Below are 143,154 nucleotides of genomic sequence, written 5' to 3' on the forward strand. Positions count from 1 at the left end.
GTTTGATAGAACGCGCTAATCTCAGGAACTACTGGTCCGATTTGAAAAATTCTTTCAGTTTTAGATAGCCCATTTATCGAGGAAGGCTATAGGCTATATATTATTCCGGTATTCCCACGGGAACGGAAACCACGCAGTTGAAACCGCGCGGCATCAGCTAGTATAACAATATGTAGTGAGATATTTTTCATAAATCTTAGAACACATTATATTTATACAATTTAGCTGATAGTCGATGTAATTTTACTATGTTTTAGAGAAGTTGCCGAGGAGAGTATACACTGAGATCGATCGAGGTACATAAGAACCAGTGCAAGGTCGAAGAATCATAAATATTATGCATTTCACTTAAATAATATAGCAACAATTGCTCATGGTGTGGAAAATGAACACATAGCCATTAAACAACTTAAATTACAAAAAAAGTCGTTATTGACCCTTGTGGTCTATTCGTGGACCATGATTATCCTTTTATTGGAGCTACACCCGATAGATTAATAGGAGATAACACAATTGTGGAAATAAAATGTCCGATAGTGGCCTTCAAGAATGGGCTTGAAGAATCCATTCAACAAAATAAGATACAAATATGAAATTACAATAAGAAAACTAAACGTATTATAAATAAGAAATAATTCTTTTTTTTTTTTTCTTTTTTTTAGCAATTATTTATTTTGATTTATTGTATGTAGGATTTAAGTCTAATTAGTATGTACACACGTGAATAATTACCTTAGTGAGTTAATTGTATTTCTCATATAAGCGAATTTTATGTAATTCTTTTGAGAAAATAAAGATCTTAAACCATAAGAATAGTAACTGGTATTATCAGATACAAGGGCAGTTACACGTTTCACGAAGAGCAAAGTGTTTATTTGGTATGGAGTGGTGAAAATAAGCCTCTCAAAACAGAAACGATCTTAAGAGATGATGATTTCTGGGAGAAAAAAATGAAAGAAAAACTTCTCAATTTTTATATGGATTGGCTATTTTGGCTATTGCCAGAATTGGTTGATTCACGAAGAGCGCGAGGTATGCGAAGAACATATTATGATGTTATTTTTCGCTTTTTAGTTTACTGGTAAGTTTTTAGGTTTTGAAGTCGGTTGTATTTTTTTTATTAAATTTTTTATTATTTTTCCATTTTTAGTGTAAAATTTCATCTCAAACTAATACATCAGACCCCTAATGACAGTCACAACCCATCTTGGTACAAAATTCTCAGCAATACAAATTAATCAAGCCCAAGCACAAGGTAGCTACCGTAAACCGTTAAAGGGTTCCCTTAATTGACCTTGGTCTTCATTAACAGACCCCTAATAACAGACACAACTCATCTAAGTAGAAAGTTCTCAGCAATACGAATTAATCAAGGCCAAACACAAGGTAGTTACTATAAACTTCTTCTTCTTCTTCTTCTTTCCTGGGCTTTTTCCGCACTTGGCCATTTGTGTTTGGCCGTTGTACGTTACTCCAGCCAGCCGAGCTCGCTCCAGAAGTTTAGCAGGCCGCCCAGGTCGCCGAACGCCTCATGGAGTGTTGCTGGGGATCCAATGTGTGCTGCGCGTTGTACGGATACACCTCTGCATCTAAGCATAACATGTATCGGGGTTTCCTCTTCCTCCATGCATGCTCTGCACAGAGGACTGTCGGTTATACCTAGAACCGAAAGGTGTTTATTTAGTGAACAGTGCCCTGTCATTAGTTCTGTTACCGTTTTGAGTTTGCTACGTTTAAGATTAAGTAGTTTTGTTGTTAGTCGTGGGTTGAGGTTTGGAAAGGCCTCCCTAGTATGTTTGCACTCATTTGTTTTGGCCCATGACTCTGCATGTGACATCAGCGTGTCCCTGCGGAGCCATGTTTTGTACTCACTGAAGGGTATTGGTACTATAGGAAGTGGTCCATTAACCTTCAGTGTTGTACCTTTGCGTGCGAGTTCGTCTGCTCTGTCGTTTCCCGTGTTACCGTTATGACCCTTCACCCATTTTAGTGTGACGTTATTTGTTTTTGTTAAGTTTGTTAGAGCTATGTGACAGTCTGAGATAAGCTTTGAGGAGGTCGTGTGTTTTTCAAGAGCTTTTAGTACTGCTTGACTATCACTGCATATGTTTATATTAAAATTTGTTACCTTTCTAGCGTTCATTGCTAGAGCCGCAGTTGTGATTCCAACGCATTCGGCCTGGAAGACGGAGTTGCTCTTACCCAGTGCTTGTGTGATGTTTATGTTGAACTCTGGACAGTAGACTCCAGTACCTGTTCCTGTGTTTGTTTTTGATCCGTCTGTGTACACTTCCACTGTGTGTACATTTGGTTTTGTTTCCGTATCATTTATGATGATGTTGTATTTCTTGTCCATCAGGTGTTGTTTCATTGTTTTGTCACATATCCACCCTAGGTTTGGGTGTTTTGCCATTTCTTTCATTAATATGCTTGCATGGCCTGTGTTTGTATCTTTCCATTGCCCGCTAGATTTTAGTCTGAGGGCTGTTAAAGTTGCTTCCTCTTTAATACGTAGGTGGAGAGGTGGTATTCCCAGTATTACCTCTAGAGCGGTTGTGGGTGTTGTACCCATGCTGCCTGTTATTGCTAGACATGCTTGCCTTTGGAACTTTTGTAGTTCTTGCTGGCTTGTTGTTAGTAGTGTTCTAGGCCACCAGATTATGGAGGCATAGGTCATAGAACTTCTTACCACTGTTTCATATAGCCATTTCACTATGTGTACTATAAACTGTTAAGGAGTTCCCTTAATTGTCTTTGGTCTTCATTACCAAACCCCTAAATGACAGTCACAACCTATCTATGTGGAAAATTCTCATTAATACAAATTAATCAAGCCCAAACACAAGGTAACTGCTGTAAATCGCCGAGGAGTTCCCTCGTCTGTTTTATGGCTCCATCATCAGATCGATTTTAGACCTTCATGAAATTGTAGTGCTTAAAAGTACTAAATGGAAAAGTTTACAAACACACTAGACACCCATATAATTTTCGATAGTTACCCTCAATTTCTCTAGGATTCCATCATCAGATCTTGACATGATGGCAATGGGAACTATACCGTTTCAAACAAAACAATTTTTGAAATCGGTCCAGGCGTCTTTGAATAATCGGTGTACATACATAAAAAAAAAATACCGACCCAATTGAGAACCTCCTCCTTTTAAAGTCGGTTAAAAAACTAAATCAATACATCAAAAGGCCAAAAAGCAAGAACCAATATTTATGTATACATCATTATAAATCTTAAATATATTTATATAAAAAGTTTAGTCCAATTATTCAATCTGGGTGTATTTACACCCATTGTAGTTATAGTGGTGTACAATATTATCAGGGTTAATTTTATTGGTCAGCCTTTTGTAATGGGTAAATGCTAAAGGGCCCTGTAGTAGGTACCTATTTCATGGCCGAATGACGCAGAGAGTAATGACCCTGCTTTCTGGATCCAAGGTAGTGGTTTCGATTCCCACGACTACAAAAATATATGTGTGATGCATTTTCAATGTCTGGGTGTTTACATAACATTGTATTAGATATAAGTATTTATACCCAAGTAGGTATTATCAACTAAATAGGTACCCATAGCACACGCTTACTTTGGGACTTGATCGCAATGTGCGTATTGTCCAAATAGCTAAGTAGGTGAATAACGGATATGACCTCTGCCTTCGATTAGGAGGGTGTAGATTCAAAACCGGTCCGGGGCATGCACCACCAACTTTTCAGTGATATGCATTTTATGAAATTTAATATCACTTGTCTCAAACAGTGACGGAAAAACATCGTGAGGAAACTTTAATTCCTGAGAATTTTCTTAATTCTCTACGTGTGTGAAGTCGTGATGAAAAAATGTGTTTTGTAGGTAGGTAGTTAAAATTTTCTTATAAACAAAATTACGGAAATGTTTTTATGATAATATGTAGGTACCTATTCATTGACGAATAGGCGCGAATTTTACGAGCGATGCATCGGCCGCCGAGGCCCCGCGCCCGCCACCCGCGGGTGAGACTGGCGCGATAAATTCGTATCTCCCCGCACCCCGCGTAATAGCCTAAACATTCTCTATTCATAGCGCATTAACCAAATTTTTTCCAAGGTATGGCCAAGTGCGTAACTCGAATTAATATAAAGAACGGCTTTAGAGCTATTGGGCTCCATCCATACGATCCAAATGCAATTCCCGAGGTGGCTTTTGCACTCTCTATCCTCACTCAGCGGCCTGTCTTGCATGAAACTGCTTGTTACTCAGTTGCTTCAGCAGATTCTTAAGAGTCAATTGCTGTTCGTAATAATGACTCTGCCACGGACTGTGAAGACAGTTTTCGCATGTCACCATCATTATTATGCGAGCATTATGATATGTCTGCTTGTAGCCCTGATCCAGGAACAATTCAATCTCTGCTTCAAACTCCACCTCCAAAATCACAGCAATCTTCGTCAACATACGCATGTTCGAAATTGGTTGACTACAGTTCCTCTTCTGAACCTATTAGTGAAGATATTGCAGACCAATCTACGGCAATAAACATGAATATATGTGATAGGGAATCACAATATCATTCTCCGATTCCTAGCACGTTTAGGAATCGGAGACGTCGTAATCGTCACGTGATAAATTTGTCAACTTCAGGATCAAATGATGAAAATACTTCTCTGAGTTCTGATGATTCTGAAAATGTGCCACGATCAAAATTAAAACGAACTAAGAACTAACAACTAACTTTGCGACAATTAAAAATGAACCAAGACGGAAAGCCATTAATTATATCGGGCAAAAAATAACAAAAGATTTGTTTTGCGCAGTTCAAGAAAAGAAAAGAAAGGAAAAGGAAAAGTACCAAAGCTGAAGCTTAACACGGAAAATCAAAGAAATAAGCAAAAGAATAAAAGTGACAAAAGCTCTGAAAGCCACAGAAATAAACAAAAGAATAATAACGATAAAGAGAGAACGTCGGTGAACAGAAAACTAATTGCAAAAAGGGTAAATTTAAAAACAAAAAAAAAACAAGAGAAAATGAGACTGAAACCTGGTATTGCCAAGCTTGTATGACTGAACGAGCCGCAGATATGCGAAAATGTATAATTTGTAATATGTGGTACCACGAAGAATGTGTTGACTTAACTAAGAAAATCGACGAAAATTTCGTATGTCCAGAATATAACTAGAAACCTTCAAAGTTTTTATTTTTTTTACACTCAATTTTTTTTTTTTAATAATAATAAAGCCCACCAAAGTTGTAAACAAAAATTTTTTGTCAATATGTGAACATTATTTTTATTTTTAAGAATTTTAATTATAAAGAGATCGGGAGAAAATTATTTTTTGTTGATTTTATTCAAAGATTATTGTTTTGTAGGTAGATTAAGTTTTGTTATGCCTAAGATGGCCCACCCCACAATAATGACCATGAAAACTATTGTAACGTAATGATTACTTGAGAATCTTGTTTATTAGGTTAACTTTAACGTATTTATATATTTTTGTTTTGATAGTAATCTTATATACTTCTCACAAAAATTAAGGGAGCAGAAAAAAAATCCAAATTTTTGGGGGATTTTCAACAGCCTGTAACTTATACAAAAATGGTCGTACAGCAAAAAAAAATAGTTTTTGGATCTGAGTTTGAAAATTTTTTTTTTTAAATATTTTTTGAGTAATCATACCGAAAAAAACCACCGAAAAAAAAAATTTCGAAATTTTTTTGGTTTTTTTTTTAAACTACGGACGTGGAAAAAATTTTTTCGACTCAACCTCCATATGGACCGGATAGCTTGTTTATTCAGATTTAATTTAGTTTTTTTTAAATCTTGATACGAGCATTTCTCGCTGAGATATCGATGTTTGAATGGAAAAAGATCATTTTGTCTTTGATTACCAATATCTCAGCAACCAATGATCGCACAGAAATTTTGAGGTTGGTTTTAAAAACTTGAATAAATTCTCTACAAGGATTGGCAATTGAATTTTGAAAAAAAAAATTTTTTTTAAATCATTACATGAATTTGAAAAAGCATCCAAAAAAGGGCTTTTTGTCGTTTTTTGGAAAATCAAGCGTTGTTGTTGTTGTTGTCGACGGTTCGGAAAATTTCGGGCGACAACGTTCGCAGGAACGAAAGGTTCTTGACGAACGCGCCGAACGATCGATCGATAAAAATTATGACATTTTCAGAGCGAAATTCTTGCTCCTTTAATTTTTTCAAAAATTCGTTCAAGTACTCTTCACACGTCAGCATGAGCGTCCTTAGTCCACAAATCGACGCACTCAGCAGCACCATGTCGTCTGCGTAACTCAGGTTGTTAATACAAATTCCATCAACATGGCAGCCGACATGTAGGCTGCTGAGCGTGACGATCAACTCGTTCATGTACAAGTTGAATAGAGTTGAAGATATTCCGCCTTGTCTGACGCCGCACTCAAGCTGATACGAATCCGACATTGTTCCCGCCCATCGAACATTATTAGACTGGTGGGCATACCAGTACTGGAAAATGTTGAGCAATTCCTGAGGTGTTCCTGTACATTTAAGCTTTTTCCAAAGCAGGTCATACGCCACCAGATCAAACGCTTTAGATAGATCTAGGAAGCACGCAAACACAGGGGTCTTGCGGCTTGTGTAGTATTTCACGGTTTGCTTAAGAGACAGTATTGCACTTTCTGTAGACAATTGAGGACGAAAACCGAACTGATTATCGTGCAGTGTTACATGTTTATTTAACTGTATATTAAGCAAACCGTCAAAAATCTTTGCCGTAACAGTGGCAAGGGAAATTGGTCTGTAGTTATTTTTGTCTGCCAGATCTCCGGTTTTGTTATTGACTACAGGTACTACCACTGTTTTCATAAGATCATCCGGTAAGTAGCAATGACTCACGCACAGTGAAAAGAACACCGCCAAAACCCTAGAAATATGAGGTCCAGCGTCCGTCATGGCCCGGAGACTTGCCCCTACCAATTTGCTTTATGATGTTACTAACGTCTTTCGCTCGGAAATACATCTCTACCTTTTGACCGTTCACACCAGCATTAAGCACCTCCGACGCCGGTTCTAAAGATTTTACAGAAAAATGGCTCCTAAAGATATTCGCAATGCCTTTAGGATCCATCACACCATCGATGCTCACCGGGAGGCCAGGCCGTATATTTGCCTTACGTGTTTCTTTCCAAAAACCACGGAAATCACCTTTACTGTGTTTTTCCGCCAGAGCGTCCATTCTTATCTGCTCCTGATGATTTTGGCACCATTTTAGACGGGATTTAAATGCTCTTCTGCTTTCACACATTTCGTGATATATGAGGCCAGATTTAGGCTTACTACACATCACCCATTCCATGAAACTAGACCTGGCCACCCTATGCACATCGCTGATATGTTTGTTCCATCCCACCATGCGTGGGCCACGCCCCCCCCCGTCCTCGCACTACCACGACTCACCACCGCAGCGTTCTTCAAAGCACAAACAATGTCGGAATAAATTCTATCAAGAACACGCCTGTGGTCATGGCTATTACAAAAACAATCAGCACAGTCAATACATTCAGGAGGGAAGTCAATCAATTTTAACCTTCTATTGCACTCTTTGGTAAACATAACCACCTGTTTCTTACTTCTTTCTCCCCATATTATTTTATTTTTAATAATATTCGTTTTAGGTGAAACCCTTGTCGGAGTTAATAAACTTAAATTACAGTGGTAATAACAAGTGGAAAATGATCCGACCATCGTGTATCATATTTTACAGTTACATTAATAATAGATTGCTCAGCCGAGCAAGTTGCTATACAATGGTCCAACCAGCTGATCGTCCCGTGAGCGTCACTTACATAAGTAAACGTGTCAGAGTCCAACCCTAGTATATTTACGTCAGAACATGACCACTGCTGCTCGTTACAAAATGACATTAGCTCATTGTAAAACAACTTACCCGGATCAGCATTGTAATCGCCCAGCATAAACACAGTTTCGATTTTACACTCGTCAATTATAGCACTTAAGAGTACCTTAACAATTCACAAATTCGACAAGGTTATCAGGCTCATTAGTAGGCATGTAAACACTCATCACAACTATCTGCCTATCTCCTGCGTTAATTTTAATTGCACAGATACGCGGATTATCACATTGCATCACCGATACCCGTTGGAATGCACTTTGCCTATAAAGAAGCGCAACACCACCGTATGGACGACCGCGCACTATATCAACCGATGTATCCACCGCTGAAGTCGCCGTCCATCAGAATCTGCTATCGATTGCACTTACGTAGGATATGTCATGCGGCAGCAGCCAGGTCTCCTGGAGGCAAATGATGTCACACTCACAGCATAGGTTTCTTACATCATCGACGGATCGTTTCAAACTTTTACAGTTATAAGTAGCAATCCGAAGAGGACAACTATCCATTATTAGACAGGTTGGTACCGCCAGCAGTGTTAGTTACACCACTCGTTTTCCTGTGCAAAAAATGTACAAATCGACGAAATATTACGCCTTCGGGTCAAAGTTTCTCGTCTAAGTACCTGGGTAGATTACTAGTCTCTGATATTAGAAATTTGTAAGCTTTATGCCCTCTTTCAATTTTCATATTTATTTTCTCATATTACAGTAAGACGACATAGTGGAGTAAAGATGGTGTGATACTTTAATACTTTTAATAAAGCTTAAGACATTATATAGAAATAAATAAATTTTAAGTAACGGTACACAAATTATATTACAATACGAAAACGTTAAAAAATAGAAATAGCCATCGTCATCCTTCACAGATAAGAGCGGAATAGAAAGAAAGAAAGAAAAGAAAGAAAAGATCTTTATTTTTAAGTAATGCATATCACATAAAATCTAAATTATAACATATTATGGCTTAACTGTCCACTCAAACAGTGGAGCACTAAAGAATGCCCTGTAATATGTGGCACAACCTAGAAAAAGGCCCCAACTCAGCATTTTGCCGCATACTTTCAATAAAAAAAGTATGCAGCACTGATTTTCAGTTAGGACCCAGTTCAGGTGCCGCCACGCACACAGTTCAACACTTAACGTAAACTATTAAATACAATTATTAAGAACTAATTAAAACTAACTAGGTAGACACATTGATTTAGAAAAAAAAAAAAAAAACAGAAAACTTAAACATAACGATGAAAAACAAAATTAATGATACAAATAAAAAATTACCTGCAATATAATAATGTATACTTTTTTTTTTTTTTTTGTTAAGAACTCTTATTACTAATTTATAGATAACTAAATACTTGTTATTAAATATATAAGATAACAACATATTAAACATATAAATTCGTAATTAATTGAAAATTAAATATATAAAAAATAATACATAAACTATTTAATCATATCTATATTATATAAATATATGTATATAAGCTATTAAAATGGTAGGTATCATAAAGCACTCAAGCTGCGCCGTCCTACATATTATATTATATAAAAAAATAAATTAGAATTACAAAAATGAAAACTCCGCCACATGATCTTGGAATTCGAACTGTCTGTCAATAAGAAATCGTTTCAGCAGTTTTTTAAAAGTATATATGCTTTTGACTTTTTTTATTGGAGGGGGGATATTATTCCAACATTTAGTGGAATACAATTACTAAACTCCGAATGAACAAAACAATGATAACTGTAATTGCTATAATAATATGAAAATGTTTTAAAAAGCATAATAACATGTAAAACATAATATAAAATATATGGTACAATATAGTAAAATATTCGCATGTGATAGTAAAGACTGAAGTATAATAAATAAAAAAATAAAAAATAAGTAAACTGTAAATTATGTTAATATGCTGCTTCTTAATTAATAGTATACATGATACACATAGTAAAATACATACAATATAGTAAAATATTCGCATGTGATAGTAAAGACTGAAGTATAATAAATAAAAAAATAAAAAATAAGTAAACTGTAAATTATGTTAATATGCTGCTTCTTAATTAATAGTGTACATGATACACATAGTAAAATACATTCAATATAGTAAAATATTCGCATGTGATAGTAAAGACTGAAGTATAAAAAAATAAAAAATAAAATAAGTAGACTGTAAATTATGTTAATATGCTGCTTCTTAATTAATAGTATACATGATATAAAAAACATAATATACAAAATTTATACGAACTCGTACAATTAATACAACATATTTAATATAATTATAATTATACAATCTTACAACAAAAATATGTTTACACCATCTATTAAAATTATAACACACCTTAGACATAACAATAAAAGATGAAAACAGGAAATAGCTATGGATATTAATAGCCATTATTAAAAAATATATATAATGAGGAATCAACGTTCAAACATTTGGTCCAGTAAAAAACTTTTTAATGTCTAAATCAGAGCGAATGCGATGTGCCTGGGCGTCGCCAAACATATCGCCAGCCCGTCCGACGACTTTCCTCCCGGGCTTTATAAAACAACTGTTTATTTGTTCGAGTAAGGCGCTCATTTATATAAAATCGCCGAGGGGTACCGTCAACTATGTCAGAGGTGTCCGCTCCTCGACGAACCCGGGCGGCTCGCAGGAGCTCATCGCGCAGTGCTCGCCGAGTGAGTCTAACCGTAACGACACGCGACCGCGGCTGGCTATCTCCCTCTGCTGCCGAAGGACGCGGGCCTGATCGCTCGGCCTATACCACATCTCTGTCTTCTAGATCCACACCTAGCTTCTTACCAATCAGACCAACCATGTGAACAAGATTTTCTCCACTCCTTTCCTGCAGACCAGCCTATTTCCACGTCACACAAAAAGGATTCCTGTTCCCGGTCATTGAGTTGAGTTTGTAGTTGAGAAATAATGCTGTTTAAATTTCCGTTCTCTTCCTGCACATCACGTATAGCCAGACGCCCCTCAAGGGTGTTCATCCTGACCTCATCTTCCACCAAACGGGCAGACATCTGTTCCTCAAGAGCAGTCAATCTAGATTCTATAGCATTTGCCCGCCGGTTATAATCTGAGATCGTCGAGCAAATGCGCGATAACTCCTCCCTAAAAGACGACATTTCAGCACGTATAACTTGCCGCACCTCTTCCACCATATTACCAGAAGAAACATGCATTAATGGGCTTAAGTCATCATCGACGTGTTCGTCACTGCAGCTAGTAGGGCCCGTACTCGCAGATGAACCTTTATTATCTAGTTTACTCGTATTTCCTCTGCAAGACCGGCATCGCCACTTGCTCGACAGTGGCGATAGAGTGGTGGAAAGTGGTGACCAGGGCTCAGTTTCAGGCAAACCTGATGATCAAGGCCAGTACATTTGGTGCACTTGATGCCCTCCACTGGGTTAATGAATTTCCCACACAAAACGCACTTGTTTACCATATTGATTGCAAATGCAGGCCCGAACTGTATATGTATGTAGTCACCAAGAATGTCAATAGATGGCGCAAACCCACTGATTTTGCAGAACCAAATAATAATTATTTAAATTCATTAACCACGACAGTAATTTCGCCAGTTGGCAATATATGAAGAGGATACACCGTAAAACAAATATATAAATTCCCACCATATAAGAATTATATATTAACTATACTAAAAACATAACTCAGCGTCATAAGTGGGTAGGTTGTAACACAAACGATCTCAATCCAAAGTGTTTTTCACATTTATTTCACTTTATTGTGATATAACTCACTTAAAAATTGATTAATCCATTTAAAGTAACACTTAACACAACTTTAATACAGTTTGTGTGGTAAAAAACAAAGTTTAAATAATTTTAAAGTAAGAAAGTATGTCACACACATCTACTGTTGTTTACGTCCGCGGTCGATCCGAATTCTCTAGGAATTTTTCTATCAGCTGCTCGGAAACTACCCGTCGAGTCTCGCGCTACACCTGATTTACCAGCGTACTTCGTTGATCGTTTACGAAAGACCTTTTGCCATCCGTCATCAATTTTGAGATCTTTCGCTAGCCGCTTATTCCCAATAGCCGGCTCGGTCGCATCATTAGAAGTTAGATCGGTAAATGGTTCGTCAGACTGCAGCGGCGCGAGCGGCGGACTAAGACGCGTCAGAGGTGACGTCACCGCCGCGCCGACACCGCACGATCGAGATCGTTGGGCCGCCGTCGACTCCACTCGGGTCGCCCGCGTCCCTCCCGCTCTGGCTCCGCAGTCCCCTCCGGCCTGCTCGCGCTCAACCGACGGAGATTGTTGCCTCGAACATGATTTTTGTTCATTTACCTTCAACTTTCTATTGAACGGCGTTATGTTAGATTTGTCATTAGTTTTATCACTACTATTTTCGCATAATGCATCTGAAATGTTCTCAGCAGAAATGTATCCATCATGTGAAAGCCCCATAGGGCCACTGTCAACCCAACCTCCACGTTTTGTATTGATATTGAACGCAGGGGCAGGGGGTGTTAACTCATTATATCTTCTTCGCAGCAGCTCGGTTTCTATATCCCGTACCGTATCAATTGTAGCATACGTGTTTTTAATTAGGTCAACTTCATTCTTTAATAATAATATGTCTTTTAACAGCTTCGAACAATCTAGATCATCGAACAAGGTGGGCGGTAGTTTGTCCAGCTGTTTTGCAACAAAAAGAGGAATTTCATCAGGCTCCAAAGATTTGAAGACACTGATTATGTCCACTAGGTCACGTTCCTTTCCCTTCATTTTTGCGCGTGATCTTCCTTCTGTCACCGGGTATGGAGTCAAACAAAAGTGCCTTCGACTTTTCCTTACCGATAAAGACGTACCGCTAAGCGATTTAGCGTCCCGGTACGATGTCGTGTAGAAAAAGAAAGGGGTGTGGATTTTCATCCACCTCCTAACAAGTTAGCCTGCTTCCATCTTAGATTGCATCATTACTTACCATCAGGTGAAATTGTAATCAAGGACTAACTTGTAAAGAATAAAAAAAAAGGCAAAGGTACGCTACGCGACGTTGCCGCTCTGATTGACTTACGCAAAATTCATCTATCATCTACCGTGAGCCAACGCGTGTGAGCGCAAAGCAGATACGTCGCCAGTGGAAGTGAGGGAGATAGCAGCATCGCGCCACGACAACGAGGTAAACAAGAGGCGAACGCAACATCGTGTCGAGTGACGGCGCCATTTTGTCAGCGTCGTCTGCGCAGTTTGAACTTTCACTCAAGTCTCTTCATTGCATTTAAAAGTAAAATCAGTGCTAAAGTAAGTATCAATTTCGTTTTCAAAAAAGTTATATCATCACTCAGTGGCGTTATTCGAGTAATAAAGAAAGAAAGAAAAAGAACATTTATTTCAAAAATCGTGTAGTGCCTAATACTCAAACCGCTTAGTCTAAGCATCAGAACACCACTATGTCATTTGGCACAACCTTGAAAAAGGGTCCAGCTCGGCATTGTGCTGCATGTACCAAGGAAATATTGGACATACAGCGCTGATTTTCAGCTGACAACCTTGAACCAGGTGACACCACGGAAGTGCGTAGACATGGCGACATAAAACTAAACTAAAACCACAGATCAAACTAAAAATAATTGTTAAAACAAAACTATAAATAAATGTTCCATGATATGTTAGTAAACTAAAGTAATGTATGTAAAAAAATACATACCTGTAATTTTTAGATTTGCCGCGCATGTCGAGGCAACAAGCCGCGGTGAAATAGGTTAAAAGTTAAAACTAATTTGAAACGTTTTGTAATTTAAATAGCTTTATATTGTTTATTTAAAGATTGTGCTTGTGAAGGATTATAACATAAAATGTCGTTTCTTTGATAACTTTCAGGTATGTGTTTTGATATGTAACTTTCAATTACTTGTACAGTAGACATTATTTAAAAAATAAATAAAACATTGATAACTTTCAGAGCAACATATTTGATTTAAAAACTTCACAAACATCCACCAATAGAACATTATATGTATAACACAAAATTAAACTACAAAATAAAAGTAAACAAAATATATATGTAAATAATTCATAACTATAACATTGTAATATAATATAACTTCGAGAATAATTTACCGAAAACAAACTTGAAAAAATAATTTTAAACATACCTCATTTCTAATTACTGTTAACAAAATATAAGGTTTTTAGTATTTCATATAATTTCAAATTAATTAACATTTTATAGAAAAATGTATTCATTAAAGAAATTTGAACCTCGCTACATGATCCTGAAATTCCTCCTGTTTAACTAGCAGACATTTTTTTAACTGCTTCTTAAATGCAAACTTGGTTTTAGTAGTTTTTATATGAGGAGGGAATAGTAATAAGTTTATTTCGGAAATACCTATAAGTAATACGCCTTACGGAAGTCGAATTATCAAAGAAAAATGTAGCACGCGGTTACGCAAAGCGCACAATCACACGGCTTTATCTGTATTTGGAAGCAGAAGAGGCGAATCTACTGGAGAACCACGTGGAGGAACTCCTAGTCAGACGCGACCGACTCGAAAAGACTTTCAAAGAATACGAAGACCTGTGCAAAGAAATCTTACACTTGAATCCCAAAGATGAGGAGTGCGTGAAGGTCGTCGAAGAAAGGTTTTATAAAATGGTAACGATCTGAAACAAGGCGATTGCGCAACGTGGTTTTGCACGCGCGTTTTCAACCATTTCAGTTGCTCAACTGAGTGTAGCGGCAAAAACTCATTTACATCCAACAGTTCAACGGCAAATTCACCGAATATATTCCATTTATAAGCCTTTTTAAATCAATTCTTCTTCTTTAGGTGCCTCTCCGACTAGCGAAGGTTGGCAGTCAGTTTCTTGAACTCGTCTCAATCCTTCGCGAGGCGAAATAATTGTGCGGCGCTCGCGATCCCGGTCCACTCTCTGAGACTTTTCCATACTGACGACCAGGGAAAATAGTGCAGTGGTTTCCCGTTGCCTTCTGCACTTCTTTAAATCAATGATACATAATAATTCAAGTCTAGACGTCATACAAAAGTTATACTATTTAAGATCATATCTAATAGTGAAGCACTCAAATTATTAGAAAATAGGTCTGAAAATAAGTATAAAATTGTGAGTGAACATATAAGCCATTTGTTAGATTTAAAATGACTGCTCTGAATTCTGCCTCTGATTTTGGCAGAAAACGGACTCCTCTTCCAAGCGGCCTCGCATTTGGTGCATGGCCGATCTAGCGCCTTAGTTCTTCTAAGTGCCTAAGCCAGTTGGGTAGGCATTACTAATTTTTTGTAACCTAGTATGGTGTGCTTTGGTAATAAGTCTTTCAATCTTATAAAACATGCTGTTCCACTGAGTAGCGCATTCTTGGATGACTGACAGCTGTGGTAAGCCCAGGCACAGAAAAGATATTACAACCAGTAGTTAGACTTCATACTAGAGGTCGAAACGCGAGCTATACCTACGCTCCTTGAACATGGGGTGATCGTAGGGTGAAGACAGTCGCGACTGTGCCGCGGTGACGAACGAACGCACGGTGTATTAACAGAGTAAAGTGTATTAATAGTATTAGATTTTTTTAATTATGACCAGTAGGAAATACTGTGCCGTTTTTGGATGCATGAATTCAAAATTATCCCATCCAGAGATAACTTTTTTTAAGTTACCTGGAAACTCTGAAAGGTTAACTTTAAAATAAATTTACTTATTAGTAGGTAGGTACATAATCTTGTATTTTTTAATGGATAAGGTATTTCCTTTTATCTCCAGAATAAAGGTAGGTATCTGGATTAGTAAATAAAGTGAATAGAGTAAAGGAAAGTGATTGACACGATTGAAATATGTAGCTATACGCGTTTCATGAATCACGATACAGTAGGTACGATAAGCTTGTATTAAAACCTCGACTGCTTGTACAATGTATTGTGTGACTGTGCTCGGATCATTTGTGTTTTGTTACCCGACTGCGGCGAAGCCCAAAGGAGGAGTATGTGTTTGAATGTTATGACTTGTTGTTGTATGCGGGCGACGGGAGGAAAGGACTGCGCGGGTGTGAAGTCGTACGCGCTGGGCATCGTTACCCCCCTCCCGGACCGCGCCGACCTTCGGGAGTGTTACGAACAAATTTGCCAAGCACACATACTGATAAATGATATGTCATTAGACTCGTCTAGATAGGCCGAGTGTCACTGGGTAACTTAGTTCTTAAAAAATCAAAATGGCGGATTTTATGCACTTTAATGTGCAAGCTCATAAAACTTTTGCTCAGCTTGGCATTGGTGACAAGAATTTTAACCGACTTCCAAAAAGAATCGTATCGTATTTACAGCGATATTTCCGTCATTTGTAAACCGTTTCTTTTTTGTTTGGATGAATATTCTTTCAGGTTAGTCCCATTTTTTTCATGTCAGGATCTGATAATGGCATCCTAGAGAAATCTAGGGGAACTATCGTATCGTAGGGACAATTAGTGCGTTTGTTCATTGTTTCATTATCTATTTTAAATCACTACAATTTCATGAAGGTATTTATCTTTTTTTTTATTTGTTCACGTAGTGTGGAGGTAATACCTAGATGGCATCACCGAAATAAATATGTTTAAGAATACGACCAATCCTTCAAGATCATTGACGTAGTATCAGCCTTAATTACATCAACCAATCAAAAAACACGCATTTTTATTTATCACTTCCCATTTTACTACAATTTACAAAGTATTTTATTTGTTTATATAAAAAAAGTTTATTTACAATCACAAAACTAAGTGGAAACACAAAGTTAGCAAATGTAATTAAATTGCTGCATGCGGGCAGCCCTATGACATGTTTACGTACCGCGCGGCTGTAGGTATTTATTTCAAAAATACGGCCGAGTTATTATACTGGTTGTAATATCTTTACTGTGGCCCAGGCGTTCTTGAAAGTCTCTCAATTATTTTTGTCCAGATAAAAAATGATTGAAATGCGTTGCAATCTGTTTACATTTATCCAACAGCAGCAACAGCAGTTGAAACATATTCATTACCCGCCAATGCAGAACGTATACACAATTGTAATTAATGTTGTTGTGGGTTTTCTTATAATAAAAATCCTTTTATTTCTTATTAACTTTTGTGCACAGCGCAAACCGTCGGGCAAGAGAGAGCGATGCTTGTCATTGTTAATGGTGACACAATGGCAGTTGACAATGTCAGCTGTCATTGTGTTCCGATTCACTCTATTACAGATGTAATGTGCAATCTATGTATATCGTCATTTTGGCAGCAGCATCGATTATGGCAGCTAACTGTCGTCTAATAACAACAAAGTCTCTTAAATTACTAGCTGTGGACTTAGTAGAAGACCCACGCATCATTTCCTGTATCTATTTCTTTTATTCGCTTCAAAAGAATTATTTCCACAGACCAAAACCTACTCGTTTAAGGTTGCCACAAATGCCACAAGGGATGCGTAAATGCATTTTCAACCTGCGAATTCTAATTAAAAAAAAATACCGTAGGGAGGGCCACTTCGATCCCCGCGCAGTTGCAACTCCCCCGCTGCCCGCGACAGACATGAATAAGTCACCGGACAGTACCGTAAGAACAGCCTTACCGCCGCGCACCCCCGCTGAGTTCCTAGCGCCGTACCAAAGTACGAGCGCAATGCAAATCCGCCAGCTCAAGCCTATTACCGGCATGGTGGGTTCGCAAAAGGATACGCCAGCCCCCCAGCCCAAGCACCGCGACGCCCTTTCATCGCACGCGCAGCCTGCGGCGAGAACAGGCGCAGTTCATGCCCACCCACCAACGCCCACAACTAGCATGGTGGGCCTACTACAAGAAGATAAAATAAGCACCGAGCTACGTACGCCCGCCGCTCGGCCAGCGCACCGCGACGCCCTCCCGCTGCACGCGCAGCCCGCCGCGAGCAGTGGAGCAGTTAGGCCTTACCCGGAAATGACTCCAACTACGTCACAAGAGCGACACCCACTGCAGCCATACCTACAGTCAGATGCCACCACCAGCGAACCGGATACCTCACCGAGAACTGCAAACGAACAAAACTCCCTCGAACGAGTCGTCAAAGCGGGCTCGTTCACGGATAACATTAACTAATTCCTTGCGATATGGATAAACCAGAGGCAACAAGAACTTGATAGAGACAGAGCTCCGAAACTCACAGAAGCGGAACTGACCAAAATTAAAAAGTCCCACCGTTACAGCAAGCTATCGGCAGCACGCCCCACTCAAAAGGCAGAGGGCCGACACAGACCTACTGCCACCCACTAGGTAAAAACGAGGCGAACGCAACATCATCCAGTCGAGTGACGGCGCCATTTTGTCAGCGTCGTCTGCGTAGTTTAAGCTTTCACTCAAGTCTCTTCATTGCATTTAAAAGTAAAACCAGTGCTAAAGTGAATACCAATTTCGTTTTCAAATAAGTTATATCATCACTCAGTGGCGTTATTCGAGCAATAAAGAAAGAAAGAAAAAGAACATTTATTTCAAAAATCGCGTAATGCCTAATACTCAAACCGTTTAGTCTAAGCATCAGAACACCACTATGTCGTATTTGGCACAACCTTGAAAAAGGGTCCAGCTCAGCATTGTGCTGCATGTACCAAGGATATATTGGACATACAGCGCTGATTTTCAGCTGACAACCTTGAACCAGGTGACGCCACGGATGTGCGTAGTCATGGCGACATAAAACTAAACTAAAACCACAGATCAAACTAAAAATAATTGTTAAAACAAAACTATAAACTACAAAGTAAAAGTAAACAAAATATATATGTAAATAATTCATAACTATAAAATTTTAATATAATATAACTTCGAGAATAATTTACCGAAAACAAACTTGAAAAAATAATTTTAAACATAACTTATTTCTAATTACTGTTAACAAAATATAAGGTTTTTAGTATTTCATATAATTTCTAATTAATTAACATTGGATAGAAAAATGTATTCATTAAAGAAATTTGAACTTCGCTACATGATCCTGAAATTCCTCATGTTTAACTAGCAGACATTTTTTTAACTGCTTCTTAAATGCAAACTTGGTTTTAGTAGTTGTTTATATGAGGAGGGAATAGTAATAAGTTTATTTCGGAAATACCTATAAGTAATACGCCTTACGGAGGTCGAATTATCAAAGAAAAATGTAGCACGCGGTTACGCAAAGCGCACAATCACACGGCTTTATCCGTATTTGGAAGCAGAAGAGGCGAATCTACTGGAGAACCACGTGGAGGAACTCCTAGTCAGACGCGACCGACTCGAAAAGACTCAAAGAATACGAAGACCTGTGCAAAGAAATCTTACACTTGAATCCCAAAGATGAGGAGTGCGTGAAGGTCGTCGAAGAAAGGTTTTATAAAATGGTAACGATGTTAAACAAGACGATTGCGCAACGTGGTTTTGCACGCGCGTCTTCAACCATTTCAGTTGCTCAACTGAGTGTAGCGGCAAACACTCATTTACATCCAACAGTTCAACGGTAAATTCACCGAATAAATTCCATTTATAAGCCTTTTTAAGTCGATGATACATAATAATTGAAGTCTAGACGTCATACAAAAGTTATACTATTTAAGATCATATCTAATAGGCGAACCCTTAGACTCTATAAAAAAATCACCGATAACCCCTGAGAGCTATAATAGTGAAGCACTCAAACACTCAAACAGTACAGCGGTAAATTCACCGAATATATTCCATTTATAAGCCTTTTTAAGTCGATGATACATAATAATTCAAGTCTAGACGTCATACAAAAGTTATACTATTTAAGATCACATATCTAATATTGAAGCACTCAAATTATCAGAAAATAGGTCTGAAAATAAGTATAAAATTGTGAATGAACATATAAGCCATTTAAGAGACTTTGTTGTTATTAGACGACAGTTAGCTGCCATAATCGATGCTGCTGCCAAAATGACGATATACATAGATTGCACATTACATCTGTAATAGAGTGAATCGGAACACAATGACAGCTGACATTGTCAACTGCCATTGTGTCACCATTAACAATGACAAGCATCGCTCTCTCTTGCCCGACGGTTTGCGCTGTGCACAAAAGTTAATAAGAAATAAAAGGATTTTTATTATAAGAAAACCCACAACAATATAACATTAATTACAATTGTGTATACGTTCTGCATTGGCGGATAATGAATGTTTCAACGCTGTTGGATAAATGTAAACAGATTGCAACGCATTTCAATCCTTTTTTATCTGGACAAAAATAATTGAGAGACTTTCAAGAACGCCTGGGCTTACCACAGCTGTCAGTCATCCAAGAATGCGCTACTCAGTGGAACAGCATGTTTTATATGATTGAAAGACTTATTACCAATGCACACCATACTAGGTTACAAAAAATTAGTAATGCCTACCCTACTGGCCTAGGCACTTAGAAGAACTAAGGCGCAAGATCGGCCATGCACCAAATGCGAGGCCGCTTGGAAGAGGAGTCCGTTTTCTGCCAAAATCAGAGGCAGAATTCAGAGCAGTCAAGAGTCACCTCGCGCAGGCCTCTGCGCAGGACCAGAGCATATCCTGGTTCTGCTTAACACCGGATGCAGAACGGCCTATGAAGGTGGCCGTGCGAGGACTACCATATGAGACCCCTAAAGAAGACGTCGTTGTAGGGGCGTTCAAGCTTTGGGTTTCCCAGCAGACGCCGCCCTTGCCATACCACTGCCAAGAGTGCACGGGTGCACATACTTTGTCACCTTGGCCCATGTGACTATCGAGGCATGGAGGGGTGGGGGTGGGGGGGCAAGAAACCCCACCAATGTCACCGATGCCAGATCTTTGGGCACACCTCGGCCAACTGCCATCGCCCTATCAAATAAATGCGTGCGGTGTGCGGGTCCCCACGTCGCCAGCGAATTCCCGAGACCCAGGGACGAACTACCTACCGAAGAAGACCCACGCATCATTTCCTGTATCTATTTCTTTTATTCGCTTCAAAAGAATTATTTCCACAGACCAAAACCTACTCGTTTAAGGTTGCCACAAATGCCACAAGGGATGCGTAAATGCATTTTCAACCTGCGAGTTCTAATTAAAAAAAAACACCGTAGGGAGGGCCACTTCGATCCCCGCGCAGTTGCAACTCCCCCGCTGCCCGCGACAGACATGAATAAGTCACCGGACAGTACCGTAAGAACAGCCTTACCGCCGCGCACTCCCGCTGAATTCCTAGCGCCGTACCAAAGTACGAGCGCAATGCAAATCCGCCAGCTCAAGCCTATTACCGGCATGGTGGGTTCGCAAAAGGATACGCCAGCCCCCCAGCCCAATCACCGCGACGCCCTTTCATCGCACGCGCAGCCTGCGGCGAGATCAGGCGCAGTTCATGCCCACCCACCAACGCCCACAACTAGCATGGTGGCCCTACTACAAGAAGATAAAATAAGCACCGAGCTACGTACGCCCGCCGCTCGGCCAGCGCACCGCGACGCCCTCCCGCTGCACGCGCAGGCCGCCGCGAGCAGTGGAGCAGTTAGGCCTTACCCGGAAATGACTCCCAACTACGTCACAAGAGCGACACCCACTGCAGCCATACCTACAGTCAGATGCCACCACCAGCGAACCGGATACCTCACCGAGAACTGCAAACGAACAAAACTCCGTTTCCCTCGAACGAGTCGTCAAAGCGGGCTCGTTCACGGATAACATTAACCAATTCCTTGCGATATGGATAAACCAGAGGCAACAAGAACTTGATAGAGACAGAGCTCCGAAACTCACAGAAGCGGAACTGACCAAAATTAAAAAGTCCCACCGTTACAGCAAGCTATCGGCAGCACGCCCCACTCAAAAGGCAGAGGGCCGACACAGACCTACTGCCACCCACTAGAGTCGAAAACAATGAAGCCCTCAGAACCAGCAGCGCTCCCGCAGCGGTGACCGCGCCTCCGCGCTCGCCAGGTCCCCATGGACATACCGGACTCTCTCGCATCACCAGAGGCTTCACAAGCCCAACAGGCCTCACGTGACGGAGCTCCACGAGCGCGGTTTACGCCGTGATTTATTTATTTCCATTATACACAATAATGCCAGCTTGGACGATGTACGGAAACTACATTATTTAAAATCACTCCTGTCAGGAGAAGCAGAACAGTTATTAAGAAGTATCACTGTAACCAGTCAAAATTATTTCTTAGCATGGGATACAATGTCGAAAAGATACAATAATGTTAGATACATTTTAAACTGCATTTTGAAAGGATTATTTAGAATAAAGATAACTACATCCGAATCAGGACAGCTGCTTAAACAACTATTAGACACCACATCGGAATGTAATGTTGTTTTTGTCTAATTTTGTAGTTCTCAAATGTAATACTAGATGGCGTTAGTAGTATGCTAACCCACGGTACCGTTTGGTGTTTCAATAATTATAAGTCAAAATTTAAATTGTGAATAAAGGCTACTCTACAAGATAGCAAAAAACACGAAGATACCTAAACAGCAACAGAAAATAGTGAATTCCTTCCTCCAAAACCGGCGGTTCCAAGTCAGGGTGGACGACGAACTATCTGAGGTACACGAGATCCGAGCAGGCGTCCCGCAAGGGAGTTGCCTGTCCCCGCTCCTATACTCGATCTACACGGACGACATTCCAGTCCAGCCGGGGGTGCATCTTGCCCTGTATGCGGACGACGCAGCATACATCTCCACGTCAATGAATACCCACCATGCATTGCGCAAGATGCAATCTCAGTTGGACTCTCTCCCGGAATGGCTCCGAAAGTGGAGACTGAAGATCAACCCCAAGAAAACCCAGGCGATGGTGATGGGAGGAATTCACTATCCACCTGCACTAACATACCAAGAAGAAGAAATACCCTGGTCCAAGACTGCCAAATATCTTGGCGTGACGCTGGAGAGATTCACGATGAAGACACACATCAAGAAGACAGCCTCTAGAGCAAAAATAGCGATGCATCTCCTAAAACCGATACTCTCCTCGCGCCTACCGCTAAGGATAAAGATCGGAACGTACAACACCTATGTACGTTCCATCTTAACGTATGCCACGCCAGCGTGGTATGCCTTCGCGCGGGAGAGTAATCGCAAGACGCTACGAGCACAACAGTCCATGGCCCTGCGCCGTATCGTGAACGCCCCTCGCTACGTGAGGAACCTGACTATCGCCAGGGACCTCCGTATCGAGGACCTAGACTCGGTCATCGTCAACCAGGCGATCCGAGTCTACGCCAAAACTGCTACGGCGCAGCACCCGCACATACGGGAAATAGCGCCATGGCACGCGCGCCCGCCCGATCGCTGGGCTCTACCGCGAGACATCCTAGCTGAAAGAAGACAAATGACTCCATCGTGAGACTCCTGCCCAGAGCAATCAGGGCACAAACCAGAAGACTGAAGTCGTCGAAGAGGGAAAAAACAAAAACCCTACAAACGGGCAACCCAACGACCGCTCTTCCGTAGGAGAGTGCGAAAGAAACCGCACGCAGGAGGCGTATGCCTCGGCCGTGCTTCCCCCCGGACCCAGGCGGGTCCGCGAGAAGAGATACTAGAGAATAAAGGCTCATACGTTCAGGGTATAATGCTTATCATTTCCCACGGCGAAATGACGACCCTGTACAGTTTTAGTTTGATTTTTAGTTTTTGTATTCAGTACTTTGTCGGAACTATATTAGAGCGCGTGTATTTTTTTCACTCAATTTATGATTGAGGTATATTTTTTTACTAACTTGTTATTTATTTATTTACAGATGGCGCTCAACGAAGCCCAGTACATGTGTCATCGTTGTTGGGTAGCCGGAAAACGACAGCAAGCCAGAATCAACAGCAACCAAGAACAAGCAAGTCCAGAGCAAACGATGTCTGTTTCGACTAAGTAATGAGTCTAATATAATAATGGGTTCAGAACACTAATGAGGCTGCCGCGTTACTGCAGTGCGTCACTGATGTTTGATGAAGCGCATACTGATGACTTTTATGCGATAATACGGAAAAGAGCAACATCAGTAATGCGCAGAATGCGCGAGAGTTCCAACACCATAATAAAAACGCTTGTGGAAAATAATGTAAATCCATTTATGAAGCACTGGTTGCACCTACATATGCACTCACGGTGCTTCACAGATGGCAGATACTGTCATAACTAACTAACACACTAACATGTTGTAATTTAGTTGTAAGTACAGTTAAATTTACCGCCTTACACATATTGTCTTTAATTCATCATTACTCTGTATTATTGTGTCTGGGACATTAGCTGTCACTTTCAATTTTGTGCTCTCTTTGGTTCTGGTTTGCATTACTAACGTTGCTTGTTACAATCTTAATAAATAAATCCTTTTGCATCATAAATTATACAGTGTTATTTCTTATAATTATTATAAAAGGGTTGCGAATACGGCGCATCACTGCATGTACCGCGATTGTGTCAATCACGAGCTACACAGAGTTTTCAAGTTTATAAAGTCATTTTTTTGGTTGATCATAGCATATACGTGCCTGAAGACGCTCTCGTTTGTACAGATCATATCAACACTAACGATTGGAGTGTCCTGTATGAGCATGCCGAAACAACCTTTACACCAGACCATCTCAAAGACATCATCAATACATTACGAGATGCGTATAAAAATAATAATACATTGATTTTGACCATGTAAACGACATTTCACCTGAACATCTGTTCTACCTAACTAGCTTAACATACGAACAATTCCAGACCGTTTTAAACGAAACATCTTATCTTTTAGAGGTTTATTTACAGAAACTAAGATCAGGTGAATATACGTATAGCCTCCCAAATAGGTGTATCGAAAGACTTACTTAAACTTGCACAGAACTGCTTAACTCAAGAGTTTGTTAATCGTCATTTGGGTTTCAATCATATAACACGTGATGAAATCCTAGCTTAGCCTTGCAGTGCCGTCATCAATATAATCTAATCCAACGAAGTGGCTATAGTTATTAGTTATATGTGATGGCTCGTATATTTACATACAAAAAAGCAAAAACTTTTTATTCAAAAAAAAAGACTTACAGCCTACATAAATACAAAAACTTGTTAAAACCTTTTTTAATTACGTGCCCAGATGGCTAGATAATAGTAATTTGTGGACCATACAGCAACAAAAACAGATGCTCAAATCATGAGAGAGATCATGAATAACCAAACGTCACCAGTTCATATGGTATTAAAAAGCAACGATTTTTTTATTCTGGACCGTGGTTTCAGGGATGCTATACCAGATATAGAAAGTTCTGGCTATGTTGGTCATATGCCGCCGAGCAAAGATACCACACAGCTGACAGATATACAAGCAAACAAACTACAGGACAACTTTTGTCAGTAGATAACATATACATATCATGAACTTTTACCCGTACTTCAACGAACTTTACTTTAGCTTCAACGAACATAATGTAAGTTTTTTGATAACCTGTGATGGGCAGGTATAAATTTGAGCCTAAGTCTGGAATATGGACGAGACAGAGACTGTGACAGAGACCTAGCCAGATTTTAGCTCAAAAAGGAATTAAACAAGTAGGCGCAATAACGTCAGCAGTGGGACATTAGTAACGTTGCAGTTGCGATTAATGCTCAATCGCGACAGCAATAATTGCCTTAGGTACCTTAGGTCACCATCAAGGGATTGGCTCTGGTGCTCCAACTAGTGCTCGGCAGAGTTTGTGGAGGGATGACATATCTCCGTCTGCTTCGTCGATTCTGCGCTCCCAGGATTCCGAGTCGAGGGCGTCCAATGTGGTTCTCCGGTTACTATGGATGATCGAGATTTTCGCTTTGATTTAGTAAATTCACTTCTTTCGCGGCACGCCACCGCCCGTCCGTTTCCGCCTCAAATAATCCAACAACAGAGAATAGACGTGAGTCACCGCTTGAGTAAACACGATTTGTGCCGCGTTTGCGTGGTGTGTGGAAAAAAAATGGTGACACTCTCTGTAGGGTGCAACATTTCGTCAAAATCCGTTCATCAAAATCACCGTACACACTCAAGCAAATACAGAGAACACCGGAATTTCAATACTAATATACGAATAAAAATATACGAAGTGAACGAGCTGCTCTACATGCCGGGAGTAACCATTGAGGCATGGCGCGCGAAGAAGGGGCCCGAGCAATGTCATAAATGCCAACTCTTTCGACACAGCTCACATAATTGTCACCGCAAGCAGGCCTGCGTACGCTACGGTGGCGAACATAGAGCCCATGAATGCCCCCGCCCCCTGAACCAACCGGCCACGTGTGCGAACTGCGGTGGCCCACACCCGGCAAACCATTTCTCTTTCCCGACATATAAGAGAGAGGCGAGAAACAAGAGAGCTGACACGGTAGCGGCCAGCTCTACACTCTGTGACGCCCGCCCACCTCGTTCTCAAATGGAAGAAGACAACGCACCCGCCGCCACCGGGGGTTCAACCATCAGAACAGAAAGCAAACGAACCCACACCGCGAGGTGCTCCGGTTCCAAAAACTAAAAAGAAAAAGAACTCTGGGAACCCCCCGGAAGCGCCAACTGGCTCTGCCCTCGATGTAGAGTCAGTAATGAAACTATTGTATGTCATCTTACAGGTCATTCAAAAGGGCGAAGACCCGGCGAACGCGGTCCTTAGAGGAATAGCGAATATCTGCAACCTCGATGGATAACAAGCTGCTGAGAATGGTGTACTGGAATGAAATAAAAATATTATAGAAACATTAGGAGCCGAGCTACTCTCTTCCGAGCGCTACTCCAGGAGCAGGACATCGATGAAGCGTTGATCAACCTGGACTCAAAACGAAGAACGAACTTCCCGGGGTATCTTATCTATAGGGAAGATGACCCAGATCAAGAAACAAGGCCAAGAGGGGACTCTTAATACTGGTTCGCCGAAGGCTGACGCACCAGCTACTTCCGACACCACAACTGAGCAGCTTGAAAGTGATGTGGATAGAGCTGCTTATAGCGGACCGCCCACACCGGCTGTATGCAGCATACAGACCGCCCACACACGGATGTCAGAGCCTGAACCTAAATGAGGTGAAAAGCATACTCAACTCGCCAATCCCCACAATTATAGCAGGTGACTGGAATGCAAAGCATACCGCTTGGAATTCCAGTAGGATCTGTAGGGAGAGCCCTTTTTTGAAGACGCGAAGCGACTGGGATACGACGTGTTTGGTCCGGAAGAACCGACTTACTTTCCCTATGCCGACTCATACCAGACGTCCTAGACATTGTCGTAGCGCAAGGTCTAGTGACTGCCCACCGCTGGATGTTCTCCACGAACACATGGGTTCAGACCACCTCCCAGTAATGGTCACCCTAGACAACCAAAGTAGAGCATCCTTCCCAAAAAGCTAGCCCAGGCGTAGAGTAGACTGGAAGAAATTCCAGACACACATCTCGCTCACCATACCATCCAGGCCAGCGTCCACGCCGGAAGAAGTAGAGTCCCTCGCGGTGGACATAACGCAGTCCATCCAAGGGGCCTTACATGAAGCCACTACAGAACTACCACCTGCAAACGTAAAGCCGCCTCTACCGCCTCAAATAAAATAGCTGCTAGAGAGGAATTGGAAGCTGAGACGAGAATGGCAGTTCACCAGATGTCCAACTCAAAAGAGGGAACTAAATGAACTGGCGAAACAAGTGGCCGCACTGCTGACTGATAGAGCAGCCGATGATTGGTCGGAATGCATAGAGTCGGCAAGTAAGGACCAAATGGCTCTACACAAGATCTGCAGACAGTTCACTAGAGCTCCTGAACCAAAAAGACCTCTGCTGCACGAGGATGGTAATCTTCAATCTCCGTGCAGCAGATAGAGCTGATATCTTCGCCTCTCACCTAGAGTTCCAGTTCAGTCCGTTCCCAGTCGTCGACCCTTCACATTCGGAGGAAATCGAACAAGGAAACCGCCACCACTTCGAAGCCGCTGCTCAAGAAGAGGATCCGGAAGCTGCTCTCTTTTCCCTGGGCTCGGTTAATAAGATCATAAAGAAGGCCAAGCTGAAGCCCCCGGACACGAAGGAATCCCTAACATCGCCCTTCGTCATTTACCACGGAAGGCAGTGGTAGCGCTAACCCGGCTCTATAACGGGATCCTACCCGGCCTAGCCGGCCACTTCCCAAATCAATGGAAAATCGGCTAAATTATTATGCTGCTCAAGCCCGAGAAAAACTCACAAAAGGCGGAGATTGTTCATTATGAATATTATTTACACGAGTACATACCATGATTAACCTAACCTAACCTGTTTTGACTTTCTTTAAGAACAACTTTGGCACGCATACCGGACTTTGTTATAAACAAGATGGACGCCGACGAATTCGTTTTTGGCGATGGTTCTCAAAGACGCGCCTCGACGTCGCGCTCGCCCGAGCGATGTGCTTCGAGTACTTCTACGCGACTTGGCCTGGTGTTGAGCGACTCCTCATCTGAGGACACGCCCACACAGCGCCCATCATCACCGCGCTCGCCGGCGCGGCGCGCCCAGTCTCCGTACCCGCCAGTGCGACGCACTCCGTCGCCGCGAGCGACCGCGCAGCGTGCGCCGCGCGCATCAGCGCCGCGCGCGCCCGCGCAGCGCACACCATCGCCGTGCACGTCTGCAAAACGCGCACCATCGCCGCGCCCGCGCAGCATGCACCCCCGCAGTGCGCGCAGCGCGCGCTGTCGCCGCGCGCGCTGTCGCCGCGCGCGCTGTCGCCGCGCGCGCCCGAGCCGCGCGCACCACCACCGCACGCGCACGCGCAGCGCGCACTCTCAACACGCGCGCCCGCGCATCGCGTTTCACTATCGCCACTCCACCCGACAGCCGACGTATCAATGCGTACCACGGAAGACCAAAACGCCTCGCCCGGACGATCGCGACCCGACATCGGCTCGTCAACACAATCGACGAGTTATGCCGGGTTTGCTTCGCCTGGCCGCACGGCCGCCTCTCCCATGGAGACGTCACGGCCCATATCACCGCAGCCGTCGACCTCCTACGCTGCAGCCGCCGCATCTCCCGCTGCGCCACGAGCTGCGCGTGCCACACCGCCTCCGAACCAGCAGTCCCAGCCTGCCGCTCCTACCCAACCACGCTCAGCCTACCCGCCCTTGGTGGTCGAGTGCCTACCCAATTGGCCTAGGCACTTTGAGGAGCTAAGGCGCAAGATCGGCCATGCTCCGAACGCTAGGCCGCTCGGGAGAGGAGTCCGCTTTCTGCCAAAGTCCGAAGAGGAGTACAGGGCAGTCCAGCGCCACCTCGTACAGGCCTCCGCGCAGGACCAGAGCATTTCCTGGTTCTGCTACACCCCAGACGCGGAACGGCCTATGAAGGTGGCCGTGCGAGGACTGCCCTACGAGACCCCGAACGAAGACGTCGTCAGGGGCCTCCAAGCTTTGGGCTTCCCCGCAGACGCCGCCCGTGCTTTACCACCACCAAGAGGAAAGCACGGGTGCACATATTTCGTCACCTTGGCACACATGCCGAAAGAAAGATGCCATGCAGCATGCCGAAAAAGAAATGCAGCGGCTCTATCGGGTGACGGAGCTGCTAAACATGCCCCAAATAACCATCGAGGGATGGAGGGGGGGGGGGGGTTTGGAAGAAACCCCCCCAATGCCACAGATGCCAAATTTTTGGCCAGGCCAAGGGACGAACTGCCCACCTGCGCGAACTGCGGGAAGGCACATCGGGCAAGCGACATGGCTTGCAAGGTGTTGAAAAAAGAGGCAAGAAAGAGGGGTATTACTCTCCCCCCCCCCCCTCGCCCAGGAGCACAGCAACACCAGCAGGCCAGACGCGACCCGCAGTCGGCACGAGTACCCCAACAAGTGCCACCCACGACCCAGCGCGCTACCGACAGAAGACAGCAGCAGGCAACTTCCAGCCAGGCTGTATCCAGTACTCTGATCCCGCCAGCAAACCCGCCCACGGAAAGGGGAAAGGCGCCGCGCAGCAGACGCGGACGCAGAGGCGGCCGTCGTCACCAAACAGAGCCTGCAGCGGCATCGACCCCCCACCCGCAAGCGGAAGCGGCGGAAGTACCTACAGTACCGGCTGAACCACCTTTACGGCCAGTCCCAGAACCAACCGAGGGACCTGCTCAACCGGACCGTGAAGTGCCCACGGCGGAAGCGGAAACAACACCACCAGCTCCATCAACCTCCAGACCACAGGGCGTTGGCGAACCACAGGCGGCGTCGACCACAGCCCCCAAACCACAACGCCCCACTCACAGGAGAGTAAGAATGGGGCCACAACCAACAACCTCAACCGAGACTCCACCTCAAGCCTCACCATCAGCCCCCCCCACGAATCCGGGGGAAGCCACGCCCACCCTGGACCTATCTCCTGGGAGAAACATCCGGCTTGGGGATCGCGCGTCATCAATACGGCTGGAAGGGCGCTCTTGGAAGACAGCGAAAATCGCCAGTTTGGGGTGTTGGCCCCATCATCGCCGACCAACATCCCAACAGATCCCAACAAGCAGCCCGACATACTGGACATCGTGCTGCATCACAGGATTGACCACCCGCTCAATGTCGACGTCATATATAACGCCGATACGGAACACCAACCAATCATGGTCACGCTCAATCTCCAACGCGACTGCACGATACCGAGACCCCCCAGGACCTCAACAGACTGGGAGAGATATGCAGACGCGCTGTCGAAGCTAGAGCTCACAGGCCCGCTCACGACCTCGCTAGAGGTCGACCGAGCTACGGAAACCCTGACGGTGGCCATCAAAACCGCCAAGGACGAAGCCACGTCGACCCTCCGCCACCCCGGCCGTCGAGACCTGCTGTCGAGCTCGCTTCGGCGCATGTTTGAAGACAAACGCGCCCTACGAAAACTGTGGGCGCGAACTCGCTGCCCGAGAGTGAAACGAAACCTCAACCTCCTTGCGGAGAAGATTGTGACAGCCTTGGAGAACCACGCCGCCGATGACTGGGACAAACAAATCGAAGCGGCGTCGGAGTCCGAAACTTCACTGCATCATCTCTGCAAGACGCTTACCAAAACGACCTCACCCGTCTACCCTCTGCTCGACAGCGAGGGAAGACGCAGAAACTCCGCCAAAGATAGATCGGAAATTCTGGCGGGGCATATGGAACACCAGTTCAATCCGAACCCACCGGCCACAGATCCTACAACAACCGAGCACATTGCGGCGATCGAACACCAAATTGAAGAGTTCCTCACAACCCAACCTCTACAGCTCCGGGGTGATTATTTTATCTCCCCGTCTGAGCTGAGGAAAGCCGTCTCCCAACTACCCAAAAGGAAGGCGGCGGGCTATGATGGAATTCCAATCGCCGCAATCCAACAGCTGCCAAGAAGAGGCCTTGTAGCTCTCACAAGACTCTTCAACGGAGTACTTCGCACCGGGCACTTTCCCGAAATATGGAAACGAGGAAAGGTTATCACCATCCCCAAACCAGGAAAGGACCGTCGTCTCCCAGGAAGCTACCGTCCGATCACACTTCTGCCACACATCGCCAAGCTGTTCGAGCATCTATTGCTGCGAAGGCTGTCTCCCCACATTCAACTGCGAAATGAGCAGTTCGGCTTTCGCAGCAACCATTCCACGACGCTCCAGCTGGCTCGAGGACTTCATTTCATCGCCAGTGAGAAGAACAAAGGGCACTGCACCGTCGGAGTCTTCCTCGACATAGAGAAAGCCTTCGACCGAGTGTGGCATGCCGGGCTCCTGGCGGAGCTCCTGAATAATACCACCGTGCCACCAGCACTAGTGCGGCTAGTGGCTTCCTTCCTGGAGGGCAGAACATTCCACATCTCCGTAGAGGGCGTAGAGTCCCAGCCACGTCCGATACGCGCCGGAGTACCACAAGGCAGCTGTTTATCGCCGAGCCTGTACGCCTTATACACGGATAACATCCCTACCCTCGCCGGTCACCTGCGCGAGGGGGAGGAAGACGTACTGTTATCACTTTTTGCTGATGACAGTGCTTACTTCGCGTCGTCCTACCACCAGATCATCGCCACCAACCGTATGCAGCGTCTGCTGGATTTGCTTCCCGAATGCCATCCATTCGCACATATACATGTTGCAACTTTTGATGTAACATGTATATGTGCAAAAAAGTTCAAACTCTTTATACCAAATATTTTGATAAAATTGTGTCAACAGATGATTACTGATGTTTATGCCCCTATCCAGCAACTACATCAGATGCAGACGAAAAGGGAATTATTTCATGAAGATAAGCCATTAAGGCAATACTATCAAATAGATGATGTGTTCATTCTGGATAGAGGCTTCAGAGATTCTGTTCAGATGCTTAATGACGCATCATATAATATGTCGTATACAGGGTGTTAAAATAAATAGCGAAAAGTGACAGCAGACTGACGAATTCTTCGACTTCGGCAGCAGCGACTTCTGAATTGGCCGCCATCTTTCTTTCGTCCAAAACCGACCTGCCCAGAGTATGGTTTATAAGGACGGACGCATTGCTGGTACCGCATAAGTTGTCGGACGACGCAAGGTATGACGTTGTAGTGTCCAAGTTTAACAAGGATCCGTACAATAGGTAACGGATTTACTAATAGAACCACCGCCAACTAATAAACTCGACACCCTTAAAGCTCGCTTACTAAAAACATATGATGAATTAAAGAATCGGCAGTTATAAAAGTTAATCAGTGAGATGCAACTCGAGGAGCAAAATTCATCTCAACTTCTTCGACGGATGAGGAAACAAGCAACATCCGGGATGACATACTCTGAATACTGTGGCAAGAGCACTAAAATGTGATTACATTATGTATAAGAAGAGCAACTCTGGCATAAAACATTGACTTGAAAAACCACGAAGTCAGCGATTTCCACTAATCAAGTTGAAAAACAAATTCAACCAGCAACAACAATCCAATAAGCATAATAAAAATAAATAAATTTATAAATATAAATAACGGAGAAGCATTGACATTGGTCATCGGCTCTGCCATTTGCACTAGGTTCACTTCGCATAACCTCACTAATCGCTTAAACAATTTATCACTCATGTCACTCTCCTCGCCTATCCCATAACAACCCATAAAGTCATGTCGATCCGTAAACGCCTTTTGTAGGTTAATAATCTTTTACAATAGGCGTGGACGGATCGACACGACAATAATGAGCTAGACCGCTCAAGCGGTCGCTTATAATGTCGCCAGCACTCGGTCTCTCACTACTTCCCACCTATTTTCGTACTATATTGACTCATGACAAGCACACAGATCAAATAACTCACTCGCGCCGATACATTTTTTGTCATAATCTATAGTCAAACATATCAAAATATTTTTTTGTTGAAGAAGATTTCATTCATTTAAGGGTTAACGTGACAAGTTAATTGTCGAGGTAAAATTAATCAATGAAACATATCTGTTAAGTACTTGCCAAAATCATGATATGCAAGTCATGATGGCTACAACTGATGATGCATGGACTCATCTGTGGCACCAGACGGTTCACTTAAATTTTGCCATCCTTAATAAAATACCTAATTGTACTGTAGACGTAAAGATTTCATCATGAAATGAAATTTTTTTATGACTTTTCTTAAAGGAAAATAGACGAAAGAATCGTTCCCTACTGAAGACTTTCGTGCAACCAGCTTTCTAGAGCAATTAATGTAATCGTCAATTTATTTTAATATTACGGAAATGTGCATGCCGTGTCTACCTTCATTTGATTGTGCAAAGCCTTGTGTTTGTGTTTTTTTTAGATTGTATTTGTGTAAATGCTGCAACAGTCACTGGTGGACCAAATAAATAAATAAATTATTATATAATGAATATTGCATGAATTAGAAATAAATGAAACAAATAATTGAATTCATAAGACTTCCCTTTGAGCTTGCTGAAAAATTTAAGCTACCTCATCGTTTTAATAAGGAAAAGATATTCTCTTTTCCTTTATATTGTAAGCAAGCAAAAAGTGGTATTACAGATTTATGAAAGATCATCCTACATTATCTTTGCGTGTTCCAGGACCAACCTCAATGGCTAGAAGTAAAGGACTTAATAAAGAGCGTATTAATGTTTTTTTTAAGAAGTACGAATAAATATTAAAATTATTGTATCATTGTATCGGCCATTTTGTGGAGAGATTGAATTGGGGTCAGACGGTCGCATTGTGTAAGGCGTCGTCGCTTCAAAGCTACTACTGTGTACAGACATTTGTGAATAATTAGTATCAGTGATTTAATTTTGATTTAATTGTCTAAAGTGTATTTTGGATGTGTTGAGAAGGGTAAGTGTTAGACTAATATAAAACTCGCGCACTACTTAATACGTAGGTAACGGATAGATTAAACATGATGTTGTTTCTATTGTTCTTAGCCTCTTGAAACGCCTTCTCAGCACGAGGAAACTGTATTCACAAACCTGATCCCTGAGGGTCAGATCCGAGCTAGCTAGAACTATTCAAAGGCTTGGTAGGGTGCCTGCAGAACATCTAAAGGAAAGCCCTCCTGGCGTCTAACATTAGTTGATAAGTAGATTAGTGGTGTTTGTTTCATCTTCTAAATAATAATTCTTAATTGATTCAATAATAATAAACTTGTGAAATGGACTTGTGTACTTCAATTAGAATAACCCATAACACGTTCTTCAAACCATTGAAAAGCCGGTATAACGATACCGCATCTTCGTGGATCCGCTTAAATCCTGGAAGTGTAATAAAACAAGCCAACGTTGCAGAGCTGCATACCTTAGGTCGGTTCGTATGGATAAAGCGTTAAATGGTTTTAAAGCAACATGTCTTTGGCCTTGTGATAGAAATATCATCAAAGAGTCTTCTTTAATGAAAAGTGAAACATTTATTGGTGATAAGTATACATTTCGGCCGTTACCTGATCCAATCATAGACACAATTAGCTTTGATGCAAAGAATATTACAAAATCTAAACACGAGGCCCTTATTATGCAATTGAATGTAACCAAACCATTAATGGCTGATGGAACAGCTAGCTTGGATGAAATCTTAATATCAGCGACAGATGCACAACAAAATTTTCCAACCACCGATAACATGTTGTCTAGCCAAATTAAAATTTTAAAGAGTAAAATCCGTGATTATGCAGCAGAAGGATGGTCCTTTTGATTTGCCTCCCTTGAACATTGGGTAATTGGAAAAACAATCACAATTGCAATAATTCTATTCTTGATTTGCATCATATTCAGATGCCACCGGACATTTTGTGCAACAGCTACAGTGACTTCTGCTTGCTTACCCCTAAAAGGTTTCGCTCAAACTACAGACATTACCACATTGACAAATGGATCAACAATAACAGAGGCTACTACTCTGAATTCTCCACAAGTGTATTATTTAAACATGACAGAATTATTAAATAGGACTTTGAATCAATATTCTCAACATTTAAGCACAGGTGAATTTCATATTGACTTAGTGATGATCACAAACCACATAGAATTTATTATGTCTCCTCAGAACCTTGCACTTTGGAGGATTTATAAAGCCCAAGCCACAGGGAGCACACGCGTAAACACGTAATTCTTGATAATTATGAAGAGGTGCGATCGCACTTCACTCCCGAAGCATGAAACGATGGCAACTGTACATAATTGACGGTGCAAAATGTCATCTGGATATTTTTACTGTCGAGGATGCTGGGAAATGTGGCATTACTTTATATTGTCTTCCGTCAAATACCACACGCGAATTACAGCCCAAAGCACTTTAATAATACAGTTAAACAATTAAAACAGATAAATCTGTTTATCGTTCTTGTGAGCAACATTGGAACCAAGAGTTAATGAGTATGTCAATCAGCATCCCGAACCAACTCTTAACAAGACAAGCTTCAATGTAATTCTCTCACAAGTTAACAATTAATGCAGAAAAATGAAAATTTGGGAAAACCGAATTAAACTTTCTCGGTTATCCCATCACGTCTGAATGCGTGAAACTGAGAGTAATCCCGAGGTCGCAACTGTTCAATTGTGAACATAAATTTAGATTAAATACTATAATATACACATATAAACATGTAGTTATAATTATAAAATCTTTGTTAAAGTGTGAGAACACTTAATAATTTATAGGTGTCATTCTATAATGGCAACCCATGGTCTTCCCTTTTTATGGCCGATCTCCAATGAGACAACATCATGTTACTTTAGATGTAAAATTTTAAAGTATTAATGCAGTTATTGTGGAAAAAAAAATAATACTATAAATCTCAAAGTGTTTTATTTTGCTATCCAACATAAAATTGGTCCTTAACAGAATTTTAGCAAGGCTACCGGGAGTGCAGCACGTGAGTACCGAGTAAGCTAATCACAAAGTTCAAAAAAACCACGCGATTGGGCGGCGAGCTTGGCTGCGTGCGTACCAACCCCGTAGTGGGCTCTGCGCTGCCCGAGGCCCGAGGGCCGAGCGGCCATATTTTGTCCAACGAGGTCAGTAAAAGTAAAAGAAAAGATTCTATGTGTTCACAAGTTGAAATACAACAGTACAAAAATTCTTAAAAACTGTTTTAAAAGTGCTTAAGTGATACAAAAGTTAATAAACAGTAGTAATTTCATGATATTGCCTTCATTATATCAATAACATGGGAAGGCAAGAAAAAGAAAAGGCAAAATCTTCGCCGGTACGGCCATCGGCCCGAGATCTGCCCACTCTAATAGCAGCTCGCAGGCAGGCGAAATCTACTATTACAAAAATAGCGCAATTCGCCAGCGACGAGGCTACATTGAAAAGATGTAACACAAGCTTAATTAAAGTGCGCGCGAAGCACTTAATGGATGCCTTTCATCAACATATAGGGCTTCAGAATTAAATTGTGGTAAAAGAAACGAACCCGAGTGATCCCGAGGACACATTTTCTTTCTATGAAGAAAAATATTTAATTTAATATTTAATACTAGAGGTCAGAACATGGACATAAAAGATTTTATTTAAAAAATGCATACCCTGCCAAAAAAGTTAAATCCAACGTCATACAGTATCACCTTTAAGTGAATTTAGCAAGACTGGAAACAGCAAATCGCAGCGATTTCATGTCTTATATAGACATAATAGGTTATTTGCCTTCTTCAGACGACTATAGATGCTGCGTTACCATGATTGATAGGGTAACGTAAGGAAACGCCGGAAGTTGTTCCAGAAAGTTGCTAAGGTATTTGTAGAACATTGGATTCCGCGACACGGATGTGCAATTCATGTGACTACGGATCAAGGTCAAATCTGACTTATTTCTGCAATTGTTAAAAAACTAGAAATCGAACGCATTACAACATACAACCCAAAGGCAAACGGCATGATTGAAAGGTAAAATCGTACTCTAAAAGCCGCTATCATGGCAAAATGTTCTGTTAGGATAATAAATTAATAATGGCAACATAAAACACTTTTTTTCTGTAATCTATGATAGCCGTCTGTGATCTATGGTTTTACTAAAAAAAAGTTCTGGAAATAAAACGTGGTGTATCAATACAAAACAGTTCCTTTATTTAATTCTACAGGTCGTAGGTAAGCCCACCTGTATGTAAAAGTTAGAAATACAGTTTTGCTAATACATGCAGTTGAGAACTTTTTTTTTTAGTCGCTATAAAACGAGGAAGGCAAGATGGACGCGAATGTGATGAATCTGCAACGTTAGGAAGTTTCAAACATCAGTACTATTGAGAGGTCAAGGATGGCTAGATATAGTGGAAGGACGAACTGTTGCATCCGAAGAGGCACGAACCGCCTGGTAGTCTACAGATGCTAAGGCTCAGACATTAATGGTCACAAGAATGACTGAAGAGGTTATGTTACATATCATATTATGTAAAACATCTTGAAATGTGAAGAAAACTTTCAAGTGGTTATGAACAAAAGTCAGAAACCAATAGTTATAACTTACAACAGCGGTTTTTTCAACACGAGAGTAGTGGTAGTGGTAATAGCGCTCAATTGATGCAAGATTTATTATAGGACTCAAAGGTGATTACAAAATTAAGATATCTAATGTCGAACAAAGGTTATGATTCACAACACTTGTCAGGACAACTTAATTAACAAATCAAACTGTAACCAAAATAACACCCTAGAATGGCAGAGAATGACCTTGAGTGGAGTCACGTACTTGTGAACGATGTGTGTAGGGTTAAAGGATCCTTTGACTGATATCAAACACTCCCCTTTTCCACTCAAGTCACTCTCCCCGACTATCCCAATTAACCCATAAAGAATTACACAGCAAGAGATGTGGACGGCTCAAACGCCACGAGCACACTGAAACCAAAGAACTTAAAAGTGGTTATTTTATGTGGCGAGGTGACTATTATAGCCAAATAGACGGTGTTGCCATGGGGTCGCCGATTGCACCTGTAGTGGCCAATATATTTATGGAGTGGGTGGAACGCGAGTTGGTCGATAAAATGACGTATAGACCGCGTTTTTGGCTGCGTTATGTGGATGATGTGTTTGCCATTGTGAACAGGGATGATTTGGCCATAATATTCCAGTGTCTCAACAGTCTACATGAGAAGGTTCATTTTACGAAAGAGGAAGAAAAAGAGGGCGGTCTGCCATTTTTAGACGTGATGGTGATCCGGGGGTCTGGTGGTGAATTACATACAACGGTGTACCGAAAACCGACTCACACCAACAGATATCTCCATGCGAGTTCGCACCACCATCCATCGCAGATATCGTCGGTACCAAGAAGCCTCATAAATCGAGCCCTAAGTCTTTGTGACCCACCCTATATTGAGTGCGAACTAAGAGTAGTGAGACAGGCGCTGGAGAACAATGGCTATAGTTGGCGTCAGAGTTCCAGATGGGCACAAACAACAACTAGGCGGAAACCGTCCTGTGTGAACCGGTCACCAGTGTACTTAACATATGTGAAGGGCGTGACGGACAAAATCAGCCACTATCTCCAACGGAGATTTGCGTGGACAAAAGACCCTTTACATTGTAAAAGGGCGAGGATTTAAAAAATTGATGCTTCAAGCTTGTGCATCGTTTAAAATTCCAAGCGTTAATACTTAAAGCCCAATTCAAAGGGTATTTGACAACATTTCTCACCTAGCATTGACCTGCGATATTTGGTCTGAAATGATGAGTGTTACCTGTTATTTAGGGGTTACTGCTCATTATTTGCAAGATAATAGACTTATATCGCGCTGGATCAACGACATACCGGCGACTATATAGCAGAAACCTTAACAGAAATATGTAGGGGTATACACATCTGCTTGGATAAAATTACTGCTGCAGAAACGGATAACGGCTCGAATATGACAGCAGACATAGCTGCTTTTCTAGAAAAAAACAAACACTTGCCCTGTTTTGATCATACAATAAATCTTAGCTGAATCTGCAATGACAGTTAATGATTTCAGTGCATTAGTTAGCAAAGTACGAGACATCGTGAAATTTTTCAAGAGCAGTGTAATTCTGAGCGACTGTTTACATCATAAGCAAACTGGCTCTCAATCTCTCAAACTAATTTTAGATGTTAAAACTCGTTGGAAGTCTGTTTATTATATGCTCCAGAGATATATTGAGTTAGCGCCGATTGATCATCAGATTTTACTGCTAAACACTAAAGCACCACCCACACCATCGGCTGTAGAAATCAAAAATATGAAAACATTGATTTGTATTTTAAAAACCATTGGAATACGTTACCAAAGAGCTGTCGGGTGATCAGTATGTGACCATAAGTAAAATAATACTGATGGTGAACTGTTTGAAGGCGCAGATTAATAACATGCATTGGACTGTGATGTAAACACAGTAAAAAATGAAAATGAAAAAATCAAACAGATAGATCGCAGATTTGTACATATTGAAAACAATTTGATTGCAATCTCTTGTTTACTGGATCAAGATTCAAGAATATCCACTTTCAAAATCCCAGAGCGTGTGCAAAGGCAATTACCTTAGTGAGACGTTTTATTACAACTACTCCTACGAGTATTATCGGCAGTGAACCTGACAGCGACAAAAAAATAAAGTTCTTCATGTTCAACACAGTCTGAAATTAGGGATGAATAAAGTCATTATTTGTCTGCAAAGGTTTCTCCACTTTCTTCAGATCCCTTGATACAATGGGAAGACATGAAAAATGTTTTCCCAAAATTATACATATTGGCGCGTGAATATTTATCAATTTCTGCGACATCATGCTCAAACTTTTCAAAACCTGAATTTTCTCATTTCTCAATCTGTAATTAGTATTTATAATATCGTCATGGGAACTAAATTTAACCTCTTCGCGCTGTTTTTGGTATCTTATCCCTTACACACAATAAAGTTGGAGAACAGGAATTATAATTTCCATTCGTACATTTTTAAACTCGAAATTAGTCGTTATTTCAGATCTCAATGAAGCCAAAAATATAGAATAAAAATAGAAGACCTCTTAGCTAACGAAGACACAAATGCGATACTGGCTGCATGAAATGTAAACTTTTCTACGATTATATAAAACCTATATTTCATCCATACCTCATCAAAAGAAAATTAATATTTACCTTACACAAAACACATCTTAGTCTTGAAGTTAATAAATTGTGCAGCAAGCTGGAGATTATTTTGATTGCTCAGATCAGTCGTCATGTCTATCGCGGGTAGTTCAGTTCGGACGTGCATAATGTTATCTACGCCGCTGGCCTAATTTATAAGTTATGGCGGGCCAAGTAATCATTAATGAATTCCTGACTTTTATACGAAATAAAATAGACGTTCTAGACGAGTTAAGTATAGTGCAGATATGTGCCACTAACTTCTCAGATGCGGAAATTGAAACGGGAAAAAGTGTATTGTATAATAAGTGTGGTGACAAGGTACGCAATATACATAGAAAAGGAGACGACAAATACACCAACGCCACACGGATACGACAGCCAACCGACCGACGTGTAAGCCTTCAGACCTCTGAAATATGCATGGAAGGAAAATGCCCTGTATGCGCGGAGTATTCAGCAATTACCGATCTTAACGACGATGCAACGTCGTCAAGCTTCAAAGGCGAAAAAAAGGAAGTATGATGAATCATATATCACTTCCGGATTTGTCTATTCCAAGGCTTACCTCTTTTCATATTATGTAGTAAACTGCTTCCTAATAGTTCCTTGTCACCCGCCAAGTTGCGCCGACATTTCTGTCCACCCCGAGTTTAAAGACAAGAATAAACAATTTTTTGTACGTAAAAAAGAACAATAGTCGGAAAGTCAAAAATCTATGATGCATGTAACCCAAACTAATGAAAAGGCCACGGAGGCATCATATTTAGTTAGCTATCGCATTGCAAAAGCAAGCGAAGCGCACACTATCGCCAAGAATTTTATAAAGCCATGTGTGTTAGATATAATAGAATGTATGCTCGATGAAAAAACTACAAAGCATCTATCTACTGCGCCGCTATCAAACGATACTGTTACACGGCGAATTCGTGTTCTGGCAAGCTACATCAAACAAGATCTAGTTAAACGTCTACAAAAACAAGAAATTTGTTCACGCTAACTCTTGTCATGCTAAAAAAAGGCATGGCTAATATTAATTTTGTAAAACAAAATATATTTTGGTATTCAAAGGTCAGAATAAACTCCTTTCAACTAAACCAGCTCGAAGACTATTCTCTCATTTTTCCACAAGGGACATTGACAAAAAGATCCTCACTGCGACGAAACGGAACATTGGCCATGCTAAAAACAGACATGGCTAATATTCATTTTGTAAAATAAAATATATTTTGGTAGTCAAAGGTCAGCTGCCACATTTTATCGAGAGGCATCCTATATTTGTATCCACTCAATCTACAACAAGCGTCCTACAACTTAACTGTAATGAATTTTAACAGAGGACTAATAACAGGGCACAGTCCATAAAATAAACACCTTTCAACTAAACCAGCTCGAAGCCTATTCTCTCATTTTTCCACAAGGGACATTGACAAAAAGATCCTCACTGCGGCGAAACGGAACATTGGCCATGCTAAAAACAGACATGGCTAATATTCATTTTGTAAAACAAAATATATTGTGGTAGTCAGAGGTCAGCTTGTCACATTTTATCAAGACTTATCCTATATTTGTATCCACTCAGTCTACAACAAGAGTCCTACAACTTAACTGTAATGAATTAAAAACAGAGGACTAATATAAGGGCACAGCCCATAAAATAAACTCCTTTCAACTAAACCAGCTCGAAGACTGTTCTCTCATTTTTCCACAAGGGACATTGACAAAAAGATCCTCACTGCGACGAAACGGAATATTGGCCATGCTAAAAACAGACATGGCATATATTTATTTTGTAAAACAAAATATATCTTGGTAGTCAGAGGTCAGCTTGTCACATTTTATCAAGAGTTATCATATATTTGTATACACTCAATCTACAAGAGTCCTACAACTTAACTGTAATGAATTAAAAACAGAGGACTAATAACAGGGCACAGCCCATAAAATAAACATCTTTCAACTAAACCAGCTCGAAGACTGTTCTCTCATTTTTTCACATGGGACATTGACAAAAAGATCCTCACTGCGGCGAAACGGAATATTGGCCATGCTAAAAACAGACATGGCTAATATTCCTTTTGAAAAACAAAATATATTTTGGTAGTCAAAGGTCAGCTTGCCACATTTTATCGAGAGGCATCCTATATTTGTATCCACTCAATCTACAACAAGCGTCCTAAAAGTTAACTGTAATGAATTAAAAACAGTTATAGGACTAATAATACAGCAACAAAAGCTCATAAAATAAACACGTTTCGATTACAGATATAACTGATGTTACTGCAGAAGATGCATTGAGAAGGAAGAGACACATCAACGTTATACTTAGAAGCAGCATCAGTATCAGAACAACGCGCAGCCTAAATTGGCTAAGCAAAGATATGAGGCCATCGACATAGGTGGCCTGCTAGAGTTCTGAAGAGTGATAGACTGGCTGGAATGACTCCAGCAGGGACCAGTACCAAATGGACTTACGCACAGCGGCCAATTAACTTTGGAAATGACCCAAGAGCGACGTAGACACAGAGATTTACGACGACGACGTTAATATGATTGGTCACAAGATGAGATCAGCCGTGTAATTGAGTATTTGATAGTTAATTTATTACATACTAGCGGACGCCCGCGACTTCGTCCGCCCTTAGACCTTTTTAATAAAGCCCTTCAGTAGTATTACAGCGATACTACTGAAGGGCTTTATTAAAAAATGACTTCTCCCGTTTTCCCAACATTTCCCTTCACTGCTCTGCTTCTATTGATCGTAGCGTAATGAAAAGTATACTATAACCAGCCTAGGAGTATGAAGAATAATTGTACCAGGTTTCGTTAAAATCCGTCGAGTAGTTTTTGTTTCGATAACGAACATACAGACAGACAAAAATATTACTGATTGCATTTTTGGCATCAGTATCGATCACTAATCGATCCCCCCATAGTTATTTTGGAGGAATTGACCTCTCTACAGGTTTATTAAAAGTATAGATATAGATTATCTCATAAGTTGTTACATTCTCACTTAAAAATAAAAATTCTGCACAGGTTTGAATAACTTTCTGAGGGAGAGTCCATATTAAAACATGCCAAAGAACACTGTCTTTTATTTATTGAGCATATCTAAATCACATTTTTAAATACATATTTCTATATGTATTTGACAAACATTCCAATAGGCATTAACGAGGTATCACTTGCAGAGAAAAAGGCATATTGTCAACCTATAACACAGTTGAAATATCGCTCTTCCATCCCAAAGCCACAATTGATAGTACTATTGCGCTGTTATTGGTCGACATAGGTCTTTATCTCGTCTCAACATATCGTCTCGATTAAGGCACACCACAACACAATAAGGACTCCTTAAGGCATCATATGCCTATAAGAGTCCTCATCATTAGGGTGAGCAGAGATAGCACAGTGGATATGACTTCTGCCTCCGATTTCGGAGGGTGTGGGTTCGAATCCGGTCCGGGGTATGCACCTCCAACTTTTCAGTTATGTGCATTTTAAAAAATTAAATATCACGTGTCTCAAACGGTGAAGGAAAAACATCGCGAGGAAACCTTAATACCAGAGAATTTTCTTAATTCTCTGCGTATGTGAAGTCTGCCAATCCGCATTGGGCCAGCGTGGTGGACTATTGGCCTAACCTTTCTCATTCTGAGAGGAGAATCGAGCTCAGCAGTGAGCCAAATACGGGTTGATGATGATGATGAGGCCTATAGGAGTCCATATTGAGGTGTTATATAATGTCACACTGTTATTTGTCGACATTGCTCTTTATCTCATCTCAAGATATGTTGAGGCACACAACAAATATGGACTCCTTTAGGCATCATATGTCTATAGGAGTCCATATAGAGGAGTTATACAATCTCATAAGTTCTAATATTATAGCATCCATATGATAAACGTATGCGTCTAATAAACTCCTGGAGAGGGTACATATTGAAACGTGCGATGAAAAACTTTCGAATATTATTATTGAACATTTTGCTTGAGAGATACCTCGCATTGTTCACTGTTTGGATCCAACAGTCTAGTGAATGTGAGGGAACTTTTTTTCCATCTTTGTCTATGAATCTGGCCGTCCGCAGTGCCTTCGCAGAGGATTTCCACAGTTTCCGGTGCACAGATCTACGTGTTACTCCACGTCTAAGGTTCGTATGTTCTATGTATGGTGTGTAACCACCACTCATGGACTTGTTCAGCTCACCGAAGAACTTCATAACACGACCTGTGTAGTACGTAGGCTCGATACTAGGAATGATGGTGTCTTTGATCGCTGGAACTGAAAAATAAAATTATATTCTCATCTATACTACTATTTTAACGAAGAACAGTATATAACTCATTTTTTTTTATTATGTACAACTTATTCTTTGACTACAATCTCACCTAATGTGTCAACATCATCATTATTAACCCATATTTGGCTCACTGCTGAGCTCAGTCTCCTCTCAGAGTGAGAGGGGTTAGGCCAATAGTCCACCACGCTGGCCCAATGCGGCAGACTTCACACACGCAGAGAATTAAGAAAATTCTCTGGTATGCAGGTTTCTTCACGATGTTTTTCCTTCACCGTTTGAGACATGTGATATTCAGTTTCTTAAAATGCACCCAACCAGAGGCTGTGGTCATATCCACTGCGATATCACGGTATTTTATGTGTAAAGTCTATTAAAACTTTAAAAAAGAATTGCAAGCTAATTTAGGCTATAAAGTACCATAAAGTATCGTTTTTTTTAAATTAATAATAAAAGCTGATTGAATGGTACTATTTCTTTCATTACATACCAATGGTTAAATTTCAACACAATTTCGAAACATTCAAAAATAATTTTTTAACAAAAATTAAGTTTAAAAGTAGTAGCCTGTGAGACGACATGTCCCTGATAGTGTTATAAGATTTTCACATCCCTGGTTAAAGGTTAAAAACTCACAGAGTAACCAGAGAGAGTATTTACATGCGCGCTGAAGCCGGTGCAACCAATTAAAAAAAAACAAAAGTCACGCGTCTCTATGACATCCGCATATACAAACTTTTTATCATAATTTCAAAATTTAACACTAACAACAATTACGTAAATTAATATAATAGTCATATTAACCAATAAAAAAATACGCCATCTTATTTCTTTTAAATATTTAACAGTTTTTTAAATATTTAAAAACATAAGACGCCATTATTCTTGAATAATATTGAAAATTATTGATGCGACGGTTCGTATCGTACTGACAAGAGAACGGTTCAGGGTTCCCAACTTAGGGGTTTTCCCCCCAGATTTAGGGGGCAAATAAGTGAAATGGGATATTTTTAGGGGTCTGAAATTTTTAGGGGTATTTTCAGGGATTTTTTGCCTCTTTAATATTTTTAAATTGATGATAATTTTAATATTTCTTTCTCTAACTAGCGACTTATAACGATATATAATACGTTTTTCTACAACCACTCTGAGGCAACTGGCGGCAATTCTCATCGAATAAAAAAAATTGTTAAATTTATTCATTGTCAACATGTACGATTTCAAAAAATATGAATCTTCAGATAAATATTTTGTCTGTATTAAATATTGACTTTTGAAACATGTTGCATCATATTATTTCATGATTTATATTTTTAGGGGTTTTTGACACAAACTTTAGGGATAAATATTTTAGAGAGTTGGTAACACTGGAACGGTTTTTGAATTTCATATTCGTGACGGGTACGAACACCGTCGTGTTCCGTACGCTCCATCTGTATATTATTAATTAATCTATGGTTAAACATAAGCCTTCAAAGATAAGACTAAACTTACTATACTGAGCAACCTCAATATGCACTTTGAGCCTAAACATCATAAGTCCTCCGTCCCCTTCACTCATAGTCCGTTTAGCACACTCGGCATCTAATCTGTTCATTTTCTTCACATCCACATCACGTTTAGTCAGACGATACGTTATGTGTTCACCTTCAGTATACTTGACTATATGATCCCATTTCGCTACACAGACATCGTCATCTACTGTCATGTGTAGATCATTTTTAATCAAATCATTCCTAATGCCCTTGATGAGTTGTGAAGCGTCATACATTGGTACGATCACTTGCTTGTTCAGTACAAAAACTGCTCCTTCACGGTTCTTGTTGATATCTGAAACAAACATTATGAGCAAAGGTTGAAACATCTTAGACTCTGCACTGTCTGGGATCATAGTCGATAAAACGCAAATGGTAGATACACTACCTAAACTTTACATTTATACTACAGCCTTTTTTGATGAGTACTTTTTACCAACAAAGAAATTAGAAGTGAAGGTAGAATACGCATGTCATTTCATAACTTATTTATTTTAAATTATTTATGGTTTGTTTAAACAATGTTATTTAAAATATATTAACCATATCTAATTGTTTTAAGCTTTTTATCAAAATTTATTTTCATTAATTTAAGCACAAGTTAATTTTAATTATTATTAGGTGTGAAATGACTAGTGATTTATACCCTCATTTTTAATAATTTGTCTGTTGGTAAACGAGAAATACCTATCAAACTGTCACCATCAATAAAATTTCTTGCACAAGGGGGATTGATGGGAACTTTTCACAATTCATTTATTCTGAACATTACAGCAGTTACAGCATTGAAAAAACTGATACAAGTTAGAAAATTTTGAAAAATCTGGATAGAAAATGTAACTTGGTCACCCTAGGTATTTATGGAATAATATTCAAATTAGTTTTAGATAATTAGGTGGTGTATTTACCATTTGCGTTTTATCCATTAATTATGGGACATTCTGTGCTTATTGTAGATTAAATGGTTATCATATGTCACTTAAGTAAATATCTTAATTGCTTATATTACTTGAATATTTTGAAATGAGGTAAACTAATACATGAAAAATATTTAACACCAATAAATAGATCCTGTGTACCGTGTATCCGTACACTACACACAACTATAAACTTTAAATTGTAATACACACACATATAATTTTAACATGATGAAACACAGATTTTATAGATGCAGTTTGTATGATCATGATCATATATTTTTGTCAGAGGTAACCTGTAGTGAAGCAGGTCATGTAGAAGGTAATTGGTTTGAGTATGTGGGAGACAGCACTACAGTGGGCTATTAAAAAGCTGATAATTATAATACTTTCTACTCATTGATAGAATTTAGAATTTACCTCAATTATTGAATTTATCAAACAGCAATGGCAAAGTCCAGCCACTCAGAGATTGTGTTTCTGTTGACAAGTTGTGCAATAAGGACAAACATAAATTCAATTACAATTGTCTGTTTACTCCTTAAGAATTGATTTTTCATATGCACAACCTATTCTGCGTACCTTTACTACTTTACTTTTCGAGCATAGGTATTGAGACTTACATAGAGTATGCTGCGGGGACTGACTAAATACGTGTATGAACACCTATTTAGAACACCTGTTTACTCTAAAAGAGTAAACTATATTTGTGCAACAGAGCTGACACATCTTTTTTGTCTCTCTCTCATTCTACATCACCCATTTAATCACAACCTGTCAAAAAAGCAAGCTCTGAGCGGCCAGACTTTAATGTACTCACCTTTATATATTTCATTTGTGTCTGCAATCAAAGCATTTATAACTGCAATGTTTCTAACGTTCTGATCACATACAGTAGCCATAACATTGAATCCACAGTACTGTAGCTCACTTATAATAAAATTTATGCACATCTGCATGTATAATGGATTCAACCTTCCGACAGAGAACTTGTAAGCAACCGGTTGGTTTCTTTTTGTGAAAATCAACCTGATCATGAAAATTACAACATGATCAGCATATGTGGAGATATCTATCCTTCTAAGATGTTCTCTTTGTTCACAATCAACAGTTGGTGCTATAACAACTTCGTCAAACATAAGGACACACATTTTTTCAACTCTACTCAGTCCTCTGGCCCTGAGTTTTAGTTTTGCTAATAGTCTAATATTCATTCCAGGTGAAATACGTTCTGATGACAATTTTTGCAGCGACGAAACAGGAGGCAGTACATAAATGTTACATAACAACCGGTATATATGTGGGTTCTGTTTGTAGAGGCTGAGAGCAATGAATTTGTCTCTATCTGTGAACACCCTTCTCCGTGTACGCTTATGAATTTCTTTCATTCTATCTCTGTTAAATAATGCAGAAAATGTTCTAATATGTTTTTGAAATTTTAAATTTTGTGATAGCTTTATGGCTTTTCTTAACCGTTTCACATTGGTACTGTCTTTTCTTTTTTTCTTACACCTAAACATGCTATTTCCCATGGTGAGGTTTTGTGTCTCTTTGTTACTTAAGGTTTGATGTTTCTATAAGTATACCTTATAAAAGTAAAAATCAATCCTTCCTAGTAAAAATTTGACAGCCTGAAATGATGTAAAATAAAGATCTTTTTATTTTATTTTTATTTTTATTTCTTAGGGATAGTTAAAATTTACATATTATTTCTTAAATCTAAAAGTAAACGTAAAAATAGTTTAAACATGTAAACAACGATACTATCCACGAATACACATACGAAAATAAAAAATCTTAATTGATTATTTTGTTTTGTTTTAGATAGTAACATTTAATATCAAATCAATGACATCTTTTGGATAACAGAGAGCTGCTAGATACACTCAGCTCATGACTGTTGTGTTTGGAAGGCCCATGTCTAGCAGTGGACGTCCATTGGCAGGTGATGATATTGATGATGATGATTTACAAGAACTTATAAGTGCAGATGTCAGTTACTTTCTGAAATCAGTTATAATTTTTTATATACTTCTGATAGTTATTTATTGGAGCTCATAAAACAATTCCCTATTCAAGCTCAGTTCAAACTCAGTCTGAGCTTGAGGAATATTCACTTAATTTTGCCACCAATGGGCATTGCTGTGTCTGTAGTGTTTGGTTACTGTTAATATTACAGGTTCATGACGCTATGCAACAGGGTCACCAGACACTAAAGGTACTTTTCCACCAGTGATGTGCTATGCACCTATGCTGCGAAGATGTGAAATCTATGCTTCCAAAATTTGTGACTGTTTCCACCAAGACTGAGCTATGTAGGTGTGGGAGGAAGATACACTATGAAGATGCGTAAGAAAGATGATGTACACTACAGCCTTTCTTGATGAGTACTGTTTACTAACAAAGAAATTAGAAATGAAGGTAGAAAACGCTTGTCATTTCATAACTTATTTATTTTAAATTATACATGTTTTATTTATAAAATGTTATATAAAGTATATTGAGCATATGTAATTGTTATAAGCTTATTAATAATTTTTTTTTTTTCATTAATGTAAGAACAAGTTAATTATAATTATTATGAGGTATGAAATTACTAGTGTCTTATACCCTCATTTTAAATTTGTTTGTTGGTAAACAGTACTCATCAAGAAAGGCTCTAGTATTGGTAGTATAGTATACTCTACTCTGCACATAGCTACCCACTCGCGACGGCCCATATTTATATATCATTTATAGCATCCATAACACACATCCTTCCATATAAAAACATATCTTAGTTGACTCAGTTTCCACCAGTGCGAAACTATTTGCACCAATTAATGTGATTGGTGGATATCAAACACATCCATAGCAACATAGCGTAGCACATCTCTGGTGGAAAAGCACCCTAAGCAGGACATACTAGTACAATGTTCACAATAAGTGTGCCATGCCCAAGTGTTGCTTTATTGTATGTTAGATAAGGTTTATATAGAAGTTTTTGCAATTATTTACAACTTATTTTTTTGTTCTATGTAATACCATGCAATCAGTCAAAGGACAGATGGGTTTTAGGTTGGGTGTTGGCATGTGACATGAGTATACCCCACTAGAGACATTCATATTGTTGTTAAAACTGGACTATTACACATCCAGCTCCAAGATTCTCTTCCTTTTCAGGTGTTTGAGATAGTCTGGTATAGTGAGCTAAGCTGCCAGTTGATTGGGATGGTGTTCCAATTACTGTTTATAAGTCCTGCTACACTGTTGGACTTCCTCTTTCAATTTCTTTAATTACAACTTATTTACTAAATTAAAAACCATACTATTTATTGCAAATAATAAAGTATGAGTCTGTCTTATCACAGTTAAGCTGCTAATCTGATTTAAATGAGTTTTATTAGAGATAAATTGAACTGTGTGAGTGTAACACAAACCAAAATTTACTAAAATTAAGTTTTTGTGAATGCTGAAAGAGGTCTAAGTTTGTAAGAATGTCTTTGATTTATCAAATTATTCAAAACAAAGAAAGGGAAGTGTTAACAGATTTTATAGGAATTGTTTAATCCTACATCCGTTGGTCCACATCTAGGCCTCTGCTTAGAGTTTTTCTCTCTTCCACACAATGGACTCTGTTCAACATTGTTTTTTCCTTTAAACCTCAAGTGAGTGATACAAAACTATGTATAAAAAAACCAGCCAAAGAATCTGTATGAATTCTTAGACATGTAACATTATGAATGCAGCATGTTACATTTCCCACGATTCAGTTAAGACGTATGACAGTGCCAAGGTCGGTAGGGCCAAGTGCCATGAGACTGTAAAGATTAGTGATGCCTGCTCATACTAAAATAAACGAAGGAACACACATCCAAAAATACATACATAATAATTGCTTTTATGATCGCTTCACACATTAAATACTGCAACGTACACTTGTCGAATATACAAGTACAACACGTGGACGTGGTACGTAAATTAATTTCTAAGTTTTAAACATTGAGAATTCTCACCGTTTACACGAATTAAGCAGCTAACTCAAACTTCAGGAATCAGGATCAGAACAATGAGTATTCTTCGATGATGCAAATTGCATTTGCAATTGCAAAACCTCTCAAAAATCCACAAAATTAAGTACTCTTTCCAAGCGTCCTCGTGAAATTATCACATTTCTTTCGTAAACGTAAAATAAAATTGTCGTTAATTTTTAACCATAAACCCATAGACTAGAAAACCGTACCAGTTACCACAGACTTTTCAAAGTTCAATCAAACTTTTCCAAGCGTAGACAGAGAAAATAATTATGTCAGCCACTGACGATCAAGTAATCTCAATCTCACATGCCCGCAGCGCTAACGGCTTGACGTCCGTTTTATCAGTTGCCAAGCCGTTATCGTAGCAGGCATGTGAGATTACTTGATCGTCAGTGGAAAACATTATAAATCACGTTCACCATGTTTCACCAAAATATTTAAGCCAGTAAGCAAAAAAGTATGATAAAGTAAAGTTCATTAAGGAAAAGGTACTTACTTATGAGTTATGGTACCTATCAAAACAATCGAAACAGTCAGCATGTACCTATAGTGCGACATAAAAGTTATGATTTTATTAAAGAGTAGAAGATAATATAAACGGAACAAATAAAATCAAAAAGCGCTGAGAAGACGAAGAAGATCTTGTCTTTTTTTTATTCTTTACAAGTTAGCCCTTGACTACAATCTCACCTGATGGTAAGATGATGCAATCTAAGATGGAAGCGGGCTAACTTGTTAGGAGGAGGTTGAAAATCCACACCCATTTCGGTTTCTAGATGACATCGTACTGGAACGCTAAATAGCTTGGCGGTACGTGGTAACTAGCCACAAGCCTTCCAAAGCCAGGTCTGGACCAATTAAGAAAACCTCGGCCCAGCCGGGGATTGAACCCAGGTCCTCCGTCTTGTAAATCCACTGCGCCACGGAGGCCGTCAAGATCAGATCAACCGTATTTTTGATCGAGGTAATAATCTCGTAAGTTCTTACATTTTCAGTATTTCTGGAAGCGTTTGAGAAACATTCCGAGGGGGTCCATATTAAAACATCCAAACGAAAACAGTCTTATATGTTATTTATTGAGCATATTTGAATCACATTTTCAAACACTTACTTCTATGTGTATTTGATAACAATTCCAATAGGCCTAGCATACAATCAACGACATACTCCTATTAGGTACTTCAAGAAAAAATATATACTGTCAACCAATAGCCGCAAAGCTAAAATATTAGTTTTGGGAAAAAGTAATCCATGTTTACGCTACACCATTTTCTTCCTTAATCTGTTGCCTTTTTCTTCTCTCTCAAAGTCTTGGCCCCTCTTTTTCTTCTTTCTCAAAGTCTTGGCCCCTAATGGCAAAACCATCTAGTAATTGATTTTAATAGTCTATTACCCTTCCTGAATAACAAAACAAAAAAAACCGCAAAAAAAATTCTTTAGGGAAATGTCACCTATAAAATTAGTATAAATATGAATATCATTGATAAATACATAAGAGATAATGATCATTACTACCTATCTAAAAATAAAGTCTTTGTAACAAAAAAATTTAACCGACTTTAAAATTAGAAAAATATACTAAAAAGCGAAAAATAACATCTTATGTGCTACCGCTAAGGCGGCTAAAATTAAATGGGACCAATATTCTTTCACACAAAAAAGAATTTTTAAATTTAAGAAATAAAGTTAACATACAGTAAAAAAATCATACGCGTCGAATTGAGAACCTCCTTTTTTTGAAGTCGATTAAAAAGGATTACTTTTTCCCTTACCCAATATCTCTGTCATTCTCTCCAACGCACCGAGACATGTTTGGATTGCTGTTGCTATTGGTCGACACTTGTTTTTATATCTTCTCGAAATCGAGTTATGCCGTAGTGCGCATCCTAGGCGAAAATACTTAGGAGTTATTTAATCTCATAAGTTCTAATATTATGACATCCATATGACAAACGTATACGTCTAATAAACTCCTGCAGTGGGTACATATTGAAACGTGTGATGAAAAACTTTCGAATATGAAATTTTTTGAACATTTTGTTTGACAGATACCTCGCATTATCCAATGTTTGTATCCAACAGTCTATTGAATGTGTGGATACTTCTTTTCCTTCTTTGTCTATGAATTTAGCGGTCTTTAGCGCTTCTGCAGAGGATTCCCACAGTTTGTTGTGCACAGATTTGCGTGATACCCCCCGTAGAAGGGGCTCATCTTCCCTGTACTCAGAGTAACCACCACTCATAGACTTGGTCAGCTCACCGAAGAACTTCATAACACAGCCTGTGGACATAGCCTCTACAGGAAAGCCTTTTGGCTCTGAAAAATAATAGTCTCATTAATAGGGCAGTTGACTAATATCAAAGGAGATGGTCCAAAATTGTATGGAGTCCAGGACCAGTCATTGTACCCTAACAGAAATAATAGAAGATATTTTTATTTAACTATTTTTAATTATACAAATCTACTAATATACTTTAATTCTTTCGAAATAATATTCATTATCTCCCAATAAATGCAACATTATTAGGGGTATTAATTAATGGCGGATAGATGACGTTTTCAATGCAGTAATCGATTTGATGTTTGCTGTCAATTGTCATGTCATAGTTGCTCTATGGACGCCATCTTGATATAAATCAAAAACTTTGGTTATTATTTTATTTAGTTCTTTTTATTTAGTTAGTTTAATAAAATCCTTGTATTTTTTAAATTTTAATGATACGGGGTACAAGAGTGGACCTGAATGGACCATCTCCTTTAATACATATAAGCGATATTAATTTCCTATATTCGCAGCTAAATATTTCGTTATTCGCGGATCTGACTGACGAAACTGACGTAACATCTGCAAATTTAAACTTTAACTTGCAAATACCTATTGCCGAAATTGCCAATGGATGGTTTAAGGAAGCCACTGCTTAAAATCACTCTGAATAGAAGCTTTTAAAAAATGTCAAGCAAGAAAAAATTACAAAATTCTTGACTTGATCAATAACTTCAATTAATTGTTTTTTCTTTATATATTTGTTTTTTATTTTGTCACCCAAGAACATATCCCATATAAAATACCATTCCATATTCACAGTTTCTGTATTCATGACACATTTAGAGAACGTATACCCCGCGAATAATGAGCTTTTACTGTAAAAAAAAGTACTACTACACTTCGTCCTGGTTGGTAGGGGTCATTTGTATTTTTGGATTTCGTCATGGACCATATCAACCTTCAAGTGATGGTGTATTTCATTATTAGTGACGAACCACGGGACACCACTTATTGTGCGAAGAATAATATTTCGCATTCTTTGGATTATATATGGGTGTGCATAAATAAAATCCTGTAGTAATCACAAAAATTTGCATCTACATATCACCCATGCAAAGCTGTGGTGGGTTGCTAGTATTATAATAAACCATAAATAATAAAGAAACATACCAGACTGTACACAGCGAGCACGCGAGTGTGCTATCGACATCATAAATCGTCCATCCCCATCACTCATAGTTAATTTTGCACACTCAGCATCTAATCTGTTCATTTTCTTCAGGTCCACGTGTCGTTTGGTCAGAAGATACGTTACAAATTTAGTGTACGATACTATATGTTCCCATTTTGCTATACAGATATTGTCACCAATTGTCATGTGTAGATTATTTTCAATCAAATCATTCCTAATGCCCTTGATGAGGTGTGAGGCATCATACATTGGTGCAATCACCTGCTTGTTCAGTACAAAAACTGCACCTTCACGGTTCTTGTTGATATCTGAAACAAACACAAATTATGGTTAAAAACATTTTTATAAATACATAAATTTCACCTCACAATGAGCCTAGAGGGGGTTAAACACATCCCAGCAGCGGTCCTTCATTATAATGATCATCATCATTGTCAGCCAATGGACGTCCATTGATGGACATAGGCCTCTTGCACGGACTTCCGAACAAAACTTCTCGAGCTGCCAGCATCCAGCGGCTTCCCGTCATTATGGAAAACATATAATAGTGGTTTTAAGTGTTCTTAAAAATTAACATTGTTAACGGGTTTGGAACAATGTTAATCTGTTAGTCCCTAGCGTCACAACGGGAACACTGGAAACAACAGGGCAGACAAACTAGCATGCACGGCTGAAGGTTGTTGAACCATTCCCAATGGCACCAATACCTTTTGCAGGTTGTGTATGTATGTGTGTATGTATGTATGTATTTATGTATATATGTATTTCTTTGTATATATGTATGAAGTAGTTAAGTATAGTCTATGTATTATTATTTTGTATTATTACTTAATATTTATGTATTTAAATTACTTAACTTTTCTTATTTTTTGTGTGCGTATACCCGAATTGGTGCTTACGTTTTTTTTTTTTCTCTTCCACAGTGGTTGTCTGGAAGAGATCGCTCTTTAGCGATAAGACTGCCATTTGTACATTAGTTTGTAAGTGTTATTATAAGTTATTGTTTATTTTTGTTTTTAATGTACAATAAAGTATATTTCTTTCTTCTTTCTTTCTTACCCTACAGTGAGTACAAAACATGGCTTTGCAAGGAGACACAGTTGTCACATGCAATGCCATGGGCTAACACAAATGACTAGAAACACACCAAAGACGCCTTACCATGCCTTGACCCACATTTGACAAAACAAGTATGTGACCTGGGCGGTCTGCTAAGCTTCAGGAGCAAGCTCGGTTGGCTGGAGTGGCTCCAATAGAGACAAGCACCAAATGGACCAACATGTGACGGCCAACCATAGCCAATCAAGACCTGTCAACCCATAATAAAGCAGCACAGTAGGTCTGAGCTTCATTCTCTGTTCTATGCAGGAAACTTGACCGTAGTGGAACATAATAGCATTCTTCAATTCAATTCAATTCTTCTTTATGGCTTTCATTTGTGCCAACTGGGCACTGTTTATCTCGCCAGTGTCGAGTAGATGGAGGAGGCACGATGGAGATTGTTCGGTGAAGGCTGACAAATTTAATTTTGAGAATCTACTAAATAGTTAATATTAAATGATATTATTTTGTTAGTTCTTAGCCTAAAACAACACAAATAACACATATTAATAAACAAAATATATAAACAATATTACAATTTGATCTTATTACATTCTACATATTTACATAAAAATCTACAATATGGACTAAACACAAACATTAACAAACATTTAACACTTAAAGGACGAGGGACTTTTGGGGGAAGAACGTCATAGAGAGGATGAAGAAGTCTGGGACAGTTAAAAAGGAGATGAGTGACAGTGCCTTCATCCAAACCACACTCACAGATAGAGTTATCCCTAATCCGGAGCTTGTTTAGATGCACAGGTGTACATGAGTGACCAAGACGCAACTTGACCGTAGTGGAACATAATAGCATTCTTAATTTTTAAAACAGCAATAATGACAAAAATGTACTCACCTTTATATATTTCATTTGTGTCTGCAATCAAAGCATTAATAACTGCAATGTTTCTAACGTTCTGATCACATACAGTAGCCATAACATTGAATCCACAGTACTGTAGCTCACTTATAATAAAATTTATGCACATCTGCATGTATAATGGATTCAACCTTCCGACAGAGAACTTGTAAGCGACCGGTTGGTTTCTTTTTGTGAAAATCAACCTGATCATGAAAATATAAACACGATCAGCGTATGTAGACATGCCTCTCTTTATGAGATGTTTTCTTTGTTTGTAGTTGACAGTTGGTGCTACAACGACTTCGTCAAACATAAGGACACACATTTTTTTTAATTTACTCAATCTTTCAGCCCGGAGTTTTAGTTTTGCTAATACTCGAACATTCATTCCAGGTGAATATTCTGATGCCAATTTTTGAAGCAACGGTACAGGAGGCAGTACATAAATGTTACATAACAACCTATATATGTGTGGGTTCTGTTTGTAGAGGCTGAGAGCAATGAGTTTGTCTCTATCTGTGAACACCCTTCTCCGTGTACGCTTATGAATTTCTTTCATTCTATCTGTGTTAAATAATGCAGAAAATGTTCTAATATGTTTCTGAAATTTTAAATTTTTTGATAACTTTATAGCTTTTCGTAACTGTTTGACATTGAAATTGTCTTTTCTTTTTTTCGTACACTTATACATGCTATTTCCCATAGTGAGGTTTGGTGCCTCTTTGATTTTCTCTAAGATATTCTTTCTTGTGTAGGTTATTACATCCAAGAGTCCTTCCAAAAATATTGACAGCCTGAAATTATGAAAAACAAAATAAAGATTTCAATTAACTTTTTTGTTTAAGTTTTGTTATTATAAACAATTAATAACATCAAGCATGCATCTCCAACTTTTCAATTGTGTGCATTATAAGAAATTTAATATCATGTATCTCAAATGGTGAAGGAAAAACAGAGAATTGTCTTAATTCTCTGTGTGTTTAGTCTGCCAATCTGCATTGGGCCAGCGTGGTGGACTCTTGACCTAGCCCCTCTCATTCTGAGAGGAGACTCGAGCTCTGCAGTGAGCCGAATATGAGTTGATAATGAGTAACATCAAGTGAATAACATAACAAGCAGAAGCTGCTAAAAGATGGAACTACATCAAAAAGTACTTGTAAGCTATAATGGATGATTCTTCACGTAGGTAAATTAATTTTTAACATTCTTACCGTATTAACGAAGCAGCCAATTTCAGGAAAATCACAGCGTAAGTAGGTACAGGTAGTAGGCACTTTAAAATTACACAAATCGCATTTGCAAATCCTCTCAAACCAGCTATCTATTCACAAAATTTATTTTATTAAATTTTAAATTTCCTCAATTCCTCGAAAACGGAAATTATTCTCAACTCGTATAAAAAATTTAAAATGAAGAAAATTCAAAATTGAAATTTGAAAATTCGTTTAATAATTGACAACTGACAAGAGATTGACATAGGTAATAAAGTACCAGAGGTAATAACAACTTCTTCCAAGCGTAGACAGAGAAAAAAATCCATAGAGTAATTAGATATAAAGATGCAACGCACTCAAATTCACTTAAACAATAATAATTGTCTGTCGTTTTTTGAGGGGGACTTACACATCGAAAATAATCATTATTATGCAGATAGCCGCTCCAAATACTAAATTCGAAAGCTAATACATCTCGAGTCAGTACGACACGAATCGTCGCATCAGTAATTTTCAATAATAATCAAGAAAAATGGCGTTTTAAAAACTGTTTACAAAAACTAAACAAAAAATAAGATTTATTATAAAGATAAAGATGAGTATTTTTTTATTGTTAATTATTGATGATTATATTAATTTACGTATTTGTTTTTAGTGTTAAATTTAGAAATACAAATTATGAAAAAGTCCTTGTGGATGTCAAGGAGACGCGTGACGTTTGTTTTTATTGGATTCGCCGGCTTCACCAGGCTGCTTTTAAAGACATTCTGGATGATCTTTATTCTATGTAAATTGTTATAAAATTGTTCAACAACGTTCTTCTATACTGTAGTTCACAAAAAAGAAATTTAGACCGAAACTTTTAACCTTCTCCTAGAATAATGCTTGAGTTGTCATTAGATTCAGAATCGCGTGTGTACTTATAAATAGTTTATGGAAAAATTAAAGGGTCGTTCGCAGAAGTTACAATTAATCAAAAATGAAAAACGGAGTTTGGTTTAACTCAGAAACTATTTAAGAACTAAACTGAAAAGCAAAAATAGTATTATATTACCTGCTGCTGCTGCATGCATGCTACCTGCTGATCACTTGGAAGGCGGTGCCAAAAAAACCTTTGCATTTGCACACAAAACCAACAAAATCAAAACAAAGCTATGATATTTTTTTTATTTTCAACGAATTCTTTAAAGTCCAATTTATTTGTGTGTTAGAATAGCAAAGAACGTCATTATAATTATTATAAATTATTTTCTAATTTTTCGTATACAAAAAAAACTGCTACATAAGAACCATCTAAACGCCACTTTGACAGTTGTCAACCGCATTGTAATTGGGTTTAACGGCTTCACCACGCTGCTTGTATATCCTCAACCTCATTCTGGGTCATCTTTATTCTGTGTGTGTTACGTGCTTGCGATGTATTTGTTAGACTGCTTAAAAGTTACCTATGTATGCATTGAGAATCACTTAGTTGTTGTGTTGTATGTAGTGTTAAATATTTTTGGTGGGTGGACTACCTCCTCAAAACGCGACAGTAATACTTTGTACGATGCAGCTCCATAGGAAATTACTCTATGCTTGTACGCCTCCTAGCCTCTGACGAATTATTTATTTGTACGCTACCTTTACGTAAAGAATAACTTTGGTATTTCTTTCTAAAGTTCTAAACTTCTAAACTAGAAATCAGAGCCTTACAATATAGCCAATTTATTTTTATTAATAAAAAAAAGTTCGTTTTGTTTCTTGTTTGTTGGTTGTTTAAGGAATATTATTGTTCTGTGGTTGTTTGCAAATTAATCTGTGCCCTGTGCTGTGGTTGTTTGGTTTGTCTCTGGAATCGTATTATACTACTCTATGGGACTGGACGTGGACAAGGTCAAAGATTACAGTGTATTATTGGTAATAGATAGGCTACTCAAATTTTTTTCGGAACGCCTGTGATAGCGCCATCTAGTAACTAGCCACGGTATTTTTAGTACAGTATCCATTATTGTTATAAAAATAATAATGCATATTTTTTGTAAAGGAGAGAGATTTTTGATTTTGTAATAGTTGAAGAAACCAATAGAGGAAAAACAAAAAAAAAAGACAAAAAGTTTTCCATTGATACCCCCGGGCTCGAACTGAGGATTAATAGATCGTACCTTTGTTATACACCACTAGGCCAAATGACTATGTGAAAAGTCGTTGGAATTAATGTACACTTGCTGTCTTTCTTAAATAATGCCTTTGCTTTAAAAATACAGACACATTCCTCCTATTACGCGACATAATTAAAAGGAAAAAGAATTCTTCTTTTTTTCGCTTTTTTTCCCGTGCTTATACGGTTTCAATCTCTAAAAACATTTTATTACATACACACCTTAAGTCATTGAATTTACTATCCTGGAATCTTAAATCTAGAATGTAGATGGCGCTGCTTCATAAAGACTTCACGTTCTTCTAAGTTCCCATGGCATGGACAAGGTCAAGGACACAAGTCGGTCTATAGTGATCTGTGGTCGGAAATCTGAATCTAAAACTTTTGAAAGGCACAATGCTGCGGTATTCTTCAGTACTTAATTATAAATTGCATAAAAATAGTACAAGAGTGAAGTGGAAAAGTAATAAAATAAAACGTGAAAAGCTCCGAGATTTGTTCTCCCCCTTCTGTCGCACCTTGTCACGCATGACGTTCATAACGGCACACAAGCAAGGTAACGCGATCATTTGCGGGGACTCGTTGCCATGCAGGTGGCCCCTAATCTGACCATCACGGGCGGCGGGCGGGGCTAGCTAACTGGCGGTGCAGCGTGGTCGTTTTGTTTTCCTCGTTCTCATGTGGCGCGCCAACATGGAGCCCTGGTACTGGTACAATACGCCCCCGCTGATGTTGGCGGAAATTATATCACTCCTAATGACGATGGCTTCTACGCCGAGGAGGAGGTATTGATGTGTATTGTCTCGTGAATAAGACGTTCCGCCATGTTGAATGTTGAGTCATACATTTTTGTTCCAATAGTTGTTTCAGTCATTGGTTATCTAGCAAATAGCTTCGACCAACAGTTTAGTATTGAAGAGGTTCCTCATTCCTGGAACCCTATCCATTGGCACTCGAATCCCTTGCAATGGCAGGTCTGGAAATTAAAAGAAAATTAAATAGTGTTTTGAAGTTTGTATTTTACAATTCCAAGCATTATTGAAAAAGAAGTGTAATATAAAATTGTAATTTTTACTATTAATGACCAATTTGATTGAAATTGGCCGAAAATAATTAAAGTCTTCTCTTGTCTTGTTGTTACTGACATGTTTTGTTTGTTGATTTTTGCAGTGTTTTTATCATTAAGGTTGCATCGTCACTTACTATTAGGTGAGATTGTGGTCATGGGCAAACTTTTAAAGAATACTAACAATAATAATTATAATTTTTACTATTAATGACCAATTTGATTGAAATTGGCCGAAAATAATTAAAGTCTTCTCTTGTCTTGTTGTTACTGACATGTTTTGTTTGTTGAATTTTGCAGTGTTTTTATCATTAAGGTTGTATCGTCACTTACTATTACGTGAGATTGTGGTCATGGGCAAACTTTTAAAGAATACTAACAATAATAATTATAATTTTTACTATTAATGACCAATTTGATTGAAATTGGCCGAAAATAATTAAAGTCTTCTCTTGTCTTGTTGTTACTGACATGTTTTGTTTGTTGAATTTTGCAGTGTTTTTATCATTAAGGTTGCATCGTCACTTACTATTACGTGAGATTGTGGTCATGGGCAAACTTTTAAAGAATACTAACAATAATAATTATAATTTTTACTATTAATGACCAATTTGATTGAAATTGGCCGAAAATAATTAAAGTCTTCTCTTGTCTTGTTGTTACTGACATGTTTTGTTTGTTGAATTTTGCAGTGTTTTTATCATTAAGGTTGCATCGTCACTTACTATTACGTGAGATTGTGGTCATGGGCAAACTTTTAAAGAATACTAACAATAATAATTAGATGTTTTGTACAGAGTACACTGTTTCTACTACTATGAGCTGTTTATGAGACTAATATCTCAGCATGCCATGGATTCACCATGCGGGTGCTGGGTCCATTCAAAATTTATTTTATTTCAATTAGGCTTAGTTTATAAGCACTTTTGAAAAGTCTGGATTATGTGATAGAGAAAAAATCCATGCAGAGTTGTAGATTCGTGGTCATAGGACATAGAGTTAAGGAATTCATTGACAATCAATTAACACTCCCCTTCTCCGCTCGTGTTGTTCTCCCTGCTTAGCCAAATTTGGTGAGACCCTCCTAGAGCACCTTTGGATATCCACTTGATTATAGAACTTGCTTGAGTTCTAGAGAGGTCAAGGTCTTTAAGCAAGTTAAAGAGAAATTTTGCTGGTAATCCTCTCACACCTACTTCTACAGCGTACAGACTAACTACATACCCATTTTTAGTTAGTTTATTTGTTAGGTCATAATATTTAATCACTTTTATACAGAATGATTGTCTTCAGAATGATTGTCTCATACGGCACAGTAAGCTCTAAAAGTACTATATGCTTAGTTGTTTGTAAAAAAGAAAAATGTCTGGTCTAGATATTGAAATAGCGACAACCATCTGGAATTTTAAAATGTTTTTCATTTGTATCCATTAACAAAGTCCAATCAGGTGCAAAACCTAGGATTTAATAGGGTTTACCACAATTTGATTTTGAGCCTGCTTTGACTTGTTGACGAACTTGTGGCGACTCGTGTTGTTTCAACTCAATATTTGTTGTTTTAACCATACACTGATCACAATAGATTTAAGATTTTCATTCCTCAATAGCTGGTAGCTGGTAACATTATCTAATGTTTGCACATCCCAGTTCTGCCTTTTTTGTTGCCAGATTTTTGATAAGTATGTAACTAAAATAGCTAGCTATTGTATATACTTTGTGCATACAAACATACAAAAGCTAGTAATATATCTATTTATATTCTTGTGTCAGTTCAGACTGTTAGGAAACAGACTGAAATAGCTAGCCATTGTAAATATATTTCATTGTATTTACAAATAAATATACAATAGCTAGTAATATTTAGGTATGGTTTTTATGTGTCAGTTCTATCTGTCTTTGTTTTCAGACTAGGTAAGGTAGCAAACTAAAATAGCTAGCTATTGTGTAATTGTAAATACTATACATTGCATATACCATTACACGATAGCTAGTAATAACTATTATTTCCATTAGTGTCAGTTTTGTCTGTCTTTCTTTGTTGCCAGAATGTGTTAGATAATGAACTAAAATAGCTAGATATTGTATTTTCTTTTCATGGAATAGAAAAATATACAACAGTTAAGATCTATTGTTTCTGCTGTCACTTTTTATTTATTTATTTAAATTTCAAAATTTCTGTGTTCACTGGGACGGTCGGTGGTCACCACTTTAGTAACTTTTGTAGCTTCTTTAGTAAGTTTAGTACTATGTGCTGATTATTCAGGGTTGCTTTTAATGAGGCACTTTAGTGCAGAATGATATTTATTATTTAGTGTTCGCTAGTAATAACCATTTCTATGTGTCAGTTCTGTCTGTCTTTCTTTGTTGCCAGAATGTGTTAGATAATGAACTAAAATAGCTAGATATTGTATTTACTTTTCATGAAATATATAACAGTTAAGATCTATTGTTTTTGCTTCTGCTGTCACTTTATTTATTTAATTTTCAAAAGTTCTGTGTTCACTGGGACGGTCGGTGGTCACCACTTTAGTAACTTTTGTAGCTTCTTTAGTAAGTTTAGTACTATGTGCTGATTATTCAGGGTTGCTTTTAATGAGGCACTTTAGTGTAGTATGATATGTATTGTTTAATGTTACAAACAACTGAATATCGCGAGTCGCGGGAAGTGTCTGACGTATGTGCGCTTTCCACTACGTAATGGTTACAATACGTACGTCAGCATAAACGAACCCCTACAAGTAAAATCAATGAGATATTTACAAAACATTTCACAAAACTGATGTATTTTTGTATTGACCACTCACAATTTCGTTTGAGGCTTTTGGTGAAATATGTGAAATATTTGGTGAATAAATATTATTTAGCTTCAGTTTCTGCCGGAACCAAAACTCACGAGGTCATATCAAAAGTCACCAATTTACCAACAGGTTACCATAATAAAGTGACTTTTACATAAATAAAAATAGAACTACTTCATGAGTTAGTCCGGCGACTCATATGAATACAAACACATGTAATGAAAAAACTGAATAATCAAGTATAAACCACAATCTAACTAGAATGATAACTAATAACCAGTAATGAATAATAATAGGGAAATCAAATATGTATATATGTATGAATGAAAGACAGAATCACAACACAAAAAGAAAATTCATTAAGTTGTCATTCACAAAAAAAGTTATCCAACACGCTAGGGCTGGGTGAGCGTGAGTAGTCGGTGCTGCTTGCCCCGCCGCCGCTCTCAGGGCTGCCGCTGCTGACGATGGACGAAGTGGTCTTCTCTCGGGCTCGGGGGGAAGGACATCCGAGGCGTTTTGCCTCCTGTCCGCGTATCATTAAGATGACACGGTCATTGGATGAGCCCCCTGTTGAGGGTTTTATTGGTTGTCACATATTTTCTTATATAATGACTGTCGGGTCCGAGTCAACGGATCTCTCTTTTTCGTCCAGAAGATCTCTGGGAAATGCCAGCTTATCCGGTGGTGTTTAGTGCCGCGGTGCTATGTCCCTGATGTGAGGTTGTAGTGCCGTGTCCGTCCGTGCAGAGTCTCTTAGCTATGCCCCTTATGGTTGAGTCGAGATCCTCGGTTGCAGGTCCCTGGCGATGGTCCGGTTTCTGACGTACCGGGGGGCCTCCACAATCCTTCTTAGCACCAGGTTTTGTTGGGCTCGTAGAGTCTTCCTGTTTGATCCACGCGCGAAGGCGTACCAAGCTGGTGTATCGTATATATTTTGTACACCCCCAGCTACGGTTGGAAGGCGTGAGGTTAGCACTGGGCGGAGGAGTAGAGCGTAGGCTCTGGCTTGTCCAGAGATCTTCCTTATATGGTTTCTCATTAAGAGAGATCTTTCTAGGGTCACTCCCAGGTAATTGACCGTGGGAGCCCATGCGATTTCTGTGTCTTCCATTTTGAGGGGCGGTGGCGGGATGGTTTGCCCAAAACTTTCGCTTGCGTCTTCCCCACATTCACAGATAGATTTTTGAAGCCAGTCTGTTAGGTCGTCGAGTTGTTGCTGCATCTTCACGTTCAACTATCGTCAGTAAACCGACTTTACAGACAACCGTTTTTATTAACAGAATACCACAAACATAAGCGCATGCTTGCGATTCGGCACTTTTCTGTAACACTTCATCATGAATATCATTGAGTGACTACACTTAAGAAGATGCAAATGCTTCTTGATGTGATAAATTACAGGCTGCCTATTTTTTAATAATATTTTAAAATTATCGATAGTTACATCGTTGTTGTTTATTTCACAATTCCCAGTCCTTATGTGAGCCAAACCCATAGTATTCTTCTCTCGGCCCGTAAGGGTCCGGCGGGAGATGTGACCAAAGTTTGTTTACCTTTCTGCACGTGGCCTTTCTGCTCATAGCGTTAAGACGGTACAAACATTGGATTACTCCCGGGTGGGAGTGTTTTTTTTTTTTTTTAGCAACACTTAAGAAATCAAAAATTATTAAGTCTTTATGTGCATTAGTAGATAATCTAAATATATAAAACTCAAAGGTGACGACTGACATAGTGATCCTACACGAACAGCCCAAACCACTAGACGGATAAGGCTGAAATTTGGCATATAGGTAGATGTTATGACGTAGGCATCCGCTAAGAAAGGATTTTGATCAATTTTCCCCCCAAGGGGATAAAATAGGAGATGAAACTTGGTCAATTTTGCGGCGATTTAGCTGTAATTTGGAAAGAAAATAGATTTTGCTTTGGATTAACACATAGGCTACTTTCATCCCGGAAAAATCCATGAATCCGCGGGATTTGTAAAAAATTTAATTCAACGCGGATGAAGTCGCGGGCGCCCGCTAGTTATTATTAAAGGTGGGCACATTGTTCCACACAGAACAAACCTTTTACTGGCGTAATTTAGTGATTCTTTGTAATCTTTATATTCCTTAAACTGATTGAACATATGCATTAGGGTGTCCCTTATATGGGCAAAAAAATTTTATTTTTAGATATTAAAACGCATACCCCCTATTTCTTTTTAGACTACCTAGACTAACTTAAATACAAAATTTAAGCTTCCTACGTCAACGGTAACCCGTGCCGACAGAGCCCGGAAGATTTGAAAAATTGCGGTTTTTGACCCTTTCCGTTATATAACTAAATAAATTGAAATACTCAATTTTGTATAAAATATTTACTAAAAGATAAAATTACAGATCAGGGAGGATAGTTTCTTTAGGATAAGTCTCTTTTTACAGTCCGGGTACAGAGTTCTATGCTCCTAAACACAACGAAGAAAAAATTGCTTTTGCTCTTCCTTTGCAGTATCAAACCACGAAAATTTTGCATAAGTTTTATAGCTCTTTATAGCCGTATCATTAACAGCCCTTAAAGAAAGCACTTTCCTTTTTGCTACTGTATAGGTAACACCCCATCCCCTATGTCATCCCATATAGAAATAGGTGTCTGGAGGAACGCCCTATCAATTTTTAATCGAATAAATAAATTTGTGCTCTTGACAGACACAAAATCACTTAATGATTTTCCTGCAACAATAAATAAGACAGTATTAACAATTTATAAATTTCTCCAAATGAAATTAAAATTGGCAGGCGTTTCTTTAGAACTTCTTACATCAAGTCCAGGTAAAAATTTCCCATCCCAGTGAACGGTCACCATTTCAAGCATATTATTCTGAAAATCGGATTTAATAGATACCGCTCTATCCTTTCGACCCTGTGTGCGAATACGTTAAATAGACGACATGTTTGTCGGGTAATCATCACAGCCAAGATCTAGTGCTTCTACCACAGCCTGAAGTTTATAGACAGAATCCCTTATGCTTAATTGATCTATCTAAAGCTGCAACTATCTTGGGCGTGATGAAGTCTTTCCTTCCTCTTTTTGTAGTATTTTCTGAACTTACCCTCACTCAACATCCACCTCTCAAACAGAGGTGGATGCCAAGTGGTCCTCAAAACTTTCATTAGAGCTGGTAAGTTGTTTTTGATGTCCCTCCGTTTGAATAACATGTTGCGTTCTAACTGATGACGATAAACCTCCATAATACATTTGCTCACATCTTTTTTTCTCTTCATTTAATTTGTATTGTCTTGCCCTTTCTTTTTTTTTCGGCCAACTCTTTGTCTACACCCGCTAAACACCCTGGATGCTCAGGTTCTCATTGTTTTTGTGAAAATATTTTGTCTTCTTCAATTTTAATTCGTTCTAAAGCATCAGCGTGCGCTATGTCAAATAATCAAAGCAAACCAAGCATGGTGAAGATCAACAAGTTTTTTTACCTAGTTAGGTATAGCTCTGGTAGGGATTCTAGCTTTTTTTCAATATACAATATACTCCCGAATGACGAGATTAGCGCTTTCACTAACAGACAATTTCACTTCGCGAATGTTAAACAAAAGTACTGCTAGAACTTGACAATTTGACGGTAACTTGGCGCCTGTTATTTGATAATTCGCGTTACGAACTAAATAAATACATTTTTTGTTACTTCTTAAATCCACTGCCATCTTAAAAATGTAAAACAATATGTGTTAATCGTGAGAATAATTGTCAACAAATGACAAATACCGGGAGTATGCGCCAGTACTATGTATGAAAATGTTTCGATGCAAGTCGGCACGGGTTATCGTTCTTCAATTAAGGTAAAAAATTATTTTCGAGTGTTTTAGAGGCAAATGAACAAAACTAGGACCTATGCGTTACAAATTTAAAACTTTGAATAATAAGGGACACCCTAATATGCATGTTTGTTCGTTCTTCAGTACTAAAAAGAGATCTACATTTGTAGCATTTGTTTTTATAGTTTTATATCAAAAATACACAAACATAAGCGCATGCTTGCGATTCGGCACTTTCCTCTAACACTTGAATATCATTGAGTGACCACACTTAAGATGATGCAAAAGCATCTTCAATGTGGAAACTTATAAGCTGCCTATTTTGTAATAATATTTTAAAATTATCGATAATTACAACTCGAGAATCCCTCACACAAGCCCCCCCTTGTAAACTCTGTCGCCTGCCGTAAAAATGTACAGGCTCTTTGGGTTGGCCTGAGGCCTAGGAAGTGTTCTACCAGTAGCTTATGCTAGGAAGAAATTGGAGTTTGGCGCCTTCACTTGATTAGACCCGCTTGTGGGAAGCCCGTCGAAGGCGGAAGTAACAAGCTTTCTCATCTGGTGGTCTTCTGTGGTAGGGGGGCTAAGCCCCGGATGGCCGTGGTTTGCTGAGTCAGTCCTGATGATGGCCTTCTCAGCCTTGGCCTTTGCAGCGTTGCGGACGAACCTCAGAGCTCTGGTCAGTCGACGGAGAGCTACATACCACCTCCTGCGCAGGTGCTTCATGCTGAGACTGGTAAGGTATAATAACAACATTGTTCTCAATATTACAATTGCCAGTCCTTATATGAGCCAAACTACTTTGCATTGTGGTTTTAAGCCTGCGAAAAATTGACCAGTAGTGGGGTTGCAGTTTGAGCCACAGTTTTACTTTATATTATAAATCCTGCTAGCCACCTGCAGGTTTATTCACTATGCTTGACGTATGGTAGTTGACTTATACAAATTTGAGATTCTTTGTAATAATTTCATCCTGGTCCTTACTGGTGGATATCTCACAGTATATATATTTGATACATTTTCCCGAATGTATTTTTTGACGTTATCTGGTGATGCTAGTCCAATGGTGCAGTCGAAAAGTTTCTCCATTTCTTTAATAACAAATGCAGTGTTGTTTGGTCCTCCGCACGATAACGGAGGTTTCCGTCCTCGTGCAGTAGAGGCCGTTTGGGTTCTGGCGTCTTGGTTAATCAGAGTCTATGTAGAGACATGGGGTCACCGCTGGCCTTTTCTATGTTTTTCTCCCAGTCTTGGGTTGCTCTGTCTTACAGGGTGTTTTGAATTTCTTCTGAGAGCTGGTTCAGTTCGGTCTTCATTCTAGGACAGCGAGTGATTTGCCATTTACTCCTCAGTTTCCGTTTTTGTTCAAGCAGTTGTTTGTCTCGGGCTGGGAGAGATGGCTTCAAGCCGTCGTTCGTGATGACAGTGGTGGCTTCTTTTAAAGCCTCTCGTATGGATGATGTGGTGTCCATAACGTGAGACTATTTCCTCCGGTGTAGAGGCGCTTCTGGAGGGGAAGGTCTCTTGTATTTTGTTCTCAAATTTCTGCCAGTCCACTCTCCGTCTGGGCCGGGGTTTTGGGATTTGGGAAGAACAAACCTTTTACTGGTGTAATTTAGTGATTCTTTGTAATCTTTATATTCCTTGAATTGATTGAACATATGCATGTTTGTTCGTTCTTAAGTACTAAAAAGAGATCTACATTTCTAGCATTTGTTTTTATAGTTTTTTATCAGGAATCCACAAACATAAGTGCATGCTTTTACAGGCTGCCTATTTTTTTAATAATGTTTTAAAATTATTGATAGTTACATCATTGTTGTTAATCTCACAATTGCCAGTCCTTATGTCAAAACCCGCAGTATTCTTCTCTCGGGCCCGTAAGGGTCCGGGGGGAGACGTGGCCTTTCTGCTCATAGCGTTAAGCCGCTACGCTACATTCATTGGATTACTTCCGGATGGGAGTGTTTTTATTTTTCCTTTATTTATTATATTTAACTTTTCACTGGCGTAATTTAGTGCTTCTTTGTTATCTTTATATTCTTTGAACTGATTGAACATATGCAAATTTGTTCGTTCTTCAGTACTAAAAAGAGATCTACATTTGTAGCATTTGTTTTTATAGTTTTATATCAAAAATACACAAACATAAGCGCATGCTTGCGATTCGGCACTTTCCTCTAACACTTGAATATCATTGAGTGATCACACTTAAGATGATGCAAAAGCATCTTCAATGTGGAAACTTATAAGCTGCCTATTTTGTAATAATATTTTAAAATTATCGATAATTACAACTCGAGAATCCCTCACAAAGCAAAGGTGTGGGGGAACAGGTTCGGGGGTAGGCCTTCTTCCTGTAAACTCTGTCGCCTGTCCTAAAAACATACAGGTTCTTTGGGTAGGCCTTGGCTAGGAAGAAATTGGAGTTTGGCGCCTTCACTTGATTAGACCCGCTTGTGGGAAGCCCGCCGAAGGCGGAAGTAACAAGCTTTCTCATCTGGTGGTCTTCTGTGGTAGGGGGGCTAAGCCCCGGATGGCCGTGGTTTGCTGAGTCAGTCCTGATGATGGCCTTCTCAGCCTTGGCCTTTGCAGCGTTGCGGACGAACCTCAGAGCTCTGGTCAGTCGACGGAGAGCTACATACCACCTCCTGCGCAGGTGCTTCATGCTGAGACTGGTAAGGTATAATAACAACATTATTCTCAATATTACAATTGCCAGTCCTTATATGAGCCAAACTACTTTGCATTGTGGTTTTAAGCCTGCGAAAAATTGACCAGTAGTGGGGTTGCAGTTTGAGCCACAGTTTCCACGAATGCACCCAAATAAATTTTCCAAAGGGCGCTGTTGGAATCGCTGAGTTGCAAGACTTTTTATTGATTATTTTTAGCCAAAAACGGCTCAAACTCTCCCATAACATTATTATTCCATTTAAAGTCCACTGCCATCTTACGAAATAAACGAAGGTGGCATGCACTTTCTTAGCGAAAGTCTGGCCGCTTAGAGATTGCGTTTCTGGCAGGTCGTGATCAACTGGGCGATGTAAGTTCTTTAGAAGAGGTGTTACCCCTCGTATCGGAAACTGGTACACCAAGAAGAGAAGTCTATCGTAAAAAACATAACTAGCCTCGTCAGCTTCGGAGAACTCTGACATCCATATTAGATGATTCATGAGTGAGTCCTCACTCTTGGTCATGGTTTGATGCGGGATATGTTTTCTGTTGCTACCTGATAGAGCCTCATCTCTGGGCTTTCTTCTTCTTCGTCGTTACACTCTTGTCATGGTCGTCATTTATCCTTTGGAGCTAATGGTCGATCGTAAGTAAGGCTTAGGTCCACGACGAATAATTCTATTAATAAAATATCTTGTGCTACACACAGATCTAACAGAACAGCCTGTATAAATATTCTATTACATTATATTATAAATCCTGCTAGCCACCTGCAGGTTTATTCACTATGCTTGACGTATGGTAGTTGACTTATACAAATTTGAGATTCTTTGTAATAATTTCATCCTGGTCCTTACTGGTGGATATCTCACAGTATATATATTTGATACATTTTCCCAAATGTATTTTTTGACGTTATCTGGTGACGTGACGTGACGTTATCTAATGGTGCAGTCGAAAAGTTTCTCCATTTCTTTAATAACAAATGCAGTGTTGTTTGGTCCTCCGCACGATAATGGAGGTTTCCGTCTTCGTGCAGTAGAGGCTGTTTGGGTTCTGGCGTCTTGGTTAATCAGAGTCCTATGTAGAGACATGGGGTCACCGCTGGCCTTTTCTATGTTTTTCTTCCAGTCTTGGGTTGCTCTGTCTTGCAGGGTGTTTTGAATTTCTTCTGAGAGCTGGTTCAGTTCGGTCTTCATTCTGGGACAGCGAGTGATTTGCCATTTACTCCTCAGTTTCCGTTTTTGTTCAAGCAGTTGTTTGTCTCGGGCTAGGAGAGATGGCTTCAAGCCGTCGTTCGTGATGATAGTGGTGGCTTCTTTTAAAGCCTCTCGTATGGATGATGTGGTGTCCATAACGTGAGACTATTTCCTCCGGTGTAGAGGCGCTTCTGGAGGGGAAGGTCTCTTGTATTTTGTTCTCAAATTTCTGCAAGTCCACTCTCTGTCTGGGCCGGGGTTTTGGGATTTGGGAAGAACAAACCTTTTACTGGCGTAATTTAGTGATTCTTTGTAATCTTTATATTCCTTAAACTGATTGAACATATTGCAAGCCTTTATTTTGGGCCGGTTTTTGTGAAACGATTTGGATGAAATTCCTAGTGCGTCACCAGCCAAACATACAGCTTGTAGACCAGAATCTCAAATATTGCCACCGAGATTCTGGCTTTCGGATCTATACCCGTAGGAGGATGCGGGGTTAAGTAAACAAAAAAAACACTTTTACAGTAAATCACCGGTATTTGGCTTCAACCTTTTTTTACAATATAAAAGTAATGCTAAACCCTTGAGGAACCCTAAAAGGACTAAAATATTAATGGGTTAAATTACATAAAAAAAAACAGGATTTCTAAATGTTAAGTTATTTTGCACATACTTTGTAAATAAACAGTGATAATCTCAAATATTTGTTTTATTATACCAATCCTTGGGGATTTGATGGTGTCGATATAGCGTTTGGATTTTTGTTGACCAAACCACTGCCACGGCTAGGTATTTAAAGTGGGTCCGTCGAACAACGCACTAGAAGTTATGAATTCACATCGCTACCAGCCAAATCCACAAGGATGATTCCATTTAAGTTCGCTTAGCAATTACACACGTTTATACTAAAGGCACAACAAACCCGTTGCATTTTAAACACTCACGAAAAAGGTCTAGTTATCTCAACACAAACAATCATCATATTTAAATCTTATTGTAATCTGAACGGTTTATCCGAATCACCACCAACAATTAATGTAACGCAACATTTCAAAAAAATATATATAAAAATAGAAGTTTTAGAATGACTCCATTAAATAAAAAAAAGAATAGGTACGACCTGACGTTTATGATGGACGTTGACACCACGCGGTCGCTGACCTTGCCGTTGCATTCATCCGTCCGCCATTTTGTCTGGCGGCCAGCGAACCTCCAAGATTTACGCCGCTAACAGCATGCTACTCGACGCGTGCAAATGATTAAATGTGATAGTAAACTCAGGTTCCAAAAAAAATGTTCCAAGAATGACCAAAGGTTTCAGAACCGGCGTTTCAAATGTTTACAACCAATTTACGTTTCTACATAATAACGTGGTTGTACCAAGAAGAAGTGTGATTACATTAGGTCACGTATATAGGTTAGGTTAAATTCAGAATATATTACATTCCCATCCTCAAAAGGATATCCCGCCCTAGTTCCCAGTAGGTAGCCATCTTAACATCTCACGGGAAATTTTTATGGTTAACCGGAACTGCAAGAATTTGTCTCTTTAGCACAACAAAATTCGATAATCACGAATGCTAACCAAATATAAATTCGAGTCTTACCAAGTATCTTACATCACTGACTCTAAGCAAATTTAATGTTTTGAAAGTCAACTACATGTCTCCAAATTTCAGCCAGCAAAAAGAAGAAACTCGAACGTGCCCGAGTATATAACGAGAAGATAACGGGACCTTCTTCATAAAAAAAAACCTCACCAATAGCAAAGCTATAAAGTTACCGATTCATCTTTCTTCCAGAATACAACCAACAAACTGCACAGATAATATGTGACATTTGTTTTTAAAATCGGTTTCGGATTCCATACCTTTCGTTACTTGTGGAATACCTCTAACCATATATTAAGTCTATATACAGATTATAAAGCTCCAACTACTTGTCCATATTTATTTGTCTGAGCACTTTAATATAAGCGCCATCTAGCAGCGGACCTCGTAATCTCTACGAAATTCATCGATGTCGCTGCCTTTCGAAACAAACCTAGAGGTTCCAAATTTGACCACCAAAATTAAAATCCACGACGTTACAATATGCATATTTGTTCGTTCTTAACCGATTCCTTGCCACCTACATTTTTCAAATCTATTCGCCCGGGCCCCATATAAAATGTATTGACGCGTGAGTCGCGTCATTGGCCCTCCTGAATGGTGACGCACCTAGTGCGTCATTGGAACCCGGTAATGTTTTTGATACTATTTTAAGTAGTTTCAAGTATAATAATACAAAGTGAGACCTGTTACCGTGTGTTTTGTTTTATTAATTAGTTTAGTGTGCTTTAAAGTGACTATCTACGTGTCTAATAGGAAATGGAAGGTAAGTTACAGATTTTCAGCATGAGTTGTAAACATTTGGCTCGAAAATCAAAGAATCTTCGTATTTTATATCAAATTGGTGACATAAAAATACAAGGTGATTATTTTTATACATTTCCGGCTTAGAGTGGTAGGTTTGATTCCCGGCTCTAGTAGGTAAGAGACATTTCAAAATTCTTTGAATGCAATTTAATTTATTAGAAAATCAATGTCAGATCTTCGTTTGTCTTACAGTTTTAGACTTTTCCATATTGACCGTTCTAAATGGGCCTCCCGGTATGTTTTTTTTTCAGAAATTAGAAAACGAAAATATATTCCGGAAACGGAACAAGAGACACAGTGCGAGGATGACCAGTTATTTGAGGAGAACTCTCAATCCTGGGAATTTGATAGTGGAACAAATTATGTAAGGGATACTAGGAAGAATACAACGAAGGATAGTGCAACGTGCACAGAAAAGCAGACGGAAGATGTAAAGGCTGTGACAGTCGTGGATATGCACGGCTGCAAATATTTTGGGCAATTTGTGTCCAATGAATTACTTCGATTTAACATTACTCAAAGATATGTTATTATGCAAAATATTATAGAAATATTAAAAAAATAATTTAATTAATACATTACGAGTATGTATGTAAGATAAGGTTATAAGCAGGGGTAAATGAAAGAAATATTTAAGTTTTTGAAGATTTATTACAAATTAAAACATATTACAATATCGTACCCACGTATGTCTATTGTTCATTTTGGTAATTAAACACTGCTTATTTGAGTGATTATTTTAATTAGGTAATTAAGGATTTGGTTTCATAGGAACAACATAATTACTTACTTTAATTGTTTTACATGTTAGAACTGATTAATCATAGTGATCATTAATTGTACCTGATTATTAAGAAATTCGTATATCATATATAAGCAATTATTCTACCTCCATGGCGCAGTGGTTAGAGCGTTAAATTCTCAAATCAATAATGATTAGTATTTGTGAAATGCTCTAAAACATTCCAGGCATAATCCAGGAAAACCTGGACAGTCAGGACAGCCAAACAACACATCGACTCTTTTTTTGTGGACATTAAAGCAGAGCCTGCACCGTTTTCTCATTGTTTTGCCATTTCTTTTGGGTAAATGTGCTGGCAAATGAATTCTACCCGAAACTGACGGTCGAATATTCTCTGATTTATTGGGTAACAGGTATTCAATTATTCGTAATCTAAAATCATATAAAGTTGTCTTCCTTTCTCTGTTTAAATTATAAAGGAAAAAAGAATTTAATAATTGCATCTGCATGATGTGGATAATTACTTTTTTATACCACCTTAACGTTTTATGTTCTGCACAATAATAATTTAACATTTGGTCATGCTTGTCCACTGATCTCATAAATTTATTGTAATTTACCTGCACTTTAGGTTTAAACGAAACGTTTCCGTATTTATTTTTTGAAAGTATGTATTCACTATTGTGTTCAGAACTCACGAAACAGACCTCCCTCTTATCTAGCCATTTTGTCACTGTTACATTTTTATTGTTATGCATAATACATGCTTCATTTTTTTGTAATTTTGTATTAATTAAATCTTTGGGATTCCCTTTTTTATTTTGCCTTAAAGTGCCGGTTAAATATGTGTTATTATTTAATAATTCGTTGGCCATATCAACGCTTGCATAATAATTGTTTACATATATAGAATGACCTACATTTAAATAGTTTTGAGTTAGTAAACGTAATACTTTTTTGACGTGACCACGACCACCCACTACATTATCTTGAGCCCCAGCATACAAATGTATTTTCATGCAGATACCGTTATTTTCGGCTAACATATATAATTTTATGCCATATTTGTGAACTTTATTTTTCATATATTGACGAAATCTTAATCGACCTGTCCATAATATCAGAGATTCATCCACAGTCAACTCTTTACTTGGATAATATATTTCTTCTAATGTTTTATTAAATATGTCAATTAATGAGCATACCTTTTTAATGCTTTCATTGCCTGGAATATTTTGAACATTCAACGCTCTTAAAATCATGAAGAATCTATTTCTTGACATGTAGTTTTTTAATGTAAAATCAAATAAATAATGTTTTTTCCAGTAATCAGTGAGCCGATTTAATTTTATTAATCCCATTAGGAAAATAATGCCAATAAAGGTCTGGAATTCTGGCAAAGATATTGGTTTCCACCTTTTGAATCGTGTATGCCCTGTACTCGTGGATTTCAGGATTTTACCATTTGCGTTTGTACACGTTATTATAAGATCATAAAAATGATTGTTGAATAACAAATTAAAAAAATCAATTGGTTCAGTTCCGGTCATATTTTTTTTAAGACCAGGGTTGCCAGTAAACGGAATTATATTTTCAAGAGCTGGATTACCCATGGTCCAGGTTCCTTCTTGAAGTACTTCCGCGTCTCGCAGTACTGGTTGCTCATTTTCGGTAGTAACTACCTCTTCCTCAGCCAAATCTATCCAATCATCTTCCAAAGTTTCTCCCAGCAGTATGCCATATAAGTCCTGGTCCGTAAATAGATTCTCCTCGTCTGGAAGTATATCTCTTGGAGACTCCATTGTCCTCAAAATATTTTCTATTTCTTGTTCTGCTCTAGAAGTCGACGGTTGATCCATTGTTCTAAAAAAATCAAATGCGAGGTGTAAGTTACATAGTTTCAACTTTACGTCCCTAATTTTTTTTATTTCATTTTTTTTGTATTAACGTGCAGACTGAGTCATTACGTTTAAGAACAATGCCGCGCAACTCGTTATCGATAAAGGGATGCCGCTCGGGCGCAAATAAATACAACAATAGCATTGTTTTTACCTTGCGTTGTACGTTTCCCTGTTTTAGTTTACTAGTCATTATACCTACTATATTTTGTTGAGCTTTTATGTTCTGGTAAGTTTGTTGTTTGTAAAAAAAACTTAACAAATAACGTTAGTTTTGTTTGATAATTTATCACAATTTAAACTTTGTTCTTCAAAAATTAAATAAAGGATTATTTATTAACAATACTGTTTAAAATAAAACTATATAATACCCACCGCTACTGCTGTCTAGTTATTAAAAAATAAGAAATTAATATCAAAAAACTTACCACAGATGAACGGCAAGTAGATTGATTCAAATTCGATAGATTTCCCAGTAACACAAACGTAAAATCGGAGTCCAGTATCACAAGCCACAATGTCACTAATGCAAAATCACGGGAGTCCAGGTACACGCAAGCGAATGTCGTCGGTAGGGTCAAAAGTAATGAGAGCACGTCTGATGTCTGACAAGGGCACAACAGAAGTGATCTCGTCATCAACCCATATTCGGCTCACTGCTGAGCTCGAGTCTCCTCTCAGAATGAGAGGGGTTAGGCCAATAGTCCACCACGCTGGCCCAATGCGGATTGGCAGACTTCACACACGCAGAGAATTAAGATAATTCTCTGGTATGCAGGTTTCCTCACGATGTTTTCCTTCACCGATTGAGACACGTGATATTTAATTTCTTAAAATGCACACAACTGAAAAGTTGGAGGTGCATGCCCCGGACCGGATTCGAACCCACACCCTCCGGAATCGGAGGCAGAGGTCATATCCACTGGGCTATCACGGCTTTCAAGTATTCACGGATCACGGAAGTGATCTCAGAAAGGATAAATCGCCATGCGCAGGAACACTTTCGCAGGTCTACTTTACTTATACTTTACCGCGTCTAGTCACACGCTTCCCAATGTTGTAGGCACAATAAATTTGTGAAGTGAAGATAAAGAAATAAAGTCACCCTATTTGTTTAAATATTGTAATAAATTATACTACAACTGTTAGAGACAAAAATATTTCATTCCTATCAAATTCTTTTTTGAATTTTTTTTGTGTTGTGTAATGCCATGAAAGTAGAGAGTAAGATGGAGACAGTCAACATATCTGCACCTCGTTCTCAATTTTTAAGCGAGAGTAACCGTTAGATATATATTTTATTAGCCATTTTTTACATTTTAGTGTGTGAATAATTATGGATGAATAAAAAAATATACCATGTGGTTGACCACAGATATAAGAGGTAACTAGATTTATAAAGTGTCAATTCTTTGTATTGAAACCAGCGTACCCAGGGGCGTGGCCTAAATGGCTGTTTAATATTTAGTGAAAAATGAAATATGTCACCCTTACTTTAGAGTTGAATATTATTTATTCCTTTTGTCACAGAACAAAACAAGACTGCTAGTACATGCGCGGACACGTTTGCGATGTTCCGCACACCCGGGTGTACGCGGGCCACGCCCCCTTGATACTTCTATTGCTAAAAGCGTTAGCTTTTAGCGTTGTCTGTTCTGTGTGGTTGACGACCCCTGACAATTTAACTTTCCAAAATAATCTAGTGGCCACTGATATTATTGTCTCTAATGTGTTATTTTTTATGTAAAATAAAAGGATTTTTGGTTTAAATTGAATAAAAAATATATTTAGTACAATTTTCTAATGACGCGCTTGTCGCGTCATTGGCCTCCCTAAAGGTTTTTTCATGACGCGCTAGGTGCGTCATGGGCCATGAATCGGTTAAGTACTAAAAAGAGATCTACATTTCTAGCATTTGTTTTTATAGTTTTTTATCAGGAATCCACAAACATAAGTGCATGCTTTTACAGGCTGCCTATTTTTTTAATAATGTTTTAAAATTATTGATAGTTACATCATTGTTGTTAATCTCACAATTGCCAGTCCTTATGTCAAAACCCGCAGTATTCTTCTCTCGGGCCCGTAAGGGTCCGGGGGGAGACGTGACCAAAGTTTAACTTTCTGCACGTGGCCTTTCTGCTCAAAGCGTTAAGCCGCTACGCTACATTCATTGGATTACTTCCGGATGGGAGTGTTTTTATTTTTCCTTTATTTATTATATTTAACTTTAAACTGGCGTAATTTAGTGCTTCTTTGTTATCTTTATATTCTTTGAACTGATTGAACATATGCATATTTGTTCGTTCTTCAGTACTAAAAAGAGATCTACATTTGTAGCATTTGTTTTTATAGTTTTATATCAAAAATACACAAACATAAGCGCATGCTTGCGATTCGGCACTTTGCTCTAACACTTGAATATCATTGAGTGACCACACTTAAGTTGATGCAAAAGCATCTTCAATGTGGAAACTTATAAGCTGCCTATTTTGTAATAATATTTTAAAATTATCGATAATTACAACTCGAGAATCCCTCACACAAAAATGCCTGCCGTAAAAATGTACAGGCTCTTTGGGTTGGCCTGAGGCCTAGGAAGTGTTCTACCAGTAGCTTATGCTAGGAAGAAATTGGAGTTTGGCGCCTTCACTTAATTAGACCCGCTTGTGGGAAGCCCGCCGAAGGCGGAAGTAACAAGCTTTCTCATCTGGTGATCTTCTGTGGTAGGGGGGCTAAGCCCCGGATGGCCGTGGTTTGCTGAGTCAGTCCTGATGATGGCCTTCTCAGCCTTGGCCTTTGCTGCGTTGCGGACGAACCTCAGAGCTCTGGTCAGTCGACGGAGAGCTACATACCACCTCCTGCGCAGGTGTTTCTTCGTGCTGAGACTGGTAATGTATAATAACAACATTGTTCTCAATATTACAATTGCCAGTCCTTATATGAGCCAAACTACTTAGCATTGTGGTTTTTAAGCCTGCAAAAAATTACCAGTAGTGGGGTTGCAGTTTGAGCCACAGTTTCCACGAATGCACCCAAATAAATTTTCCAAAGGGCCCTGTTGGAATCGCCGAGTTGCAAGACTTTTTATTGATTAATTTTTAGCCAAAAACGGCCCAAACTCTCCCATAACATTATTATTCCATTTAAAGTCCACTGCCATCTTACGAAATAAACGAAGGTGGCGTGTACTTTTTTAGCGAAAGTCTGGCCGCTTAGAGATTGCGTTTCTGGCAGGTCGTGATCAACTGGGCGATGTAAGTTCTTTAGAAGAGGTGTTACCCCTCGTATCGGAAACTGGTACACCAAGAAGAGAAGTCTATCGTAGAAAACATAACTGGCCTCGTCAGTTTTGGAGAACTCTGACATCCATAATAGATGATTCATGAGCGAGTCCTCACTCTTGGTCATGGTTTGATGCGGGACATGTTTTCTGTTGCTACCTGATAGAGCCTCATCTCTGGGCTTTCTTCTTCTTCGTCGTTACACTCATGTTATGGTCGTCATTTATCCTTTGGAGCTAATGGTCGATCATAAGTAAGGCTAAGGTCCAGGACGATTAATTCTATTAATAAAATATCTAGTGATACACACAGATCTAACAGAACAGCCTGTATAAATATTTTAGTACATTATATTATAAATCCTGCTAGCCACCTGCAGGTTTATTCACTATCCTTGACGTATGGACTTGACTTATACAAAATTGAGATTCTTTGTAATAATTTCATCCTGGTCCTTACTAGTGGATATCTCAGTAAATAAATGACATTTTGTTAATTGATTTGATGTTTATTTTAATAGGTTGATAGTAAATATCTAAATAGCGAATAGGCCAGCTGGAAAGTAAAGCGTTAGAAATTCACTTATCTTAATGTAGCTGTTGTGCTTTTTTAATTTTATATGCTACATCACATTCACATATAACAAAATCGGAATTAATTATTTAACATGATCTTCTATTAAAGAGTTTCCTTATTAAACTATACAGGAAGAAAATTTTTTTAGTGCGGATATTTTTATATTTTGTACATAAACAAAATTTAATGATCACGTATTTTTTCTTTTTTTCTTTAACTCAAAAATAACAAAATTATCGTTAGCTAAAGTTATTTACTTTTGAACAGAATTTTAGGGTCACCCTATTGTGCGTTTATTTTATTTTCGTTTGATACCTAAAGGACGTCACCAGATCACTTTTAAGCTGAATATATCTTGTTTAGTAATAATATGTACACTATTTTGTTATTTTAGAGACATAAATTAAAAAAAAAATTACATAAAATGTATCGAACTGTTTGTAGATTTATATTCTATTAATGATACAGAACCACGAAAAAAAATATCCGCACTAAAGACCGAATCACCCTGTATAAATATTCTGTTTAATATTTATTATGAGCTACACATTAAAACCATGTCATATTGCAGCGTGTACTTAGTTGTAATATAGAATTCTGGCAAATGTCTAGTCTGTATGGGTCAGGGGCAACAAATTCGTCATATACATTTTTTGTTTCATTTACTCTATTCTCTCAATTTAATTCAAATCACCATTCTCTCAATGAGATATACAAAGAGGATTGGTTATATCTGGATTTACTTCTTTCAAATAGAAACTGTAACATTCACAATTAAATTTAGTGTAAACTCTTGCAGCTTAGTACTACTTAAACTAAATAAAAGAAACAATTAATATTCAATAAGAAAGATAAAAAACCATCACGAATATCTTCGATATTTCGTTTTTCTAATTAAACCCTTCTCATGGCACAACCACGATGTAGATTCGATGATCGCGGGGTCAGGTACCTCAGTTCTCTAACTCCCTAAGCGATCCTACCGACTGCGCCAAAAATATATGGTCGCACCAAGAATCTCAAAGAAAACCCAAATTTGACTTATGATTTAATTTATTAATAGAGACTACAGCTAAGTTACAGGTAGGTGGCTGTTTACTCCAAAGTTGGAAGTAAAAGTGTTGAAATAATTATTACAATGTTTTAATTCTTGCGAAAGAGTAGGTGACGTTCATATAAGGGAATGCGACCGAACAATGGCTGTCTCACGTACTCGCTGCAGGGTTGCCTCGCGTAACAGAGTCAACATCTCCTGAGGATGCTCGATAGGATCTCAAACACCTTCGAGATTGCTGGTAGAGTTATAGGGCGATAACTCTCCGGCTTCGCTGGGTTTTTTCCTGGTTTATATATCCCAGCTTCCAGGCGCTTGGAAAGTGGCCCGTTCTCAAGATACTATTGCAGAGTCGGGTCAGAGCGACTATGGCTTTTCGGGGTAGGTGACGGAAAGCGGCGTTTGTCACCTCGTCCGGAGCTCGTCCGCTCCGGGAGCCTTATTTGTTTTCAATTTTTTGATTATGGCTCTTGTTTGGCCTGGGGTGAAGAAGGCCGCCTCTTTTTCTTCCTTTGTGTCGCTGGTTTGTGACCTTTCAAGATACAGTTGCACCTTCTCTGTATTCTCCGGGTCTTAATGGCTTAAAGTATTCTGCAATTCCTTCAGCAATCGTTGTTCTAATGCAGCCCCCATCCACCACAGCATTGCAAAAACAACAATGGACGCCAAGATCCCGATGATAATTCCAATCAGCCATTGAAATTCTATGTGTTGGGATTGAATCACGTCTTGTAATCTTGATGTAATTTCGCCCAGGTCTGTGTTGGCGTTGTTCTGGACCATGAAAATTTGGTCGGTGCTGCGGCTGGTTGTGGAACCCATTGCTGACTGTCTGCAGGTATAAGAATGAATGAATTAATGAATGAAAGAATGCTTGGGAAGTGCGTTTTCTGTTGAACAATCTAATTTATATATCCATGAATCGTACAAGGAGAAGGTGAGATGCGCCCTGACCGTGTAATCTTTGGTTGATTGTTCCATATTACCTTCATCTTATCACAGGAACTTGGGTTTATATGTTTGTTGGTTAAATCTGTGGTCCTCGCACGTCCTCCTGCACCATCAGTAGCATAAGCCTGTTCAGTGAAAGCCCATTGAGCACGCTGATTTCCAATGATCAAGTCCTTCTTCTGAAAATTATTACAGAAGCATTTTAACAAATAAATATGATATATCTTGTTGTTATTAATCATATAATAAAAAATATTTTCAGCGTCTTCATTACTATTACGAAGGCATTCTCTGCGTGTATTAGATATTAATGAATTTATTGCAGTATTATAATGGGTGATTTTATAAGCGTAGTTTTTTTCAAAATCGAATAAAACACTCAATTTGCATCATATATTTAAAATTTTTATTGAAATTTTTAACTTGGCCTTTGCCATTTACATTTTAAAGATAACTTCATCTAAATGTTGTCTGCGGCTCCGATTCGGAAGGTCCAATTTTGCGTCACTGTTTCGAGCATTTCGGCCTGTATCTCACGAATTACGCGTGTTATGTTATCTTGTAAGGCTTCAATCGTGTTTGGTTTGTCCACATACACGAAAGACTTTACATAACCCCACAAGAGATAATCCAAAGGGGTCAAATGATCTTGGCGGCCTATTCACAGGGCCGTCGGGTGTTGTGTACACGCAAATCTGAAACGGCTGGATCGCGTGGCGTGTGTTATATTTACAGGTAATTGTGTCTTCGGTTGCTTTACGTACGCTTTGTCTGCCACCAACTAATTCCCGACGATGGTCACGTATTTCCTAGACTTGATATAGGTCGAGCTGCACAGCATGTCTTTTAAGTCGCATAGCAAACATTAAACAAGTCTTCACAAATTGATAAATTATTCTTCAATTAAACTATCTACTTTTTAAAAAAGTGCCTTTTGGTGCTTTGTTTACTAAATCCTTAATAATCCTATATCCTATATGACACTTTTTAAAAGTATCCCAGTTTTCCTCAATAGTTAGTAGAGCGGCTTTAATATCCTTTTGTTATCCGGGTTAAGACCCGAGCACTTGGAGCACTTTATATTGCTTTGTATCTTTCGAAGTAACGTAGTCAAAATTACTACGCCTCGCATGACGTCGCCTAACTTTTCTTGTGGGAATACCTCTAACAACAATGTACTAGACTTCGCGCCATAAAAGAAGTCTCGCGGCTAAAACCTGAACTAAAATTGACAACGCCTTACACAAATGACAATATGACCGTCATTACCAAATGACAATTGAGTGTCATTAAGACGTTAGCGTCGCGTCTTCAGGACTTGTTTCGTGGTGCTGAGTTTACATCAACAATCCGAGAAACAGCAGTCAGCTGAAGGAGTGTATCAGTGAAGTGGCAGCAACTTCACCAACATTTACTGAAGCGAGTTTTCACTATTATCGTCGCTCGCGATTAAAGGAGTGCCGTTATAGAGACGAGCCTCATTTCCTCCCATGCATTATTTCTCGCATTATTATCCCTGTATTAAGCTATATTCATGTTTAATATATCAGGATATTGTTTAACAACCTCAATTAACTTTTCGTCTGACGTTAATGACTAAGATTTGCAAAAATAAACTAAAAGAAACAAACAAAATTCAAGGCTGCAAGTCACGTCACATCACAGATCATAGAGAAATAGTCGCTTGCCAAAAATTCTCTGTAATCTGATATCGCGTGCTTGTAAAGAACTGGGCCGATTTTAAAAATTCTTTCATTAGTGGAAAGCTACAATATTTCCGAGTAACGGAGACACATTTTATCCCGTATTCATACGGAAACGGGTTCCTGTATGCAAAAAGTCAAATAAATGGAGGGTGCAAAATTAAAAAATCATTTATTTCAAGTAAATAAGCAGTTCTGAAATGTCAAGGTATGTCATGATCCACCATTTTACTAACTTATCTAAAACTAAGTCAACAATTATTGTATAGTGCAGTTCAATACTCCAGGTACTATAATATTTATTAATTTAAATGAATTATTTTTTACTTAAACTAATCAGTTGTTAAAAATTATTCACAAAAAATCTTAGGTCTAAAAATTAATTAAGTACATAAATATAAAATGTACGACTGAGAATAATATTTATTAAGTTCAATTGAATAGTACAAGTTAAATTATATTACAGTCAAACATTATAAAGTTATTTTAAAAGTAGGTTAATACACATTTTCAGTTTGTCATTATCAGCTAATAAGAAAATATTACAATAGTAGGCTGTAGTTAAAAAAGGTCCATAAATTATAACAAAAAAGTATTAAGAAAAATAAAAAAATATATAAAAATAAAAACACTTGAGATTTTAAGACTTGAAAACACAAAATGGTATGATAATCTTTTACAACTTGAGCCTCAATCGCGTAGCGTGCTTCGTCACGAGGTATCGGGTGTTAGATGTGTGTTTCTGGTCATATCAAATATCACGATTTGATTTAGCCCAACACGCGTCGGGTCACGTCGGGTGGCGTCGGGTGTCGGTAGTGTGTTTCCCGCTTAATAGATACAGGTAATTGTGTCTTCGGTTGCTTTACGTACGCTTTGTCTGCCACCAACTAATTCCCGACGATGGTCACGTATTTCCTAGACTTGACCCAGGTCGAGCTGCACAGCATGTCTTAAGTCGCATTGCAAACATTAAACAAGTCTTCACAAATTGATAAATTATTCTTCATTTAAAATACCTACTTTTTAAAAAAGTGCCTTTTGGTGCATTTTTTACTCCTATATCCTAAATGACGCTTTTTAAAAGTATCCCAGTTTTCTTCAATAGATTGGATCCTTTTGTTATCCGGGTTAAGACCCGAGCACTTGAAGCACTTTATATTGCTTTGTGTCTTTCGAAACATCGTAGTCAAAATTACTACGCCTCGCATGACGTCGCCTAACTTTTCTTGTGAGAATACCTCAAAAACAAGGTACTAGATTTCGCGACATTAAAAGGATCTCAATTATCTTCAATGGTTTTTAGTGCAGCTTCAATATCCTTTTATCCGGGTTAAGACGAGCACTTGCAGCACTTCAAATTCCTTTTTTGTCTTTCGAAGTAACAGATTTCACTACGATACTATTTTTATTACATATTGAATGTAAATCATAGTAAAACGTGTTTTTTAATAATTATTATTCTTATTAACTAACCGGTTGTTTTCATTTGCTTCGTAATTTCCTCCCATGCATTATTTTTTGCATTATTATCCCTGTATTGAGCTAAATGCATGTTAAATATAACAGGATATTGTTTAACAAGCTCAATTTACTTTTTGTCTGGCATTTTTGACTAAGTTTTGCAAAAAAAAACCAAGAAACTATAATTTTGTAATTAAACACTGGTTATTAAGTATAAGTAATATAACATTATTTATTAATTATTACTTATTGATTATTTAATATTATTACCTAAACACAAGACCACAATCGAACCGGTTACAATTTGCACGTGGTAATTCCCCCCTCAAGTGACAGTCGCTGTCACCTGTCATTATGATATTGCAGACAACATAATATCTTTTATGTTACCATTCTTAGAGAAACAAACACAATTCAAGACTGATCGTCATGTCACATCACAGATCATAGAGAAATATTCGCTTGCCGAAAATTCTCTGTTATTTGATATCGCGTGTTGTCTAAGGACACACTGCGTGACATTGGTCGGGTGGTGTGTGTACCCCCACTACCGGTAAAGGTGGGTACAGATTGGTGCAATGCAACATGTAATGCAACATGCAATGCAAGAATTTGACGTCCACATTGCTGCAATGTATCACGAATGCTCGTGGTTTGGACGCCTCGCGCGCACGAACTGCGCCTGGGTCGCGCACACTCCGAGCGTTACAACTCGTGCGCGGTTCGATCCGAGATTTGTCGGTTTTTGGTACGAACACAAAGGAGCGCGCAGTGTGCGCAGGACTGAGGCGTGGACGGTTGTTCGTTTCGTTCGCATGCGCAACGATCATGGTGGTGAGGGCTAGTGTTTGTTACGAAATGCGGGAACAGATGTTCTCGAATGATTCGTAGTCAATGCGCGTACCGCGCGCGCCACACGTCCAAGGCAGCAGGGAACATGCAATGTAAGGCAGAATATTACATTACATGTTGCATTGCACCAATCTGTACCCACCTTAACACGCAAATCTGTAATGATCGCTTGGCGTGCTTCGTCACAGGTATCGGGTGTTAGATGTGTGTTTCTGGTCATATCAAATATCACGATTTGATTTAGCCCAACACGCGTCGGGTCACGTCGGGTGGCGTCGGGACTCGGTAGTGTGTTTCCCGCTTAATAGTTATACATACAGGCAAAAAGTCAAATAAATCGAGGGTGCCAAATTAAAAATTCATTTATTTCAAGTAAATAAGCAGTTCTGAAATGTCAAGGTATGTCATGATTCACCATTTTACTAACTTATCTAAAACTAAGTAAACAATTATTGTATAGTGCAGTTCAATACTCCAGGTACTGTAATATTTATTAATTTAAATGAATTATTTTTTACTTAAACTAATCAGTTGTTAAAAATTATTCACAAAAAAATCTTAGATCTAAAAATTAATTAAGTACATAAATATAAAGTGTACGACTGAGAATAATATTTATTAAGTTCAATTGAATAGTACAAGTTAAATTATATTACAGTCAAACATTATAAAGTTATTTTAAAAGTAGGTTAATACACATTTTCAGTTTGTCATTATCAGCTATTAAGAAAATATTACAATTAATTGTAATGGCTGTAGTTAAAAAAGGTCTGAAAATGTAAAAACCAGGTAGATCGTAGATGGGGAATATATGTTCAGAGACGGCTCATACGTTGAAAAAAACGACACTAGTTTATGCAAATTCTATCAAAAAGAAGAGATAAGGAATGTAACAGTAACCACCCATTTTACAATTGCTATTGACAAACTCTCCTAATTGATAACAAGGGCATGTTTCGAAAATGTCAGGAGTCTGCCATTTAATAGTGTAAGGAATGCCACCAGTAATCTTGTGTAATAAGTCAGGGTCTAGCACACTAACGGTACGTTCACACGGAGACACGATTTGCCTAATCTTATTTTCATCGGATCTGGAAAAACCGAATGTTGTATTCACACAGCACATCTTGTTTGGCCGTATCCGACGGCCTCGTATCGGGATCTCGTGTGAACTCACCATCCGGCTTTTATTAGCAAGAGCGCGCACAGTTCCTCACGTTGATTTGGAAGCGATGGACGTGAACAGTCTTGCTATACTATACTGGTATTATCGCCGTCAGCGTCGTAGAAAAAGATTGTGGTTAAACCCAATAGTACAAAGAAGATCAACAGTTGGTGCCTTTACAACTCTAATGCAGCAGTTAAGAAATGATCCACAAAAATTTTTTAACTACTTTAGAATGACTATACCTACATTTGATAATCTTTTGAAAAAAGTGGAAAAAGATTTGAAAAAGCGTGATACAAATATGAGGAAAAGCATTAGACCAGAAGAAAAATTAGCGATATGTATAAGGTAATATTGAAATACTGTATTTTATTATAATTAAATTTATTAAAAATATGATTAAGACATTATAGACAATCGCTTGGTAGGTACACAGTTTGAAGTTTCCCAACTACATATTATGAAAGTCTGGTAAATCAGAAGCATTCGATTGAATACTTTGAGACTCTGGTGATGCTTGGTACTGCGATGTAAAATAGCCTTGTGATTGTGCCACATTTGGTTGATAGTTGTATGTTGATGAGTGTGCAGGAGACCATTCATTTCGGTTCTTTATATTTTGCAATAAATTTAAGACGCCTGATTGAAATTCTAATGTTTGATTATCGTTTAGCGTTGCCAATGATGGAAGTAGACTTTTAAAGAAAAACAAATTACGGTCTTCTTTCATTTCTTCCTTCTTGTTGCATTCCATTTGATAATCTATAAACTCACTCATTTTCTTATCAAACACGTTTAAATTCTGCCTCGATGGTTTGCTTTTTTTTCTTTTTGAACCACCTACTAAATTTTCATTATCAATTTCTTGTTGACTTTCATCTGTAGCATCTTGATTATTTGCGACATCTTCACCGAATAAATTGTCCTGAGCCATCGCACTGTCATGGGTAACATCTGATGTAACTGTAGCGGCTGTACTATCGTCTGCTGGGTTTGGTGTAACAATAGTTGCACTATCATGTGTGTCAGCTGGCGACACAATTTTTTTTAAGAACAACATTTGACGATGATAAACGTAGGCTCTCGGACATGTCGCAGACGATCCTGATTTTTTTGATTTCTTTTTCTCATTAATACTCCTCATCCAGCTGTCTCTAATATTAGTCCACTTCTTTACGATCGATTTAGCTGAAAAATATAATTAAATTTACTTGCAGATATATGGCTTCTGGGTGTTCATACAAGGATTTACATTACGCCTACCGAGTCGGAGTGTCTACGATCAGTAACATTATTAAGGAAGTAACGAATGCTATTTGGAACAATTTGCATGGGGAGTTTATGACATTACCCAACACAATATCTGACTGGGAATATATCGCCAATGGATTTAATACTAGAGCAAACTTTCCCCATTGCATTGGTGCAGTGGACGGTAAACATATTAGGATAAAAAAGCCAAACAACAGTGGTTCCATGTTTATGAATTACAAAGATTTCTTTTCCATCGTATTATTAGCAGTGGTTGATTCATATTATAAATTTACATACATCTGTGTGGGCTCGTATGGAAAAGAATGCGATTCGACAATATTCAAGGAGTGTACTTTTTGGAAAAAACTAATAGATGGTGATTTGCAATTACCGGCAGCATGTCCACTGACAAACGATTCCGATTTATCGATTCCGTTTGTAGTAATAGGCGATGAAGGTTTTGGCTTGCATCAACATTTGATGAGACCTTACGGCGGAAACCATTTGGATAGAAACAAAAGAATATATAACTACAGATTAACCAGAGCTCGACGCTATGTTGAGTGCGCCTTTGGGATATTAGCTAACAAGTGGCGAATATTTCATCGTCCACTGGATGTTGATACCAGCACAGCAATATCGATTGTAAAGGCTTGCACTGTACTTCATAATTTTATAATAGATATGGAAGGTGTACAGTCGAACATAGAAACAACAAGCAATGTATCATCAGTGGTTAACGTGTTCACAGATGCACCCAATGAACAAAATAGTACACGAGGTGGACGATGTGCTAATGTTATACGATCTGAATTCACAAATTATTTTATTTCTACAGCAGGAGCTGTGCCTTGGCAAGACGAATCAATCTAACGTTAATTTTGTAACACACTGCTAATGTACAAATACTTAACCTGTTTACTTTAAAAAATTACAAACTTACCATAATCCTGCCTGTTTTTCTCCTCCATTTCTTCAAAATCTTCATTTAAATTTATACATATTTCTCGCCAGCCAGCAGTTCTCAAGTTTTTATCCTTGTATATTTCGAGAGTTTTGTCCCATAAAACTGGCCGATTTTGGACAAGAGAAATTAAATTTTCAACGTTTATATTTTTCGTCGTCATAGCGAGCGGTCAGTCAAAGCGGGCGAAAAGAACTGGCGACTGGCAAGCGCACGTGCAGTGTGTCCCTCCCGCCCACCCCTCCTTCCCAGCTTGTGCGACGCATTCGGTTTCAAGATCCGACAAAAAACCGAATCTACCCCTGCGTGTATCGTATGAACGCATCTATTGAATGCCCTATACCACTGTATCGGATCTGCATTTTGCAGTATCGCCGGATCGGTTTGTAGTCGCAAAATCGGATGTCAACTTCAGCAAGATTCGGCTTTTTTGTCGTGTCTTGAAACCGAATGCATGTGTGAACTCCTTCATTGAAATACTTATGCCACTAAACCCAATCCTGCAAAAAACCGATTCGGTAGCACGCCGTGTGAACGTGGCGTTAGGCTGCGTATAATCTGCAGTATCACTTTCTCCAGAGAAATTACTTTGTCAGATATTCTTAAAAGATTAAATACAGTCTGCATTTGTGCTCCAGTAAGAGAATAAGAAAGTTCTAGAACATCTTCTATACTAGCTGCTCTAGTCAACTCATACACATGATTAAATAAGCTGTTATGGTTATGAGTGGTCTCATTTCTGTTATAGAATAAGTTTCTATACTAAGTTTATTTTTTATTAGTTTGTATTTCGACATCTGTCAAATGGAATTATAAGAAAACAAAGGATTAAATAAACAGTCTTATATCACGCAATGGTCTTTTACTACATGTAGTTCGGTGGCTAGCAATTCACATCCTCCTCCTTCTTTGGGGGAGAAGGAAGATAGTGATGATAGTGCTTATCATTTAAATGTATTCGCTGATGCTGAAGAGTATCCCAGAGAGGAGCTTGGGGTTGACCAAGAAACTGATAGTGAGTCGTCGGAGAAAGCGAAACGTAGGCCAGCTGCTAATAGGGCTCGTGAGCAGTTAGCTTTATATTTTAAGAAAAAATAGTGTTAATGTTAATTTAAATATTTTTGTTATTTTTCTTTAAGGGAAAGATGTTATAGAATAAGTTTCAGCTCGTAGGTCACAGTGTTTTAAATCATTTGTAGAATATCCTAATCTTTCAAAAGTCTTAAGCGATAATATATTTAAGTCCGACCCAGAATCTAACTTAAAGTTTTCTGACATACCGTTTTTACATAAAAACAATGTTTCAAACCACTTACTGTCTTTACATTTATCACCATTCAAGACAGATACGTATAATGGATCATTGATAGTTATTTCCTCGTTCACTTCAAGCACTTTTTTATTAGCTCTCACGCAACACTTTTTAAAATGACCCCTCTGGAAACACCGAAAGCACGTCGCGAATCTAGCTGGACACCGATCTTGGTCATTATGACCAATACCGCACGACACGCACTTTACATCACTATACGCGCTCAGCCGAGCATCGAACCGACGACCCGGCTCATCGTTGTACATGCGGCGCGCAGCGCTGGGCCCGGCGCCCCGGCCGCTCGAGCCGGCTGCCCCGCCCGGCGCGCGCGCTCGCGCCCTGTACACTGCATCCACCGCCGCGCCGGCCGTATAGGGCTTGTACACAAAACTGCGATGCGACGCGATGCGAATTCGCAACGCAAAAAATTACGACACGAATTGCTGCGATGCGATTTCGTGCGGCAAGGCGTCTCTCAGGGCGACCATTTCTTCGACGACCGTTAACCGTACTAAACGTATTTTAAATTGAAAACAGGTCGTGACATGGATCGTAAAAAGAAGTGTGCACTTTTATTATTGCTTAGGAGATACAGGAAAAAGAAACAAAGAAGATTTTGGGTTCATCCATTTATTACTATTATGAATCCCGTTGGAAACTATTTTCTTCTAAAATATAAAGCTTTGAAAACCGACGAAAAAAAATTTTTCGAGTATTTTAGAATGAGCATATTTTCATTCGAAGAGCTTTTAAGTTTATTATCACCATATCTTCAGAAACAATCGTACAAGGGGAGAATTCCTGTTATGCCTCTGGAAATGATTGGCCTCACTATCCGGTAAGTAAAGTAAAACAATAATTGTTTACATTAGTTTTTATTGAGAAAAGAGTTTTTAAAATATTACAATTCATAAAATTTACGAAAAATCAAAGTCTTCTTCAGTTGAAAGTGTGCTTAATATGCTTGAGTTAGAAAAATCATTACTGGGTGAATCAATTTGATCTGGTATGTTAGATGACTGTGGACGTATCAGTGGCGTTTGTTGAGATGTCGCAAAATGTTGAGTTTGATAGCCACCCTGGTAGTTGCTATTCGGATAGTAGTAGCCATGAGGTTGATGCAATTCTGTTAAAATTTGAAGAACTCTGCTCTGAAAGATTAGAGTTTTATTGTCATCTAATCTTTCAAGTGATGGTAGAATACCTTTAAAAAAAGATATGTGTCTATTCTCAGGTTCCTTTAAAATCTTTACAATATCATCTTCAAAATTATTAACCATCTTTCGTTTTGGTGGCTGCCTTTGGTAACGTGTTTTAGATGTACCTTCTTGATTATCCTGCTCATTTTCTGAATCATTTATACTAGTAGTGGTCTCATTTTGCAAATTTTTCTTAAGAAATTGTAATTGTTTGTACAGATGGTATTCTTTTATATTTTTGGATGCAGACCCTGACCTACTTGCATCTTTGAGTTTCTTTTCATATTTATTAAAGGTATCCTTAATCCCCCTCCATCTTTGTATTACTGAATTTCCTGAAAAAAAAAAAATAGACAATATTTAATTTATTCATTTATTTATTAATCTTTATTATTCATCAAATACCAATTGTACAGAATAGGCGAACTTAACGCTAGAAGCGTTGTCTACCAATTAAATAAATTAAAATAATTTATGTATGTTTATGTCGTTTTAGGTTAGTGTTCTTTACTTTTCAAGTATGTTATATAAATTAACTTTTTTTTCTATTTATGTTACAGATTCCTAGCGACCGGAAATGAAATCAGAAATATACATTTAGATTATTATCGAGGAATAAGTACAGTTGCTAAGATAATACGAGTAGTTTGTAATGCAATATGGAAATTTTGTTTAAATGCAAACATACCAAAAATAACACAACAGCTGTTTGAAGAAATAGCTGCGGACTTTAACAAGAAAGCCAACTTCCCTAACTGTATTGGAGCCGTTGATGGGAAACATATTCGTGTTCGTAGTCCCCCAAAAAGTGGATCACTTTTTTTTAATTACAAGGGCTACAATTCAATAGTTTTGTTGGCTATTGTGGACTCGAAATACAGATTCATCTATGTGGACATAGGCGCATATGGAAAGGAAAGTGACTCCACTATTTTCCACAACACGAAACTGTACGACTTACTGATGAGAGGTGATTTGCCTACACCAACATCAAGGCCGTTACCGGGCTTTCAAGAACCGGTTCCTTTTGTTTTTGTCGGAGACGAAGCTTTTTCTATTTCGAATAATGTCATGCGTCCTTATTCTGGCAAGCATTTGTCTGTTAAACAAAGAGTATTCAACTACCGTTTGAGTAGGGCAAGAAGATATGTCGAGTGTACTTTCGGCATACTGGCCAATAAGTGGCGAATATTTCACCGGCCCATTAACGTTTCATATGATTTTGCAATAGATATTGTTAAGGCTTGTTGCATACTACATAACTTTGTAATTAACCGTGATGAATTAGACACCCCTATTGAAATGATCATAGATAATTCCGAACTACAACCACTTCAACAAGGGTTGAATGTAGGTAGTCAGGTGGTAAGTGCAAATATAATTAGAAACGAATATTCGGATTACTTTACTAGTGAAGTTGGAGCATTAAGCTGGCAACTAAAACTAATTTAAGAATATACAATGCGGCTTGCATTGTTGCTCGCGTTCTAGGTAATAAGTCAATACAACAGGTACAAAAGGATCACATCGTAAAACATTAAAGTAGCTCGCTGTCGACGCCTAAACATTTGTAAACAATTTAAAGAATATTTTTTGTGCTTATATGAATAGAATGTTTGATTTGTAGGTAGTTTTAGTAAAAAGTAAAAAGAAGTTTTACTTAATAAATGTATTTGTGTACTTACCAAGTTTAGTTTTTTCATTGTTTTCTTTTTCCTCGAAATTTGGAAATAAACTTTTACACACGTCCTTCCAAGCATCTTGTTTAATGAATTTGTTTTTATAATCTTCATTACTAGTATCCCAAAGAACAGGGCGCTCCTCGATCAGTGATATTAAAAAATCAACGTCGTATTCTGTCATTTTTAAAGTACACGTCTTGCCCACACGCTGTCCCAGAGCGAACTAAAAATGGCGTCAACAAGTGTGACGCAACATCGCAGGAATGCGCGATGCGAATCAATTCGCAAGTTCTTGCGATGCGTAGAGGGAGCTCGCAGATTTTTGCGATGCGACGTCGCATCGCAGTTTTGTGTACAAGCCCATACTCTGCAGTTTTAGCGACTTCAATTTGCTTGCCCTCCGTCAGTGATATTTCATTTGCGTGACAAATCTTTATAGCCTTCTCCAAGGTCAAGTCATCCGTTCTGAGCAATCTATCTCTCACTGTACTGTCACAAATACCACACACGATCCGGTCTCTTATCAATCCGTCTTCCAGGTGCTCGAACTCACAGCGTTGAGCTAGTAGTCGCAAACCTTGTAAAAAAACGATATCTGGACATGGTCGTATTTTGCTTAATGCAAAAATGTTCATTAAACTTCGCTACCAATACCTCTATGTCATCTTGACTTTCTTTTTCTATAAATTTGAAGGTTGAATATATATCGTATCCATCAGGTCCTACAAGATTAATTAGTAGACTCGCCTGGACATCTGCACTTTCTTTGTGAACCCCTGATGCCTTTAAAAATACATTGAACTGCCTGTACCATTTACGCCACGCGTCTGCTCGGCTCACCGGACCGCCTTCCAACACTAGTTCCGCTGGAGGCCTCGCGTGTTCCATATTTGCATTAGTATACAAACATCCGTAAATAAATTAACTCGGTTTGGATCCCACCGCTGTCACCATGTAGTAAAAGACCATTGCGTGATATAAGACTGTTTATTTAATCCTTTGTTTTCTTACAATTCCATTTGACAGATGTCGAAATACAAACTAATAAAAAATAAACTTAGTATAGAAACTTATTCTATAACATGGTCTAGGTCAGATCCTAAACCCTCCTTTATAAAAGTATCCCAGTTATCTTCAATAGTTTTTATTCCTGCTTCAATATCCTTTTCTTATTCGGGTTAAGACCCTACACCGAAGGACCCACGTACAACAGCCAATCACATGGCCAAGTGCGGAAACGGCCCAGAAGGAAGAAGTCCCGTAGACGCGGCGCTAACGTCTTAATGGCGCTCATTGTCATTTGGTAATGGCGGTCTTATTGTCCTTTGTGTAAGGCACTGTCAATTTTAGTTTAGGTTTCAGCCGCGGGACTTCTTTCCTGGTGAATCTGAAACCAAACTTTGTAGTGGCCGAACACGGCGCAAGGGCGATGAGTCCAAGGCGTTGAGCTTGGCCTCACGCGCCAGCCTGCGATCTGCCTCAAGTAGCCCATCGCAGAGCTCTTCCAGCTGCTCCAGATCCTTGCAACTGGACTCCAAAATCCCTGCATCAACGCCGTCCATGCCGAGTAGCGCCCGGTACGCTTCCTCGGCAGCGCACAGCCTCGACGACAGCTGCAAACACCTCTGCCTTAGGCTCTCCACGCGGTCGTCACGGCCTATCAATGTGTGGGCTGCTGCAGCCCACCTTAGCTCCGCCGCGATCCTTATTGATAATTCGCGCTGAGTCGGCATCTCACGAAGCTGTCGAATCCTATAAACAACAAAAAAAATTAATGTTAACCAACACGGTTAACCAACAAAATATTATTAATACAAACAAAACACTATTAATTAATCAATTAAATACTAATCCAACCCAGGAATATCAAAACGCAAACAAAATAAAAAAAAATATTAAACAAAAGACAAACAAATATTTCAAGTATCATGGGTTGGTTAGGTCGCGCTATAGTATCCTACAACAACAATTAATTCATTCTAATCCTACAATCTACGTGGTCAGCTAGACCAACCGATCGCAAACCACGCTCTGCTACCAAATCGCGGGACTTCGTTCTATACTAAAATTTCAGTAACTATGACATGCTTAACAAATGATCACAGGATTGCTATCTACAGGATCAGGGTTTTGTGCATTGGTTTCATTAGATGGTGTTATAGGAATGCTATCTCCAGTGTCAGGATTTCGATTTTGAGGTCGTTACAAAAGACGGCGAAAAGTCAATTTCTTGGAGTAAATTACGATTAAAGGGATAAGTACCAGTTTCGCTGGAACCTGCCTGAAATACTTGTCTGAAAGCCATAGGCATAGCAGTCCGATGATACCTGGTATGTCGTAAATATACATTTTCTTGGGTGACATCGCATCTATCCGTCACATGGAGTATTTTTAGCCTTTTTCAATGGTCCAAAGAAGGATCGGTCTAATGGCTGTATTTCGTGCGAGCAGTGCAGAGGAAATGACAGCACAGTGGTGTCATTTAGTATTCTTCTATATATTTCATATGGATATGAGAATAATAATTGTCCAGAATTAATAAGGCTTTATGTGCTAGATGGGAAGCAATGGAAATTTTTATTAGAAATGTTCTATAAATACTAAAAATTACTCATCCTGCATCCATCCTGAAGGATGCAGTTCCATTTGATCCTACAGGCCCGTCGCAATGTAAAAAAGGAGGACTGCGTTTCCTAAGGCATTTAATGTACAAGCAACTGCGAGTGGTACTAGTATTTATAAATTACAAAAAAATGATTGGTGTGGAGGGAAGAATATCAATGTATTAGGTAACCCTGAGTTTACTAGTTTCTAATATTTTTTTAAACACTTTGGTTTTTTTTCGGTCTCTGAGCTTTCTTTATGTTATTAAAAATTGCAATTTTCTGCTACTTTTCTTATAGCTGTAAAGACCGAGTCAAAATTCATCTTCTTGAACTCGTCTGTTCAAATGGAACTCACTGGTTACCTTATTCTGCTTCGGTCTGAAGTAATAGTCGAATATCTAAATGACGTCATCCACTAATGCTTTTGGTTTTTGGTTTTGGTTTGGTCTTCAGCATATTGAGATATAAATCAAGGACCTACCACGCAATGTAATTTAGCAGCATGGCTGCCTTTCTAATATCAGTTTCATACCTCGCTGCACATATAAAGATTTTGAATGAATTTTTGAATTTGATCTATTCCGGGCAACACGAGTCCATGTCGTTGTGATTGCATTCCCCGGCAATCTGTATTGGACGCATATTCTCTAATTATCGGGGTCCAAAAAATTAAAAAAAAAATGTCTGTCGCGCGCCGTCAAGTAATGGATCAAGCCTGCTCATTTTGTGTTCCTCTTTTAATATATGCGATACGCAATTACTCCATTTTTCTGATGTGACATTGTTTATACCTTCTATAAATAGGTTTTCAACGTCGTCTGGTTTGCATGCCGTATTATTTTTCGTCACGTGCGTTTTTACCTGGGCACACACTATTTCTATGGGGTTAAGCCCGCAATGGTATGGGGGCCGATTTAAAACAGTGACACCGTGTCGTGCGGCCATCTCATCGACTGCGTATCTATTGTATTCTACATTATTAGGAACAAGTTCTAAAAGAGTTGTTTTCACCATATTGTCTTTGAAAGGAATAATATTCTCCAGTCTTCGTCCACAGCTGACTTGCATGTGATGAGCGTGCGCTGCCATCTATCAGCACCTAGGAATGCTATCTTCAGTGTTAGGATTTAGTCGTTACAAAAGACGGCGAAAAGTCAATTTCTTGGAATAAATTACGATTAAAGGGATAAGTAACAGTTACGCTGAAACCTGAATCAATGTTTACTTGTGTGAAAGCCACTGGCATAGCACATTCTGCTTCGGTCTGAAGTAATAGTCGAATATCTCAATGACGTCATCCACTAATACTTTTGGTTTTTGGTTTTGGTTAGGTCTTCAGCATATTGAGAAATAAATCAAGGAGTTGTGACCCACTGTAATTTAGCAGCATGACTGCCTTTTTAATATCAGTTTCATACCTCGCTGCACATATAAAGATTTTGAATGAATTTTTAAATTTGATCTATTCCGGGCAACACGAGTCCATGTCCTTGTGATTGCATTCCCCGGCAATCTGTATTGGGTTCCTATTCTCTAATTATCCGGGTCCAAAAAATTAAAAAAAAATGTCTGTCGCGCGCCGTCAAGTAATGGATCAAGCCTGCTCATTTTGTGTTCCTCTTTTAATATATGCGATACGCAATTACTCCATTTTTCTGATGTGACATTGTTTATACCTTCTATAAATAGGTTTTCAACGTCGTCTGGTTTGCATGCCGTATTATTTTTCGTCACGTGCGTTTTTACCTGGGCACACACTATTTCTATGGGGTTAAGCCCGCAATGGTATGGGGGCCGATTTAAAACAGTGACACCGTGTCGTGCGGCCATCTCATCGACTGCGTATCTATTGTATTCTACATTATTAGGAACAAGTTCTAAAAGAGTTGTTTTCACCATATTGTCTTGGAAAGGAATAATATTCTCCAGTCTTCGTCTACAGCTGACTTGCATGTGATGAGCTCGCGCTTTCATCTATCAGCACACTGGGTGTCAGTTTCGCCTGCGTTCTGCTTTGTATTCCAGTAGATCTATATAATATTGTCCAGTCTTTGTCCACAGCTGACTTGCATGTGATGAGCTCGCGCTTTCATCTATCAGCACACTGGGTGTCAGTTTCGCCTGCGTTCTGCTTTGTATTCCAGTAGATCTATATAATATTGTCCAGTCTTTGTCCACAGCTGATTTGCATGTGATGAGCTCGCGCTTTCATCTATCAGCACACTGGGTGTCAGTTTCGCCTGCGTTCTGCTTTGTATTCCAGTAGTTCTATATAATATTGTCCAGTCTTTGTCCACAGCTGACTTGCATGTGATGAGCTCGCGCTTTCATCTATCAGCACACTGGGTGTCAGTTTCGCCTGCGTTCTGCGTTGTATTCCAGTAGTTCTATATAATATTCTCCAGTCTTTGTCCACAGCTGACTTGCATGTGATGAGCGCGCGCTTCCATCTATCAGCACACTGGGTGTCAGTTTCGCCTGCGTTCTGCGTTGTATTCCAGTAGTTCTTAGCCCTTGTTACAACTCCCGGCATACACAAGAGGTCGTTTATTTCGTAAATCCGTGGCGTCAGGTTCGGTGTCCTTTTCAGGATTGTAAAGAAGATGCATCCTGGGCGTAGTTTGCAGACCTTGAAGCTTCTGTCCAGTTCGAGTCGAAGCCCAGGGTGCGTAGCTCGTCTTCAATATCCGTGGGTTCTGCGTCGACAGACCCCCTAATCGCTACCTTCAGACGCCAAGTCTTGGGGCAGCGAGTAGGAGAACCAGGATATCTTCTGTTTTTTCTAGGACCGGTAGGCACCGTTGGATTAGCCAATACTCGATGACATCCATAGGCGTGAACTTAATGCCCTTCCCAAAGGGTCGGACATTTAGAGCTCTGTTAAGCTTCGCTTTCAATTGCCGTAGATCGTGGACCCAATTCAGTAGCTACGCATGCGCTTTATAAATAATCCATCTATTTCATACGTCATTTTGATACATAATGATAAAGTAAAAATAAATCATTTATTTGTTTTACAGATTCCTGAGGATCCACAGTCGTTGGTACAAATAGAACAAGGGTTTAAATTTTTTTAAGATGTATAGGAATAGGACCAATAGATGGCATGGCGTTAAAACCCGGTGTGGCGGACGCTTAAATACTAAATCGCTCCGCAAATGAAATCGCGCCGCGCATGGCCGTACGCTATTTAATAAAATAAAGGCCGCCGCGTGAAGGCACATCGCCCCGCCGCCTGCAAGATACCGTTAGGTCGACCGCCGCGCCGCGTCGGCTGAGCGCGCGGCAGTGTTACCAACTCTCAAAAATATTTACCCCTAAAGTTCGTGTCAAAAACCCCTAAAATCGCCATAATTATTGAGTTGTCCCCCTAAAAAATATATTAATTCTTTTTGAATTAGAAATAATATGCTGTAATATGGTATTTTTACCCGACTGCAAGAAGGGTTATGTTTTTCGCGCGTATCTTGTATGTATGTATGTATGTATGTAATATTCTTTATTACCTCATATCTTCCAAACCGCTGGACGGATTTTCGTAATTAAGATATCGTTAGATTAGTCTTAATAACCCAAGTGTTCTTAGATAGGTGAAATTTAAAAAATACCAACAAGACGACTGTGAGACGCTATAGACTCAAGGTGAAAAAAAAAAATTTTTTTTGAATATTGCAACATGGGTATCAAATTCAAGGGCTCTTTGAGAGGATTTCAAAATGGTATATCATGGCCATGTTAAAAAAAACTACAATAAGAAAAACGTTATTTATTAATTATCTTACAATATACGCGAGGCGGATGACTATGGGTGCGAGGTTTATGAAGTGAAGTTTTAGAACACCTAAAATAGACTAAATTTTATATTGATTATAAAAGTCGGACAAGTGCGAGTCGGATTCACCCACCGAGGGTTCCGTAGATTTTTTTAAAATATTTACTTAACTTCGGTTGGACGTATACATCATTATCGTACTTTGTAACATGTAAGAAATGTAACAAATAAATCCGAAATTCACCATCTATCTTAACTAAAAAGTGTGTAATAAATATTACAAAATGTAGACGAAAATCATTCTATTCATTATAATAGGCCCCGACTGTTTTCTAATTGCTTTCTACACTTCTGGACTGAGCTTGTTTTTTTCTTTTCAGTTTTTGTATCATTTATGCAGTCGGGTTTTTTTATTTGTTTAATTAATTAATTTATTATTGTAAGTTATTTAACACATTATATAATATTTCATCTTCATCTGAAGATTCAGATTTTTTGAAGTCGTACATATTTACATTAAATAGATTTAACATTTTATTGGTTGGATTAAATGTTGTACAAGATCCACCATTTCGACTTAATGAAAATCGGACCATCATGATGCTTTGCAACATTTTAATAGATAGTCTATTCCGCAACTTATTTTTAACGACATTATAGACAGAGAATGCACGTTCGACACTCGCGTTTGAAATCGGAACAGTGGCAAATGCTAATCCGAATTTTGAAATATTTTCAAAACGTTTACAGCCAGCTGCGTCACAATCGTTATAAACTTCAAAGTAAAAATCAGCTGAAGAAGAAGTATTCGTCCATATTTTATTACTTAATTGGTACCACTCAGACTCGATATCATTTTTCTTGCCATAAACATGAGTTCGCTGAATGTAATTCAATAGTGGTTTTATATCGGGTTTGACTTGAGATGTAGCAACTCTTGGGTGCAAATCGGCAACTGTTTTTAACAGTGATAAATTATCCGGAAGCCTTTTCTGAATCTGCTCGGCCAGAGAACATAAAAAGTTTTTGCATCGTTCCCTGACATCCAACAGATCCTTTTCTTCGAGTTCTCGTGATATGCTATGAAAGTCAAAACCAAAATACATTGATGCTGTATGCATCAGATGTTCACGGAAATTAAATTCTATCAGTTCAGAGTCCACCAATTTTTCCAATTGTGAAGGCACAACAAGTCTTTTTAGCAAATTTTTATATAACAAAAACAAATCCTCAAACAATTTGTTAGGTTCAACATTGTTAGTTTGAAAAAGTAAGTTTAATTGTATCACATGTTTTAATTCATTTTGTAGAAATATCAACAAAGCTTTAAAAGGATGCCTCCGCATGATATCATAAAGCTGTTCCGCCATGAAACATTTATCATCAGATTTTGCAATAGAAAAAAGCAGCTTCAACTCCTCCCACTGCTCCAATATTGTTTTGATAGCATGGTAACGAGCGAGCCAGCGAGTTCCGCTAAGTCCTTGAATTTTTTTCGGGTCATTGTTATTATTCATGGTTTCGTATAGTGTTCTGTAATACTCCAAACGCTTAGGGCTGTAAGAAAACCAGTTATGGCTTTCCCTTACAAGAAATTCTAATTGGCGTGGTAATGATTCAGCCGCCTTTTCCGCGCATAAATGCAAAGAATGGCAAACACATTTGACAATAATTAAATCAGGCAGTTCTTTTTTAAAAATACTAGTCACCGAGTTATGTTTTCCAACCATTACGTTAGCTCCATCAACGCCTATTCCGACCATATTTTCAAGTTTTATGCCATCCTCTTTAAGTTGATTAACAATTGCCTCATGTACACTTTTTGCATCACATTCTATTAGTTGTATTATTCGGTAAAAAGTTGTAACAACTTGCTTTTCCTTGTGTGAAAGAAAGCGAATCATAATACATAACACTTTTTGTGACGAAAGATCAGTACTTTCATCTATTATAATAGAGTAAGGAAAATCTCCTATATCTTCAACTAAAGCTTCGAGCATCGATGGACCAAGTACATTTTTTATGAGCATTGAACACTTAGTTCGATGAATTTTAAGGTTTTTTAGAGCATCTGATGAAGGATCTAATTGAGGGAGTAAACTAATCATATGATCTACAGTTAACAAGGAACAGTGCTCGGCGATAAAGGCAGCGATTTTCAACTCGGCAACTTTTGTGCTTTCTGGCAAGGCTGGTTTATATACTTCAGAAATAGATTTATATGATTTAGCTGATGTTTCCCAGGCTGTGGCTTTTTTATGTTTTTCAGTTTTAGCGTGACTAACCAAGTCCTTTTTGTGGGGTTTTAACACAACACGGCAATATTTACAAGTCGCCAATGTCGCACTCGTAGGATCTGGTGCAAGCCAACCTGCAATAAAAACATAAATTGTAAATAACTTGATTGAATTATGAATTGAATGGCACATTATGATATATGTATAGTAAGGAAGTATAATGACAAGTATCATGACATGCACAACATGCTTCGATTTTGGTGAAAAATAGGGAAACATTCAACCATGGCAACACCAACACCACTCATTCAATTTAACAAAAGGCCAAACCGCCAAAGCAGCCAAAAGCTAAATTGTTTAAAAAACAATAAATTATGTTTATGTGTCCAAATCCAAATTGAAAAAGCCACAATCTTAACACTAACCGACTCATCCAGTCCAACAACATATTATATATACCTTTTAAATGTTACTGAAGAACGAGTACTGCCTAGTGCCGTACAGCCGTAGTTATACTATTGACGCCGATACTTCATACTACTATTGTGAAAAATCATAAATATTGAATTGAATTGTTTGTTTATAAGTTACAAAAATGCTATGAAATCTACCTATTTACCTTTTAGATCTGGATCTGTTTCCCAAGTTTTCGTGTACTTTTAACTGTACGTTTTTTTACATTTATTTTCCTTATTCATCATTAACACATTTCTTGTTGACACACAATGCAAACCAAATCGAAATGACAATCGTCGTACTTAAGATAGGTCTTTGATTTTTTGGCGGTAGCCGATAATCTTATCCCAGTCCCACAAACATCAAAAAAAATCCTAACTCTTATAGCTTCGATTGTGATCACAGACGACAAATGAAGTCTGTGATCTGTGATGTGAAAAAATAAAAATTTTAGACAACCTCTCAGCCATAAAGCACAGACAATAAATAGACTGCCAGTAACTGGTGCCAGTATTGCCGCCAGTCACAACAGATTATATTTAATACGCACTAGAAGTCGTTCTATGTCGCTAAGTCAAGAAATAAATATTAATATTATCAATTTTAAAATACTGAGGAGTCAAAAAATCCCTAAAAATACCCCTAAAAAATTCTGACCCCTAAAAAAATCCCATTTCATTTTTTTACCCCCTAAATCTGGGGGGAAAACCCCTAAGTTGGGAACCGTGGCGCGCGGCCAGTCTGCAACGAGACTTCGAGTCCGACGCCGTATTTCACTTCTCTGCCTCGCTTTCATATAATACTTGCTCGATTGTGTTTTGCTCGGAACCACTCTGATAACATACTTGTATTTACGCTCATTGTATACTATTTCTTTCTGTCAAATTAAACCTTAATAACTTTCTACGCCTTCTTTCAATCCTCGCCTTGCTTGTGTGTAATAAATTAGTTTGAAATAATTAGACTTTGTGGTGCAACACAGCCAGCCACATTTGGTGAACCCGACGTGCGTACCATACGTACGTAACAGTGAGTACCAGGGATGTAACGGAGGTAGTTTAATCGGAACCGAAATCGGAATCGGAGTTTTCAAATTTGGTTTATCGGAATCGGAATCGAAATCGGAGGCAAGGTCAGTTTGTTTAAGGACAAATAAAACATGATTTATAGTCAATTCTTTTCATTTTTATTTTTTATTATAAAATAAAAAACAACTGAAAAAAATTGGCATAATTCCAAATAAACAAAAGATAAAATTAGCTTCAGTTTGTAATGTATACTTGAGTGTGTGTATAAGTGGAATTCCTGATGAGATACTGGCGTTATTATCACTCATATTTCGGGTAATTTCTTCAAAAGGTTGAAGTATAGTCAATATTTTTTTAAGCTGCAGCCATTCTTCAGGAGACAACTGAGAGATGTTGTGTTTACATGCGTACAGGCATAGAGAATCCTGTATTTTAATCATTCTTTCCAACATATAAAATGTACTATTCCACCTAAAACAGATTAATTAATTTAATTAACGCTTACAATTTACACTTATATACAGCATAACTTAAATTAAATTAATGATAAAAACTAAATATTTACACTCATTATAATCAGCGTTCTTATACGACAGCAAGTTTGAATAAAATCTATTTAGTAGTTTTATTTGAATTTATTGTATTAGCGTGCATAGATCTTTGATTGAAATATAATCTGGACTAATCTAGAGGTAAAAAAAAAAAATGCACAAAAAACAGAACTTACCGCGTACTACAATCCTGTTTTACACTCAAACATTCTTGGTTGAGTTGTTCCTTTTGTATTTTATGCAGTTCAGTCTGAGCTATTTGGGAATGATTAAAATGCGTCGATTTTTTTTTGCATTTCGATAATAAGGCTTTAATTTCTTCATCAGAATCTAACAATGTTCGCACACACAGTTGCAACTGATGTACAGTGCAACTGACATCAGGTAAGTCGCCGAGTTTCATTGCTCGTATCATATTAGATCCTGAGTCGCGTACAAAACAATGAATTTTCTCTTTTATGATGCCCCATTCCATCAACATACTGTTAATTTTTTCAAGAACTAGATCTCCTGTATGTCTTCCGTCAAATGTATGGCATTTTAAAATAACTTATAGCCTTTTAAAATCTCTATTTATGCCATGCGCTGTCAGACTCAATAAAGACACATTCGAACTTGGTTCGGTCCAAATGTCTGTTGTAAATGAGATCTATTCAAATTGTGTGAGCAAATCTTTAATTTTTTTAGCTAATGTTTCATATAAATGACCACAAATATTTTCCGTAAAAAATTGTCTTCCCCTTAACTGATAATTTGGCACAGTAAACTGCATAAGTCGTCGAAATCCTATACCTTCCACAAAATTGAAGGGTAGGTCTTGCAAAGCAATCATTTCCGAAATTAATCTGTCAATTTCCTTAGATTTAGCATTAGAAGTGCACCATTTTGTATTCTTCAGCAAAGTTTCTTTTAAAGTCATTTGTTTTTTAGCATCCTGAAGGGGCGTCGAAGTCGAAGGCTGTACAGTATCTTTTTTTTCAGTTTCTGACTTAATGAATTCTTCATATTCAGTGGCATGGACAGACTTCAAATGACTTTTTAAGGACGTTGTCGTACCTCCCTTTCTTGAATAAAAAGAAATTAAGGGATTTTCTGGTCGAAAAGTGCTATTACACGGTGAATGACTACTTGAATGACAAATAAAAACAAAAAATAAAATCGGTCTCCCTATCACTCACTCGACAAAAGGCTACGCCCAAACTGGGTATCCATAACTTGCATTATGTAATAAAATGTAACTTGTAATTATTATTATTATATTGTATAATGTAATGTATGGTATTGCTTGATATTAAATTAAATAAATAAATAAATAAATACGTCTTCATACACAGTTAACACTTTGCCGAATCTGAATTAACTTCATTGAAGTAGTTCCAAATACAACTGGATTTAGGTTTCATTATCCCACACAAAAACAGATCACTTTCATTGATAATAAGCCGCAAAAATCAAAACAATTATCTATAACCTATAAACGTGTCGTGGGCGTAACAAATAATAACAAGTGAAAAAATAATTGATGACAGAGTGCACGTAGTGGGGGTCGGGGGATTCCCCGCGCGACATGTATGAACCTGTTCGGCACAGGCCGTCGCGCGCCGCCCGCTTTGTTTCGTTCGACCTCCGATTAACATCCGATACAAAAGTATCGGAACCGAAAGGGTAATAATAATCGGAAGTTCCGACTTAACGGAGCCGGAATCGAAGCTCCGTTACATATCTGGTGAGTACCTATATTACAGTGCGGTGGGCCAGGAAATAAGAGGTGAGCGTTTTTATTTTCAATAAGTAAAATGTCACAAGAGAAAGTAGATAGCAAAGCCGACTGTGGTGGCCTTGAAAAAGTGTCAAAGATTGGCACTTTACGGTGCCCAAGGCAGCGCTTTGGTTCGCGCAACTGGAGGTAGTGTCCCTCCAGTTGCGCGAACCAAAGCTATCTAAAATCACTAGTGATACTACGAAATTTTACTTTGTGGCCACGCAACTAGAGACCAAGTACGCTATTCAAGTAAAAGATGTCATTACCAATCCGCCGGCGACCGACAAGTATGAAAGAATTAAAAATGAATTAATTAATCGCCTCTCAGCTTCTCAGGAAAAAAGGATACAACACGAGGAGCTGGGACACCGCAAGCCTTCTCAGTTCCTGCGCCATCTTCAGAACCTGGCAGGTCCATCGGGGGCTACGGACTCCGTAAAGAGTATATTGACGAGCCGCCTGCCACAAAACATCCAGACGGTAATAGCGTCACAGATAGATGAAACTGTATCTTGATTAAATCCATAAATATAAGAAGAAAACCTTGTCAACCAACTCTTAACTATAGCCTGTTTTTTTACCAAATGACGCAGTAAAACATTCGTGGATTTATTGTCGGTTGGCGTTATTTTATAGGGCGACTTTGACCTAGGTTTTAACTCCGAAGTACTCATTTCGATGACTTCCGAGTAGTTAGAATTGAAGTACTTACAGTTCTCGTTGAATTAAACTAGGAACAGGTGTGGACGGGAGGAAGAATTGTGCGATATTATTTGTCTTCAAGCGATTTCCCTTTCTGGAAATTTCCGTTGTTCTCTGTCGAGATTTTTATTGAAACAACTTGATGATCTTTTACAATAATTTATTACTTTTCCAACGGATACAAAAGAGATTTCGCCTTTTAAAATTTGCGTGATGCGTCCACAGACAACTGTCAAAGTCAATATCCAAAGTTCAATGCACGAAGAAATAATGTTGATAGATTACGGTGCCGTCGTCGATTGCATTTGGTAAACTCCGACTAAGCACTCTGAACGATTTATGAAACGGAATTTGTGTATTTTAGCAGTGCCTATTGAAGTTTTATCTCCTGTCCCAAAAGGACTTTACGTAAGTGGCCAAGGCAAACGTAAGCCAAAGAAACACCAAACATCTTTAGTTTTGACTTCCACTCCAAATATGAACGAAATTAAGGCTAAAAATGAGCCTAAAGCTCCTTCAAATAAGAAAAAACGAAAGGTTACCAAAACCATATTCCATGAAGACAGCGAAGAAGAAAATTGTCCAAATTACACTCAAGATGACGAAGAAGATTGCGCATGCATACATTGCAACGATCTTTATTCACGATCAAAACCTGGAGAAGGCTGGTTGCGGTGTTTAAAATGTTCGCATTGGGCCCACGCTTCTTGCGCGGACGTTTCTAAACGAACCAAGCGGTTCATTTGCAAGCTTTGCATATAATTTTAAAAACTTTTAGCCCGTATGTGGTATCCATAGCATATGGATAAAATGGATTTCGTTGATCTCTGTTCAATTTAAAATTATTATTCTTTCTAGTTAGTTTAAGTCTTTCAAGTATCTATTATAAATCAAAGATATGAAACATCACTGGTGTGCTAATATAAATGCGCTTTGATTTACCATTAAAGAGTTATGACCCAAAACCAAACTATATGTCATTTTGTACGTGCTTCCCCTACAATCTGCCGTTGAGCTGCTTGTTACTGACAAAAGTCAAAGAAACAAACTCGAATGGCTAAAATTTAAATGGTTAAGATTTACCCATGACAATCCATAAGAAATAAATTACAAGTAAACTAACAGAAATGTTGAAACTTTTTCTCCTTTTAACTGCTTTGATATTGAATAAAGGGACTCGTTTTCTTCCCCTTTTTCCTCTTTGACTGATATTGATCTAGATGTTTTGTACCGCAATGGTCGCCCCATAAAGAACAAAAAATATTCTCGAGCTTACGGAAAAACACAACACAATGGTGTAAAGAAGTGTTTATACCATCAAAAGTACATATATCATGCGGACAGAATCTCTACATCGAACTCAAAGGAAGTTACCTTGCGACCATTCCAAGTGGTTTCTCTATCACCACAACAGACTTCGTCATCCCAAATATGGACACATTGAAGGTCAAGTACTCAAGATACAGAATTAGCCTCCTCGACTTCGTTTTGATCAGAATAAGTCCACCGCGTTTCGCCAGGCAGCGAAACAGCCATCGCGGACGTCAGTCGCAGCTAGACACAAGTACTCAAGATACAGAATTAGCCTCCTCGACTTCGTTTCGATCAGAATAAGTCCACCGCGTTTCGCCAGGCAGCGAAACAGCCATCGCGGACGTCAGTCGCAGCTAGACACAAGTACTCAAGATACAGAATTAGCCTCCTCGACTTCGTTTTGATCAGAATAAGTCCACCGCGTTTCGCCGGGCAGCGAAAGAGCCATCGCGGACGTTAGTCGCAGCTAGACACAAGTACTCAAGATACAGAATTAGCCTCCTCGACTTCGTTTTGATCAGAATAAGTCCACCGCGTTTCGCCGGGCAGCGAAAGAGCCATCGCGGACGTTAGTCGCAGCTAGACACAAGTACTCAAGATACAGAATTAGCCTCCTCGACTTCGTTTTGATCAGAATAAGTCCACCGCGTTTCGCCAGGCAGCGAAAGAGCCATCGCGGACGTCAGTCGCACCTACACATAATAAGACGAGACTGCGTCACTTTACGAGTGAAAAATAAATATAATGCGAGCATATATTTTTGAGTTACGAAATAAACTCAAAGATAAATTAAGTTAATAATTTAATTTATCTTTTATTCCAAGTCGACTATAAGCGGAAATCCTTTCGACTCAGATAACGAGAGTGGGGCAGTTAAAAAAACTAAAGTTAAAAAAACAACTATGAAGCCTCCTCATGCTGAGGAGCCCGTGTTAACTAAGCCGTTAAGAAAAATAAATATTCCTTTTTAATCTGATTGTCACGATTACTCGTGCTTGAGTTCTTAAACACAAAAATTAAATTGTGAAAGAGTCGGTTCCCGCTATAGGCTTTACAAATTACGTGTCGCTAGGCGCTACCAGCGAACCGGGCATGATTGACTTAGAAGTTTTTCAATCTAACACACCTAAACTGTGTACTAAAATTTCGGCTAACAATAATAATAATTATCACGATGTAATTTTAAGACAGCTCGATAAGTTAAAATTCGTCGTCATCAACCCATATTCGGCTCACTGCTGAGCTCGAGTCTCCTCTCAGAATGAGAGGGGTAAGGCCAATAGTCCACTACGCTGGCCCAATATAATGGCAGACTTCACACACGCAGAGAGTTAACGCTCTGGTATGCAGGTTTCCTTACGATGTTTTCCTTCACCGATTGAGACACGTGATATTTAATTTCTTAAAATGCACACAACTGAAAAGTTGGAAGTGCATGCCCCGGACCGGATTCGAACCCACACCCTCCGGAATCGGAGGCAGAGGTCATATCCACTGGGCTATCACGGCTCCGAATTACCTGAAATTTGTCTGTAATAAATAGGTTACAATCTAAACACTTGATTAATGTTAAGCAATTTGTTTGTAAAATAAATTTAAACTCTTCGATTACGGCTACGCCCGAGAACTAAATGATGAACTTTCGGCTATCACACATTATGGTATCTGTCACATTACAAACTAAGGTTAGTATTCGATTGTGCTGGAAAGGTGAAGAACGTGTGCTTAAACGGTTTCTTATTGACAGGCCCTATATAATTCACTAGCTGACGCCGCGCGGTTTCACCCGCGTGGTTCTCGTTCCCGTAAGAATATGGGGATAATATAGCCTTCCTCGATAAATGGACTATCTAACAGTGAAAGAATTTTTTAAATCGGACCAGTAGTTCCTATGATTAGCGCGTTCAATCAAACAAACAAACTCTTCAGCTTTATTATATTAATATAGATTGCTAGGAATAATGACACGATTTCGCGAGCACCCCTATGTTATTATCGGAGACATTAAAGAAATGTTTCACTAAATAAAAATACGCTCCGAAGATCAACACGTATTTAGATTTTTGTGGCAGTCTAGTTTACATGCCCCTATTAAAATATGTACAATGCAAAGCTTAATTTTCGGCGCCAGTTGTTCACCTATATCACAATATATAAAAAATAAAAATGCTTTAAAACATCAGGATTTGCATCCAGAGGCAGTCGACGTAATAGTAAATAATCATTATATGGACTTCTGCTTGCACTTGTTACATTATTGATAAATTAGTAATGTAATTATTCCTTATTATTGTGATAATTTGTTACGAGGGCCTACGAGTTCCATCTAACAAACTATAAATATACTAAACTATCTATATGTTATTATAAACATTGTCTGTTATTTGCTGATAATAATTCTTCAATGTCATGATTACAGTTTTTCGTTTATTAGATACTGATTTGACTAAACCTAAAGATTCAGATCTTTAGCTTTATTATTTAAACTCGGATTAAAGTAACCTATTTACATTTTATAATTAATTTAAATATTATAATGATATTAATTTCATAATGTTAGACTAAGCCGTAAAACTGTATAATTAAAAAGTAGTTGTAAGATACAGAAACCATTTTGAATTGTAAAACTGTTTGAGTTATAGTCGGTAATTATTTTGTCGTCTGGTAGTCAGTCGAGCGCGATCTTTCTTGGTGATAATACACTTTGTTGGAACTATACGAAGAGTTTCATTGCTGAATACACATTCCTGACGTCACGCTGCCCGTCTCAGTAATAAATTATTTGTGAATAACATAAGATTTGAATTAGAATACGATTAATGATTGTCATCTAACTTAATTACAGGAGATATCATGACGCTTCCTGACTATAAAGATTCCATTATATTATTAACCGTATTCTTGTAGATTACTTTGATTAAACTATGTATATTGTTCTTTGTATATTATTTGAGTAATTTTAATAACATAAATACAGTGGTATGTTAACGAGCAATGTTTGTAATGAAACTTAACTGTAAAATTGTATAATGTAATTGTGTATTGACAATGTCGATTTAATTAATTAGTTCAGATAATAATAATTCTATTATTCTTTGTATAATATTTAAGCTTTATTGATTATAGAGACATAGCAATATTGGTTAGATAAAATGGGGTCATGATAGTAAGTAAATTCAAATGTAATCTCGGTAGTTCTAGTTTTTGCCACAGCTAATGTATAAAAACGGGACATCGCAGTCGGCTTTTACTTCTAAAAAGTAGCCATCGACCAGTGCGGAGCCCCAAGCCGAAGTTAAGTAAGAATTACTTTTTATCTCTGTATTTCTGTATTCTGTATCTCCATTTACTTTATATTTTGTGCTATGTTAAAATTATGTTATAAAACCCTTAATATTATAACTTCATTTTGTCCTAATTGAAAATAACTGAATAAATGAATAAACTGTGTTGAATTTAATTTGGTCTTTTCCTTGTTTATCTCTTTGAATATATTTTGACTTGATTAGGATTAATTACTTTGAACTATTTGTTTGAACAAATAGATTTAATACTTGATAATAATTGCCTTTTACTTAGTTCGTTACAAAATAAAGTCAAGTAAATAAATACAACCGTTTATTTTTATTAATAACGTCAATTTATTATATCTATATATCTTAAAATCTATCACACTCATGCGCAAGCGAGACGCAGGCCAGCGAACTAGTACGGGATATTACGCACATTCATAGACAAGGTGGTTTAACAATATCATTATCAAGTATTGTAACAATCTTACTTATAATAATATATTGATTATGTACCTATACCTAATATTAAGTATGTTTTGCTATAATAAAATACATATAGATAATATATAATACCGTTGAAACTAAGAATGGAAATATTTAAAAGAATGTAACATAAAACATATAAAACAAAATATTTGAAACAGTAAAATGTATTTTCTTTTTAATTCATAATGACATTTTTATACTAAAACAATAGGTAATTTTCTTCAGCTTTCCTTGTTACATTTAGCCGAGTTATTTCAGAGGTTCCTCAATACCTCTTTGAATTTGAATTTGGTATACGTTAGGTACTTATATGGCAATTTAGTGTTAATGAAAAAAAAAACAACCTTATGAAACATTAATTTTAAACTAATCATTGTGTGTACCGTACAGCACAGATAACACAGAGTTCGGAGCCCGGAGGTAGATTTTGAACACCATTGAAAATAAAACAACAATTTATTTAAATTTATCATTTTGTATCTTCAACAGGAAACTTTGCAACATAATTAATATCATAGTTTTATGTCGCTCAGAACTTCAGTAAAATACCTAGTCTGTGACTGTAAGTCACAGACTAGGTACTGGGAGTGGGAATATTAATATATTCAAAAAAATCTTCATTCCTGCTTTATTTTGTTTTATTCATTTTATATTTTATATTTCATTTATATATTTTTTTATTATTTTTATACATACAACATACTGAGTAAATATGATTTTGTTAAAGATGCTCATGGGACTGCATCCGCGTCCACGATATCCGTGAACTCGGATTTGGGGCACCCCAACTCCTTGGGATATGATTCCTGGGAGTCCTTAGGGTCCCTCAGCTCCGAGTGGGAGTGGGAATATTAATATATTCAAAAAGTCTTCATCCCTGCTTAATTTTGTTTTATTCATTAATAAAACAAAATAAATACAACAAAACAATACAAATCCTACTACTATTATAAAGGCGAAAGTTTGTAAGTATGGATGTATGGATGTTTGTTACTCTTTCACGTAAAAACTACTGAATGGATTTGAATGAAACTTTACCACAATATAGCTTATACATCAGAATAACACATAGGCTATTTGAAGGTAGCAGGCCTACATTTGGGCACGCCATGTTTTTCTATGTGGCTTGCTCACGTGTTTCCAAAGCGAAGAATCTGCATGTTTATGCTAAAGGAAAAAGATCGTTAAATGTAGTTTATAGGAGCATACTGCAGTAGCTACCTATAGACCTATGATTAGGGCTCTGCGGTGCTTAGTTACCGTATTTCTTACTTATTACTAGACTAGACTAGACTAGACGGGACGAACCTGAAGTCCACGCAAACGAAGTCGCGGGCAAAAGCTAGTAATTTTATATTTCATTTATATATTTTTTTTATTATTTTTATACATACATGTATATAATTTTTTTTAAAAAAAAAGTAAAATAGAATAGCTATTAAAGGGGAACCTAATTGTGTAACAGGGGTAATAAATTATGGCAATTTTTGTAAAAGAGGAAAATCATTCAACAATATTGTGCCCGATAAGATGAATGTTGGACTTCCAGTAAAATGATGTGCGAAACCTCCTGAAAAAACATTTAGGCGAAGATTGGATTTCTTATGATTATTTACAACTAGCGGACGCCCGCGACTTCGTCCGCGTGGAATTTATTTTTTCACAAATCCCTCAGGAACCATGGATTTTCTGGGATAAAAAGTAGCCTATATGTTAATCCAATGTATAATTTATCTCTATTTCAAATTTCAGGTGATTCACTTCAGTAGCCGAGGCGTGAAAGAGTAGCAAGCATTCATACCATCAAAATCATCAGTTTTTCGCAAATCTCGGGAATCTATGGATTATTTCGGGATAAAAAGTAGCCGATTAGTTAATCCAAAGTAAAATTTATTTCCATTCCAAATTTCAGCCAAATCGGATGACGTTGAGACAATTTGGTTCCTGCTAGCATATGGGCACATCTCAATAATGGTCTCTTCACCTAATAAACCATCAGGTGGTGCACCTAGAAATCGTGAGTGTTTTTCCTATTAATTTATTATGAAACACGAACCCATACGGGGCCCTTAGACATGAGCTGGTCCTTGCAAGGCACTAACCAAACTGCGACACGATCCGTCTTCTTGTAAGCAAACCGAACTAACACTATCTTGTAATGCGCACTCTCAGTTTTTGGTAGTGGGAGTTACCAGAGGATTTGTGGGAGCAACATAAATTCGTTTATGTCCCAGCCGTCGGCTTCCAGGTGCATAAGCGAAATAATCAACGTTCTTACGCACAGGACAATAGTACAAAAATACCTAAGATTTCCCCAGAATTTTCAAGAACAATTGAAACTTAAACATAAGAAAGCATAAGTATAACTTCCTAATTACTTTAAAGTTTTAGTTTAGTTATGTACATGGTGATTATTATAATAGGTAAGTACAGACCTACACCAGAAAACAAAATATTATACATTTTTGTATCAGATTTTTACTCTGGATAATCTCTTAACATCTGGATTGATTTATAACGACATAAAAGAATATGTACTTGAAATCTTCTTAGATAGACTATCTCTTTTTCTACCTTTTTGTTTTATTATGTAACTGTCTAGCTGACTTGGCTAAATATGTTCTTACAGGTTCTACGAAAAATATCATATACCGGGGATGATAGGATGTATTGTCGGCACCTATATGACAATGGTCAGAGCTTCTGAGAACGAAGAGAGGTTCCCTCGCAAAGGAAATCATGCTCGGTGAAATTGGTAAAATCAATATACTATTTATTTACCTACTCAAACCACTGTTACCACTACATTTGCATGTTTATTAACAAATATAAAATTTACTGGTTAGCCTGAGTTAACTGTTCCAAGAATTCTATATCTTTTTTTTTTTTTTTCTGTCTGAGTAGGTAAGCATCGCCTGATGTGACCCGAAGGCTGAAAGAAAGATAGAGGACGGAACGGCTCTCTAAGGGCGTCTCCTATGAGACTCGGACCTCGGCTTAGAGGGCCATTCTGGAGGAGGTAACCGTGACCTGAGTGAATCAGTCCGGACGCCCCCAAGATCGTGAGTTAGAAAACCCACGTCCGGGTGACGTTAGATATCGGGAATTCTATATCAGTGTTTCCTGAATAGGGCTATAAGTACTTTTGTGTAACTTTCTACATATATGTAGTTTTATTTCAGATCACAGATGCTGATTTAAATATTCTACATGTGGATGCCACTTATGGAGGGGCTACCCATGATAGTTTTATATTTACATACAGTTCTATGTAACACCTCGAAGGATTGATGAATACTGGTGAAACAGTATCCTGACGATACCGTATAATTTTTTAAAAAGAGTCACACCTCGGCCACCACAGGGGAGTACCTCGCACGGTAACATCAAAGATTAGCGGATAAATTAAGGACCACGACCCTACAAATTTTGTGTGCCTCCGACGAGCTAATTAATGGGTAAATAAACCTAAATTAATAAAAATTATATTTAAATTGCCGTAGTTTGTTTTTTTTTAATTTCATTCTATCATCAACGGCCTAGCGGCACAACATTTGATCTGCCCATCTTCAACCGTCCGCACCAGAACAGACGCAAGACCAAAATAAACCACTGGACACGAGAGCCCGGAGAACCAACCACTATGTCGGCGTGCGTGGCGCCAGCAGAAACTGTCATCAAAAAAACGCAGTTTCTTCAAAAATCGGAGGTCCACAAAAAAGGAGTGCTTTGTTGTAGTTTTCTTTAAAATTGATTTAAAAAAAAATGTTATTTAATGTAAAATAACTTCTTTGATAAATGATTAAATAAAATAAAATGAAATTGAATGAAGTCTGGAGTCTCCCCGTCCGGTGGTATTGGCGGGCGATTGGAATGCCATACACCCGGCCTGGAACTCATCCAAAACGAATCCTAACGGAAGGACTCTCTTGCACGAATCCGTCAGAAAAGGGTACGATGTCACGGGTCCTGAAGTACCTATACATTACCCATATAATGACAATCACCTGCCCGACCTCATAGACATAGTCGTGTCGGCTCTCAAGCCGACCTACCCTAGTAGTCTTGGACGACTCTATGGGATCGGATCACACCCGGCCTTGATGACCGTTTGAGACACGTGGTATTTAATTTCTTAGAATGCACACAACTAAAAAGTTGGAGATGCATACCCCGGACCGTATTAGAACCCACACCCTTCGGAATCGGAGGCACTGGTCATATCCACTGGGCTATCACGGCTCGATCTACTTCGACTACATTATATCTACATGCAATCGGTTGACAAGAAATGCAGTTTCAACTTTAAATATCAAACATTGTACAAGTTGAAGTACAAGTAAATATTACTAAATTAAGAAATCAGCTTATCGATGCAAACGCAATGGCTGAAAAACTCTTAAAGGAGCTCGCTGAACGAACACATCAGAGAAACAATCACTCATCACGAGTTGATAATTTAGTACACAAATTATAACTCTCAATAAAGAGCTCAACAAGCTCGAAACCAAGTTTGCAGAATACAAGTAATTTTAACAAGCTTTTTTGTTTGTTGTTTGATTTATTAGTTCTTCTTCTCTCTAGTATTTGTCACATATTGTCAAACATAAATGGAAAGATGAGTTTATATAATCTTCTTAATCTTATCAATATTTATTATTTGGGATTTAGTTATTTTGTTGTTGAGATTAGATTAGCAATGAATACGTTATATCCGAATTCTAACGGAAACTTTAAATTAATATGCGACTAAATTAAAAATCTCCATTCCAAAGCCTGGAGCTCCTTTTATATTGTCAATAGAGGAAGAATTAAACTTCATCAAACTTCTCATTGCGGTATCAGAATATGGCTCTCTGCTGACACAACTAGATTTGAGAAAACTCGTACATGAGTATTAAAAAAAAATAAGGTATCGCACCTTCGGCGATAATTTACCTGGTTAATGGAGGGTAAACCACTTTTTTGAGTGACTGTTTATAATTTTTAATTTTCAATCGCTGCACGGAGAGAACGAGACTGGTGCCCCCGCCCCTGCATTCCGTCTTCGATTCACCCCCGCGACCACCTGCGCACAGGCCCCGTTTTTCACTGAGGTCTGTACTCGAGTCACATGTGACATGGTAATCGTTGCCCGAAAACGCGAGGCCGGCGCCAGCGGCCTCTCGACGTTCGCCTCTGCCCTAGACAAGATCCTCAGAGACGAGGCACTGTAGCTAGACAGTGAGGGTATCCCGTTGCCTACTGAAAAGAAACTCGCCGAAGCAAGGAACGCCACAGCCACTAAACAGATTCCGACGTCCAAGTCTATCGTCGACCGCAAGGGGACTCCGCGTTCGCCAGACCCAAAGGACAATTCATATGGACACCACGAAAATACCGGATACGTCACTATCGCCGGAGCCCTCGCAGGCCTCACAAGCCACGGATGCAACGCCACGGTCGGGGGGGAGACGCAAAGAGCTTCCCCACTGGGCCCACCATCCAAGAACAACACCAAATTGGAAAAAAAGGGGTCTGAAAACAGCGATCCGGGGCATACCTGTGAACACCCAGCTCGAGGAGATTGTTGAAGAGTTTCGCACCCTGGGCTTCGAGCCAGAGCTGGTACGTCCAATCAAGGCCCCCAAAGGGTGGTTTACTACCATAAATGACCTGGTCCTACGAGTAGCCCAGCACACACAACGTCGTTTGGGAATTTCGCCCGATCATTTATCTGGTCTTCGAGCCGTCGAGCCGGTGCCGTGGACGGCAACCGTTCACTAGCATCTCATAATTTTCAGCTCCCGCTATCGACTCTTACTATTAATTTCCCCTCTTTTTCCGCTCCCGATCATTATTTTCATCGTTTTTCATCAATTTAACATCTCATAATTTCATTATTCATTATTTCATTATCATTTCTAACCTAAAATTTGTTTCATACATACGTTCCTTTCATCATACTCTATATAGTCTATACCAAGTCCATTTCAAGTGGTCTTTGTCCATTTCAAGTTTTCAAAAGACAAACTTTGACTAATAAGTGATCTGTCGGCTGTCAAACTGTCAAAGTCAACTTAACTTGTCACTTGACTTAACTTGTGTGTTTGTAATGTGTTTATAGTGTTTTAACTATTTTTACGGTCGAGTTTCAACAAAAAGTTCATTAAATCGCATTTCACTAGTGCCAATACAGCCTCTGCGCATTTCAGGTTCAGGAAAAAAAAAGGTGACCGCCAATTCACCTTTATTTATTAGATCGTTCTCATTAACTTAATCAAACAAAATGCCCACAAAATCGCAAGCGGCTATATTTAGGTAGGCGGTGAAATATCTAGTTACGCTGTTAGAAATAGGTACGGACCTTCTAACAAATAACCCCAAATACTCAATAGATGAGTTCAGCGCGCGTTTCACAAAGGCGGACGAATTCAAAAGGCGTCTAGAGAAAGTTTTTCATGCTATACTTGACGAGGATGACATGGACACGAAAACAGAAGCTACTTACACGCAAAATTACACCGAGGCGACTGACGCTTACATAGAAATACTCACCATACAGCATAGACTTAACAACTCAACTACATCAGCCCCTACCATCTCATAAACTCCCGCGCCGACGCATATCCTGCCCAAAATAGAGTTACCCAAATTTAGGAGTGGATGATATACATCGATGTTTTAAAAACACTCGATGTATTGTATCGATGCATCGTATTGAACCGATGTATTGTTAATACTTCAACATCGAATACATTAGAAATCTGGGGAGATTATAAAATACAATTCCCGAAGCTGTATAAAACAGCTTTTAAGTATTTAACAATAGTTGGCACGTCAGTCCCTTCTGAAAGACTTTTTTCACAGGCAGGGCTGGTTATGACGGAACAAAGAAACCGGTTAAAGGAAAAGAGATTAAACAAACTGTTGTTTTTACATAGCATTGAAAAAAAATAATGGAATTTATAAAGAGAAAAATGTGTTGGCTCTGTGATTTTAAATTTTAATACATATGTTTTCTGATTTTCTTAATACATTTTTGTTTTAATTAATGTCTAACCTAAAACAATCGATGTTTAAGCGAGGCATTAAGCATGGTCTCCCATTTAAAGATTACCGATGACAATTACAGCGTGGCCCTGGACATTCTGACCAGGCGCTATGAAAACCGTCGAGTCCTCATAGATCGGTTTGTAGACATCATCAGACTTGGCCTCCCCATAATCACATCGAGATCGGACATACGCCAGTCGTTTCTCACACCATTCATTTCAGCCCAATCGGCTCTTCACAATCTTAAATTACCAATAAACGACTGCGATTAAGTGTTCGTATCGATAGTGACCCGAAAACTAAAAGGCGACCTGCGAACACTTTTGGAAGATATGGTTCCAATCATATCTGCACACCCTTCAAACCCGCTCTAAATGGCTCAAATCCTCATCCCCTCCTCAAGTAGGAGAAATGGTCCTCATCAAGGACGACAACCTTCCTCCTCTCCACTGGAAGCTTGGACGGATTACCCGCACGATGCCTGGCAAGGATGGAGTGGTCCGCGTGGTGGACCTCGACATGGTCGATTGGGCATTTCGCCCGATCAGGCTCTCTTCGGAAGACGTCCAACGGTTAGGCACTATAGAGGACATAGATCTTCGAGCCCTGACTGAGGATGAGACGATCTACTCCACTTTGATTAGCGTGACGAAATAGATAACTACAAAGGTGTCAGGGAAACCGTCAGCATTTAACTTAGATCAACTTTTGACGTAACAATACAAACTCCTTTCGAGGATTTTGAGTAAAATCTGGGATGCCAATATTAAAAAAAAAAAAAACAAAATAACAATTTGTAGTACTAAGGAACAATTCCTTGCCCGGAAAGCTCGATAAGATTATGCCCGTCAATAAACACTTGAACAAACATTCAGCTCGTTGTAACTACCGGTGCAAAATGTTGCGATCGACAAGTCGGTCCTTCTATAGAATATAAATATAATATAGCCCATAGCACTCAAACTGTCGGCATGCGGTGGATGCAGAAAGCAGCGTCTTTGCCACAGCGCCACGCAGCCGTCAATGTCTTGTAAAGATACCCCCCTCTCGCTTTGTTGTCACTCAATCTTTGGGATTTGGCTTGGACTCGTTCCGTGCCTCTTGATCGGGACATTTAATAAACATGATGATGGTCTATGGTCGGCAACTGTGAGGTTGTCCATTCTTATGTGTACCTCAGATCCGCTATCACAAACACTGGAGGATGTTAGACGAGATACAAAGATGTGCTATCACAGACAGCGGACAGCGTTTCGGACTAACGTCTCAATCCTGGAGGAACTCAGGATCAAACAGAGATTGTCCTCAACTATCCAACACGAATTCGGGCATGTGGTCCATAACGAACACTCCATGGAACGACTCGTTGTCCAGGGGCAAGTCGAGGGCAAAAGGTCACGCGGTCAGTCACGTACACGTTGTACGGACCTGATCAAAACTTCGACACAAACCTCTGTAGTTTCCGAGTTTCCGAGACCCTGAAGACCGGAATAAGTGGGAGCGCATCGTAGGGGCTGTTTTAGCCAAAGAAAATGCAGTCATCAACCACGACCACTCAGTCGAGAGTGAACGACTAGAGGCGGAGAAGGAGGATACGTATATTTCTAATAAAATATATTTTTCAGTAAAATCCATTTCAGTGAAATTTTGTATATTTCAACTGCTGTGTATGATGAAACCAGCAAAGGAGCAAGCACAAACACCGAGTATTTGACAAGAAAGGAAACTATTAAAACAACCCTAATGCTTATGCCAGCTAAGCGATATTTCCGACGCGCGTTGGCCTATTTTAACTTTAGCCATTCGTAGATTTCCTAACGCAACGATTCAGTCCCGCAGTCCGCTTAGCTCGTAACATTAACCGTATTTCATAATTTAAAGTTTTAATATCTCGCTCCAAATTAGACGTATTTTTGAAAAACGATTTCTGGCCTGAAAGTTTCAAGTTAAGTTTACCGCGAGCGAGCTTTTTTAGTTAAAGAAGCCTCAAAATTATCTCACAATGGATAGTGTACATAAGAAATTGTCACTAATAACTTTTAATTGCAAGTCAATTAAGAAAATAGTCCAATGTATCCGTGATTTATGTAGTAATAATTATGTAATAATGGCACTCATGTGGAATAAAGCTAGGTGTAGTAATGTGTCCATAATAAACTGTTCGAGTGATAGAATCATGGCTATACGTGTCAACTCCGGTTCGCGTTCTTTTTTAGTGTTTAACGTTTATATGCCGACAGATGAATTTGATAACCTTCCAGACTTTACTAACTATCTAGCTAAAATAAATGCAATTGTCGATGAGTGTAATGTTCTGTTTACATTCTGGGGGATTTAAACGCGCATCCGAATGCTCGTTTTGGTACGGAACTTATGCATTTCTGTGAGGAACAGGAGTGGATTTGGGCTGATGTAACGAATTTAGGTATTAATTCCGGCACTTTTACTTGCATTAGTGATGCCCATGGTACTCGCAGATGGTTAGATCATTGTCTTACTACAGAAGCAGCGTGGGAAACAGTATCAACCGTAGACGTTTTATATGGCAATGGAATGTTGGTCTCTTGAAAAATTATTTAAAACGCTTGAAAATTAAACAATATTTGTTAATTCTGCGACTCACAAAAAATAAGCCCAAATTTTTGCATTACTTTTACAAGCCGAATTATGAAATTTTAAGAAGAGTGGTCAGGTGCGCATGTGTAATATAATACTGAGGACAAAAAAAATATATACGGTCGAATTGAGAAATCTCCTTTTTTTTTTTGAAGCCGGTTAAAAATTAACGCTTTAAGGCTGTATAAAAGATATCTAACCGTTTTATTGTTTGCTGAAACGCATGTATTGCCTGCCAGCACCAACCACATTAAAAAGTATTTTAATCAAATTCATATTGAATGTTTGCATCAATAAGCTGTTTGAACTTATTGGAAAATTTTCGTCAGCCCAAGAAGCTGAAAATAATAACTATGTGTTAATGTTCGACGAAAAAAAATTATTATGATTAAAGTTGTGGATTCCGAAATGCAGAAATGAATCAACATATTCTGTTATTTTTAGCTTGAAACATACATTGCAATATTTCTTCGGAAATTGACCCTTGAATTGAGGGTGTTCCTTGTGTTCCCGAGAGCGCCGGTCACCTCCGACGGGACCCCATATCCCTCAGGAGGTCAGGGAAGAGACAGGACTCGTGTAACTAAGGTCAGATTAGGTTAGCTAGTGATATTTATCGTAGTTTTATTGGAGAGAAGACTCATTTCACTATATTGTGCAAAAACTGACGGGAAGCCTGGGCCTGTTCCGTTCGACAGAAGTTAGTCGCATACCGCCGCTAATGAACACTGCGTACCTACTTGTGCTCGCGCCATATGTTATCAATTTTACGTATCTTCAAGTTTGTATTTGTGTTGTGTTTCATTAATAAATATCAGAACTGATATTGTGTGGACTTATTCACCTACATCCCACATTCTACCCGGACAAAAGGACAAATTAAAAACTGGGGAAGAGACCAAGGCCGAACCGAAAAGATCAATCAAGCCGGCCGATATCAACATCCAGCTGACACAGGTGCGCAAGGTGGGCAATGCAGGGTTGGTCGTTCAGACCACCTCCCCTCTGGCGGCGGAGTCTCCGGAACGCAGTCCCGCTCACGCTTCGTGTCTCGAAGTCCCCACGAATATGCCTTCTCGACCTGAACGGTATCTCCGAGAATGATGTGCTGGCAGCACATATACTGCTGGCTGGTGTAAATAAAGACATTTTCTTGGACATTTTCGTTTTTGTGTTAAATGTAGGTGATAAACTTAGTGTAAATAAAAACATTTTGGACATTTTCGTTGTAAATATACGTTATAACTAGTGCAAATAAAAACATTTTGAACATTTTCGTCTTAAATATAGGTTATAATATACCTAGTAAATAATAATATTTTTGGACATTTCAAGTTTTAAACACTTAAAAGTTTTTATATACTTAGTGAAAAGTAATATTTGGATAAAAATGGAAATATCGGCAAGGCTGTGTGTAAAATATGTAAATAAACCTATAGCTATAAATATGCAATAGCAAATCTGAAAAACAACCTAAAACGTAAGCATGTGAGTTTATACCTTTCTCTACCCTCTCAAGTGCGTAAATCTAAGGCAGAATCGACTTTGCAACCTATGCCTAAACCTCAAGCGAGTCACAGTGGTATCGTAAAACCAATTGAGGTGCCGTTGCCGTCAGTTGTTACATCATTAAATTTGAAACGAAAAAAACAACACACCATGGACAGTTACGTGCCTAAAAAAAATTCAAAAGAACAAAAGCAATTGACTGACCGCGATGTTTTGGAGTTATGTATAGACTCTTTTCACCCCTTAGGATAGTTGAGGAATGCTCATTCAAAAAATTGATGCGTTGCATTCCAGGGTACACTGTGCCATCCCGTAAATCCTTATCGAATATTCAATTAACAGTACTCTTATAACAGTACACGAGAAAAATTTTTTTCATGATAGTACGTCAGCTACAGAAAAATTTAACGAACAACAAATTTCAAAAGGTAAAACGCCAAAACGTCTAACGCCATTAGGTTGTGGCATAGACATGAAAAATATGATTCTAAAAACTCATACAGCGAATATCCCTATGAGAGGCGATATGAAATCTTATACCATAGTTCAACCTAGATGCGAACAGAAAGTAAATTTATTATGCAAATACAGCGAAGGAGAGTATGAATTAGGGGAACAGTCTAAAGATGGCTTAGTGTTTCCAACAGCTTTTGTTTCAGTCAAAGAAGGAGTTATTACTACCACAGTATTAAATAAAACAGAGAACAAAATTAGAATACCTAATAACTATAAAATAGATTTAAAACCATTAAATAAAAACCCAATAGTAAAAGTAAATAATATGTCAACTGTAAACAACTCATTATCAGTTCACAAAATTGATAATATTCTAAAAAATAATTTAAGTAGACTTAGAACAGACCACATGAGCGAAGAAGAAAAACGAGAAATAAAAAGACTTTGTTTTAATTATAGAGACATATTATATGCAGAAGAATTGCCTTTAACATTTACACATCAAGTGAAACATAAACTTCGTCTTACGGACGACACTCCCATTTTTGTTAGAAATTATAGACAAGCACCGAAACAAAAACAAGAAATTAAAAAACAAATTGATAGTTTATTAAAACAAAATATAATTAGAGAAAGTGATTCACCTTGGTCGTGCCCAGTTCACATAGTTCCGAAAAAGTTAGATGGTACAGGTGAACAAAAATGGAGACTTGTCATTGATTACAGAAAATTAAATGAAAAAACTATCGAAGACAAGTACCCACTACCTAATATTAATGATATTTTAGATAAATTAGGTCGTGCACAATATTTTACAACATTAGATTTAGCTTCAGGATATCATCAAGTGGAAATGAACCCAGATGATATAGAAAAAACAGCGTTTTCTTCAGAAAGAGGTCATTACGAATTCTTACGTATGCCGTTTGGTCTAAAGAACGCACCAAGTACATTTCAACGTCTAATGGACTCAGTTCTTCGTGGTATAGATGGTGTACTAACTTACTTAGATGACGTAATTATCTATAGTACATCGTTACAGGAACATATAGACAAATGTACGCATGTTTTTAATAGGTTTAGGCAACATAATCTAAAAATACAATTAAACAAATCAGAATTCCTACAAAAACAAGTTAAATTTTTAGGTCATACATTGACAGATGAAGGTCTTAAACCGAATGCAGATAAAGTAGCAGCCATTAAACAATTTCCTATGCCTAAAACCCAGAAAGAAATCAAATCATTTTTAGGACTTGTAGGTTACTATAGGAAATTTATAAAAGATTTTGCAAAGTTAACAAAACCCTTAACCGTATGCTTAAAAAAGAAAGCAAAAGTGTTAATAACGCCCGAGTTCATAGAATCCTTTGAAAAGTGTAAAGAAATTCTTATGAATTCTCCTGTACTACAATACCCAAATTTTGAGGAATCATTCATACTTACTACTGACGCTTCAGACGTTGCCGTAGGCGCAGTATTATCCCAAGGAAAGGTTGGTTCGGATAAACCGGTAGCCTTTGCTTCCAGAACATTGTCAGATACAGAACAAAAATATTCAACAATAGAGAAAGAACTATTAAGTATAGTTTGGGCAACGAAATACTTTCGCCCATACTTATATGGAAAAAGGTTTACAATATTCACAGACCACCGTCCACTGACGTGGGTTATGTCCCTTAAGGACCCTAGTTCAAAATTAACACGTTGGAGATTAAAATTAGCTGAGTATGATTTCGATGTCCAATATAAGAAAGGGAAACAAAACACAAACGCAGATGCGTTATCGCGAGTTAAAATAGTTTACAACAACGACGTGGAAACTGTTCCGATGTCGGATGAACAATTATTAGAATTAATTTTAGGTCAAGAAACCCAACCGCAACCTGGAACTTCGCATATTCCAGATGATTTAAAAGGAATAGATTTAGAAACACTAATAGATGCTTCTACAATTCCTCAAATAAATCCCACCATTAGTGAATTCAGTTCAGATTCAATTCAAAATCCTACCGACTGCGCCAGTTAATTAACGGGACGGGATAACTCGCTTTTTAAAAATTGAAAATGAAAAGTGATACAAAGAAAAGTCAGGAAACGGACAACCGTTCGCTAAGAGCGTTGGTACAAAAGTGATTTTAATTCTAACTGAAAGTTTACATTAAGGTGATTATCTTAATATCAAATACTATAGAAACCAGGTTAGAAAGAGTTACCGAATTAAAAGACGAAATTAAAATCACGATGGTTCTTTTGCATAATTCTAATTTTCCAATAATAAGCGAGAAAGAGTGGACACTGTTTTATAAACTGTGCAAAATTTTAAAACCATTCGAAGAAATTGCGGCCTGTATGAGTGGCGAAAGATACGTTGATGCTAGTGAGGTGATTTGTCTTGACGAGTCGCTACAAAACGGTTTTGAAAACCCGTTTAAAAAATACGTTACGTTTCGTTTTACCAAATTCGTGAAACGACCCAGTACTACCAAAAAGCAATGCAAGAAATTATTTCATTGAGCGAAATGGAAGCCCAGCTGCTCCAGACGAAACTGAGAGAAGAACCTACGCAGGGATGGTCGTACAGACCACTTCACTTCTGGCGGCAGAGGCTGCGGATCGCAGCCCCGTCCTGTATGGAGCCCACCAAGAGGTCACTAAGAGTCTACCTGCGAGACCTGGACGGGGACCCTCCTAAAAAGGACTTCCTGGTGGTCATATACGACCAAAATCTACGCGCCTCAACAGACGCCTCAAGTTTGACCGTACAGACGCCGCCACCCACAAACGGCGTCGAGGTCCTGCCCAGCGCGCCGCGTACGCCGAGGAAAGGGCCGTAGCAACCAAGGCTAGGCTCAGGATTGAACAATTAAACCTGAATGGCTCAATGCTAGGCCATTCAGGAACTCCCGGCCATCGCCGGGGAGCAGCGCCTGGATATTGTTTTTGTTCAAGAACAATACTCCCAGACCTGGCCATGATCCAGAACGGGAGCTCCGCCATGGCGGCGGGATTAGTAGAACGTACACTATGACAATGAAATTTTAACTCCTTTATTTATGATTTTTCTAAAATAAATGCAATTGTCGATGAGTGTAATGTTCTGTTTACATTCTGGGGGATTTAAACGCGCATCCGAATGCTCGTTTTGGTACGGAACTTATGCATTTCTGTGAGGAACAGGAGTGGATTTGGGCTGATGTAACGAATTTAGGTATTAATTCCGGCACTTTTACTTACATAAGTGATGCCCATGGTACTCGCAGATGGTTAGATCATTGTCTTACTACAGAAGCAGCGTGGGAAACGGTATCAACCGTAGACGTTTTATATGGCAATGGAATGTTGGTCTCTTGAAAAATTATTTAAAACGCTTGAAAATTAAACAATATTTGTTAATTCTGCGACTCACAAAAAATAAGCCCAAATTTTTGCATTACTTTTACAAGCCGAATTATGAAATTTTAAGAAGAGTGGTCAAGTGCGCATGTGTAATATAATACTGAGGACAAAAAAAATATATACGGTCGAATTGAGAAACCTCCTCCTTTTTTTTGAAGCCGGTTAAAAATTAACGCTTTAAGGCTGTATAAAAGATATCTAACCGTTTTATTGTTTGCTGAAACGCATGTATTGCCTGCCAGCACCAACCACATTGAAAAGTATTTTAATTAAATTCATATTGAATGTTTGCATCAATAAGCTGTTTGAACTTATTAGAAAATTTTCGTCAGCCCAAGAAGCTGAAAATAATAACTATGTGTTAATGTTCGAAGAAAAAAAAACGAAAAATAATTATTATGATTAAAGTTGTGGATTCCGAAATTCAGAAATGAATCAACATATTCTGTTATTTTTAGCTTGAGACATACATTGCAATATTTCTTCGGAAATACAACCCTTGAATTGAGGGTGTTCCTTGTGTTCCCGAGAGCGCCGGTCACCTCCGACAGGACCCCATATCCCTCAGGAGGTCAGGGAAGAGACAGGACTCGTGTAACAAAGGTCAGATTAGGTTAGCTAGTAATATTTATCGTAGTTTTATTGGAGAGAGGACTCATTTCACTATATTGTGCAAAAACTGACGGGAAGCCTGGGCCTGTTCCGTTCGACAGAAGTTAGTCGCATACCGCCGCTAATGAACACTGCGTACCTACTTGTGCTCGCGCCATATGTTATCAATTTTACGTATCTTTAAGTTTGTATTTGTGTTGTGTTTCATTAATAAATATCAGAGCTGATATTGTGTGGACTTATTCACCTACATCCCACATTCTACCCGGCCATCGACCAAAAGGACAAATTAAAAACTGGGGAAGAGACCAAGGACAAACCGAAAAGATCAATCAAGCCGGCCGATATCAACATCCAGGTGACACGGGTGCGCAAGGTGGGCAATGTAGGGGTGATCGTTCAGACCACCTCCCCTCTGGCGGCGGAGTCTCCGGAACGCAGTCCCGCTCACGCTTCGTGTCTCGGAGCCCATCAGGAAGTCCCCACGAATATGCCTTCGCGACCTGAACGGTATCTCCGAGAATGATGTGCTGGCAGCACATATACTGCTGGCTGGTGTAAATATGTATAGACATGTTCTTGGACATTTTCGTTTTTGTATTATACAGGGTGATTCGGTCTTTAGTGCGGATATTTTTTTTCGTGGTTCTGTATCATTAATAGAATATAAATCTACAAACAGTTCGATACATTTTATGTATTTTTTTTTTAATTTATGTCTCTAAAATAACAAAATAATGTACATATTATTACTAAACAAGATATATTCAGCTTAAAAGTGATCTGGTGACGTTCTTTAGGTATCAAACGAAAATAAAATAAACGCACAATAGGGTGACCCTAAAATTCTGTTCAAAAGTAAATAACTTTAGCTAACGATAATTTTGTTATTTTTGAGTTAAAAAAAAAAAGAAAAAATACGTGATCATTAAATTTTGTTTATGTACAAAATATAAAAATATCCGCACTAAAAAAATTTTCTTCCTGTATATAGGTGATAAACTTAGTGTAAATAAAAACATTTTGGACATTTTCGTTGTAAATATACGTTATACCTAGTGCAAATGAAACACATTTTGAACATTTTCGTCTTAAATATAGGTTATAATAGGTAATAATATACCAAGTGTAAATAATAATATTTTTGGACATTTCAAGTTTTAAACACTGAAAAGTTTTTATATGCTTAGTGAAAAGTAATATTTTGATAAAAATGGAAATATCGGCAAGGCTGTGTGTAAAATATGCAAAGGAACCTATAGCTATAAATATACCATAGCTAATCTGATAAACAACCTAAAACGTAAGCATGTGAGTTTATACCTTTCCCTACCCTCTCAAGTGCGTAAATCTAAGGCAGAATCGACTTTGCAACGAATGCCTGAACCTCAAGCGAGTCACAGTGGTATCGTAAAACCAATTGAGGTGCCGTTGCCGTCAGTTGTTACATCATTAAATTTGAAACGAAAAAACGACACACCATGGACAGTTACGTGCCTAAAAAAATTTCAAAAGAACAAAAGCAATTGACTGACCGCGATGTTTTGGAGTTATGTATAGACTCTTTTCACCCCTTAGGATAGTTGAGGAACGCTCGCTCAAAAAATTGATGCGTTGCATTTTTTTCATGAAAGTACGCCAGCTACAGAAAAATTGAACGAACAAAAAATTTCAAAAGGTAAAACGCCAAAACGTCTAATACATACTATAGAAACCAGGTGGAATTCCATATTTTTTATGTTAGAAAGAGTTACCGAATTAAAAGACGAAATTAAAATCACGATGGTTCTTTTGCATAATTCTAATTTTCCAATCATAAGTGAGAAAGAGTGGACACTGTTTTATAAACTGTGCAAAATTTTAAAACCATTCGAAGAAATTGCGGCCTGTATGAGTGGCGAAAGATACGTTGCTGCTAGTGAGGTGATTTATCTTGACGAGTCGCTACAAAACGGTTTTGAAAAACCGTTTTTTCTTGTTAAAGAATACATTACGTTTCGTTTTACCAAATTCGTGAAACGACCCAGTACTACCAAAAAGCAATGCAAGAAATTATTTCATTGAGCGAAATGGAAGCCCAGCTGCTCCAGACGAAGCTGAGAGAAGAACCCACGCAGGGATGGTCAGACCACTTCACTTCTGGCGGCAGAGGCTGCGGATCGCAGCCCTGTCCTGTATGGAGCCCAAGAAGTCACTAAGTGTCTACCTGCGAGACCAGGACGGAGACCTTCCTGAAAAGGACGTCCTGGCGGCCATATACGACCAAAATCCACGCCCCTCAACAGACGCCTCAAGTTTGGCCGTACAGACGCCGCCACCCACAAAACGGCGTCGAGGTCCTGCCCAGCGCGCGGATTCGCCGAGGAAAGGGCCGTAGCAACTAAGGCTAAGCTCAGGATTGGACAATTAAACCCGAATGGCTCAATCAGGAAATTGTAGCATGTCCAGCAGTGGACGTCTATCGGCTGATAAGGTAAGGTACAAATCGCTTAGTCACCGATGTTATCGATTTAATTGTTGTACAAATTGGTTGAGTTTAACGATATTTTTAACCAATTATAATTTATTACAAAGCGCAGTAGTTTAGTGACCATCAACTGCAATGGCGATTAAAATATGTTGTTTTGTAAGTTTTTAAGGACGTTTAAATTGTCTATGAGTTTTAGCCATAAATTAAGGCGAACTCATGAGGCCGATTTTCCGGCTGATAGCACTGAATAGTCGTATTCGTCTATACTACGATAAAATAATTAAACCCTAATATTAATCAAGAGATTCAAAGCCGTATAACATTTGAAATCACACAACATTTTAAAGATATACCATTTTCAGTTGTTAACAACGCTACACTTGGCCTCAGGCAGCAACGATGGCTTATCGTCGTTTCAACTAGTAAGTACTCAACTGTATAATTATGTCCCTTGCTAATCAACAAATCATGTGTTCTTTCAACATAATAAATAATGATTATAGAAAACCCATCGCCCGCTGAAGGGACTGAGCCTTCTTATAAGATTTAATTTAACGAGTCGCAAAGCGAAAGCGGTGATAGGAGAAGCTTCATTCGTCATTTAGCCGTCTTGTAATTCAATGTACTCTATGCGTCGTTCATTGTCAAAAAATTTAAAAGAAAAATACCTATTGCAAAATGTAAAAAGAAAGTATTAAAACTTATAATTCAACGCTGCCACAAGATCCTTAAAAAAAGTTGGCGACCGTGACAGGACGGAAACCACAACGGCACAGATTAATAGTTCACAATTTCACAGACCAATAATACATGTAATGGCAGTTAGAATTTTGAGTGACACAAATACCATGTTACGTTAATTCTTTTATTTCTTTTATCATGGCCGTAGAAAAAGTATTGTATGCCACTGCACGTATTTAGCGATTGTAGCACTCGTGCTGTCTATTGTACAATTCGGCTTCGCAAAAATCACTCGTGCTACAATAGCCTTCATTACATGAAAGTAAATTACTATTTTTTCCTTTGCAGCTTGCGCGGCTTTCATTCCCTACTGTGGAAACTGTGAGTAACAACTTCAACATAATTATAACGTATTATTCGCTATTTTATATCCATAATAACAAGATTTAAAATAATAGTAGATTGTTATACAAGGGGCTAAAAAGACCCATTATATACGAGGTATTTTTAGGGCCTGAGACGCCTAAATAGAAACCGAGTATATAATGGGTTTAGCCCCACGTGTTACACTCTGCTTTTCACTACGATTGCGAGAAAATAAAATAGTTTAGTTCAATATTCAATGATTTATTTAATTGAAAATTAAATGTACAAAGTCTACAATTTTGGATATTAAGTATGGGAGATGCTTTTACTCGGTAACATAATTTCCGACTACTGAATAACGAGTATATGAGGTAAACGTGGGAGATAATAGTTTTTAAAAACTCCTTTCGTAAGTGAATCCATTTGTTGTTGTTTTCTTCACTTATTAAATTTTTCGTAGGTAAATATTTAAGTAAATGCGTCTGGACTTTGATGGTAACAGATTGAAAATTTCATCCATATCAAATTAGGATCATCATTCTCAGTAGATGAAGACACTAATAACAATTAATGTTGAAATATATGAAAGTTACAGTCACAAAGGACAATGGTCTATTTCCAAACAAATTTTTGCTGACATTTTTTTTAAGCGTCTATAAATGAAAAAAATATAAAATGATAGATAATTATTTTTTTAACAATTTATTCTTATGGTTTAATATTATGTGAAGTCTGGAATTCGAGATATTTATGTTTGAAGTTTTAGAGGTTATGTTTTGTCAACAACGAATAGAGACCTACTTTTTAAATTGAAGTCTTAATTATTCCATGATTATGAAGCCGGGTATATGGGTTCGATCGAATAACATTAAAAGTAGGTTTAATCCCCATTTTTCTCTTAGACATGGATAATATACGTACTTTATAAAAATGAACCTTCCTAATTAAATCTAAAAACCAACGTGGAATTTAATACAATAGTGTTTTAAGTCAGTAGTTTAGCGGGAGAATCGGTGTCCATAAACATAAGCGGTCGTTAAAAAATAATGTAGGTACAGAAAATCAGTTGATAAGTATCGGAAAAATGCAACAAGATTTACAAGACGCTGAAGTACGCAAAACAACGAAATTACGACGCGATGTGACAACTGACTGACAGTTCACAGTTGAATAGTTAGTACATGAGTTGTCATAGGAACACGTAAAAGTATCGATACTTTATAGTATCGATTAATGATTATCGATCTCATTCCGATACTGTTATTTTTGTAATCAATAAGTAATCTTCAGGAAATTACTTTCTATTTTTACTTACGTTTTACCTTTATTTAAAATCATGACGAACATACTTAAACGATAAATACGTTTGTAAACACTTGTTCCTTTCCTTTGATTATTAAAATATATCATATGGCTTACTGTTGGTAATAATTGTTATTAACATGTTTGACTATTATATTTTGTTTATTTTATTACTTTAATGTAAATTGCCGCCAATTAAGAGTGAACTTTAGCAATATTTTGTCATGATTAGAAATAAGTAATTTAAATTAAATAGGTGTACCTATTGCATTTAAATTAATTACTATTACTTGTTTGAAAATCAAAATATTTTATATATATTTCAAAATAATTATATTAATTCGTCATGAATATTAGTTTATATGTTTGTTCTACTGAAATTAAACTGATGTCATTGAATACGTGTAGTTCAATGACGATATTTTATTCGATTCGATACTGGCTTTTCGGTATCGTGCGCGTCCCTAGTTGTCCGATATATGCAATATTCGTATAAATAGTATGGTTGCCATACTCAATTATTTAAATGTAATTGATGTGAATATATTTTAGTTTTTGGACTTGATTAGAACTTTTGCTCTGTTTCAAAAAATTAAATAAATTATTTTCTACAAACTGTAATAGTTTACATTAGTAGACGCTTATGAATTCTATCAACAAACACCAGACCATTGTCCTTTACAATTATTTTCTGAAATAAATCAAGTATGTATTATTTGTTTTTTAAATTCTCGCTTTTTAATTTTATTTTTTTCACGTGAGAAAAAGGCAAAGGTATTACAAGAACGCTGCATTTATTTCCAATTTGAAGTTTTTTATTTTTTTTTCAAAACAATCAGAGCCTTACCTATAATGATTCAATTTTCGAATAAAACCTCCTCCGTTTTATAGTAGGCTAGTACTCGTAACAGACAAGAATAAAAAAAACAAAATTACTTTAGCCAATAGAGGCTAATATGCTTGTTTAGCCCCGCTGTGGAGTGGTAATATGACAGTGTTTTTGAGCGAGAGTACTGAAAAAGCATTTTTCTTTCTTTCTAATGACGATATTTTTATAGAAACCATACAACATGCCGAGCACGAAGGAGATAGATCCCAAACGTAGCTATGCCGACGAGAAATTCGAGAAATTGATGGAGTACACGAATTATATGAGCGCGCGAATAAAGGAGCCACACAATCCGGCAAGTTTACACTTATAATTTCCGATATTCAGTAGTAAGTTCTATGTTCTACAAACCCACGACTGATGCACGTCACTTCCCCGCACACACGATTTCACACCCGCGCAGTCTTTCCGCCTGTGCCTCTAAATTATTCAATATGAAAAGTAAAAATAAGATCTAAAAGTGGACCTTAACACAGCGACCGACCGACGAATCATAATTCATTTAATTGCCTTTGTTTCAATCTATCAATTTGTTTCATTCAGAAATTGAAATATAATTTGACTTCTGACTTAAACATTTTTTTTTGTGTTTTTGCATACAGACTGAGCGTAACCAGATCTTGGAGTCGTCTCAAAAGAAGCTGTTCGCATTCATAGACACCCACATAAAGGACTTGAAGCGGCTGCTCTTCGAAACAGACATGGCACTAATGTCGATGGTACTGCTAAAACTGAACAAGAAAATGGATACTTCGGAGGCGAAGATAAAATCGACGCAGGCGAAAATACCATTCGGACTGTACACAAGCCCTGGTCAGCTTTCATTTCATTGTATTTTAGAAGTGATAACTTCTTATGGGAGGGTAAACTGTTTCGTAACGTAACGTAACGCCACTCTGGCTTCCTTTTCCCTCACGCATACGGCAGGTTTAAGTTATCACTTCTGTACAGCATCCTGAGAAGCTTAAGTTTTTCTATATGTGTTTTATTGTTACGGCTGCCAGCGCAAGGATGCAATGCCTGTTGGTAAGCGATGATGCAACCTATGGAGGAATTGCCTGGAAGGTGCCTCTTAACTTGAACTTGCAGATGTGATGTAGATTTGAAAATATCCATGTTCTGAACTTGCGAATGTGTTCACAAACAATTCGCAAACTCAAGACAAGCGTGATCGCTCAATTTGCTCAAACTTCTCTCGATTCCAGGCGGGCCGGGAGTGGTTTAGCGATGCCCCCCCTGGCGCCCGCATATCATGGAAGTGTCATTAACTAAGTTGCCAAACTAAAACATACGTCGATAATGAATTAGCCTGCTGAATTTACCTATACCTAATCAAATCAAAATCAAATCAAAAATCATTTATTTCAAGTAGGCTCAGTTTACAAGCACTTTTGACACGTCAGTTGACTATTTGTAAAGATTCTACCACCGGTTCGGAAGGCAGGTTCTGCTGAGAAGATACCGGCAAGAAACTCAACAGTTGCTCTTTTGAAAAAGTCATACAGTATTATAATTTACAATTAACCTATACCAAAAACATTGTAATCGTCAAACAATCCAAGCGCAGTTTGATTTTTTTTTAATGTAGTAATAGGCAATCAAATGTCATTTGATTACATCAAATGAAATCAACATCTATCTATAATTTCGGCAGAGTTCAAATGCCTTGGCACATCGTACTACATCGCATCACCACATAACCAAGAAGACGTACAAATGATCCTGTCCAGCGAGAGGAAGCCACATTGCTACACGTTTAGAGGTAAAAAAATATCTATTTCAAAAAAACACAAGTGTTGTAATGTAAACCTGAGACGTTGAGCTTCATGTGTCTCGAGGAAAGTTACTCGCACTCCCGCGAATGCGACAAATTAATCATAGTAAAGAACATTCTAATACGCACGTACTGATCATTTCCGATAAGACTGTCACGCGAGTTAATTCAACAAACTCGACCTGACATCAACCGCAAACGAAGTCTACCTTGATTGAGCCTGCGGCGGCGACGTCAACGTCTCGTAATACCGCAGCCAGAAGCGCACGATCCTGGCTGCAGTTCGCAAGTGCAACATCCACGGTGCCGGTGTCCTTGTGACCCGCCTAACAAATGGATCCACCCCACCAAAAAACAACGCCGAGCCTTCGATCTTCGTGAAGCAGAAAACGAGACACCGTTCAACATCCAGCGCATCTAAAGATCGCATAGGACGCGCCGAGGAAGAGAGGAAAACACTGCACGGTGGAAGCGAGTCAAGTACCCTTTGCAACCCTTTCTTGATTCCCCGCAAAACATTTTTTACGCGTCTGAGTATACGTAAGACCTTACTTTAATCGAGGCGTGGTTGTTTCCAGGGGCTTTCGCGTTTAGTGGATTTTACCACCGACACTCTGAGACCACTTACGTGGGACCCCACGCCGAGCAGTTCCAGGCCAAGGACCCTAGCCAAGGCCTGTATTGCCACTCAGACGATAGCTGGAGCGACGCACAGTGCATTTACAAGTAATTCAACAAGCTATTTCTAAGCTTAGCCGTGATAGCCTATAGGATATGACCTCTGCCTCCGATTCCGGAGGGTGTGGGTTCGAATTCGGTCGGGGCATGCACCTCCAACTTTTCAGTTGTGTGCATTTTAAGAAATTAAATATCACGTGTCTCAAACGGTGCAGGAAAACATCGTGAAGAAACCTGCATACCAGAGAATTTCTTAATTCTCTACGTGTGTGAAGTCTGCCAATCCGCATTGGGCAAGCGTGGTGGACTATTGGCCTAACCCCTCTCATTCTGAGAGGAGACTCGAGCTCAGCAGTGAGCCGTAAATGGGTTGATATATGGATTTCTCAGCTCAGGCCACTCACTTTTTTCCAAATTGTATTCCTTCCAAATTAGATGTAATGTTAACTTCATCTTTAGATAGTGTAGCATCATACGGCCAGTTGTCTGCGGAGGCTTTCTGGTATCACGACCTAATTTACTTGTATAATATACGCACGCCAAAATTTAAGCATACCATTGTTATGAGATGTAGTTTTAAACGCTTTAATAACGTACACTATGTCTGACAACAACGTCGGCCCAGGGAACCTAGGAAATGACATGTTTAAACAGAAGTTTTCAACCTAACATAAATATACATAAAGTGAGTTCTTTAAAAGACAGGAGAGAACACAAAGATCAAATCTTCTTATACAAATCAATAAATGGCATAACTGATTCTCCATACCTTACTAGTAACATTCAATGGTGTGTTCCTAAACTTGACAAGCGGAAAAGCCGTAAATTTTTAGTATGCCGTCTGCCTTCCTCTAGAACCAATTACGGTACAAAACCGATTTTTATATAGGGCTTGTGAAAATTATAATTTAAAATACGATTCAATTGACCATTTATTTCTCAAGTGTGATAATTTTGCGTCTGCACTAAGAAAATGAGAAAATGTACGTAGGTATGATTTAAATTTTTGTATATCGGTACTTTGTGGATAGTGGCCGGTGTAGTGTCCGTGTATATATTACACCGGTAGTGGGGTAGTGTTCGTGTATATATACACCGGTAGTGGGCGAGAGCGGCTAGTCTATGGCTGGCATCGAGAGGAGGCGGACGTGTGCAGCTGGCCATTATAGTGTAGTGGTGAGACGGTGACTTACTGCTATTACGGTAAGGACAAGGGACCTTACAGCCGGTATAGAACTACTATTTTGGCTTCTGTCTATAGATTGCCACCGTTTTATTTTATTTTTTTTGTTCTATTATTGTATTTGTTTTGTACTCTTGTTTACTATTAATAAGTCTTGTTGCCAACTCCCTAATTGTGTATGTACGATCTTTCTATGGAAACTTAATTGGATTAAGTGTTTCTTAAATGTGTAAATTATTGTTTTTATGTTAATGCTGTTTGTTTCCTAAATAAATAAATAAATAAAACAATATGATGCATAAATAACTTAGTCAAAGTATGTTTCTTGAAGAAAATAGTAGATTGTTATACAAGGGGCTAAAAAGATAACATAATTTCCGACTACTGTGAAGATGAATAATGGGAATGTGAGATAAACGTGGGAGATAATAGTTTACAAAACTCCTTTCGTAAGTGAATCTATTCGTTGTTGTTTTCTCCACTTATTAAATTTTTCGTAGGTATTCGTAGGTAAGTATTTAAGTAAATTCGTCACGACTTTGATGGCAACAGATAGAAAATTTCATCCATCTCCAAATTAAGATCACTATTCTCACTAGACAACAATAACAATTATTGTTGAAAAATATGTAAGTTACGGTCACAAATTTACAATGAATTTCTGAAAAAAATCAAGTGTGTATTATTCACGCCAATTGTTTTTAAATTCTCGCTTTTTAATTTTATTTTTTTCACATGAGAAAAAGGCAAAGGTATTACACCGTAAAAGATGTCCCATGTATTCAAATGTCGCTCTATTCGCAACTCAATAAAAATTAAATAAAAAAATAAACGCATTCCGCAGACAAGAACACTGCATTTCATTCCAATTTAAAGTTTTTTATTTAGTTTTCAAAACAATCGGGGCCTTATCTATAATGATTCTATTTTCGAATAAAACCTCCTCCTTTTATAGTAGGCTAGTACTTGGCTAGTACTCGTAACAGACAAGAATTAAAAAAACAAAATTACTTTAGCCCCTAGAGGCTAATATACTTGTTTAGCCCCGCTGTGGAGTGGTAATTTGACAGTGTTTTTGAGCAAGAGTAGTGAAAATACATTTTTTATCACTCTTCTAGGGCTAAATGTTAGCCGGTGTACCAACGCGGCGAAGTAACATTTGAAGCTATATTATTTTTTTCTGTTACCAACAAGCTAAACAAACAAGAAAACGAAGAAAAACAAACCAATTATTAGTCTTCACAAAATATCGTAATAGGCTAAATTTCGTAATATTGGTTTTTTGCTAGGTATTGAATTACACTATACTATACTATGCACAAAAATTAAGGGAGCAGAAAAAAAATCCAAATTTTTGGGGGATTTTCAACAGGCTGTAACTTATACAAAAATGGTCGTACAGCAAAAAAATAAAAAGCAAATTGTAGCTCTAAGTGTTTAGTTTTTGGATCTGAGTTTGAAAATTTTTTTTTGAAAATATTTTTCGAGTAATAAGAAAACCACCGAAAAAAAAATTTTCGAAATTTTTTTGGGTTTTTTTTTTAATCTACGGACGTGGAAAAAATTTTTTCGACTCAACCTCCATATGGACCGGATAGCTTGTTTATTCAGATTTAATTTCGTTTTTTTTAAATCTCGATACGAGCATTTCTCGCTGAGATATCGATGTTTGAATGGAAAAAGATCATTTTGTCTTTGATTACCAATATCTCAGCAACCAATGATCGCATAGAAATTTTGAGGTTGGTTTTAAAAACTTGAATAAATTCTCTACATTCTCTTCTTTCTGGTGATAAACATCCATATGAGACTTTCGGTTGAAGATGTGTGTGATGACTGACCTTATTTTTCCATTTTTTTTTTATTTTTCTACAGACAAAATAAACACATAAGAAGTAAAACGAATATGTTTGACCGACGGAGTTTCGTATGATGTCGTATAACTTATCCTTGGCAAAATAAACCCAAGCGAAGAGTTCTCTAAATCGGTGTCGTCCAAAAAAAAAATGTAATTAGAAAACCGAATACGTGTACCAAAAAGTGTCATATTCCATATGACACTTTTGGTTGAAGTTATTTGTGACGACTTCTTTTATTTTTCTATTTTTTTTTTCCTACAGACAAAATAAACATAAAAGAAAAAAAACGAATATGTTTGACCGACGAAGTTTCGTATGATGTCGTATAACTTTTCCTTGACAGAATAAACCCGAGAGAAGAGTTCCCGGAGTCGGTGGAGTACGAACCCAAAGTGTCGTACTGGTGCGGTCCGTACCGGTACTTCATCCCAGCTACCACAGACGTGAGATGTATCTTCTCCATATTCTCCATGAACTTCATACTACGGTTTGGATACGACGGCGTTACTTACAAGAGCTCAGACTTGTCATTTGTGAGTGTCATAATTTTTAAGTTTAAAAAAAAATTGTTTGCAATGACGACCAAGATTTTTCATGTACATTTTTTAACTCTTAAAAAAAATGTTTACAATGTCGACCAAGATTTTTCATGTACATATTCCGTCTTTTTTAAAAAAAGTGGTTTATTGTTTTTTTTTACAATACCTAGCGTTTATCGTTATTAAGATATCGAACGGAAAAGTAAAAAAAATGTGTAATGAAATTCGTTTTTTTGCTGTTTTTCTCCTTTCTCGTATTCTCGTGTTGTTTATTTATCTTATATGTCCAAAAAAGACCACCTTCAGACCTACAATTTCGTTTTTCTTATTCTTAATTTTCGATAAAATTTGCGACCTTGGGCTCGCCGCCAAAGATGACCGCAGCGTCGCCTGACGCCACTATGTGCGTACCCCTATAGAACGACCGTGGGAGATCTAGGGTTAGGTTTTAAAAAAACCCTTTTTATCGTATTCATGCCGGAAAAATCGATCCTTAGATATCAAATGCAAGAAATATGTCTCATATGTGAAACAACAATTTGGAGCAAAACTAATAGCTGTTTTTCTTCATTTTTGCACTCATTTCATTTTATTACTCAGATTAATAATTTACTTTAAATTTCTATTATTTTAGTTTTGGTAAATAAATCAATGAAATGTAATTTTAACTAGCGCGGGAGAGCGAATCCTTTTCGCTTTACACGGCGGTAATAAACAGGACAAAGCAATTAGTATTTTGCGATACCATCGCACCACAAAGTCAATGACGCCAAATAGGTCGAACTCTCGCCTCAACAAATAGCTTAGTCCCTCAAAACGTTTTTCGGACATATTTTCCAGTATAAACGTTAGTCGGATTTTTCAAAAATCCCAAGGGAATGGCAGTGGTCGTCATAGATGAAAAACGCACTACCTGTCCTTAGGACTCATTACGAACTTGTATTGCAGAAGAAATTTCCAATTTTGCACAATAGTGAAGTGCTTACCCAACATAAAAACCTTACTAATACCATAAAACTACGGGCTCCACTTGGACTTATAAATCTTAATTCTTCTTTCTTTCTTTTTTAATTTCGAGTAGGCTAAGTTTTGCAAGCAACATCAAGCATTTTTGAAACGTCAACTTCGACTTTTTGTAAATATTCAACCACCGATTCGACAGTTTCAAAAAACTCAACAGTTGCTCTTTTGAAAAAGAAATCATACAATTCAAATTTCTTGGAAAGTGCAAGGCTGCTTGTGAATGCAGAAATTCAGATATTAGTTGATCTGCTAATTGCCTGCATTGTAGTCGGCAAAAATGCAACGTCGCCAGAAACGACATTCCATTCAATTCGACGACGACACACGACAACGAAGACAATGATGACGATGTTTTGACCATCCTCAAATCATTTTCTACGGTTAAAAAGATTTCACGGCTCGAAGAACATATTGAGAAGGAACTTCTTCCAGCCAGAACCAACACAATTTCACCATCTAAAGTTTTTACTTTTTCGATCAATAAACTCAATAACGATGGACGATATATAAAAATGTAGAGCAACTTAATTGTAGAGCGTACAAGAAAAAAGTATTTAGTCAAAACTTTCGTATCGCAACGCAGAACCAACAGAGTTTATTGTTAAAAAGAACTGAATACAACCCTTATTTAAGATGGCGGAATATGCACATAGAAAATCTTGGTATTTTTTTTTTAATTTGAAACAAGCCTTTTTAGCCACTCCCACCTCCCACGTCATTTTCAAAATATATTTTGTACTTAAACGAAATTTCATAAATACGTATTTTTTTATCGTTTTATAAGTTATCGTTTACCGAAGATAATGTTTACTTTGCAAACCGATTTTTAGGGTCACTAAAACTATATTCTATTAACGATACAGAACCACCAAAAGAAATTTGCGCACTACAATTAATATCACCCTGTATAGTGTAAAGCTAAGCCGCATGTGATGCGATCGCTCCGCAGATGTACCAGAACGGGCAGGTATTCTACACGGACGAGCCGTGGGCCGGCATGTCGTGCTGGAACTGGGCCTGCAAGTGGCGCCACAACCAGAACCAGCGCTCCAACGAGTTCTTCGTCAACTAGTGACCATTATTAACATTTAATAAAAAAAAATTAAAAAAAAGGCATTTTTTTTAATTTATTCTTAACTAGCGGACGCCCGCGACTTCGTCCGCGTGAAAGTCGTTGTAAACTTTCAACTACCTCTATCCTACCCTACCCTACCCTATCCCAACCCTACCCCTACCCTACCACTACCCTACCCCTGCCCTACCCCTACCCTACCCTTACCTTACACTACCCCTACCCTATCCTACCCCTACCCTACTCATTAAGGCTACTTCTTTATTTATTCCCCTCCCCCCCGCGAGTCGCGTCGAGCATGAATTAGTATTCACGCGCGATGGCTTAGCGTATTTCTTGTATAACTTTGGTGTTTCTTTACCGATTTTTATGATTCTTTTTTTATTGAATAGGTAATAATGTTAACTTTTTTAGTTAGAGATGAGTGATGAGTGTTATAAACATAAGAGTTGACAAATATAATTAGAAAGCTCCGAACTGCTAAGCTATCGGGAGTTACACGTGTTATTGTGAGTCAACCATAAAAGATAGACATATATATGCTGTTGTGTTTTTATAGATAATTTTAAGGAGAACATTTCTGTCATACATGATTTCTATGTAGCTTTAACCATTAAGGCTGTACACGCGATGGAAGTTTAAAAAATTGAGTAACTTCTCCCGTTTTCTCAACATTTCTCTTCACTGCTCTGCTCCTATTAATCGTAGCATAATGAAAAGTACACTATAACCTGCCTAGGACTATGTAGAATAATTGTACCAAGTTTCGTTAAAATCCGTCAAGTAGTTTTTGTTTCTATAAAGAACATACAGACAGACAGACAGACAGACAGACAGACAGACAGACAGACAGACAGACAGACAGACAAAAACTTTACTAATTGCATTTTTGGCATCAGTATCGATCACTAAACACCCCCTGATAGTTATTTTGGAAATATATTTCATGTACAGAATTGACCTCTCTACAGATTTATTATAAGTATAGATAAAAAACTTTTAAAATAAAGTTATCTTTTCTACCCTTTCTGTAAAAATTGTTTTATACATAAAAAAAAACATCTCAAAATAATCTGTCAACGATACTCAACCACCAAAAGAAATTTGCGCACTACAAATAATATCATCCTGTATAGTGTAAAGCTAAGTCGTATGTGATGCGATCGCTCCGCAGATGTACCAGAGCGGGTAGGTGTTCTACACGAACGAGCTGTGGGTCGTCAGAACTAGTCGTCATCAACCCATATTCGGCTCACTGCTGAGCTCGAGTCTCCTCTCAGAATGAGAGGGGTAAGGCCAATAGTCCACCACGCTGGCCCAATGCGGATTGGCAGACTTCACACACGCAGAGAATTAAGATAATTATCTGGTATGCAGGTTTCCTCACGATGTTTTCCTTCACCGTTTGAGACACGTGATACTTAATTTCTTAAAATGCATACAACTGAAAAGTTGGAGGTGCATGCCCCGGA

General features: G+C 38.2%; 8 protein-coding genes and 1 long non-coding RNA gene across 14 annotated transcripts; 5 read left to right on the plus strand and 4 right to left on the minus strand.

The window, feature by feature from the left end:
* The first annotated feature begins 15,242 nt into the window (after positions 1–15,242).
* LOC128199509 (uncharacterized) lies at positions 15,243–18,359 on the plus strand. Its single transcript, XM_052889454.1, has 2 exons — positions 15,243–15,618; positions 16,460–18,359. The coding sequence occupies exon 2, from the start codon at positions 17,145–17,147 to the stop codon at positions 17,997–17,999; it is 855 nt and encodes a 284-aa protein (XP_052745414.1). The 5' UTR covers positions 15,243–15,618; positions 16,460–17,144; the 3' UTR covers positions 18,000–18,359.
* Positions 18,360–43,475: 25,116 nt separating this feature from the next.
* Positions 43,476–58,049, minus strand: LOC112050935 (transposable element P transposase). Of its 3 annotated transcripts, XR_008252131.1 has the most exons (7): positions 57,802–58,049; positions 56,585–57,384; positions 54,600–54,929; positions 51,142–53,479; positions 47,967–48,777; positions 46,189–46,524; positions 43,476–44,678 (listed from the first exon to the last, which is right to left on the minus strand). XR_008252131.1 is itself a non-coding variant. In XM_052889444.1 (4 exons), the coding sequence occupies exons 2-4, from the start codon at positions 48,676–48,678 to the stop codon at positions 44,254–44,256; spliced, it is 1,473 nt and encodes a 490-aa protein (XP_052745404.1). In that variant the 5' UTR covers positions 48,679–48,777; positions 51,142–51,344; the 3' UTR covers positions 43,476–44,253. The 3 variants fall into 3 exon arrangements, 1 of the variants encoding a protein (XP_052745404.1); XR_008252132.1 differs by lacking the exon at positions 47,967–48,777; XM_052889444.1 differs by lacking the exons at positions 54,600–54,929; positions 56,585–57,384; positions 57,802–58,049 and having other exon boundaries at positions 51,142–51,344.
* A 14,924-nt stretch (positions 58,050–72,973) lies between these two features.
* On the plus strand, positions 72,974–84,311 carry LOC128199511 (uncharacterized). Its single transcript, XR_008252133.1, has 2 exons — positions 72,974–73,871; positions 74,164–84,311. It is a non-coding gene; the product is annotated as an uncharacterized LOC128199511 (long non-coding RNA).
* A 2,646-nt stretch (positions 84,312–86,957) lies between these two features.
* Positions 86,958–94,019, plus strand: LOC128199505 (uncharacterized). 4 transcript variants are annotated; one of them, XM_052889445.1, is made up of 3 exons: positions 86,958–87,949; positions 88,819–91,969; positions 92,891–94,019. In XM_052889445.1, the coding sequence occupies exons 1-2, from the start codon at positions 87,429–87,431 to the stop codon at positions 89,726–89,728; spliced, it is 1,431 nt and encodes a 476-aa protein (XP_052745405.1). In that variant the 5' UTR covers positions 86,958–87,428; the 3' UTR covers positions 89,729–91,969; positions 92,891–94,019. The 4 variants fall into 4 exon arrangements, with proteins under 4 accessions (XP_052745405.1, XP_052745406.1, XP_052745408.1 ...); XM_052889446.1 differs by having other exon boundaries at positions 88,819–94,019; XM_052889448.1 differs by lacking the exon at positions 86,958–87,949 and having other exon boundaries at positions 88,788–91,969.
* LOC128199508 (uncharacterized) lies at positions 87,969–89,982 on the minus strand. Its single transcript, XM_052889453.1, has 2 exons — positions 89,799–89,982; positions 87,969–88,789 (listed from the first exon to the last, which is right to left on the minus strand). The coding sequence occupies exons 1-2, from the start codon at positions 89,980–89,982 to the stop codon at positions 88,053–88,055; spliced, it is 921 nt and encodes a 306-aa protein (XP_052745413.1). The 3' UTR covers positions 87,969–88,052.
* LOC128199510 (uncharacterized) lies at positions 91,991–94,380 on the minus strand. Its single transcript, XM_052889455.1, has 2 exons — positions 94,016–94,380; positions 91,991–92,665 (listed from the first exon to the last, which is right to left on the minus strand). Exons 1-2 carry the CDS (start codon positions 94,191–94,193, stop codon positions 92,049–92,051), a joined length of 795 nt encoding a protein of 264 aa, XP_052745415.1. The 5' UTR covers positions 94,194–94,380; the 3' UTR covers positions 91,991–92,048.
* A 5,403-nt stretch (positions 94,381–99,783) lies between these two features.
* Positions 99,784–102,787, minus strand: LOC128199627 (uncharacterized). Its single transcript, XM_052889864.1, has one exon. It carries the CDS (start codon positions 102,496–102,498, stop codon positions 100,825–100,827), a length of 1,674 nt encoding a protein of 557 aa, XP_052745824.1. The 5' UTR covers positions 102,499–102,787; the 3' UTR covers positions 99,784–100,824.
* A 3,671-nt stretch (positions 102,788–106,458) lies between these two features.
* LOC128199628 (uncharacterized) lies at positions 106,459–106,940 on the plus strand. Its single transcript, XM_052889865.1, has 2 exons — positions 106,459–106,473; positions 106,542–106,940. The coding sequence occupies exons 1-2, from the start codon at positions 106,459–106,461 to the stop codon at positions 106,938–106,940; spliced, it is 414 nt and encodes a 137-aa protein (XP_052745825.1).
* A 21,904-nt stretch (positions 106,941–128,844) lies between these two features.
* Positions 128,845–141,807, plus strand: LOC112049363 (uncharacterized). The gene is made up of 9 exons (XM_052889452.1): positions 128,845–130,472; positions 130,679–130,738; positions 131,346–131,378; positions 133,724–133,849; positions 134,157–134,367; positions 135,209–135,316; positions 135,907–136,054; positions 139,392–139,581; positions 141,560–141,807. Exons 1-9 carry the CDS (start codon positions 130,449–130,451, stop codon positions 141,680–141,682), a joined length of 1,023 nt encoding a protein of 340 aa, XP_052745412.1. The 5' UTR covers positions 128,845–130,448; the 3' UTR covers positions 141,683–141,807.
* Positions 141,808–143,154: the final 1,347 nt, after the last annotated feature.

The sequence above is a fragment of the Bicyclus anynana genome, chromosome 26 (genome assembly GCF_947172395.1).
Source record: "Bicyclus anynana chromosome 26, ilBicAnyn1.1, whole genome shotgun sequence".
Classification (NCBI taxonomy): Eukaryota; Metazoa; Arthropoda; class Insecta; order Lepidoptera; family Nymphalidae; genus Bicyclus; species Bicyclus anynana.

Coding starts and splice junctions, on each gene's coding strand:
- LOC128199509 (XM_052889454.1), top strand. CDS start 17,145: ATGTATATCGTCATTTTGGCAGCAGCATCGATTATGGCAGCTAACTGT.
- LOC128199508 (XM_052889453.1), bottom strand. CDS start 89,982: ATGACGACGAAAAATATAAACGTTGAAAATTTAATTTCTCTTGTCCAA. Junction 88,790..89,798: donor GAAAAACAGGCAGGATTATG/GTAAGTTTGTAA, acceptor TATATTTTTCAG/CTAAATCGATCGTAAAGAAG.
- LOC128199505 (XM_052889446.1), top strand. CDS start 87,429: ATGCCACCAGTAATCTTGTGTAATAAGTCAGGGTCTAGCACACTAACG. Junction 87,950..88,818: donor AAATTAGCGATATGTATAAG/GTAATATTGAAA, acceptor ATTTACTTGCAG/ATATATGGCTTCTGGGTGTT.
- LOC112050935 (XM_052889444.1), bottom strand. CDS start 48,678: ATGGGAAATAGCATGTTTAGGTGTAAGAAAAAAAGAAAAGACAGTACC. Junction 46,525..47,966: donor CACAAATGAAATATATAAAG/GTGAGTACATTA, acceptor TGTTTGTTTCAG/ATATCAACAAGAACCGTGAA. Junction 44,679..46,188: donor TATTGAGGTTGCTCAGTATA/GTAAGTTTAGTC, acceptor TTTATTTTTCAG/TTCCAGCGATCAAAGACACC.
- LOC112049363 (XM_052889452.1), top strand. CDS start 130,449: ATGGCGATTAAAATATGTTGTTTT. Junction 130,473..130,678: donor CGATTAAAATATGTTGTTTT/GTAAGTTTTTAA, acceptor TACCATTTTCAG/TTGTTAACAACGCTACACTT. Junction 139,582..141,559: donor AGAGCTCAGACTTGTCATTT/GTGAGTGTCATA, acceptor ATCGCTCCGCAG/ATGTACCAGAACGGGCAGGT.
- LOC128199627 (XM_052889864.1), bottom strand. CDS start 102,498: ATGATTAGTTTACTCCCTCAATTAGATCCTTCATCAGATGCTCTAAAA.
- LOC128199510 (XM_052889455.1), bottom strand. CDS start 94,193: ATGACAGAATACGACGTTGATTTTTTAATATCACTGATCGAGGAGCGC. Junction 92,666..94,015: donor CAATGAAAAAACTAAACTTG/GTAAGTACACAA, acceptor TTTTTTTTTCAG/GAAATTCAGTAATACAAAGA.